At 43.1% G+C, this 139,892-nt stretch overlaps 1 long non-coding RNA gene across 1 annotated transcript; it reads left to right on the forward strand.

Annotated features, from left to right (window-relative positions):
- Positions 1-11,585: 11,585 nt before the first annotated feature.
- Positions 11,586-113,943, forward strand: LOC129400816 (uncharacterized). The gene is made up of 4 exons (XR_008627922.1): positions 11,586-11,679; positions 95,647-95,776; positions 101,572-101,736; positions 113,807-113,943. It is a non-coding gene; the product is annotated as an uncharacterized LOC129400816 (long non-coding RNA).
- Positions 113,944-139,892: the final 25,949 nt, after the last annotated feature.

Consider the following 139,892-nt stretch of genomic DNA (forward strand, 5'->3'; position numbering starts at 1 on the left):
CAGATCACAATTACTTTAAATTAGGTGTTATTTGAGGCTCCATATTGAGCAAAAATTCTCTTGAGTGGGGACTTCCCATAGTTCGTTTCAGAACATCTCCAGTATATGGTCCAGTGAACTATGTTTAAAACTATGTTTAAAAAGTTTTAAACTTTTTAACACTCATAAACTTTTTAGGGGTGAGCTCCCTCTCTGTTGCATAGGATTGTAAATTCAGTCCAAAGAAAAATTAATCCTTCTTATTTTCTTTCCAGTAAAAGAAAAACAATGTAAGAAACCAAGGCACTTCTGAATTTCTTGTAAACTTTCTTACATAGGTTTTGGGGGAAATATTTTGGGGTGAGGAATGTGTACAATAGAAATTTGATGAATACATGTTGCTGATAGTGCTTAAATTTTATGGTGGAGGAACATAGCCAAAGAAATGTCTTCTGTTTCAAGAATGAATTGGAGAAAACATAGGAAGTTTATCAAGAAAAGCAAAGATCTGTGTGACTTCACATTCTGTCACTCAGTCACCATTCCTGGGATTGTGTGCATCTGTTCTTCAAGTTTCCCTGTTCACTTGTCATATTGCTTCCCCTTTTCACCAACCAAGTGTAAGAATCTGCAGTCTCCATTAGAGCTCTTTTGAGGTAAGTGTTTGTATGGGTGAACCCATGTTTGCGGCATTTTCTCTGCTTTCTCTTAATGTGATCATGTGAAAATGGAACGCCAACAATGCAGTGAGAGACTTCAAAATACCACTTCCATCGCTGAATAAACAGGGGTCTTGAGTGAATATTGGAAGAACTGGGCCTAATAGACATCTTCAGTTGTTTGAAGTAGATTGGAGAAGCACTAATATTTAGAAACCGAGCAACATCCTGTTAAATTAAAAATCGGATCAAAAAGGAAATCAAAGAAGAAATGAAAAGATTTCTCAAAGGAGAGAACCTGAGTCGCCGCCCAAGAATGAGCCTTTTGGTGACAGAGCAAGCTGCTTAACGGCCATGATCCCAGAGACCCAGAAACAAATCTTGGGACCCAGTGGCTTTTGGCAGAATTGCGTCCTGATTTTGCATTAGGTTTCTGGCGCCAAGCCACCCCAGGTTTCGTCCCTTGGTCTGTTCCCTCTGGCGGGTTGGCCGCCACCATCTTCCAGAGGTCTATGGACAACCAGGTAGGGGCCCACAGTGACAAGACAGGCGGGACTTCATGGGATGGGGGTGGAACTGGCCCTTTCCTCCCCTGTAAAACGAGATCCTGAGTTGTCACCCATGAACAAGACCCCTGGTGACCGAGCAAACTGCTTAACAGCCATGATCCCAGAGACTCTAAAAACAAATCTTGGAACCCAGCAGCTTTTGACATAAATCCCTCCAGATTTAATTATTAAAATTTCAGAATTCCAAAATCGCATAGCCGCAGTAACGGCTGCGCAACAACATATGCTATTCATGATCAGCAATGAAAACAAATTGTCTAATGTTGCCTTTTTGGCAGATCTGAGTATTGGAGTAAAATCTCAAATAATAATGGTGGGTCTTGTGTTGAAATATTAAATGTAATCATAGGGAGAAAACAATGTGGAAATCATCTGTCACACAGGTAGGGGGAGGGTGTGGGATGGGGAGTATTCCGGTTTTTTTGGTGGTGGAAAATGTGCACTGGTAAAGGGACAGGTGTTTTATCATTGTATGACAGAGACTTAAACCCGAAAGCTTTGCAACTGCTCTCATGGTGATTCAGTAGATAAATTTAAAAATAAATTAATTAATTAATCAATTAATATTTCTCAAAGTAAATGAGAACAAATACACAAATGACAGCAAAAGAGACAAAGGGGGAAAGTTCATAGCAATAGAGATTTACATCAGAAAGAAAAGATAAAGGGCTGGAATGAAAGTACAGTGTTCTCCAGGGCACTTGCCTTGCGCGTGGCCAACCCCAGGTTCCATCCTTGGCATCCCATATGGTCTCCTGAGTTCTGCTGGCAATGTTCCCTGAGCTGACTGTAAAACTGGAAGTAAGTCCTGAGCACCACTGGTGTAATCCCAAAGCCAAATAGAAAAATAAAACACAAACCAATGACCAAACTTTACAGTTTGAAACACTATAGAAAGAACAACAAATAAATCCTCAAGCAAGTAGAAGGTAAGAGATAATAAAATTTTAGAGCAGAAATCTATGATATAGACACCAAGAAAACAATACAATGAAGCTAGGAGGTCTTTTTTTGAGACAAGTATTTTATTTAATTTTTTAGGAGGTTTTTAATTTTTTAGAAGCATAAACTAGAATGATAAATTTTAGTTAGATTGACAAAAAGAAAAAAATGAAGAAAAAAACAAATATATCATAGATGAAAGGCGAGAAATTATAACAAACACCTCAGAAATACAAAAGACCTTAAGCAATTACTATAAAACACCAAGCTAGAGAACCTAAAAGAAATGAAATAAAATATAATAAACTCTTAAGATCATAAGTTTCCCAAGACTAAATCAAGAGGAAGCAGAAAACCTGAGCACACCAATCATAAGGAAATTGAAGCAATAATAGAATATCTTCCCCAACAAGAGCCCCATCCCAGATGGGTTCACTAGTGAGTTATGCCAAAACTTCAGATAAGAATTAAAACCCATACTCTGTGAGTTTTTCCAAAATACCAAAGGAATAGCAATTCTTCTAGCAGCTCCTATGAAGCCAATATTACCCTACTACCAAAAGTAGACAAAGACATTACTAAAAGATAAAATTATAGAGCAACATCCCCAATGAACATGGATAGAAAGATCCTCAAAAAAATCTAGGCAGAACTCTCCATGACATTAAAGCTAAAAGCATCTTTAAGGACGAAACAGCACTGACCATGCAAGTGGAAGCAAACATAAACAAATGGGACTACATCAAACTAAGAAGCTTCTGCACTTCAAAAGAAACAGTGAACAAAATACAGAAAGAGCCCACAGAATGGGAAAGAATATTTACCCAATACCCATCTGATAAGGGATTAATATCCAGGATATACAAGACTAGTAGAATTGTATAAGAAAAAAACCTCCAACCCCATCAAAAAATGGGGATAAGAAATAAACAAAAGTTTCCTCAAAAAAGAAATACAAATGGCCAAAAGGCACATGAAAAAATGCTCCACATCGCTAGTCACCAGGGACATGCAAATCAAAATAACAATGAGATATCATCTCACACCACAGAGACTGGCATACATTCAAAAGAACAAAAGCAACTAGTGCTGGCGTGGATGTGGGGGAAAAAGGGACGCTCCTTCACTGTTGGTGGGAATGCTGACTGGTCCAGCCTTTCTGGAAAACAATGTGGACAGTCCTTTAAAAACTAGAAATTGAGCTTCCATATGACTCTGCAATACCACTTCTGGGAATATATTCCAAGGATGCAAAAGAGCACAGTAGAAATGACATCTGTACCTATATATTCATTGCAGCCCTGTTCACAATAGCCAAAATATGGAAACAACCTGAGTGCCCTAGAACAGATGACTGGTTAAAGAAACTTTGGTACATCTACACAATGGAATACTATGCAGTTGTTAGAAAAGATGAAGTTATGAAATTTGCTTATAAATGGATAAACATGGAGAGTATCATGTTAAGTGAAATGAGTCAGAAAGAGAGGGACAGACATAGAGGGACTGCACTCATTTGTGGAGTGTGGGATAGCATCACATGAGGGTGACACCGAAGGACAGTAGATACAAGGGCCAGGGGGATTGCCCCATAGCTGTAAGACTGCTTCATGAGCGGAGGGGAGAAGGCAGATAGAATAGAGAAGGGATCACTAAGAAAATGATGGCTGGAGGAACCAGTTGGGATGGGAGATGCGTGCTGAAAGTAGATAATGGACAAATATGATGACCTCTCAGTGTCTGTATTGCAAGCCATAATGCCAAAATAGAGAGAGAATATGGGGAATATTGTCTGCCATAGAGGCAGGGGGAGGGTGAGAAAGGGGGGGTATACCCAGGATATTGGTGGTGGGGAATGTGCAGTGGTGGAGGGATGGGTGTTTGATCATTGTGAGATTGTAACCCGAAAATGAAAGCCTGTAACTATCTCACAGTGATTCAATAAAATTAAAAAAATTTTTAAAAATCTGAATGAGCTAAATCCATGAATATATCAAAAGAGTAACTCACTGTAACCTAGAGTGTTACATCCTAGGGAAGTAAGAATATGTAAATTAAGGAAAAGTAAAGATCTTACAATTATATCCATTAATGCAGAGAAGCCTTTTGAATAAGATTGAAACACACATTCATTAAAAAGCACACATTCATTAAAAAAAACTCCCCCAAAAAGAGTGGGGGTGCAGAGGGAGATAGAAGGAACATACGTCAAAATAGTAGCAACCATCAACAACAAATCTACAGCCATTCTCTTACTCAGTGGTGAAAAAGGGACAATCCTTCTGAGTACAGGCACACGACAACGATGCCCACTTTCTCCTCTTCTATTCACTATAGTTTTGGAAGCCTCTGCAGCAGTTTGGAGATTTCTTAGAGATGTGCGAATAGAACTCCCAATCAACCAGCAATCCCACTTCTTGGTATTTACCTCTCTCCGCCGCATTCTCCCACTTTCACCCACAAACGCACAAATGTTAATTCAAAAGGACATATGCACACCCATGTTGACCGCAGCACTTAACAAAGTAGCCAGGGTAAGGAAACAACCCAAATGTCCAACTACAGATGGATGGATCAAGAAGTTGTAATATACAGGGGCTGGAGTGATAGCACAGCTGGTAGGGTGTTTGCCTTGCATGAGGCAGACCCTGGTTCGAATCCCAGCATCCCATATGGTCCCCCGAGCACTGCCAGGAGTAATTCCTGAGTGCATGAGCCAGGAGTAATCCCTGTGCATCGCTGGGTGTGACCCAAAAACCAAAAAAAAAAAAAGAAGTTGTAAGATACATAGACAGTGGAATACTGTGCAAGTATAGGCAGGAGTGAAAAAAAGATGAAATCATGGAGTTTGCTGCAAAGCAAAATTAGTTAGAGGTAAGAGGACAAAGGCAGGATGATTTCACTCACCTGTGAAATAGAGTCAAAATAAGAACATAAATAGTATTAAATAGTTGAGCCCATGTGCTGCTTGTTCCCATGTGGCCGAGCACATGTGACTCCCGAGCACGTGTCCCCCCCATTTTCCCTCTTGAGATACGTACTTTCCTGTTTAATGCTAAGGTGTGTGTAAGGGCTTTCTCTCCGCCCTTGGAAAAGCCTGGGTACTCTCTTGAGCATGTTAACTCTCTCACTTTCTTTTCCTCCTTCCTCTTCCTAAAAACCTCCGAATAGGATCTATTTTACTTCAAAAAAAAAAAATAGTACTGAACAATGACAAACCCTTGGCATTGAAATACAAACCCAATTACCGAACAGCGTGGGTAGGGAATCTGGGGGAGGAAGGCCAGACTAGAAGGAGCGTAAAGACAGTGGTGGAGGGTTGTGGGCTCCTCAGTAGAGGTGGGTAGTAAGTTTGCATATCAACACCATCAATGTTAATGAGAGATGCCATGAGAATCTGGGCAGCTCTTTGTTTGATGTCTGGTTTTGCTTTCACAGATCTTTTATGCTGCTCGACTGACTGCAGTCGAGACTGGTTTTACAAGAAGCTACCAACCAAGCCCAGGGTGGGAAACAATGAGGAAACTACTTACTCAGAAGGCAGGAGTTAAAAATGGTAGGAAGAGGAAATCTCCTTCGATTTTTTGCTAATGTCTGATTCAGTGAGGCTTTGTTCAGAAGTTCTCCTTTTCCCTTACAGAGTGAATGAGTCAGCTACTAGCTACATTTTGCACTATTTAGGAAAATCCTTTTACTCACTAATTGATCATGCTATAACTTGCTATAAAGAAATCTATTTTTTACAGGTGAAAGTGATAGTCCGGAGGTTAGGACACTCACCTTATACTCGGGTTCTGTCACACGGTCCTCTGAGCACCCGCAGGAGTGATCCTTGAGCACAGAGCCAGAAGTAATTCTGGAACCCTGCGGATGTGCCCCCCAAACAAATACACATAAAGAAAACCTGTTATTTCCCTTAATATGTAGTATAGTTTAAATTTTATTTTATTTTATTTTTATTTTAGGAGTGCCAAGAATTGAAGCTTCATACACACATGGCCAAGTGCATTGTAACTGAGCAACGGCCCTGGCCTGACCACTGTTTTAAATACTTTGATGAAGTGTCTGGGGGGCCAAATTCTAAGATGTACCTCAAGGTACTGCACTTGTTTTTCTTTACACAGATATACCACATAGTGAATACACAGAGCTCTGAATGTGACAAATTTTACTGCTATAATCAGTCAGATGGTGCTTAATGGGAAATCACTTACTTCCTTAGCTGACCCAAACCACGGCCTAAGCATGTGGGCCTTTTAAAAGAGGAGAGTTGGGCCAGATAGAGTATGGGGGTTCAGGTGCTTGTCTTGCACACAGAAGATCCTGATTCAACCCCCAACACCTCATTAGTCTCCTGAGCACTGCCAGCTGTGATCCCAGCACACAGTCAGGACTAAGCCCCAAGCACTGCTGTGTGTAGTCCCTTGAACCTAAAACAATTAAATCAGTTTTTGTTTGTTGGTCACAGAAGAGGACAGAGCTAGTAGAGATTTGAAGCAGGAGAAGAATTTTACTTGTGTTGCTCTTTTGAGAATGAAGGGGGCCACATGATAAGGTTCTGGTCAACCGACCTCTGCCCCACAACTGTAAATAAAGGAATTCCACTGTAAAACAGAGCTTAGGGGCCAACAAGATATGCTTCAAAGACCAGAGCACAGACTTTGCATGTGAGAACCCCCAGTTCAATCCCCAGTACCACATGGTAGCTTGAACCTAGAATTCTTGATGAAAATGCAGCCTCACCTGCCAAATTGATTTCAGCCAGGTGACACCCTACAAAAAAGGAATCTAGCCACACCTTAGCTGGAAGTTTGACCCATGGAAATACTGACATAACAAAATTGTAGTTAGGGCTATGGAGATAATTCAGGGTCCTTGTATGCACAAAGACGAATTTTGAGTCCCAGTACTGCATGCCCCCACTGTAGCCCCCTGGGCACTACTGGGACAGCCCTGATGGTCTCCAGCACCACCTGGACAGCCCTGATAGTCCCCAGCACCATGTGACAGCCCTAGTGGTCCCCAGCACCACGAGGCCCAAGTAGCACTGCATTGCTAGACTGAGCCTAGTTGGCCCAGTTGGCTGAATATCTCAGGGTGTGGGCTTTGAACCCTCAATCCCAGACTGAACCCCCTTGCAAAATGTACTTTAGCACTGTTGTTCCATTGCTCATCGATTTGCTCGAGCGGGCACCAGTAACATCTCCATTGTGAGACTTGTTACTGTTTTTGACATATTGAAAATGCCATGGGGAGCTTGCCAGGCTCTGCCATGTGGGTGGAATACTCTTGGTAGCTTGGCGGGGTCTCCGAGAGGGATGGAGGAATTGAACCGGGTTGGCCATTTGCAAGGCAAATGCCCTACCCGCTGTGCTATTGCTCCACTCCCCTTGCAAAATAAATAAATGTATTCTTTAAAAATTATTAGTAGTTTTAATTTTTTTGTTTTGGGGGTCATACCCAGTGATACTCAGGGGTCTGCACTTAGGAATTACTTCTTGCAGTGTTTGGGGGACCATATAGGATGCTGGGGATCAAATCTGGGTTGGCTGTGTGCAAGACAAATGCCCTAGCTGCTGTACTATCACTCTATCCTTCTTATCTAAGTCATTGTTACCTGACGCTATCTTTGGCAATATTTCATACCTTAAAGGATATTCTACCACTTAAGTGTGATATAAACATAAATTTGTCATGTACTAGCAAAATTCAAGCCTGTGTGCGTGCATGTGTGTGTGTGTATGTGTGTGTGTGTGTGTGTGTGTGTGTGTAGGGAAGGAGAAGGAACCCAGGGCTTCATTCATACAAGAATTCTTTATCACTGGGCCATATCCTCACCCCTTCATTACAATTTTTAAAAAATATAAAGTAATTTTATTCAAATAATTCCATTCAAAATCACATGCTACATTTTGATTTCAAGACCTCTAACCTCATGTAATTCTTTAATTAGCTCCTCTTTTTGACCACCATGACATGTTTGAAGAGCACAGTCCAGTTATTTTGAAACTATCAGTCACATGCCTGACACTTTGTTCTTCTATTACACATTATTATATGATATTAATAGAAGATTTGCCCCTTTGGGTTGGTTTTGCTTTTCTAAAAGTTGCACCAGCAGAGAGTCCCCTTCCCCTTCCCTGGGATTTGGGAAATGGGCCCAGAGATACTTGGGCACCACCAAGGCTATGCCTGGCAGTGCTCTCAGGCCACGCTGTATCACTGAGGTTGAATCCCCAATGGCACCACCCAAACCAATGTTACAAAATATTTACCTGTCATCTGCTATATACTTTACAGTTTGGAGGTATTTATTCATTTTGAGTTAACTTTGATATTTTGTGTGAAATAGTAATTCTGTTTCATTTTTTTTTTTTTTAAAAAGATGATCTCTGATGAGCATCTCTTTTTTTTTTTCTTTTTGGGTCACACCCGGCGATGCACAGGGGTTACTCCTGGCTCTGCATTCAGGAATTACCCCTGGTGGTGCTCAGGGGACCAAATGGGATGCTGGGAATCAAACCTGGGCCGGCCACATGCAAGGCAAATGCACTACCCGCTGTGCTATTGCTCCAGCCTCTCTGTTTCATTCTTTTTTTTTTTCTTTTTGGGTCACACCTGCGATGCACAGGGGTCACTCCTGGCTCTGCACTCAGGAATTACCCCTGGCGGTGCTCAAGGGACCATATGGGATGCTGGGAATTGAACCCAGGTCGGCCGTGTGCAAAGCAAAAGCCCTACCGGCTGTGCTACCACTCCAGCCTCTCTGTTCCATTCTCATGCATGTGGGTATTCAGTCTTACCCATCACCATTTATTGAAGTCTCTCCTTTCTCCATGCTCGTGGCTTCTTTTCTATACATTTACCGCATTTTTCTGAGGATTTACTTCTGTATTCTCCATTTTATCCCATTGGCATGAGTGTCTTCTATCCCAATATTACACTGTATATATTACTATAGTTTTAGAATGTAGTCTGAAAAGCATGAAACCTTCCCATTTCTTTTATTTACTTGTGGTGCCAGGCATCAGACCCAGGGCCTCATACATTCAAGATAAGGGCTTTACTGCTGAGCTATAGTCTTCACCCTTTCCATTTCATTTTTCTTTCTTAGAATTTCTCTGGCTATAGGAGAGTTTTATAGCACTGTCACTGTCATTGTCACTGTCCCGGTGCTCATCGATTTGCTTGAGCAAGCACCAATAACGTCTCCATCGTGAGACTTGTTGTTACTGTTTTTGGCATATCGAATACGCCACAGATAGCTTGCCAGACTCTGTTGTGCAGGTGGTATACTCTCAGTAGCTTGCCGGGATCTTTGAGAGGGATGGAGGAATCGAACCTTGGTCAGCTGTATGCAAGGTGAAAGCCCTACCCGCTGTGCATCACTCCAGCCCTGGGGGAGTTTTATAATTCTATTGAAATTAAAATAATGTTTGCTCCATGTTGTTGGATGATGCCATTGGAGTTTTGGAAGGGATGTCATGGACTCTCTAGAAGATTAGTTTTTGGCAGGATGATCATATTATGTTATTCCTGTCTTTTAAAGACTGAAAACTAACACAATTTAAAATTTTTAAACTGAGAATTATTTTCTTAAAAATATGTAGCTTTAATTACAAAGAAATATTAATTTTTATACATTTTTATTTTTATTTTATTTTATTTTATTTTTTATTTTATTGAATCACCATGTGGAGGGTTACATAGTTCTTAGGATTATGTCAGTTATACAATACTCAAACACCCTTCCCTTCACCAGTGCCCATATTCCATCACCAACCCCCCCAGTATACCTGCCGCCCCCTCCCACCTCCCCAGTCCCCACCCTTGTAAGTGATAAGTTTCACTTCGTTTACGCTTTATCTTGATAACATTCCATGTTTCAACACACAACTCACTACCATTGCTGGGGTTTCCCCCCAAAAAGAAAAAGACAGTCCTATTGCCAAGGAAGCATTTGATAGTTCTCCATTGCTAAGAATATAGATATTAAATCCCGCTGTTTGTTACATAACTTTTCTTTTTCCCCCCTTGCCCCGAGCCACCGAGTTCATGCCTGTTTAGTAATCCCCACGCTGCCTGACAAAGGGAGAAAAACCGAAAAGGATGGTTATTTCCCGTCATCAGCCGGCGTGGGGCTCTGGCTTAGTTGATAGTCTAGTACAGTGTCTGCAAGCAGTTTCTGGAACCAAAGGTATTGTGCTGGTATCGGCTCCGGCTCCATATTCCACCAGCATCCCGCTGTTCCATGTACATAATTTTTCCCCTTATATCCCATTCTCACGCCACCAGGTCTGTTTGCTTAATGGACATCACACTATGGTTGACGCCACGCCGCGTTTCTTCCCGAGAAAGAAGGGTATTTCTTCTCAGCTGGCGTGGGGATATAGCTTAGTTCAGTCTAGAGAGATGGCTACCCCTTTGATTGCCTTCAATATTTCAGCAAAAGACTTACTATTCTTGTTAGGATCTCCCACAAAAGTCCGACCTGTTGAAACGGAACCATTACATATTGCTGATGCTAAGATGACATTAGGTCGCGCGGCCGCTGCTGTGGCCGTGCGGTTTTGGGTTTCTGTATAAAGTCCAGGGAAAGTACAACCAGAAATAACATCACTACAAACTTTTACCCTTTTATGGTGCTCATAAGATGGAGAAACCTAGAGAGAGGCTCGGCGTCTCCATTTTGCGCTCAGAAAGCCGTGGACCCTGCGCTGTGCTCGGGAGGAAGGGGTTGAGAGAGAGAGGTTAAAAGAATTGGGAAATGCCCGGTTTCCACTCTCACAGCCCGCCGTGGGGTCTTCGATCCCGTGCCGGAATTAGTTCAGTGGGCTGCTTGGAGTCCAAGGGCGCTCTTTTGGGCTCTTCCATCATGCTCGATCCGCAGCCGGGCCCAAAGGAAGCTAATTTTTATACATTTTGAGGTTTCATAGTTGGCAATACTATTGAAGTTATTATAAAGAGCTACTACACCAACCTCGGTAAAGTGTTTCAAGATTCCCTCCACCACTTTTCCATTGTCCCTCTGTCCTCAGTTACCAGTTCTATTGACTCTTTCTCAGGAATTGTTTCCAGTGGGGATTTATTTTTTAAAACTTTCATCCCTTTGTTTTTTTAATATTTCTCATATGAGCAAGAGTATCCAGTATTTATCTTTTGTTTTCTGACTCATAGATTGGTCATTATAACCATGTTAATTCTCCTAATCCATGCATGTAGAATGTTTTTTATGTCCCATGTCTTTTTATAATGACTTATTGACATATGAGGGTTTTTTTTTACCCCCTCTGTTAGTTTGATTCCTAAGTACTTGATTCTTTTTGACGCAATTGTGAATAGGATTTAAAATTTTTCCTTTTGCTACTAGCTTATTGTTTGCACCTAGAATGTGACAGATTTTTGTATATTGATTTTTTTCAGGGGGTCACACCTGGTGATGCACAGAAGTTACTCCTGGAATTACTTCTGGCAGTGCTCGGGGACCATATGGGATGCTGGGAATCAAACCCAGGTCAGCTGCATGCAAGGTAAACGCCCTACCCGCTGTGTAATCACTCCAGTCCCAATATATCGATTTTTTAATATAATTTTTTACTGTACTGTTTTAATTATTTGTAATAGTTTTTTAGTGGAGTCTTCAGAGTTTTCTAGTTATATGTTCATGTGTCTATTTGGATCACTTATTCTTCTTGCCTAGTTTTTCTGGCTAGGACTTCTAATGCTATGATGAATGATGTTATCTGTGGCTGATCTTAGAGAAAATGCTTTCAGCTCACAATTGAGTGTGATGTTCACTTATTGTTACTAGGCTATGGTACATTCCTTCTATCCCTCTCATTTTATTGACTGTCACACTCAGGGCGCACACATTGGGAAGGAGGCTTGTGACTTGGTACACTGATATGTTCTATGAGTGGGCAGGTAGATCCGGCACAGGCACCGGGGATTGGGTATTTTTTGTTTGTTTTTGTTTGGAGGCTACATCCTGTTGTGCTCAGGGCTGCCTCCTGGCTCTGCATTCTGGCATAATTCCTGGTGCTGCTCAGGGGAACATGCGTGATGCTGGGGATCATTAGCATCATTTGTATGCAAGACAAGTGACTTAATTCCTGTCTTCTGACACTTTTTGGTTTTGTTTTGCTTGGGGGCAGGCTAGCTGGAAACAGATCCAAGAAGAGGTGACCACTGTGGTTGGAGGCTGAGGATTGCCCTGTGGGGGTGGGGAGTGGTTCTAGGGAAGGGGAGGCATTGCCAGAGGTACAAAGGCAGGAAACAGGCCTGGATGGAGCCAGACGACTTTGGATCATGGGGCTGCCACTCGCGCCCCTAATATTGAGCTCCTATGGGTTCTGTAAGGAGTTGTATCTGAGACACTTTTATGTAGAGCATAGGGTGTGTGTGTGTGTGTGTGTGTGTGTGTGTGTGTGTTAGAGGGATAGGGGGGAGTATGGTGTCTGTACCAGCTCATCAAGACCCAGAAGGCTTCTGTATTTTAGTATTTTAGTAACTAAGTCCAGAGAAATATCTGCCAGAAATTGCATCATTGCCAACTTGTACTTCTCAGTTATATTATATTCCACATATGAGTGCAATCTTTCTATGTATGTCTCTTTCTGACTCATTTCACTCAACATGATACTTTCCATGTTGATCCATTTATATGCAAATTTCATGACTTCATGTTTTCTGACAGCTACATAGTATTCCATTGTGTATATGTACCAGAGTTTCTTTAACCAGTCATCTGTTTTGGGGCACTGTTTTTTTCCAGATTCTGGCTATTGTAAACAGTGCTGCAATGAACATAGAAATGCAGATGTCATCTCTACTATACCTTTTTGCCTCTCCAGGATATATTCCCAGGAGTGGTATTGCTGGGTCAAATGGAAGCTCAATTTCTAATTTTTTGAGAATTGTCCATACATAGAAACCCAAAACTGTGAGGCCGCTAAGTGTGGTCACTCGACCTCATACCTCTTCATTCTCAGCAATGGAGAACAAATTATCAAATGCTTCCTTTTCAGCAGGCCTGACTTTAGGGGGGAGACACTCCAAACAAAAATAGTGAGTTTTGTTGAAATATTGAATGTAATCAAAGTGAAAGTAAAGTGAAATTTATCAGTTACACAGGCGGGGTAACTAGGGGTGAACTAGGGGTGTGGGGGAGCTAGGGGTGTGGGGGGACAGGGTGGAGCTATACTGTGATTCTTAGTGGTGGAATATGAGCACTGGTGAAGGGATGGGTGTTCGAGCATTGTATAACTGAGACTTAAACCTGAAAACTTTGTAACTTTCCACATGGTGACTCAATAAAAAAGTTTTTAAAAAAAGGCCCAGAAGGCCCCAGGCAGGTGGCTGGACCTCAGGTGGTTGGATACCAGCAGTGGGCACGCGGACCCCATGTCCACAGGATGGATCAAAGATCCCATCCTGCCCCTCTGTGCCCAGGACCCAGTGAAGGCTTCTCAATAAGGGCAGGGCAGAGCCTGGCTTTGGACAGTCCAGTTCAAAACCTGTAGATTTTCTGGCACTACAGACACTGCTTCCCTCTCTTCAGTAGGGTCTCGAACCATGGTGATGGCTGTGGCTGTTTTGTGATTCTCCCGCTATTGCAGCTGCGCCGGAGTCTCCACACCTGTCTGAAGCACAGGCTCTCACCCTGGCTCCACTCCAAGGCTGAGTACACTGGCCTGAGGGCCTTTGGGCAGCCAATTTAGTGGCTTACAGTTTGATGTAATTTGCTATGATCCTTAAAGTATCTGTGTAGCTTCTCATTTCTGATACTATTCTCTCTCTCTCTCTCTCTCTCTCTCTCTCTCTCTCTCTCTCTCTCCCTCCCTATTTCCCTCCCTTCCTCCTTCTAAACTCTCCCTCTTATGAGCCTAATGTTTGAAAATTTTGTTTATTCTTTCAAATAACCAGATCGTACTTTCGTTTATTCTTGTTTATGTTATTATTCTGCTCCCTAGTTCTCATCTCTCTAAATATCCATAAACCCCTCTATTGTTAACATCTACAAAGTCAAATTAGTTCGTTTTACAATGTGAAGAAAAATAGTTGTAAAGGGACTAACCATATTCCTCTACTGCTAAAATTAGAAACTAGTGAAAAATATATACATAGGACAGGACCAGAGAGATAATACAGCAGGTATGGCACTTCTCTTCCACGAGGCCAATCCAGGTTAGATCCCTGGCACCCATATGGTCCCCTGAGCCCTCCAGGAATGAATCCTGTGTGCAGAGCCAGGAGTTAGCCCTCAGCATCACTGGGTGTGCCCCCCAGTCCCCCAAACCCAAGAAAACAAATACACATGAGAAACAGAAAGGATTCAAAATGACAGTTTATGCCAAGAAAGTTGGACTAAAAATAGAACATGTAAATGCAAGTAGAAATATACTCAGGTCTATGCCAGGTCTTAGTTTCATTGATTATTTGTATTGTCTTTTCAATTTCTATTTTATTTATGTTGCTCTAAATTTTATTATCTCTTTCCTTCTATTTTGGATTTCATATGTTCTTTTTCTAGTTTCTTGAATGATGCAATTAGATTGTTTATTTGAGCTTTAACTTATTCCCTGAAAAAAAAAAAAACAGTATCCTGGAAGAATCCTGGCCAGCCGGCACCACAATGCCGGAAAATGCTCCAGACCCCAGACCCAGCAGATAATACCGGGGTGCCCCAGATGGAGCAGGTGCAGTTTCCCTGCCTTCTCCAGATGGAATCCCGGCAACACTGAGCTTCTACCAACATGGCTATGGTATGTGGGGACCAGGACTATTTCTCCAAATGTGCGGCTGCTTATGCGACAATGTGACCTTTCCTGATAGGAAATCATAAGATCCTGGATTCAATGCCTGGCACCCACCCAGCCCAAAATAAGGGGACAAGTAAAAAAAAAATAACAGGACTAATTGATAAATTATTTCATTGTACTCCTCTTGCCGAAATTTCATGGGGCATAACGTTGCTTAAAATAAAAATCTTTTGGACCAGAAAAAAAAAAGTATTCCTACAAATACTGTTCTGGGTACTGCTTTCACTATGTCCACCACGTTTTGATAGCGTATGGCTTTATATTTGTTGCCAGAAATTTAAAAACGTTTCCTTATTTATCCAATTGTTGTTCAATAGAATGTTGTTCGCGCTTCAGATTTTGAGTTTTACAGCTTTCTTATTATTGTTGATTTCCAGTGTTACATTATTATCAACAACAGGATGACAGTGACAGTGCTACAGTGCTACATTAATTTCAAAAAAGATGCACGGCAGAGCCTGGCAAGCTACCCATGGCATACTTGATATGCCAAAAACAGTAATAATGACAGTCCTCATTCCCCTGATCCTGAAAGAGCCCCCAATACACCATCAGCCTACACTAGCACGTGACAGGGATGAATGGAAACATTACTGGTGACCGCTCGAGCAAATTGATGAATGGGGCGACGCTTAGTGATCAAAAAGATAGTTGATGTTATAGTCAGTTAAGGCTATTGTTTCCTTGATGATTTTCTGTCTGGTTGATTTGTCCAGTGGCCAAAGTAGAGTGTTAAGGCCTCCCATTGTAGGATTGCTATTAGTGTCTCTCTTGGGCATATTGCACTGTAGCACTGTAGTTCTGTTGTTCATCAGTTTGCTCAAGCAGGCACCAATATGTCTCCATTGTGAGGCTTGTTTTTACTGTATTTGGCATATAGAATACGCCCTGGGTAGCTTGCCAGGCTCTTCTGTGTGGGCGGGATACTCTCGGTATCTTGCAGGGCTCTCCGAGAGGGACAGAGTGGTTGTTTTTTATTTTTAGCTATACCTTCATTTGCTGCATATACTTTAATAGGGATTAAGAACTCTCAATGTATTGTTGTCTTAATCATTATAACATGTCCTTCCCTCCCTGTTACTAGTGTGAAATCTATTTTGTCTCATATAAGTACAGCTGTTCCTGCATTTTTAGACTACCATTTGCCTGTATGATTATTTCTCAACTTTTTACTTTCAGCTCATATTTGTAGTTCAGGTGAGTTTCCAATACACCACAGAAATTTGGGTCTTGTTTTCCCTATCATCTGGCCACTGTACCTTTTGATTGGTAGGTCAAAGTCATTGACTCTTAGTAAAATTGTTGAAATAAAGGAATTTATTGTCTTTTTCAATAAATTGGATTTAGGATATCTGTGAAGTTTACATTCTCTTTAGGACATAAATTATAGTTCTTTATTTATTTTAATAAATCTTATGACAGTTAATTATTTGTTATAATTGGTGACTTTTTAAAAATAATGTGAATAGGTTATAGTGTGCTTACATGAATTTTTCCAGTTTGCAGTTATGATATACAGGTTTGAATCAAAGGAACTGTAATTTATATATTGAAAGAAAATGAACGTCACATAATTAAATAAGATCATTTTTATTTCTTTTGTCATTTTAAATTTTTCTCCATGCACTTTGATATTTGCTTCTTATTTAATGGCCAGACTTCATTAGCTTCATCTTGATTCTTCTGAGTCTTTTGCCTATTTTAAAATTGCCAGGAAACTTACATCTAGGGTTCTAAGCCCCTGTATTGATTTAAATTTAAAGTAACTTAATCTTGGATTCATTCTGAGAGCTACCACTATCATTCTCCATCTTTCCCACATTTTAAAAAATGTACACTGCTACTTGTAAGTTGAGTCTATTTTCCATCTATAGAAAGTCCTTTGGTGGTTCTTACATTGCAGATTTCTGAGGTGACTTGAAAGAGTGGGATGTTCTCTTACAAGGAGCAATTCAAACAGAGCTAGAAGCAATTCTGTGGCATAGGCCTAGAGTTGCCAAACCTTGCCTTGGTTTCTAAAACAAACCAGAAATAATCAGTGCTACACAATAACCCTGATTCAAATGTAGGGTGCTAACCCAAAACATGGTTTTAGAAACACATAACTACATGGAAACTATTTATATGATATGGATTGTCCTAAAAGACACATTATCCTGGTTTCTTCAATGAGGATTTTTGTGTTTTCCCTTTTAATACTAAGGCTAGAGAACTGTCATAGATGAGAAAATTTAGGAAAGATTCTTCACCAAAAAAATGAAATGACTATCCTTGGAGTCCTGATTGAAAAACAAATCACCTGCAATATACATTTTTGGGACCAGTTGTGGAAAGTTGAGTTTAAACTATACAGTAGATGCTATTAGGAGTTTTTAGCTAATATACGTGGGAGTGGTAAAGGGCATTGTGGTTGTCAAAGGAATCTTCTTGGCTTTTATGAAAGATGCCCACTGAGATATTTAGACAATAAATGTAACAATGTTGAATATTGCTTTTAAATTCCTTTTCCTACAACACACACATTAAGATGTTAACAATGGTTTTGTTTATATACTCATCATAAGTGTACTTTTTGTATTATCATATTTTTCTGTATATTTGAGACATGTTATAAATAATAACTTAAAAAAAAAAACTTCCCAGGCTAGAATGTGCTTGTATGGGTTTTCCAAGCTTTTAGTTGTGATATACAAGTTTGAATCAAAAGAACTGTAATTAATTTGGAGGTTAATTGGTCTTCCTTTTCCATGTTTTTATAATGGTGGCGCAACCAGACTACCATTGTTGTGTAATTACATGGCTCTCCAGCTAGATATAAATTCTTCTTGGGCCACAATGGGAATTTATTTAGCTATGTGTTCCTGGTGTCTGACTCCTGGTGTCTGACAGCACATGCATTCTTTTTCAATACGTTCCTCCTGTATAGGTAAGAAAAGCTAAGGAAGACTATAGAAACAATGATTTTAAAAGTGACAATAATGATACCTAAAGTTAATTCAGCCTTAAGGTTAAAATATTCCAGACTAAGGACCTCATAACAAGCTTATGAACTAGATTAAATTAGATGCATTTAGAGGGTGCAGTTGGTGTCCTTTACTCATGAAGACCAAAAATTTGCTCAAGACCACATAGCAAATTTTGAGACCAAACAGCCTGGCACCACAGGGCCACTCCAAAATGACTCTCTTTCATGCCTCTGGTCTTCTTAGCCAACACACACACATAAACACACACACACACACTCACACACACTTTTACTACATTCTCTGTGGCAGAACATGAAAATTTCAGCAACAACCAGTTATCCTGGGAGAAGAGACTGCACTGCTGCATTCAGTATACCCGAGATAAGGAGCAGCATCCATGGAGCCCACACACAGTGGAACTCAGCACTCCAGAACTGGCCTTCCAGAGGCCTGCATGACTTTAGTGGGCAGGAAGATGAGCAAGTGGTCAAGTGACCTTTGGTTCCTGTGCTTTGAGAAGCTCAATCAGGATACCAGTGAGTGAGCCGCCTCCTTTCCCTCCCCCAGGTAGCTACCATCTTGCCTTCTATGACTGGCCCTGTCTAGGCATGGGGCATCATGTTTGCTCTCACTAATATTCAATAACTTCCAAGGGGAAGCACTCTACTGCCTGAGGACACCCTTGGAAATCTGTAGGGGAGTCATTTCACTAGGAAGTGGGTGGAAGATTAACTGTGTACATCCTAATCTCCCATATAACTACATATCCAGGCCATATTTTAAAATCATCAAGTATATATTTCTAGAAGCATTTGTCAGTGGGACAAATACGCTTAAAATTTTATTGTTGGGATGAGAAATAAATTCTGAAAATTGGTGTCAAGGACTAGGGTCTCCACCAAACCATCTGCAAGAATCATTTTCCCCACTAAGACCTTTATTGTAGGAAGAACTGATATTCCCCAGTAACTCCTATCTCCTTACACTGAGTCTCTCTACTGCCAATAGGTTTATTTATTTTTACTGACTTATTGTGAGACACACAGTTACATAGTTGATCATGATTGAATTTCAGTCATACAATGTTCTAACATATATCCTTTCACCAGTGTACATTTTTCACCACTAGTGTCTCCAGTTTCCCTACTGTCCTCCTCTCTCCAGCCAGCCTCTATGGTAGACACCTTTCTTCTCCCCAGTCCTTTTTCCTTTTGGTACTGTTATTTGTAAAACTGTTTTTGAAAGGGTATAATGCATATCATTTTGCCTCCTTTCATCACCCAGTTCCTGTCCAGAGTGATCAAATCAAGCTATCATTGCCATAGTGGTCCCTTCTTTGCTCTAACCACACTCCCCCAACTCTCCACTTGACAGCTTCCTACCGTGGACCAATCATCCTGGCCCTCTTTCTATTGTCTTTGTGTATTCTTCCTCATACTATGGTTTTTTTAATGTCCCACAAATGAGAGTGGATATTCTGTGTCTGTCTCTCTCCCATTTCACTCAGCGTGACATTCTTCATGTCTATCCATGTATAAGCAAACTTCATGACTTCATCTTTCCTAATGGCTGCAGAGTATTTCCATTGTATAGATATACATATAGATATACCAAAGTTTCTTTTTATAGTCATCTGTTCTCAGACACTTGGGTTATTTCCAGATTCTGGCTATTGTGACTAGTACTGCAGTGAACATAAGAGTGAATATTCCTTTTCTGCATTGTGATTTTGGAACTCTAAGGTATATTCCTAGGAGCAGTGTTGCTGGGTCAACTCAATTCCTAGTTTTTGGTTTGTTTGTTCGGATGGTTTTGAGGAATGTCTATATTGTTTTCCAAAAAGTCCAGATCAGTTGACATTCCACTGGCAGTGAATGAGAGTTCCTTTCTCCCCACATTCACATCAGCTCTGGTTGTTCTTGTTCTTTTGGATGTATGCCAGTCTCTGTGGTGTGAGATGATATCTTATTGTTTTGATTTGCATTTCCCTGATGATTAGTGTTGTAGAGCATTTTTTCATGTACCCTTTAGCCATTTATATTTCTTCTTTGAGGACATTTCTCTTCATCTCCCTTCTTATAGGACTAGGGTCTCCACCAGCTTTTATTTTGGTAGGGTTGGATTTTTCTTTTAAAGTTCTACCAGTGCCTTATATAACTGGGATATTAACCTCTTATCAGATGAGTATTGCATAAATAATTTCTCACATTCCATGGGCTGTCTTTATATCCTGGTAACTGTTTCCTTTGAGATGCAGCACTGTAGCACGATAGCACTGTCGTTCTGTTGTTCATTGATTTGCTCGAGTGGGCACCAGTAACATCATCATTGTGAGACTTGTTGTTACTGTTTTTGGCATATCAAATATGCCACGGGTAGCTTATCAGGCTCTGCTGTGCAGGCAGGATACTCTCATTAGCTTGCCGGGCTCTCCGAGAGGGATTGAGGAATTGAATCTGGGTCGGCCGCATGCAAGGGGAACGACTGTGCTTAATTTATTGTAGTTCTGTTTGTTAATCTTTGCTTCCACTTGCTTGATATTTGGGGTTTCATCCTTGAAGATGCCTTTAGCTTTAACATCATGGAGAGTTATGCCTATGTTTTCCTATGTACCTTATGGATTCAGGTCTTTCATCATAGTCTTTAATTCATTTTCATTTAACTTTTGTGCATGGCATTAGAAAGAGGTCTGAGGTATTTTTTTTTATTTATTTTTTTAACAGTTTTTTTTTTTTTTTGCTTTTTTGGGTCACACCCAGCAATGCTCAGGGGTTACTCCTGGCTTTGCACTCAGGAATTATTCCTGGCGGTGCTCAGGGGACCATATGGGATGCCGGGGATCGAACCCGGGTCGGCTGCGTGCAAGGCAAACGCCCTACCCGCTGTGCTATCACTCCGGCCCCTGTTTTTATTTTAATGTAACTGACCAGTTTTCCGACTGAGGAGTATTTTCTTGCTCCGCTTCATATCTTTTGCTGCTTTATTGACGGTTAACTGGTTATATACCTGAGGATTTTTCTCAGGATAGTCAACTCTATTCCATTGACCTGACAGTCTGTCTTTATTTCAATACCAGGCCGTTCCAATTACTATTGCTTTGTAGTACAGTTTGAAGTTTGGGAAAATGATTCCTCTCATCTTCTTTTCCACAAGAATTGCTTTAGCTATTGGGCAGGGGTTATTGTTCCATATGAATTTCAGGAGTGTTTGATTTATTTTGAAAATGTCATTGGTATCCTTATGGGTACTGCATTGAATCTGTACAATGCTTTTAAGAGTATTACCATTTTAATGATATTAATCCTCCCAATCCATGAGCTGGGGCTGTGTTTCCATTTCTTCATTTCCTCCTTATTTCTTGAAGTAGTAGTTTTGTAGTTTTCTTTGTATAGGTCTTTCACTGCTTTAGTTAAGCTGATTCTGAGATATTAGATTTTCTGAGGCACAATTGTGAATGGGATTGTTTTTTATTGATTCTTAATTTTAATTTTATTTTTATAAACAATAATTTATTACATTCAGTGTTTCAATACTACTCCCACCACCATTACACCTTCCCACCAAGGGATTGTTTTTAAAATCTCTTCTCTTTCCTTATTTGCATTTAGGAAAGCCATGAAATTTTGCATATTAATGTTGTTGCCCCTCACTATGCAAATCTATTGTTTCTAAGAGCTGTTTTGTAGTCTTTAGGATTTTCTAAATGTAGTAGTATCTTGTCTTCTGCAAATGGCGAAAGCTTGACTTTTTCCTTACTCTATGGATGCTTTTGATATCTTTTTTTTGCTTAATTGCTATGACAATTACTTACAGGACTATATTGAATAGAAGTGGTGAGAGTGGGAAACCTTGTCTTGTGCTGATCTTAGAGGGAAGGTTTTTGGGTTTTTCCCATTCAGTATAATGTTTGCTGTGGGCTTGTAAATGGCTTTGATTGTACTGAGGAAAGTTCCATCAACTTCCATTTTATTGAAAGCTTTTATTATGAATGGGTGCTGAATTTTATCAGATGCTTTCTCTTCATCTATTGATATAACCATATGATCTTATTTTTTATTTCATTGGTATAGTGTGAATTACATTGACTAGCAAATGTTAAACTATCCTTGCATCTCTGGGATGAATCCTACTTGGTCATAGTGAATGATCTTTTTGATTGAGTTGTTGGATTCTATTTGCTAGTGTTTTGTTGAGGACCTTTGCATTTGTGCTTACCAGGGATATCGCTTATTATTCTCCTTCTTTTGTGGCGTCTCTGCTTGTGGTATCAGGGTAATGTTTGCTTAATAGAAACTGTTTGGAAGTGTTTATGTTTCTTCAGTTTCCTAGAAGAACCTGAAAAGGATTGGTAGTAGATCTTCTTTAAAGGCTTGGGAGAACTCACCAGTAAGTATACCTGAACCCGGGCTTTTGTTTTGGGGAAGACTTTGAATTACCTTTTCAATTTCCTCAAGAGTAATAGATCTGTTTAGATATTCCAAATCATCTTGGTTTAGTGTTGGAAAGTTATAGGAGATCAAGAATTTAACCAGTTCTTCTAGGCCTTTTTATTTCATGGCATAAAGATTCTCAATCCTTGATGATCCTTTGAATTTCTGTGGTGTCTGTTGTGACATCTCCCCTTTTGTTTCTGATTTGATTTATTAGGGTTCTCTCTCTTTCTCTCTCTCTCTCTCTCTCTCTCTCTTTATGAGTCTTCCTTGACTTCTTCCTTTACTCTATGGATGCTTTTTATATCTTTTTCTTGCTTAATTGCTATGACAAGTACTTATAATACTATATTGAATAGAAGTGATGAGAGTGGGCAACTTTGTCTTGTGCCTGATCTTAGATGGAAGGTTTTTAGTTTGTCACCATTGAGTATAATGTTTGCTATGTGCTTGTAAATGGCTTTGATTATATTGAAGAAAGTTATAATATACAAATAAACATGTTTATTAATCTTATTTATTTTTTCAAAGAATCAGCTCTTGGTTTTATTAATCTTTTGGATTTTTGGGGGGGATTCCAGCTCATTAATTTCTGCTCTAAGTTTTATTATTCCCGTCCTCCTGCCTGCCTTGACTTTTTTTATTGGTTATATTCCAATTTCTTAAGCTGTGCAGTCAAGTAATTTATGTGGGCCCTTCCTTCCTGATGAACACACTTGCAAAGCTATAAACTTACCTCTTAACACCACTTTTGCTGTGTCCCACAAGTACTGGTAGCTCATGTCCTTATTCTTTTTTTTTGGGGGGGGTCACACCCGGCATTGCATAGGGGTTACTCCTGGCTCAAGCACTCAGGAATTACTCCTGGCGGTGCTCAGGGAACATATGGGATGCTAGGAATCGAACCCGGGTTGGCCGAGTGCAAGGCAAACGCCCTACATGCTGTGCTATCGCTCCAGCCCCTCATGCCCTTATTTTTATTTGTTTCCAGGAATCTTTTTATTTCTTCTTTCATTTCATTTAGGACCCACTGGTTATTCAGTCGTGAACTCCTTAATTTACAGTTGTTTGATTTAATTCTTTATTTTTGTTTTTGAATAACTGCTATTTTCAGTGCATCATTGTCTGAGAAGATAGTTGATACAATTTCTGTCCTCTTAATTTTATGGCTCAAAACAAAAAAAAATATGTTTTGTAGCTCAGCATTTGATCTATTTTGGAGAATGTCCCATGTGGATTGGAGGAAAATGTGTATTTGACATTAGGGGAGTTTCTCTTCTTTTCCTGCTTCTATCCCTCCAGTTTTACTCTGGTATACTAATCTTTGTGCATTTACTTTTCAAATTCTATGTCATGGGACTGAAGAGAGAGTACATTGGGTAAGACACTTGCCTTCCATATGTCTGACCTAGGTTCAATCCTTGAACCTAGTCAGGGATTATGATCCCCTAAACCCCACCAGGATTGATCCCTGAGCACAATCCAGGAGTAAACCCTAAACACCATAGAATATGCTCCCCCCATCTCCACCACGGAAAGTAAAACATACAATGTTTTACACACAGAGAGAGGAGGTCCATATGCACTAATTGTTTTTAAAAAATGAATAAAAATATACGCATTTCATACTTGATTTGGAGTAGACAAATACATTAGTTCCTTACTGCAACTTTAACAAATTATCACGCATTTTGCGGTTTTTTGTATTTTAAAATAATGCAAATTATTAGTTTACACTTCTGGGGGCCAGAAATCCAAAAGCAGTTTTAATCAGCTAAAATCAAGCTACTGGCAGAATTGCTTTGTGTCTGGAAGCTTCTCGGAAGAATCTATTCCCTTGTCTTTTCTTTCTTCATGAGGCCAGCTGTAGTTGTGGGTTTGCAGCTCCTTCCTCCATCTTCAAAGCCAAAAGTATGGCACCTTCAATGATCTCTTTGACACTAGCTCATGACTTCAAAGCATCATCACAATTTCTTCTCTTGGTTGGAACTTCCTGCTTCCTTCATGATTCTGTTGCTTAATTCACTCATTTGATCCAGGATAGTCCCAATATTCAGAATCCTCAAGTTAATCACATCTACAATGTTTCTTTTGCAGAAATGTTATGAAGTAACAGATTAATTAGCCCTTCAATAGTCATGTCTGGACATCTTGAAGCATGAAGCTCCTTTACTGCCTAACACATGTTTAAAATAGTTCATTAATTATACAAAGATCTATATTCTTTTTCTTAGAGTCATTTTTATTTTTTTTTCAGGGGAATCTTGGAAGGTTCCTCTCTCAACTAGACCATTCTCTTTGCAGCAAAGACTGAATCCCACATTTCTAATGACCTGTGTGCCCTGGAGGTAAGGCCCCCTGTGCTGAGGAAGAAGCACCCCCCAGCCATGAGGGAGCCTCAGCTCTCCTGGGTGCCTAGAGTCATTTTTAGCTGGTGGAAAGTTCATCTGATTTATAGTTGCAGCCTAAATAGATAGTCTTTTATGTTCATTTGAGCATTGCAACCAATGTTATACTGCCTTCTTGTATATTTCTTATTTTGCAAATTTTGTGCACAGAAATCATTAATTATGTAATAATAAAAAAAGAGGTGAGGAATTTTTTTATGTAGGAGAACTGTAACTTGGTCAGCCATTGATTAAACTGATTGAATTGGGCATGAACTCCACATTACTTTTTAAAAAATTTAATAGGACATCCGTGAAATAGACCATTACAAAACTGTTCATAATTGGGTTTCAATCATACAATGATTCAGCTTCCATCCCTCCACCAGTGCACATCTCCCACCACCAATGTCCTCCATTCCCTCACCACCAACCTGCAGCCTCCCTGTATGGGAGGCACTTTATTTCTTGCTCTCTCTCTCCTTTTTGTTTTATGCATTATTTTATTATATAGGCAATATGAAGTCATGGTTTTTGTTCAGGGCATTTGGTATTTTTTATCAGGATGGTAAGGCTGGAGTAGTTTTTCAATTGGGTAGAAGCTTTGGGGTGTGGATGTGACTGTCAAGGCTTCTGAAAGTGCAGGGAGATGGGGGGAGGTAGCTCATCCTGACTCCGTAAAATCCTGGAGACTTTGGTCACAAAACCTGCATACCAGAATTTTCAACAGATTATATCTTGGTGAAATTCATCCTGAGGCAGTGGAATTAGGCCAGGGATATGGTTGCAATTTTGTATTGTGGAAGCAAGTGGCTACTGGGGTTCTGCTTGGATGAGCACAGGCCAACCCACCCCCTCCAATTAACCTAATTCTATTCAGCCATGCACGGGTCTGAGCTTAATTGCAGCTTTTGATCTCTTTAGAGATTTATTTATGGGTCTCTGAAGCAAGGCCACTAGTAGAGCTCACAGTGTGGCACTGTAGTTCATTCGTGGAAATAGGGGGAGGTAGCCCATCCCAACTCTGAGAAAGTCTGGAAATTTCAGTCACAAAACCTGCATACCGGAACTTTCAACAGATTATATCCTTTTTTTCTTTTTTTTTAATTTTATTTTTTATTGAATCACTGTGAGATACAGTTACAAAGTTTTCATATTTGATCCACCACCAAACCCCCGCATACCCCTCTCCCACTCCCCCTCTGCCTGTGTGGCAGACATTTTTCACTTTACTCTTTCCTTACTTTGATTACATTCAATTTTCAACAGGAACCTCACTATCATTATTTGGAGGTTTTCCTCCAACAGTCAGACATGTTGGATGGCATCAATAGATTGTATGCTTTCATTTTTCAGAAAAGGTTGGCCGCGCAGTTTGGAGATGTCCCAGTCCCACATCCCAGAGCCGTGTTAGTTGCTGCTTAGTGTCGCCGGGGCTCCATCTGGAGAAGGTGTACCGGCTGTACCTCCTCTGTCTGGTTCCCTGGTGTTGCTGGCCTGGTCTGGGGGTCCAGAGCAGTCTCCGGCCTGTGCTGCTTACCGGAACACCTGGATTCTTCTCTGTTGAATGTGGCAAGATGGCTCCGAGGGTGGGTTGAGGGCGTGACTTCCAGCGGCCAGGGCAACCTGGAGGCTGGGCTGGCACCGCCCCACTCCAGTGCCCCCCCCACAGTCTGGAGATGTCCCAGTCCCGCATCCCGAAGCCGTGTTAGTTACTGCTCAGTGTCGCCGGGGCTCCATCTGGAGAAGGCATACTCAACAGATTATATTTTGGTGAGGTCTGTCCTGAAACGGTGGAGTCAGGCCGGGGGTATGGCAGCAATTTTGAATTGTGGAAGCAAGTGGCTGCTGGGGGCTTCTGCTTGGGCGGGCCACCAGGCCAACTCACTCCCCTTCCAATTTACCCCAGTCTGTTCAGCCATGTGTGGGTCCAAGATTAACTGTGGCTTTTCATCTCTTTCAAGATTTAACTATTGGTCTCTGAATTAAGGCCAATAAATGAGCTTGTGTAGCTGAGCCAGAGGTGGTTTATAGGTGTGGCTCCCATATACCTAAATTTTGGCCATTTAATTTCTTGGTAAACTTGGTCCCAAGTTGTTGGGTCCGGCCAAAGGCACAGCGGCAATTCTGGGGTGCCAGGAAGCCTGAAGGTACCACCAGGCTGCTGATGGTGGTACAGGTACAGGTTGACCTGTTGGCAGCACCATACCTCCTGAGGATTTATTTTAAATATAATAATCATTGGTGAAAGATAAATAAGATAAATAAATACAATAAAATCTATGTATATTTGTCTTTATGCTTTGAAGTAGCATTTTTTGCCTTCTGTGAGTAAAAGAACGTAGGAGCTTTAATTTTTCACAATGAGAGATGATATGATATACCTTAAAAAGATAAAATTTTCTTTGAAGATGTTTCAGGTTTAACTCTAGTAAGTTCCAATAAGGTTTAGTGAAATATGCATACTTTTAATTATTTATCTGGGTTTTGGACCACACCCCGTGATGCTCAGGGCTTACTCCTGACTCTGAGCTCAGGGATCATTCCTAGGAGGCTCAGGGTTACCATACAGAAAACCAGGGATTGAGCCCTGGTGGGCAGTGTGCAAGGTAAGTGTCCTGCTCACTGTACTGTCTCTTCAGCCCCAATGCATACCTTTTAAAACTCTTACTTTTTATATAATCACTTGTCACTTGTCATCCCGTTGATCTTTGATTTGTTTGAGCTGGTGCCAGTAACGTCTCCATTTGTCCCTGTCGAGTGCTAGTGTAGCCCAATGATATCTGCTCGCTCCAGGAACAGGAAGAGCCTCAAACTGTTCATTCAGGGTTTTGACAAAGAAGTCATACCATCTCGTTGGTGGGCGGCCATGCGGTCTTTTGACATCCTGTGGAATCCAGTCAGTAAGAGCTCTAGTCCAGCGGTCATCTCTGAATCTCATTACATGTCCGACCCATCTGATTTTTGATGTCTTGGCAAAAGAGACAGTGTCCCTGATTCTTGACCGTCAATGGAGGTCAGAACTCCGAATTCCTTCTCTCACTTGAGTGAGACGAGATACTCCTAGCATAGCTTTTTTGATTCCTCTTTGGGATACCCAAATAGCGTTCTCATCCTGTTTGTGTATGTCCCAGGTCTCTGAGACATATGTTAGTGCAGGAAGAATGGTGATATTGAAAAGATGTGCCCAGAGTCGAAGGTCCTTCATCCTCTTAACCACTTCTTTGATGCTCTTGAAGGCATTCCACGCTGCTCTCTTCCTCCTGCGCAGTTCTGGCGCCAAGTCATTCTTCACGTTGATTTCTCGACCCAGGTACACATAGCTACTGCATTCGGAGATGTTCATTCCATTGAGAGCAAATGGAACATTAGGGATTAGTTCGTTTTTCATGAGCATCGTCTTCTTGAGGTTCAGCTACAGTCTGACCTTTCCACACTCACGGTCTAAGTCGGCCAGCATTTGAATAATAAAATGAATTATATTTGCATTATATAATAAAATATGAAAATCTGCTTGGTAATTTAAAGGCACTCTTTGGTGCAAAATATATTCCTTTTACAGGATAGCCTATCTCTCATTAGCAGTGAAGTGCAGAGTCTTCATTTACAGTAAGTAGGAAGTCCATACAAGGACCTCATATATTGAGGGAGAAAAGGGAAATTCCTACAAGAGTTGCTTTTCCCAAATTGAGTACTGACATAAAATTTATCTTCAGTTGATAAGTTATCATTGACTGTTTTGCTTTCAAATATTTTTTCCTTCTCAAAATTCACTGCAATGTTTTGGCATTTAAGTTAATGAAAGCTAAAATGTTATCAGAATTTGGCAAGATTCAGGAAATGACCCGTAAGTATTTGTGTATGTGTAAACCTGAGAGAGAGATTTGGGGGGGGGGTTGTTGTCAATATAAAAATATTCTGTGATTTTTTTTAGCTCTTTTAAACAGTAGGTAGAATTTGCAGGAATCAGAACCTGCCCATTTTTTTGTATTAGATGCTATTTTTATTTGGTTTGCCTTCTTTTTTGTCACTGCCATCTCTACCCCAGCCAAATCCCCTTGCCAACTACACCACTCAATAGTCCTTCAGCCAACACTACCAAAGTGGAATGCTAACTCAGTTTTCCAGAATTAAAAGCCCAAGATCACATCATTGGCCTGGAATTCAGTATGGGAAGAGAGCTGCTCCTTTAAAAAAAATTGTAAGACATTAGTCAGCACATACTTGAGAAAGAATCTCCGGTTCTATTTTTCTAATTAGGCTTTTTGTTTACTTGTTAATACTTGCACTTAGGGAAGACGTGACAAAAATGAGTTTTGGTGGGAATTTAACCTCTGCTGTCTCTTCTCTTATCATAGAACCAAAGCAAAGAAATAAAAAAGCATCTATCCAGTTTCCAGTCACATTTTTCATTCATTCATTCACTCATTTAGGTAGGAGAAATGATGTATAAGAACTTTTTTCAAATACTTGAAAAAAATGTTAGATCTTTTACTCACCTTTTACTATCATAAATGAATGCCAGGTCAATCAGAGATTTATACAACTACAACAGAACCCCAGAAGTATGAGTATCTTTTTTAATGTGATGAGATGGGAAAGGCTTTATAAACAAAATCAAGACATTCTGAAAGATGAAAAAACAATGAATTTTTTGACTACTTGAAAAATTTTAATATATTTATGACATAGTGTGTTCTAAACAAATGAAGTGTAGAAAGAAAATGTGTGTCACATAGCAGACCAAAATCTTTACATCACAATATACACAAAAAGAAGAAAATTTTCAATTAATCAAGAAACATTAATAAGTAACAAACCTACTATCATGAAACATAAATAAGATCCCCAATTTTACCTATATGGTTATATATGCATAATACTCTATGGCCTTTGCCTCTATGTGAACTCCCTAAAGTTACTGAATTTGAAAATTGGATATATTGGAAACAGTGTAGAGAAGAAAAGGCTAGAGCCTATATTGACTCTCCTTATGGGAAAATTGGACTGGAGCAATAGCACAGTGGGTAGGGCATTTGCCTTGCATGTGGAATCGACCCTGGTTTAATTCCTCCGCCCCTCTCAGAGAGCCTGGCAAGCTACTGGGAGTATCTCAACTGCACGGCAGAGCCTGGCAAGCTCCCTGTGGCGTATTCGGTATGTCCAAAACAGTAACAAGTCTCACAATGAAGACGTTACTGGTGCCTGCTAGAGCAAATCGATGAGCAATGGGATGACAGTGACAGTGACTGGTGCCACTCGAGCAAATTGATGAGCAATGGGTTATATACACACTCTTTTTATGAAAAATAATATTTGATAAAATAAATAGATTTTAGAGAGGCTGCTAAAATCTCAGGGCTGGAATGAATGGAGCGGTGCCCGCTCGGGTAAATCAATGAACAACAGGATGACAGTGATACAGTGATATACAGTGATAAAATAAATAATCCAATAATAGTGAAATGTCTGATGTTGGTGAGAGTGGGTGAGTACAGTCTCATTAAAATTTTCACCATTCTTTTTTTTTGGACATCAATATTCCTTTTAGGCCTCGACATACACAGTTTATTTAAACACTATAGTTTATAAAGTTGTTCGTAATGATTTGTTACAGGCATTCAAAATTCCTTCACCAATTCCACCACCACTGTCACCTTCCCTTCACTATTTTCTTCATTTTTCCAAACACCTCTCAAGCCTACACCCATAGGCCCACAATAAATAATTTATTTTATATTGCTTGTTACCACTAGATGGCTAACAGAATGATCAAAAAATATTTCCATAGAAGAAAATTTGTGAAAATTGCTGTATCTCAACATGGGGACATTGTCCTTGTCTGAGGGTTTACTAAGATGTTGTTGCAAGTTACACCTTCTATGTTAATGTTTTTGTTAGTTGTAATTGGTTGGTTTCGATGTTACACTCCATCCAATCTGTTGAGACACTGTTATGTACCATACTGTTAATGACAGGGCTTCATGCTGCACTATTCCAATACCACAGCCTCTACCACAATCTGCATTCTCTTTTTGAAGCGAATTTTATAATGTTGCTCAAAAATTATAATGTGCTTCTTCACCCGGACCCCATGGAGGGGGTGGGTTGAGTCTCCCTCTCCGCCCTGAGCAGAGCCCCAGCAACTGAAGACATCCAGAATCTAGCCACATCCATGCTCAAGGCCACTCTCCAGATGCTTGGATGAGCCTCACACATGAAAGAACCAGCAGAGGAACCCAGGTGTGTTGGACCAGGGTTGAGATCTCCAAGCCTGCTTGGATCGGGACTAGGCCTCATCTGTCCAGATCCCCCATTTTCCAGTAGCTAGGCAGTCACACCCACAAACTGACCCCAGCGCTGTGTAATCCTCTCAACAGCCAACATCCAGAGACTGTAAAACTAAGCTCCTAGAAGCTTGTGGCCGAGTGACATCTTATAGCCTAGTTCTCCCTCTTAGAAAATCTGGCAAGCTACTGAGAGTTTCCTGCCCACATGGGAGTGCCTGGCAAGCTCCCAGTGGCATATTCATATGCCAAATACAGTAACAATGATGGGTCTCAGTCTCCTGAACCTGAGAAAGCCTCTAATGCAGCACCGTTGGGAAGGACTAGTAAAGAGAGGCTGCTAAAATCTCAGGGCTAGGAAGAATAGAGACGTTACTGGGCCCACTTGAGCAAATCAATGATCAACGGGATGATAGTGATATGATAGTGACACGTATTATTTATGTGTGTACATCTTAAATTTTTACACCATTACTGTCCATACTGCAATTTAGAAGTTGTATCTCAATTTCTAAAAGTCTAAAATGAGAATTAAAAAAAATCTGTGTTCACTTGGGATAATAAGTTGTTTTATGTATGTGCAAAGACAATCTTTTTGCTAAAAATATTCAAGACACTAAATACCATGTTCTCTCTCTCTCTCTCTCTCACCCTCCACCACCCTCCTCAGCTATCCTTCCCTCCCCCCCCCACCCAGCCTAGTTAAACTTAGAAAACACTGACTGAACTATGATAGCTTGCCATTTCTGGGTTCAGAATATCTTTCTTAAGATGTGTATTCATTTCTAATATTCACTTAGGGGACATGCATGAAATCCATTCCTGTACACACATTTCTGTGCCAGCTTCGGCACCATCCCTTCTGTGTGAGTCCAAACAGTTAAACATTCCAGACAAATGAAAATGGGGAAGGTATGCTGAGATTGCATTGTTAAATCCATGGGGTCAAGTCTGGAATCTTCTGCGGGCAAAGAGAAACTTAGCTGTAACATATTGAAGTGTTTAAAAATTAGACCTAGCAGGGGTCAAAGAGATAGTACTGCGGGTTAAGCATTTGGGTTTGAACCTGGAAGCACATATGGTCCCCCAGGCTCTTCAGGAGTGATCCCTGAGCACAGAACTAGGAGTAAGTCCTGAGCACTGCTGGGTGTGACCCCAAATTAAAACAAAAAGCAAATTAGAAAAAGCAAAATAATATTTCAAAATAAGAGAAATTCATCTAGATTATTTCTATTTGAATTAGCTGACTGCAAGTAACTTTTTGATCTTTAATTTCTTCTCATTCTTTATTCACGTTCTCTTTGTTGGTCCTTTCTTCCAATCCTTCACTCGGTGTTAATTTCTGTTGGATATAGAAGAAGAAGGCCGTGCGTCTTTCCTGAGTTATAATACTATTTTGCCCAGTGAACAACTCCTGTGAGTTTGTAGCTTCTTTCTAGAGCCTCTGCAACTCCTGTCTTAGAATTAAGAAAAACAAACACTCCTTGGGAATAATGGCGCCTCAGCCTGGGTGCTGTGGTAAAAGATAGGTTATAATTCATTCACCACTTACCTTCACTGTTATTGAAAAATCTTTAGAGTGACACATAGTCACCCTCCTTCTTCCTACTTCTCCAGCTGAAAACTATAAGCAAGGGAAATGGTTAGGAAGAAGCTGGTGTCTGGTGCTGCAGGAATCACTCAGGGAAGTCAAATGTTTCAGAACATGTCTAGTCACAGTAACTGAACTGATTCTGAAGCACTCAACCTTCTGTTTTCTTCCTGTACACTGTTTGTACTCAGAGTTTGGGCAAAAGCTCTAAGCCTGAGAACTCAATATTACAGTGCCCAACAGTGAGCACTGGAATATTGTTCTAATATCCTAGGAAGGATCTGCTTAGAGACTGTGATTTCTGCTACCATCTGTCCATGGTCCACTTGCAAGGAGGGAAGAGAAATAACAAGGAGGCCAGGATTGAGAGCATCTGTGAGAGCTTGCAGGGGGCACGGCACAAAGTAAGAGACTGTTTCTACTCTCTCAATCCCATGAAGGGGTCTGTGAGAGTGGTTTGCAAGGAAGTTGCCACCTGGAATGTGCGAGAATAACTACAATGTCTGAAGAGGGGAGAGTCTCAAGCTTGGTGCTATGGGGGCCTCAGAGTGGAGAGCTTTATGAGTACTTGAACAACCGACTTGAGTGGTACTTCCAGAGTGGGTGAGATGAGGGCTCTTGGAAGGGACTGGCCTTCATTTGTGATGAACTCTCTCCAAGATCTGCCTGGGTAGGAAAGGGGTCCCCCAAGAGCTCAGAAGCTGCAGGCAGCCCAGCTGGCCAGCTGCTCCCTGTGAGACTGCAGTCTGTGAGATGTCTTTTAAGAACCCACACTTTAGCTCAGTAGAGAGATGATTGGTATTTAAACTCTGTATCCTGAAAGGAAGTTGGTGCCAAATGAGAACCAACTGAAGACAGCCTTTCTGCCTTACCAGGCTCCCTGTGGAGGTCTCAATACCCAGGAGATGGGGCTGGAAGGAAAGGTGAAATGTGTGAGAAACCAGAAAAATTTTCCCCAGTTCTCTAACCAATATTTTCCTTGTTAGGGCAGGCTAGAGCTGAGGGAAGGAAGAAACATAAAGTTAAGAGGATTTTTGAATTCTATAGATACTGGATCACTGTATCACTGTCATCCCATTGATTATTGATTTGCTCGAGCAGGCACAGTAATGTCTCCATTCATCCTAGCCCTGAGATTTAAGCAGCCTCTCTTTACTTGTCCTTCCCAATGGTGCCGCATTAGAGGCTCTTCAGGGTCAAGGGAATGAGACTATCATTGTTACTGTGTTTGGTATATAAATACGCCACAGGGAGCTCGCCATGCTCTTCCCCGTACAGGCAGTAACTCTCGGTAGCTTGACAGGTTCTCCAAGAGGGAGAACTAGGCTATCAGATGTCATGCAAGAGCTTGGTTTTATAGTCTCTGGATGGTGGCCATTGAGGGATTACACGGGGCAGGGGGCAGCTTCTGGGTGTGACTGCTTAGCTACTGGAAAATGGGGAATCTGGGTGGAAGAGGCCCGGTCTCAATCCGAGCAGCCTTGGAGATCTCGGCCCCGGGATATTAGTTGGATACTGGATACTAGTTGCTTTTTTTTACTTGTAGTAGTTGCCTAGAAATGGCAAAGTCACTGATATTCTGGAGATCTTTTTCATAAACAGGGAAGCATAAGTTGGGAAGTTAGGGTCCTTTTTTGCTTATTTTGGGGTCACAACCAACAATTCTGGTGTTGGGGGTGCTGGAGTTCTCCTGGGTCTGTGTTTAGGCATCATTCATGGTGGTGAATGCTCAGAGTTCTCTCTGCAGCATGGATTTTCCATTATTCTTGAATTTTCTAAGACAACATAAAATTTTCAGTTGACAATCTTTCACTTTACCACTTAAAAAATTTATCTTCTACTTTCATGATTTATGTTGAAAGTACAACCATTTTTAAATTATTTTTTCTTTAAAGTAATGTATCTTATCTCTGATCATTTTTTAAGTTATATTTGTAGTTTGTTTTTGGTTATTTATTTATTTATTTAAATTAACATTTTTTTTTTGCTTTTTTGGGGGGGTCACACCTGGCGATGCACAGGGGCTACTCCTGGCTCTGCACTCAGGAATTACTCCTGGCGATGCTCAGGGGACCATGTGGGATGCTGGGAATCGAACCCGGGTTGGCCGTGTGCAAGGCAAATAGCTCACTGTGCTATTGCTCCAGCCCCCTAATTTATTTTTTAATTGAATCACAGTGAGATACACAGTTGTTACAAAGTTGTTCATGATTGGGTTTCAGTCACATAATGTTCCAATGACCGTCCCTTCATCTGTGTATATTTCCCACCACCAATGTTCACAGTTTCCCTCCCTCACCCACCTTTCCCACACATATACCTTATTTTGTTTTTATCATAGGGACTACTCTTGGCAAAGCTTGGGATTGGTTGGGACCACTTCCAGCCTGGTGGTTCAATGCTTGCACTTGGCATTGTGGTACTGGGGTTCACCAAAAGTCAAGGTCATACTTGGTGATACTTGGGGACCATAGTTTCTGGGGATAAAATTCATGTCTTTACACATGCTTGACATGCTCTACCACTTGATCTGGCCCCATCTTTGATTTTTGGCATTTGTCTGTCAAAACATGATGATTAGGAACTTGGTCAAAAATTGTTTAAGTGTGGTTTTTACCTGCTTATCATTTGCTGAGCTTCTTGGATCTATGAGGATGCTAATCAACTTTGGGAACATTCAAACTATTATTTCTTCAAATACTGTTTTTGTTCCAGTTATTTTTTTCTTCTTTTTTAAAATATTCCGGTGAAATATGGCAGGCCATAAAACCTGGTTTGATGACTGCCTTATGCTGTTTTGGTTTTATATTTAATTTATGTTTTGATTTTTGGGTTGTATCCAGTGTTGCTCAGGGGCTGCTCCTAACAGTGCTCACGTGGTGCCTGAGCTGGGTCTTGAGCCCCTGCATATGCTCCATCCCTTTGAGCCATCTTTTTTGGCTCTGTTTTGCTGTTATATATGCTATCTTTCTGTATTTAAATTTGTGGAGCGATAGCACAGCAGGTAGGGTGTTTGTCTTGCACACGGCCGACCCAGGTTTGATTCCTTCGTCCCTCTTGGAGAGCCTGGCAAGCTACCAAGAGTATCCTGCTCGCATGGCAGAGCCTGGCAAGCTACCCGTGATTTATTTATATGCCCAAACCATATTTCTGGTGCCCAATCGAGCAAATCGATGAACAATGAGACGACAGTGCTACAGAGAGTAACAATTGTCTCTTCTTACTTGAAGTCATTGTTAAATGCATCCAGTAAGTTCTTAGCCTCAGACATGTTTTTTAAATCAAAAGATGAAATCAAATAATGTACACTGATTCTGAAAATAAATTTCAAGTCTCTGCTGTAATTCCCTCTCTTTTCATCCATTTTCTGCCATTCAATTTCCTATAAGAGATCACCATTTATTTTGAATTCCTTGTCTGCTGTTCTCAATATTTTAGTTATTTGTAGGTTTGCTTCTATCGTCTATCTTCTCTCTTGATTGTGGCTATTAGCCACGTCTCCCCATTTCTCTCCCGATGGAATGATTTTGTGTGATTTGTCAGATATTGTGTAGAAGAGCTGTGCGGGTGCCTGAAGTGATGCGTGTTCACCTTACCCTTTGGGCAGATAGGGAGGTGGCCCTTAGCTCTGAGAAGGTACAATGTAGTTGTAGTACTAGTAAGATTAAGTCTACTGGTTTTTCCCTGTTCTTCAAAAATAGCTTTTCTGGAATTTTTGAGTGGCACCTCCAGGGTTTCTATCTTCTCAGTCTCCAGAGACTGGGGCATTTTGTGCTGTGTTTTGAACTTAACTCTTTATCCTCCCCTTCCTTGCTCTGTCACAGCCTCTGAGGCTGGATGATGTCCTCAGCTGGGTCTGGCTGTGGGTGTAAGCAGCAGAGCTCCTTTTCCTGGGGGAAATTATTCGGCTGTTGGGTGGCCTTCAACCATACTTACTTCCTGGCCTTCTTTGCATAGCCCTTAACTCAGAAGCTTTGCTATGGGGAAAACCAGCTTTGTGTTTAGCACTTCTTAAATTTCTATTTTCTCTCTCCAGCCCCATATGACCACCGAAAACCTCTCTGGTTTTCTGTTACCTCAAGAAAATTCTTTGCAAGTCAAGTTTAAGTCTCAGTCCATGCCTAAAATTGTCAAACGAGAAAGCAGCTGGTAATTTATGTAGCTCTGGTAGCTTCTGGCCCTCATTGCTTCCTGGTTTACAGAGACAACCCCCGACCCTAAATGTAACTTTTGTGATCCACATGTCTTTTTCTAAAAGTTGTTGCAATTGAACTTTTAATCTGGCATTACCCACTGCATGTCACAGAGGAGTAGAAGTCCTGTGGTCTTCAGGTTTTGAGGGTAAAGAACCAGCAACATGTTTGTAGCTTCAAGAGTTGTAAAGGGCCATCAACCCCAGGAATTGGAGGTTTTGTTGGTAGTGCAGGCCTGGAGCAAATCAGCAGCATGGCCTTCCACATGATGTGGAAAGAAAAGATGTCAGTGTGACATGGCTTTTAAATGGGTTCTGTTAGCATGTAGCAATAACCACAGCTAGCCACGATCAGAGTAGATGGAATGCTTTGATGCCTCCATTTTCCTGGATATAAATTCTAGGGAGATTCCTCCCCTTTTGTGTGTGGTATTTAAAGCAGATTAAATTTGACTGCAAAAATTGTTATCTGGTTGGCAGAGAGAAACATACTTACTCCACTTTTATCTTTAGTAGTATGACCAGGCAATTAATTGCATACAAAATTGACTCAGACCTGTGGGGCTATGAACAAGAAGTCATCGTATGAAAACCTTAGTAATTTAATTTCGATTATAGTACTTTTCAGATACACATGCATAGATGTGCTCCTGTGTGTTTATAGGTGTGGTTTTACATGCACATGCAAAATAACATTTTTTTTTGCTCTAACTTTCTTTTCAGTCTTTATTAATAAAGTACGGAGATTTTCATTTTTTTGAATTATGATTTTAAGTTGTAACTTTTCAAAGATAATCTTGGTATTTTAAACTAAGTCTGTATTTTCTGTGCCATGACTTTACTGGGTTTGGGGACTGATTTTCTTTTGCCTGTTTTGGTCAGTTGAAGGATAATTTCAATTGTTTCTTGTAGAAGAGCTATTGGTATCTCATTGGTACTTCCTTGCTTGACCATGTCCCCACCTGACTTCACGAGTGAAAAATAACGTTGAAGTGCTCCGGCTAATTGATTGTACACTGTCTTCTCCTGGGAGCTGTGATGATTGCTAAGACCTTTGGAATGGGACTGTTTATGTCTGTTCTGCAGAAAAGGATTTGAGAAATGTGATGACTGGGTCCTGTCCCCCATGATTCTGACTTCATTGGTCTGAGATGTGACCTGAGTATTAGGATTCAAAGGGAAACAAAACAACAGCCACAGAATTAGATGTCTGGGCTCCACTTCTGATCATTTAAATCAGGGTTTCTGGGAGTAGGGCTGGGAAGTTTTCTGCTTCGCGTGAGCAATTTTCAGTTGTCCATCGCAGTGTCCAAGTTGTTCTTCAGTCCCATGAATGTGAATGGAAATTTTGTTTTTCACATTCCTAGATATTTTACATTTTTTCTGTCTTGTCATCTCCCTTATCTTATCGCCCAGTGTGGCTAATCGCTTATCCTCTAGCTAATCTCCTCTTACAGCTTTCCCCTCTTTCACTACGGAGGTGACTCACTTTTATATCTTATGAAATGGTTTTCCTGAAATTTTTATTTTGCATTTTGTAAGAGACCATTTTTGGAGGTTGACTTTAATCCCTATATCTCCAGAATGATGCTCCCTTTCCTAATTTCCATTTTTATTTATTTATCTAATGTGTTTTTTGGGGGTGCAGTAATATCTGGCAGTGCTCAGGGCTTACTCCTGGCTCTGTACTAAGGACTCATTCCTGACTGTGCTCAAAGCACTATACATGGTAGTGGGGATTAAAGCCAGGTCTGGCGCATTCAAGACCTTAACTACTGTACCATCTCTCTGACCCCCATCCCCTTTTTAAATCAAAGGCTTATTTTTGTTGTGGTGCTGGTGGTTTTGCTCATTCATGATTACTTCTTTTCACTTATCTCAAATATGTCAAAACTGATCTCATCATCAGGCAGTGGGGATGGATGACAGATGAGCACATGACTCAAGTCTCTCTCTGCATGACAGCTCTAAACATTCCTATTCCAAAAATCTTGGAGGTTTTCTGTCTACAACGTCAGACTTTATGAGGAAAATCTTGACCTCTGTTTGCCTGACCATCTGATCCTCTGATTTGACACATTGACTTAAAAAAAAACTTAAAAGCCAAAATCAGGACAGGAATGATAGTACAGCATGTAGGGCATTTGACTTGCACATGGCTGACCTGGGTTCGATCCCTGGCATCCCATATGGTTCCCTGAGAACTGTCAGGAGTAATTCCTGAATGCAGAGCCAGGAGTAACCCCTAAGCATTGCTGGGTATGACCCAAAAAGAAAAAAAAAAGCCCAAACCTTTCCAGCCTCTATCATAGTATGCGTCTCCTCTGTTACCCTCTCACAGTGCTTTCCTTAAAAGGACCCTTTCTCAGAAAGCAACATCCCAGCACGAGAATATGTCTCCCACCTTATTTATGCCCCATTTGTGTTCAGAGACTTTTCAGATGGTGACCAGAATTTAAGAGTCACAAGCACCACAGAAAATGAGGCCAGAGGCCAGAGAGAGGCAGATGTGCGTCCCTGAGGGTGTTCAGCCCTGGGCCTGTGTCTGTCAGGGAGAAGCATTCCAGAAGCAGCACTGACAGGACTGGCACCTGGGCACACACTGCAGGAGGACCGGGTAGGAGTTCACAACAGAGGATTCCTCCCTCCTGGGTGGTCTGGGACCAAAGGGAAAAAGACGCCCACCTGGTCCTTATAGGAATGGTCTAGAAAGGGTAGAAGCTAGTAAAGGTTGGTATTTGCCTCTATTCTGCCCTTCCTAATTACTGATTAAACAGGAAACCATCCACCATCTTTCAGCTTTAGAGATGGCATCCACCAAATCAGACCAAGGTTTGTCACTAGAGGTAGATGACCTCCCTGCCATGAAAACATATGATGAGGGAAACTGTGGAAGGAGGGGGTGGAGGTCTGGGACGCAGAGCTGAGAGAATTGGAGCTACAGTATCCGAGAGCAAAGTTGGGAGGTGTTGCTGACTTCAGCAGCCCAAGTAAGCAAAGATTGGTGTTAGGTGGGGTGTCACACCGGATGGTGCTCAGGGCCCACCCCTGGCAGTGCTTAGGGGGACCATTGCTGTGACTGTAGTCACATGCAAAGCAAGAACCTTATCTCTGTGCTGTCTCTGGGGCCCCCAATAGGATTTTTTTTTAAAAATGTACTGCTTATGAAATCACTTTTGAGAAAGCCAAAAACTTATTTTCCTTTGTATTAAGCGACTATAAATATTTGATCTAGCTTAGGAACTCAAGGGGGGTTCAGTAATTCTCTCTGGCTAGCCTGAAGCTGTCTCATGACTATAAATGCAGGAATTTTCAAGTGAGAAAAAGCACTTGGTCAGATGTCATCACTTTCTGAGAATGAGCCGGTGATCCTGTGTGGCTCTTCTTTAGTCCCTGAGCCGCTGCTGGCTCAGTCTCGAAACAGATGTGATGTGGTCGGCGCTCCCAGGACGCCTGCCCCATGTGCCTGCTTTTTCTCTTTCGTTATTTCACCATAAGCCCCACTGAAAAGTAGGATAAACCAAAGACCAGGGGTGGAGGGGCGGGGTGGGAAACTGTCATCAGAAAAAATAAATTCAACCGTGCTCAAGCAGGGGACATTTACCCATTTATTCACTCGTCCGAATTCCTGGAGTGTGGTTGGTGGGTCCTGTCAGAATTACTGCAGGTGAATCCCCCCAACCTTGCCCCATTTTATTTTTTAATTTATTTTTATTTATTTATATTGATTCACCATGAGGTACAGTAACAAAGCGTTCATGTCTGATTTTGGATCATACAGTCATTAAACACTAATCCCTTCACCAGTGCATGTTTTCCACCACCAAAATCCCCAGTATCCGCCCCCCACCCCCGCACCACACCTCCCCCTGCCTGTGTGGCAGGCAATTTTCACAATACTCTCTTTCTCTACTTTAGTTACCTTCAGTATTTTGAGACCAGTCCCACCACCATTCATAACTGCCAAAAAGACAATGCTAGACAATGTGTTTTGTATTGCTTGTTATGGATACTATATAATGTCGTGTGGCTGCGAAAGTGACCGCATGCTCTAGAAATTCTAAAATTTTAATAATTAGGGTATGGAGATCACTGCAACAAGTTGCTTGGGTCTGAGATTCATTTGTGTGTCTCTGGATCATGCCTCACCCCATTTAAAAACTGACGTTTTTCCTACTGCTTGCTTGCTTGATGTCCAATGCCCCCTCCCCCGCCCCCCCCACACCTGACTTATTCCTAAATTAGGGAATTAGGGATTGTGTGTGACTTCAGTGCCAGCAGAACTTTTAGACCTTTGCTAGATCCCCATCTCCGCCCTGCCCCATTTTCTGGCCCCAACCTTCCCGTTAGACCCCCTATTCATGCGTTTCATTCCTCCCACTCTCCACAGTGAGGCTTTCACTCTCATCTCAGTGTCCTGGCCCCTTCTCTTTCTTACTCACATGTCCTCCCCCTTATCTTTTTGTTTTGCTCTTTTGCTCTCCCTCTCTCCTTCTTAGTCTCTCTCCTGTAATGTGTCAAATGGCACTTCCTAGTGAAGTCCTTTCAATCACAACCTGCCCTGACATTGATTCTCTGTATCTGTCTGTAATTATGGGAGTTTATTTGAGTTGCTGATAATTAAAACTAGCTCTGACTGGTTGCCAGAAAGGAGGGGAAATTTATCAGAAGGTTACAGAACGGTCTGTGGAATCAGAGTTGAGCATTCATGAAGATTGTTCAGCTATAGAGCTATAGAGTCCGCTGTTAATGCGTTATATACCAGCAACATCCAGGTATTTTGATTTCTGATTCCTGGTTTTAAATTCCTGGGAGAATGAATTTGATCTAACTCAGCCTTAGCATAGGGCTGTTCAGTGCAAATGAGCAACTTTGGGTCTATTGAGCTGTTTCTATATTGATAATGTAGACAGTCACTTAAATGCTTGTACCCTATAATATCAATCAAGTCCTGGTTTTCTGATGTTTTGTATGATAGATCTACTTGTGATCATCCTAGTGATGACTGAACTTCTCATCTCCCCTGAAACATTTCTTTTTCAGTAGGATTCACTTTCACCAAGCCTCTTGCCTGATCATCCAGCCTGGCTCTTATCTCTATTCCTTCATCCTCCTTACCCTATGCTGCACATCCAGTGAACAGCTATGCAAACCCAAAATGGTGTGTAAAGGGAAAAATGAAACAGGAAACAAGCAAATCAGAAAACAAAGCTGAGGAGATAAATCAGATGTTTCACAAAGATTTTTCAATGGGAACTGGTCACAGTAAATAGGACTATTCATTTAAATATATAAATTGCCTAATTATCCATTTAAAATATTATCTGAATGCTGAATATGTGCTAGTTTCTTCTGGGGCTTAGAGTAACATTGAGCAAGTCCCAGGTCTTAGATTCTAATTAGGTTGATGAAAAGATTCACAGATTTACAGACAGTAATTTTCAACTGTTTGAAGAACACCAAAAGGGAGGCACTGGGAAGTCATAGAAGGGAAGCCTTGTGCTGAGAAACTGGAGCTGCTCCAAGATAAAAGAGTGTGGGTGGGGAGATACAGAGAAGATTGGGAGGGCAGTGTGAGCAGTGTCCATGGGCTGAAGAATGTGTGAGCAACTGGAATCCAGGGTGCAATGGACAGCATAGATAGACCAGGAGTAAGGCAGCAAGCAGGGCCAGAGTAGCAGTTATGCTTTGAAAGCAATAGTGCAAGAGAATCACATTCAAGGGCTTTTTTTTGTTGCTGTTTGTTTGTTGTTTTTTGGCTTTTGGGGTCACACTTGGTAAGCTCAAAGGTTACTCCTGACTCTCCACTCAGGAATTACTCCTGGCGATGCTGAGGGGAGCAAACGGGATGCTGGGGTTCAAACCTGGGTCAGCTGTGTGCAAGGAAAATGCACTACCTGCTCTATTATCATTCCAGCTCCACACATTCAAGTTCTAACAAGGTTGTTCTCACTGCTATATGGAGCATGAATTAAATGGACTGAAAGATGGTAAGAGTGACACAATGGGAGAATTGATCCACAGAACTGAGTTGTGGGGAGCTGAAAGGGAGTGGCCTAAGGGACTTGAGGAGGGAGGTGGGTACAGCGGTGATGAGTGTGGTATTGGAAATATGTACACGTGAAACCATCATTAACAGTATGGGAAATCACAATACCTCACTGTCACTGTCACTGTCATCCCGTTGCTCATCGATTTGCTTGAGCGGGCACCAGTAACATCTCCATTGTGAGACTTGTTACTGTTTTTGGCATATCGAATATGCCATGGGTAGCTTGCCAGGCTCTGGCGTGCGGGCGAGATACTATCAGTAGCTTGCCGGGCTCTTTGAGAGGGGCGGAGGAATCAAACCCAGGTCGGCTGCGTGCAAGGCAAATGCCCTACCCGCTATGCTATTGCTCCAGCCTCACAGTACCTCAATCAATGAAAAATATTTTTCATAAAAAGTTGATGGGGTTTGATCATTGTGTGATTATAACCCAAATATGAAAGATTTGGTGATTCAATAAAATATGATGATTCAATGAAATTTTTTTAAAAATTGATGGGGAAATAAAGCACACATCAAGTGAAATCCAGAAGCAACTTGTGAAATGTCTGCATGTCTAAGGAACTGGCAGAAAGCCCAGGCCCTCTGATACTTGGGGCTATGCGAATTTTGATCCTGCCAATCATCATAGTTTGGTGGTTGTATGAATTAAGTGGTAATAACGTCAAGACAGAAATGTTAAACCACTAGTATTTGTCCCAGATGATGAAACAACAGTGTTTTATATGAATCAAGGATATCTAGTTTCTGGTGTGAGGCATTAGGTCAGTATTGATGTCACTCCCTGTACTGTCTCTTTTATTTCTCTTTGGGATCAGGTTATCTCATTTGTGTTATTTCCTCAGTGGTCAAGTTTTGAACTTAGCCTATTGTAGTTAATAGATTTCTTTTGGCACTCTCATTATTGGCAATGATATTCTATTTTTCTATTTGTGAGTTTTCAAAAGGCCCATAATTGTGCTATTTGGGTGATTGCAGGAAATACTGAATTTAGGTACTTGAAGTCATTATGAAAGTTATTCAAAATGCTTCGGTAGTAATAAAAGTATTCTAAAATTTATTTTAATTATTGATTCATACTGTAAAGATTTTCAAAGTAATCTCTGATGATCCTATGGATTTCTACAGTTTCTATTGTGATGTCCTCCTTTGCATTTCTGATATGGTTTATTAGCTTTCTCTCTCTGTTTCTTTGTGAATCTTACTAGTGGTTTATCAATCTGTTTATTTTTTCAAAGATCCAGTTCTTGGTTTCACTGATCTTTCGGGCTTTTTTTGGGGTTCCAACTCATTGATTTCTGCTTTGAGTTTTATTATTTCCTTCCTCCTGCCTGGTTTGGGCTCCTTCTGTTTCTCATTTTCCAAGATCTCAAGCTAAAGTTATTTATGAGGTTAAGTTGTTTATATAGGTCATTCTTTCCTTCCTGATGAATGCTTGCAGAGTTATAAACTTTCCTCTTAACACTGTTTTTGCTGTCCCACAAGTTCTGGTAGCTCACGTCCTCATTTGTTTCCAAAAATCTTTTGATTTCCCCTTTGATTTCCTCTCTAACCCATTGGTTATTCAGTAGTGAGCTGTTTAATTTCCTGTTTAAACAGTGAAGTGTTTGATTTGATTCTCTATTTCTGGGTCTGGTTCACTTCAATTTTTAGTGCATAAAATAGTAAGTAGAATTTCTATCCTTTTAATTTTATGGAGGTATGTTTTGTGACCAAGCATGTGGTCTGTCTTAAAGAATGTCCCATGTACACTGGAGAATAATGTGTATTTAGCTTTTGGGGAATTAAAAGTTCTGTATATATCTACTAACTCCCTCTATTCAATTTCTTCCCTTAAATAAAGTATTTCCTTGCTGAACTTTATCTGGTTGAGCTACTGAGAGGTGACAAAGCAGTGTTGAAGTTATCTGCCTTTCTTCAAGTATATTAGCAGTTGTTTCAAATATTTTGCTGGTCCCTCATTAGGTGCATATACATTAGGAGTGTGAGTTCTTCCTGATATACCAATCCCTTGATCATTAAAAAATGACGTTCACTGTCCCTTATAACATTCTTAAGCTTGAAGTCTATGTGATCTGACACTAGTATGGCCACCCTGGCTTTTTTGAGGGACTTGCTTGTGTGGAGAATTGTTTTCCAGCCTTTGACTTTGAGTCTGTGTTTCCTTTGACCCTCATTAATTGCTGGTGGGAATGCCAACTGGTCCAGCCTTTTTAGAAAACAATATGGACATTCCTCAAAAAACTAGAAATTGAACTCCCATTTAACCCAGCAATACTGTTTCTGGGAATATATCCTGGGGGTCCAAAAACACACAGAAAAAAATACCATTTACACTTATGTGTTCACTGTAGCACTATTCACAATAGCCAGAAGCCGGAAACAACCTGAGTGCCCGAGAACAGACGACTGGATAAAGAAACAATAATACAGCTACACAATGGAATACTACACAGCTGTTAGGAAAAACGAGTTCATGAAATTTACCTATAAATGTTTGGACTTGGAGAGTATCATGCTGAATGAAGGGAGTCAGAAAAAGAGGGACAGATATAGAATGACTGCATTCATTTGTGGGATAATAAAACTAATATCCAAGGTCAGGGAAAATGGGCCAGAAGGACTGGTCAATGGTTGGAGATTACCACAAGGGTATGAGGGGTGGAGGGTAGTTAAGATTTTTAGTAATTTTTACCTTCCTCCTTCCCTTCACTGATCTAATTAATGGCTTTGTTCATTTGGTTTTGGTTTGGGGTTGCACCTGGAAATGCTCAGGGATTACTTCTAGTAAAGTGATCAAAGGACCATGTGGTGCCAGGGATTGAATCTGGGCTTTTGACATGCAAAGCATATATTCCAGCCCATTAAGCTATTATCCCTCTGTTAATGTTTTTAGAATCCCAGTCAGTATGCTAAGCTACAAGGATACTATAAAAAATTGTATATCTTTTGTTTTCTCAGTGGAGTGGAGAGATGGATAAATACAAATAGTCACAAATCTACAGGTTCAAACTGTGATGAATTAAAGGAAAACACACACGTTTATAAATTATAGTGATGTTGACTAAGGTAGACGATGTGGTTCTAGGATCAAAGAGCAATCAAAGTTGAATAAATTAATTTGAGAATAGGGTACATAAAGAGCAGAAACTATATGAAAGTCATTACAATGCATGATTTAACCAAAAGGGGAAGGATGGAGGGGGCAGAAAAGAGAGCTCTGGGAGATGCCCTCAGACAGACAGGATTAGAAAAGAACCAGAAAGGACTTGGGGAAGGAGAGTGCAGGAGAAAATCCCCCAGGTGTGGCACCAGGGAAGTCAAGAGAATGTTTGAAAAGAATGTGCTTGCCAACCACGTTGAATGTTGCTGAGATGCTGTAAGATGGGCCAAGGAGGGGCCCTTTGACTCTGGCAGCATGGAAATCCTTAATGACCTTGAGAACAGCTTGAGAAAGAGGGAATCATACTGAATTACAAAATGTACACTGAATAAGATCCAAAGGTGGGAGGGAGGGGGTCGCAAGTGTATACAAGCCAGGATTGAAACCATAGCACAGAGGGGAGAGCATCTGCTTTGCACATGGCCAATTTGAGTTCCATCCTTGGGACCCCGTATGGTCCCTGGAGCCTTCTAGGAGGATCCCTGAGTGCAGAGCTAGAAGTCCTGAGCATCGCCAGATATGGTCTCCCACTAAAAGAAAAATTACACTAGTCTTCCTTTTAAAGTGTGACTGGAAGGGGACATGAGGCAGTACATTAATATATGGAGAGGAGCAAGTATTGACACTTTCTGTTCGTCACTTTACAACTTGGCTCCACTTTGTACCATGGACATTGCCTTAGTACCTTGGTCACATCTGAGCACAGCCCCACCAGGTTTCCAAAGGTTTACCTCACTGTGCCTCCCTCCAGCCTCTCCTGATCAGAATTTCTTTGTTTGGTGATTGGGGATCCAGGAAGGTAAGAGGCATGGAGAGGGGGACCTTTTCAGTATGCGTGATAGTACATCCAATAGTAAGTGTTGAGCAGCTGAAAATGTTTTCCCCTCATCCCTTGGGGGGAGGATCTTGAGACACATTCCTTAAAATTACTCAAAAGGACAATGACTCTGCACTCAGGAATCACTCCAAGAAGTACTTCGGGTACCATTGGGGTGCAGGGGATTGACTGTTGGTTGGCCGTGTGCAAGCCAAATACCTTGCTGGCTGTACTAAAACTCTGACCCCAAAAGCTTATGCCCTGTAACCTTTGTGAGACCCGTTTTCTAACTCTGGGACCTTACACACACATAAGAATGAAAAAGAAAATAGACACCTATGTACTGTTTTTACTATTTTTCTGTTTGCTTCTCCTTTTCCCATCCAGGGATCACTTGTAGATGAGTACCTTCCCTGTGTGCAAGCTTTCAGCTCACTCTAGTGCAAAGAATCTGGTCTAAAGGTAAAAGATGAAGATATAGAAGAGGGAAAGGGCTCACTGCTAGAGCCAGGCATTGGAGAAGGTGAGAGAAAATGGAGCCTAGATGCCCATGGAAAGACTCGACGGTCAGAGGAGGAAGACTGTTTTCTCTTGTTGGGAGACCAAACTGGGTAGGGTGACTTTGTTGCTGGTCTGGTTGTAGTTGCAGACTTGCGCCAATGAGAAAGCTTCTCTGTGGTAATCAGGGCTCAATTGGGGATGTAAATGTGGTAGGAGATTTTATAAATGAGAGGGGGCAGGTCAGGATGTAGAGGGAGCAAGGGACTGATTTATTACAAGGAATTGGCTGTGGCAGGTCCGGTCTGTAGTGTACACTGGCAGACATGGGCTGTAGCACATGAAAGCTCAGCTGTCTCAACTGCCTTCCAGGCACGAAACTAACCAGGTCTATTCGAAATAACCAGGATGAGTCTTTATTTATAAATTAGCTGATCATGGATTTTTTAAATTAAAATGTTTTGAGGGAGGGGTAATCCCAGTGGTGCTCAGGGATTACTCATGATTCTGTGCTTAGGGACCACTCCTGGCCATGCTCAGGGCATGTAACGCAGGGCAGGGGATGGAACTGAGGTCGAATGTGTGCAAGGCAAGTGCTTTAATCCCTGTACTTTCTCTTTGACCCTAATTATGTGTTTTAATCATATCTACTAAGAATCTTCACAGTAATACTTTGGTTAGTATTTTATTGAGTAACTGGGACCTGAAGCCCAGCCAGCCACATCAGAAGATGATCACATTATCTATTTTTACTGGAAGAACAATGATGCAAAAAGAAAATTTAGTGGTGATGATAATGATTATTGTCCAATAGTCACTAGCAGTGTGTGGTTATTGAACACTGTAGCTAGTTCAATTTAAGAACTGAATTTTGAACTTTAATTTTAATTAGTTTAAATAGCCATAGGTATGCAGTGGCTGCTTTATGAGCATGCAGGCCTAGTGTATGAAAACAGGGCCATCAATTGAGGATGTAATTGCCAACTAAATATAATAAATTTGTAAGAGAGAGATAGTACAGGGATTAAGGTGTTTGCCTGACTTGTGACCACCTCTGGTTCAATCTCTAGCACCGTTGGTCTCTGAGCAATATCAGGAGTGATCCCTGGCAGCAGGGCCAGGAGTAAACCCTAAGCAAAAGCAGGAGTGGGCCCAAATTAAAAACAAATTTAATGTAATAAATTGGCAGAAAACTTCTTCCTGAAAGCACAACATACTTTCAACTGTTCTTAAAGTAGATATTTCTTTCTCTGGACTTAGTTACTAAAATACTAAAATACAGAAATCCAAAACCTCATATCTCTTTATGCTCAGCAATGGAAAACAAATTATCAAATGTTTCCTTTCCAGCAGGTCTGACTTTGGGGGAGGAATCTCCAAACAATAATAGTGAGTTTTTTTGTGAAATATTGAATGTAATCAAAGTAAAGAGAAAGTAAAGTGAAATTTATCAGCTATACAGGTAGGGTGGGGATCTGGGGAGATGGAGGGGTGGGGGGGGGAAGTTTACTGTGGTTCTTGATGGTGGAATATGTGCACTGGTGAAGGGATGGGTGTTTGAGCATTGTGTAACTGAGACTTGAGCCTGAAAGCTTTGTAATTTTCCACATGGTGATTCAATTAAAAATAATAATAATTGGGGGGCTGGAGAGATAGCACAGTGGGTAGGGCGTTTGCCTTGCACGCGGCCGACCCGGGTTCAAATCCCAGCATCCCATATGGTCCCCTGAGCACGGCCAGGGGTAATTCCTGAGTGCAGAGCCAGGAGTAACCCCTGTGCATCGCCAGGGGTGACCCAAAAAAGCAAATAATAATAATAATAATAATAATAATTTTAAAAAGAATAGATGCATCAAACTTTAAAGCAATATGAATAAAAACAGTAAGTAGATATTTCTGACACAGCTATTGTTACTAACATGGATTTGGTACTCAGTTGGTATCACAATTGACAAATAGTAACAGCAAAATGGGAGTTATTCTGTCTGGGCAGCTCCCCCACTCCAAGTAGGTGTGCATTCCTCACAGAGCCAGCAGTGGGTCAGTTTCCCACATGCAAAGAGTCTCTGCAGGCAACACCCCCTGGAAGAAGGAGCAGTCTGTGCTCTGCGTTCTGTTCTCCCGATGAACATGATGCACGCGATCTCAGGACAGTGGAAACACATGGGCACTGAGAAATGTCCCTTCTATGACAAAGAAAACTTAGTGGTTTCTTAAAAATAGAAAGCTCAAGTCACATTCCCCAGACACAGTGCAGTAAAACTCAGACATAGCAATCACAACAGCACCATATCTGCTTGGAAATAAAAACATCATTCCAAGTAATTGGTGGATCCAAAAGAATTCAACACTGACATTAGAATTTGTGGGTATTCAGCTTGGAAACTGGCCTCACATGCTGGGGGAAAAGGCAGCAGAGATAGAGAAGGGAACACCTAGTAGAGAATGTTGGAAGGATTCACTCAGGTTGAAAGCTGCGTACCAAAAGTAGATTATAGACCAAACATGATGGCCACTCAATACCTCTATTGCAAACTACAACATCCAACAGGAGAGAGAACAAAAGGAATGTCCTGCTGCAGAGGCAGGGTGGGGTGGTGGGGGTTGGGGGGATACTGGGAACATTGGTGGAGGAGAATGGGCACTGGTGGAGGGATGTAAATGAAATGCAAACATGAAAGTTTCTAAGTTTGTAAATGTACCTCACGGTGATTCACTAATAACATTTCTTTAAAAAAATTTTTAAAAAAAGATTTGTGTGTATAGTTGGACTAGATAGTGGGACTCCTATATACTCAAACACAGTGAAGTGGTCTAAGTGACATTAAAATAGTTTTCTTAATTTTAAAATACCCTTTTAGAAAAGAGGAAGGAAAAAAACCCATAACTACACATTTAATTCTAAAGACTCAGTGAAGAACATTAATTTAAGGGACAAAGAACAAAACTAAAATGTAGACTTTATAAATAAAAGCTAGAGTTTAGTCTGTTACATGCATTCTATATATTCATTTATGGAAAAACTTGACATTAAAGTAAGAATAGGAAAATAATAATAAGCAATTTTAGAAATAAAGTGTAAACAGAGATAATGGCAACAATTATATAATTGTAAATAATAATAGCTAAGGTTGGTCCAGAGCTTTTTGTTTCAGATACTAGTGTTGAGATTACTTCTGGTTCGGCTATTTATGGGGCATTGTGCAACCATTAAATGAAATCAAGTGAATCTACATTCATGACCAAAGGAGTTGTCTATAACATACTGATGAATGATTAATGTGAATTGCAAAATGGGTTGTATATAAGTCATTAAAAAAAATCCATGCCTGGGGCTGGAGCAATAGTACAGTGGATACGGTTCTTGCCTTGCGTTGGTTGATCAAGGTTCAATTCCTAGCATCCCATATGGTCCTTGAGCACCACCAAGAGTTATACTTGAGCTCAGAGCCAGTAGACCCCTGAGTATCATGGGGTGTGGCCCCAAAACAACAAAAGAAGAATAGTAGTAAAAAATTTTAAAAATACATGCCTACTTGTCTGTCTGCGTGTATATATAATATCATCATCATTATCATCACTGTCATCTCATTGTTCATCGATTTGCTCAAGGGGGCACCAGTAACGTCTCCATTTATCCCTGTCATGTGCTAGTGTAGTCCAATGGCGTATTGGGGGCTCTTTCAGATTCAGGGGAATGAGGACCATCGTTGTTACTGTTTTTGGCATATCAAGTATGCCACAGGTAGCTTGCTAGGCTCTGCCATGCGGGTGGGATACTCTCGTAGCTTGCCAGGCTCTCCAAGGGGGACAGAGGCTTTTGGGGTGGCCTCTAATTGCCTTTACAGGTGCTCCCAGTTTACCGAATATAAGCTTTTTATTGCTTGGCATGTTGTAATGATCTGCACACTGACAAACATGCACCTGCCTGCATCTCTGGGCAGCACCTGGGACATCTGCAGTCTCAGGTTGATCTCCTTGAGGTTGATGGGGTGTGCCCGGAGGTCGTTGAGCAGCTGGCAGAGCAGGACCCTGTCTCGGAGTGTCTGTGTAGGTTGAACACCTGCACTGAGTCCCAGGTCACCCGGTGGCTGGCTGACAGCACCCCACAGTAGATGAACTACTGCACACACTGCTGCCACCGCTCTATGTCCGATGGCGCTGCGATTCGGCCTGGCTGGGGCAGGCAGTGACACTGCGGCTGCCACTACAGTTTCTCCGTGCCACCTGATGCTGTTCTGTCCGAATTTTGCTAAACAGCTGGAAATGTCCATCAGGAATCACACGTAGGGTTCCAGCAGGGATCATATGTAGAATTCCATGCCTGGCATGCTGAGCCACATGTTGTCTAAGGTGAGATGATGAGCCGGGTTTGGTAGAGCATGAGGGGTTCGGGCAGTGTCAGCACCATCTTGCCTCCAATCAAATATGGTGTGGTCACTGTCACTGTCACTGTCATCCTGTTGCTAGTCGATTTGCTTAAGTGGGCACCAGTAATGTCTCCATTGTGAGACTTGTTACCGTTTTTGGCATATCGAATACGCACGGGTAGCTGGAGTGATAGCACAGTGGGTAGGGCATTTGCCTTGCACGCGGCCATCCCGGGTTCAATTCCTCCGCCCCTCTTGGAGAGCCTGGCAAGCTACTGAGAGCATCTCACCTGCACGGCAGAGCCTGGCAAGCATGGTGTTGTAATTATGGAAAATGGGTAGGGAGTGTCTTATGATATGTTGTGCAACCGCAAAAGTGGCCATGCGATTTAGGAATATGTATATGTAATATATATTCAAATATTCATGTAAAATCCAGAATAGGTTCTGGACCAATAGCACAGCAGATAGAGTGCTTGCCTTACATGCAACTGACCTGAGTTCAATTCATGGTGCCCCACATAGTCCTTGAATCCCTCCAGGAATGATCCCTGGATGCAGAGGCAGGAATAAACCCTGAGCACTGCTGGGTATGCTCCCTCCACCCTTGCCAAAACAAAGAAAAATAAACAAAATGTAAAATCCAGATTAGTTTAGGAATAAATTTCAACCAGGGAGGGGAACTTTTGCGTTCTGCTTTCTCCACTTTTGTGTTATTTGTTATGCAATGGGTATGAACTAAGTTTTCTAAATACTTGTATGGTACCTAGAGAGCCACCGGCAGTGTTAAACATCCATCATATCAGTTTCTGAGAGATAGCGGGTGTCCAAAGTCAGCCTGTGTAACAACTTCCCTTATTGCTTCGTACCCACCCTCCTCGCCCACACTTTCATGAGATAGGCTATATTGCGTTCCAGCCATATTTCCTGGTGGTGTTCTTCAAGCGGGCTGGAACGATAGCACAGTGGGTAGGGGGTAGGGCATTTGCTTTGCAAGCAGCCGACCTGAGTTCAATTCCTCTGACCCTCTAAGAGAGCCCGGCAAGCTACCAAGAATATCCTGCCCCCATGGCAGAGCCTGACAAGCTACCTGTGGCATATTCAATATGCCAAAAACAGTAAAAACAGTCACAATGGAGATGTTACTGGCTCCCGCTCGAGCTAATCGATGAACAACAGGACAACAGTGTTACAACAGTGCTACAGTTCTTCAAGCATGGGCATGAGCTAATGAATCTTTATGACAACACTTATTATCATGAGAATGAGTATCTTGTGTATTTCAGGGTGCCTAAGAGGTAACAGTGAGATACACCATGACTGTACTAGAAAATATTAGTTGGTGAGAATCTTCTGATGACTGCAAAAGAAACTGTGATTGTGATTTTGTCCATCACAGGGCTGGGGAAACTATTGCAGGCTAGAATTTCTAGATCAATCAGTTAGGCTTGGCACCCAGGTCTATTTCACATTATAACTTAGATGTTGTTTTATTTTTCTCTATGCTAGTTTCAGGTCTGATTAGATCTTTTTGCTTCTGGCCATAGCTGTTGTATTCATTAGAATCCGTTGAGAATTTCTATAGATGTCCTGATGAGGCTTGCAATTTTTCTTGACTACTAGCAGTAACTTTTGAAATTATTGTCAAGTTGTTTCTACATAGTTAGGAGCAAATGATCCTAATTGCTTTATTGCTCATTGACTGACAGTAGCATTTTTAGTCTGTCAAGTGTTGAAACAAACCACTGATATCAAATGTCGAAACAAGCCACTGACATTGTGTTGAAACAAAAGTTGTGGAGATGCTATTAGGCACGAGATCTCTTTTCTCAGGCCTTGCAGATAACTTCCAGGGCAGTGGCACTCAAACTTCAGTGTCACTCAGAATCCCCCAGAGTATGGCTGAATACAGTTGAGGGCTGGACACCAGAGAGTTTTTCTCTGGAATGGAGCCTGAGGGTTTGCATTTCTTAAAACTTCTGTCTGCATGGGGGCCAGAGAGAAAGACACTTACCTTGCATATGGCCAATCAAGGTTCAATTCTGGACACCCCATACAGTCTCCCAAGCCCAGCAGGAGTAATCCCTAAGTTCGGAGACAGGAGTGAGCCCTGAGAACTGCCAGGTGTGGTCCAGAAACAAAAAATTAATAATAATAATAATAATTACTGTATCACTGTCATCCTGTTGTTCATCAATTGACTCGAGCGGTCACCAATAACGTCTCTATTACACTTAGCCCTGAGATTTTATCAGCCTCTCTTTACTTGTTTTTTCCCAATGATGGAGGCTTTTCCAGGGTCAGGGGAATGAGACCTATGCCTGTTTTTGGCATATCGAATATGCCATGGGTAGCTTGCCAGTCTCTGCTGTGTGGGTGGGATACTCTCGGTAACTTGCCAGGCTGTCTGAGAGGTATGTATATATCTGTTACTGTATTTGGGATATGAATATGCCACAGAGAGCTTGCCAGGCTCTCCCAAGTGGGCAATACACTCTTGGTTGCTTGTCAGATTCTCCAAGAGGGAGATAGGCTATTAGATGTTGTGTGGCCCCATCGCGACATCTAGTAGTCGCTTCCAAGCTGCTTCCAGGAGCTTGGTTTTATAGTATCTGGATGTTGACTGTTGATGGGATTACACGGCGCTGGGGCAGTTTCTGAGTGTGACTGCCTAGCTACTGGAAAATGGGGGATCTGGGTGGAAGAGGCCCAGTCCCGATCTGAGCAGCCTTGGAGATCTCAGCCCAGGTCCCACATACCTGGGTTCTTCTGCTGTTTTCTTCATGTGTGAGGCTCGTCCAAACGTGTGGAGAGTGGCCTTGAGCACTCTGAATAATAATAATAATGATAATAATAATTGCGCTGCTGCAGGACCTCCTGTTACAGAAAATAGAACAGGAAATGTGACCATAAATATAACCCTGTTATAGAAAGTGAAGGAAATGGATGATATGAAATGTCTTCATTTTTTAACACTATTATTCATAAAGTTGTTCATAATACAGGGTTGTTTCAGGCATATAATGTTCCAGCACTAGTTCCACCATCAGTGTGACTTTCTCTCCACCAATGCCCCAAGTTTCCCTCCAACTCCCCTTAGCAAGCACATAGCAAATGTACTTCATATTGCTCATCACAACAAAATGGCAAATAGAATAATCAGAAAACAGATCAATAAAAGTCAATTTGTGATGAGTGTTATATCACACAGTGGCGTTGCTAAAGTTGCCTGAGAATTTACTTGAACTGATTGGTGCTGTTTGAGCCTTGTGATATTATTTTTGCTCATTGAGCGTGGTGGATGAAATGAATTTTAATTAGGAGTTATTTAACCTGAGAGAGCCCAAATATTTAGGATTGGGGGAAGATGGTTGTCCTAATCTTATCTTTTCTCAGGTTTGCTTTGGCTATTTGGGGAATTTTGTGTTTTGTCCAAACTTCAGTAATATTTATTTTATGCTCTTGAAAAACGCCACTAAAATTTTGATAGGGATGACATTGATTCTGCCCAGTGCCTTGAATAGGATGGGTATTTTCTGTGTCAAATTTCCCCCAAGACCATGGAAGATCTTTCCATTTGTTTTTGTCTTCTATTTCTTTAACAGCAATTTATAGTACTTGATGTGTGAAACTTTCACTTCTATTGTTAAGTTGATTGGTAGGTACTTTATTCTTTATGATGCAGTTGTAAATAAGAGTTTTTTCCTGCTTTCTATTATTTATTATTTGCATACAGAAATGCATAGTTTTTTAGTTTATGGGTTGGTTGATTTGATTTTGGGCAACATCCAGAGTTGCTCAACGGTTACTCTTGATTCTGTGCGCAGGCATTAACTCCTGGTGGTGCTTAGAGGATGCTGGTGGATTGAACTGGGGTTAGCTAGGTGCATGGTAAACTCCTTACTCACTGAACCATTTCTATGACCCCAAATTCATTGTTTTTATAGGCTGCCACGTTCCTGTATTGAGTACTATGATGTTTTTCAAGAGGTCATATGTAATCTTGGTGTATTCTATCATATTATAATTTCATCTGCAAAGTTTTACCTTTGCACTTATAGTGTAAACCCATTTAATTTATTTTATTTGCCTAACTGCTTTGATAAGGGCCTTCAAATACTATGTTGAGTAATTGTGGTAAGAACAAACATTCCTGTCTTATGTGAATTTTAGAATAAACCTTTGAGTTTTCTGCCAGTAAGTTTAATGTTAACTATGGGTTTGTTATATTGGCTTTTGAAATGTTGAGGTATGTATTTTCTATCCTCATTTTGTGAAGAGAATTTTTAAAGTCATAATCTATAAATAAATGGATTTATGACTTCTTAAGAGTCATAAATGTGTTGTATCATGACTAAAATTTTGTCGAGCTGCTTCCTCTGCAACTATTGGCATGATAATGATTTTTATTTTTTCTTGATTGATGTGGCGGATTACTTTAATCAATTTGCATTTGTTGAATCATCCTTGCAATCTGGAGTAAATTCCACTTGGTCTTGATAAGCTACCCTACTAATGTAATACTTAATTTGGTTTACTAAGATTTTATTGAGCATCTTTGCATCTGTGTTCTGGGACAAATGTTCGTGGTTTTTTTTTTTTTTAATTGAATCACCGTGAGATAGTTAAAAGCTTTCATGTTTGAGATTCAGCCATACAATGATTGAACATCCATCCCTCCACCAGTGCATATTTTCCACCACCAATGTCCCCAGCAGTCCCTCTCTGTGGCGACCCCCTCCCCGTCCTAGTCTTCACCCTGCCTCTACGCAGACAATTTCCCCAGTACTCTCTACTTTTGGTCATTATGTTTTGCTTGAATTTTTCCACCACCATTCAAGCATGCCTGCCAGGGGCAGATGCTAGATAATTTATTTTCCATTGCTCACTTTGAATATCTTGAGAGCTCGTGAGGCTGCACACTTCTGGAATTCTAGATTGTAAATGGTTGGGTTCCAGAGACATCTCTGTAGGGCACTAATCCATTTCGGGATTCAGTTAGGAGCCTCTGAACCAGGGTCATTGGTGCACTAAGCTGGATCCTGGAGGCAGATTGTGGGCATGACAGCCAGGCTGCTGAGTGGTCAGGGAGCTGGGGAGGGACAGCCTGGGTCCTCTGCCACCATGCGACCTGGAAACTTAGTCCTGGCACCCGTATACCTGGGCCTTGCTTGTGGAAGCTCTTGGTTGCCAGAATTCCACCTGGAGTGGGTGGGGAGACTGCACCTGCTCCATCCGGGGTGCCCCAGTGAAACTGGCCCCGTATGTGGCCCAGAGAGATCTCCAGCATTATGGTGTCTTCTGGGACTCGATGCTGTGTCTCTCAGTTTCCTTTTTTTTTTGAGATATATTTGTATGCTTTTGATATCAGAGTAAAGTTTGTTTCATCATAACTAAGGAAAAGCTTGGAATTCTTTTGAAATTTGGAAGAATTATAAATTAGCAAGAATTCCCTTTTCCTTCACTAAAGATGACAGGTGACCTTTGAAAGTCTGGTGGAATTCACTAACAAACCCATCTGGACTTGAACTTTGTTTTGAGGGAGACTTTTGATTAGTTTTCATTTCCCTACTTGTTACTAATCTATGTAGGTTTCCTATTTCCTTCTAATTCAGTCTTAGAAGGCTATGGGAATTAAAAAACTCATTATCTTCTCCATCTTGACATGAAATTGGTCATACTAATCTCCTAGTATTGTTTGCATTTCTTTTTTTTTCTTTTTTCTTTTTTTTTTATTGGAAGTGTGGGGAGGGCACACCCAGCAGACCATAAGGTTTACTCCTGGTTTTGCACTTAGGAATTACTCCTGGCCATGTTTAGGGAACCATGTATCAAACCCAGGTTGGTCACGTGCAAGGCAAGTGACCTACCCACTGTACTATCTCTCTGGTCCTACCCTTTGAGTTTTTGTGATAGCTTTTGTAACTTCTCTTCATTTTTGAACCCAAATTATTTGGGTTTATTCATCTTTTTTTTTCTCATGTGCCTAGCTAAATGCTTGTCAATTTTGCTTATTCTTTTGACGAACCAGTCCTTGGTTTTATTGAGTTTTTCTCTTTGTCTCTTTATTTCTATTTTATTCATCTTTGCCTAGTTTTTATTATTTCCTTTTACTGTTTGAATTTCATTTATTCTTTCTTTCATTCTTTGATGTGTGAGGTTAGATTGTTTATTTGAGAGCTTGTTTTTCCTTCCTGATGGAAACCCATATATCTATGCATGTCCTTCTTTGTTGTGTCCCATATGTTCTAAAAGTTTGTGTGTTCATTCTCATTGGTTTCCAGGAATATCTTATTTCCTCTTTGATTGCTCATTGCCAATTTGTTACTCAATCACCTTCTGTTTAGTCTCCAGTGTTTGAGATTTTTCCAGCTTTCTTTTTCTTTTTTGTTTCAAAGGTTGATTAAAATTAATGAAATACCTTGATATCAAACCAGTTTCTATTAAATATGATTTGAACACCTGCAGGTATCTCCAATATTTTTTCTAACTTTTTAATGGAATCACTGTGAGATTAAACCCTTACAAAAAATGTTCATAATTAGGTTTTAGTCATACAGTGTTCCAACACCCATCCCTCCACCAGTGTACATTTCCCAGCACCAGTGTCCCCAGGTTCCCTCCCATCACCCTCCACCCCCCACCACAGCCTGTCTCTATGGCAGGAGCTTCTCTCTGTCTCTGTTTCTATCTCTGTCTTTCTCCCTTTCTCTTTCTCTCTCTCTCTCTCTCCCTCTCTCTCTCTCACTCTCTGCCCCCCTTTGGGCATTGTGGTTTGCAATATTGATACTGAAAGTTTATCAAGAATATCCCTTACCGGCTGCTACCAAGATGTAACCCCGGGGATGTGTCTCGGGGATGTGTCTTGGGATGTGTCTCGGGGATGTGACCCCAAGATGTGTCTCCAGCCTGAGAACTAAGCCGCGACCCCATGCCCGCCCAGGAGGGGAAAGGTATTTCTCTCTCTCGCCTGTCCCTTCCCGGGGATGAAGGGTGTGGGGACCGCCATATTATGACGACCACAGATGGGATTTTACGACAAAAACTGCAGCAAAAGGACGCGAGGGTGCTCTTGGGAAGGTGGGAGGCACCGGCCTCTCCTGCCGCTGCCGAGATGTGACCCCGGGGGCTGCACGCGTGTGCGGCCTCTCCGCAGCTGCACAAGCGTGAATCCAGACCCAGCTAAACCACTTTTGACATGGGCAGCTACTTGCAGAATGTCTCCAGCCTGAGAACTAAGCCGCGACCCCATGCCCGCCCAGGAGGGGAAAGGTATTTCTCTCTCTCGCCTGTCCCTTCCCAGGGATGAAGGGCGTGGGGACCGCCATATTATGACGACCACAGATGGGGTTTACAAGCTTGCAATTATCCAACATCTGGAAGAAATCTCCCTGGACCCGCGCGACCTCATTTCTCTTCACAACAGGTCTGACTCTAGTGGGCTGCTCCTAACAGTAGTGGTGAGGTTAGTGTTAAAATATTGAATGTAACCAAAGTAAATAGAAAGTAAAGTGAAATTTATCAGTTACAAGGCAGGGTGGGGGGGTGCGGGGGTGGGCGGGATGGGAGGTGTACTGTGGTTTTTTTTTTGGTGGTGGGATATGGGCACTGGTGAAGGGATGGTTGTTTCAGCATTGTATGACTAAGACTTAAGCCTGAAAGCATTGTAATTTTCCACATGGTGATTCAATAAAATAAACTTCTTATTAAAAAAAAAAGAATATCCCTTACCTACTTTTAACCCTCAGATCTTGTCCAGCATGATCATTCCCATCCAGATTTCTTTCTATGGTTGATTTCTGATATTATTCCATTATCATTCTGAAAAGACACTTGATCTGATTTTGATGTTCATTATTTTATTGGCTCTTGTTTTATGTTCTAAACTGTATCCTAATCTTGAAAACATGCCATCTGTTTAAGAGGAGAGTTTGTATTCAGCTTTTCTTCTTTTATTTTGTAGGGTGGATAGTTCTGTATATGTCTATTAAGCCTAGCTCATCCTTCTACTGTTTCCCTGTAGATTTAGTGTCTGGTTGATCTTTCCAATGCTGAGAGTGGAGTTTTAAGTCCCTTTATAATGTTGTGTTGCTAACAGGTTTTTGTCAGGCATGTTAATAGTTCCCTTATATGTTTTCATGTCTCTTCAATTAATGCATATGTTAATGCTTGTCAAGTACATCCCCATCTCATTTCCTTGTTTTTTTTTTGTTGAAAACCATGTATGGCTGACATTGCCTTTTTTTCTAATTATCATTTGCCTGTAAGATTGTGTTTCAGTTTCTTTGAACCTGTGTTTATTATTGAAGTCCAAGTGGTTCTCCTGTAAATAGTACAAGACCTTTTATATTTATTTTCACATCTCGCTGGCTGTTCTGTCCCTTTTAATTGGGCAAGTTCAGAACATTGACATTTAATGAAATTATTGGTATATAGAATATTTAGTATCATTTTAAAAATTTTGCATTTTGAATATTTTTGCATGTCTTTTAATGTTCTGTTTTTTATTCCCTTTCTTATTTTCTTTTATATCTGTGTCTGGGGGGGGGGCAAGGTACACTCAGCAGTGGTCAAAGCTTAGTTCTGGTTCTGTGCTCAGGGATTACTCCTGGCAAGGTTCAGGGGACCGGCTGGGGATTGAACCTGGGTCAACCATGTGCAAGGCAAGTGCCCTACCCACTGTACTAGCTCTCTGGCCCTCACATTGTTCTTAATTTTATTTAATTTTTAAATTTTAGGCACTGATATTTACAGAACTGTTAATAATAGGGTTTCATTGTTCCATCATTACACTCCCCACCAGATTTTACACCCCTTAACCCTCCACCTTGGTAAGCTCAGTTCAATAGACTAGTTCTCAGCATTTTATGTTTTTGTTGTTGTTGTTTTGGGTTTTGTTTTGCTTTGTTTTGGGGCCACATCTGACAATGCTCAGGGGTTACTCCTGGTTCTGCACTCAGAAATCACTCTTAGCAGTGCTTGTGTGTGGGGGGGGCGGGGTATATGAGATACCATTATCAAACTCAAGTTAGCCATTCGCAAAGCAAACACCCTACTGGCTCTATTATTGCTCCAGTCCCCATTTTATGTTTTTAAAAGTCTACTTCAGATTTCTTTTCCTTTATAGAAAGCCTGTTAGTATTTCTTGCAGGGTTTGCCAGTCATTACTTCCTTTATTTATTTATTCATTTATTTTTATTTCTTAATTTAAAAAAAATTTTATTAGTGAATCACCATGAGGTACAGTTAAAACTTTTGAACTTTCGCTTTTCCGGCCCCGCGCGAGATCGACCCCGGAGGCAACTGAACCACTTTGGACACGAGCGGCGCCCCCAAAATGCCTCCAAACTGTGTGCTCGGAGCTTCTGGCCCAGGCGCTGCCGGCAGGGTATGGTCTTTTCTCTCTCAACTCTTTCTTTTTGAACGCAGCGAGGCAATAGCCGGTTTTTAGACTATGCAGGAAGCCCGGGAAAGCCGATGGGGCGGGACTTCTGGATCCGCCCTGTGCCGGCCGACATTTAAGCACAGAGCCATGTGGGGATGCTCCTTTCCGGCCCCGCTCGAGATCGACCCCGGAGGCAACTGAACCACTTTGGACACGAGTGGCGCCCCCAAAATGCCTCCAAACTGTGTGCTCGGAGCTTTTGGCCCAGGCGCTGCCAGCGAGTGATGCAATTACCAAAAGAATTTTCCCTGGACTTCATATAGAAATCCAAAACCTTGCGGCTGCTATCGCAGCCGAGCAACCTAATATCTCTTGATTGTCAGCAACGTGTAAATGTTCCTTTTTGGCAGGGCTTACCGTGGGGGGAAACTCCAAACAATAGTACTAAGTTTTTTGTTGAAGGGTAAAAGATTGTAGCGATAGAATTTTAGGCAGAATTTTCCCTGGACTTTATATAGAAACCCACAACCGCGCGGCCGCAGCAGCCTAATGTCATCTAATCATCAGCAATATGAAATGGTTCCTTTGTAACAGGTTGGACTTTGGGGGGACCATAATAGGGTTAAAGTTTGTAGCGACGTGTAATTTCTGGCTGTACTTTCCCTGGACTTTATACAGAAATTCAAAGCCGCGAGGCCGCTGCCATGGCCGCGCAACCTATTGTCATTTAATCATCACCAATATGAAATGGTTCCCTTTTAACGGGTCGGACTTTGGTGGGAAATCCTAACAAGAATAGTAAGTATTTTGCTGAAATATTGAAGGCTACCAAAGTGGTAGCCATCTCTATAGACTGAACTAAGCCATATCCCCACACCGGCTGAGAAGAAATATCCTTCTTTCTCAGGAAGAAACGCGGCGTGGCGTTAACCATAGTATGATGTCCATTAAGCTGACACGGACCTGGTGGCGTGGGAATGGGATACAAGGGAATAAATTATTATGTACTTGGAACAGCGGGACGCTGGTGGAATCTCGAGCCGGGGCCGATACCAGCGTATTACTTTTGGTTCCAGAAACTGCTTGCAGACATTCTACCAAACTATCAACTAAGCCAGAGCCCCACGCCGGCTGATGACGGGAAATAACCATCTTTTTTGGTTTGTTTTCCCTTTGTCAGGCAGCGTGGTGATTACTAAACAGGCGTGATCTTGGTGGTGCAGGACGAGGGGGGAAAAAAATAGAAAAGTTATGTAACAAACAGCGGGACTTAATATTTCTACATTCTCAGCAATGGAGAGCCATCAAATGCTTCCTTGACAGTGGGACTGTCTTTTCTTTTTTGGGTGGAAACCCTAGCAACAATAGTGAGTTATATGTTGAAACATGGACTGTAACCAAGATAAAGCGTAAACGAAGTGAAACTTATCACTTACAAGGGCGGGGACTGGGGGATCGGGAGGGGGCGGGAGGTATAATGGGGTGGTTGGTGATGGAATATGGGCACGGGTGAAGGGAAGGGTGTTTGAGTATTGTATAACTGACATAATCCTGAGAAGTATGTAACCCTCCACATGGTGATTCAATAAAATTTAAATTAAAAAAAATAATAATAAAACTTTTGAACTTTCATGTTTGCATTTCAGTCATACAGTGATTGTTTACATACCTCTACCAGTACCCATTCTCCACTAATGTTTCCAGTATCCCTCCCACCACCCCCACCCCAATCCCCACTACTCCACCCTGCCTCTGTAGCAGGGCATTCCCTTTTGTTCTCTCTCCTTTTGGATGTTGTAGTTTGCAATAGAGGTATTGAGTAGCCATCATGTTCAGTCTATAGTCTACTTTCGGCATGCATCTTTTAACCCGAATGGGTCCTCCCAACATCCTCTAGTAGGTGTTTCCTTCTCTATCTCAGCTGCCTTTTCCCCCAGCATGTGAGGCCAGTTTCTTCCTTTAAATGAAAATTATCAGTCCAATTTTTTTTTTCTTTTTGGGTCACACCCAGCAATGCTCAGGGGTTACTCCTGACTTTGTACTCAGTAATTACTTCTGGTGGTGCTGGGGGACCATATGGGATACCAGGGATCAAACCTGGGTCAGCTCGGTGCAAGGCAAATGCCCTACCTGCTGGACTTTTTCTCCAGCCCCTATCACTCCTTTAAATCTGAATGATAATTAAGTTATTCTTGGTTGTGGGATGTTTCCATTTAATACTTTGAACGTATTGTGCCCTATTCCCTTCGAACCTGAGAGTTTCAGTTGAGAAATTTTATGGGACTTTTATTAATGGGGAATTGCCAGAGTGGTGCCCAGGGGGCCCAGGGTGGGAAGGCTCTTGCAGATTGTGGGCCAGGCAGAGGGCAGTTTGTGTGGGACACGAGTTATGGTGCCACTCTGACTCTATGGGACCAGGGATAACCAAGGCTAGTCCCACTGGTGCTTAGGCCTCCCCTCACCCCCAGGACTACACCCAGTAATGCTAAGGTACCATGTGGTGCCAAGGAGAGACTCAGGATCTACCACCTGTAAGCAGGTACCCTAACCCCCTGTACTATCTGACTCCATCTTATGTGATTTTTGCTTTTCTCTTGCTAGTTTTAGAATTATATGTCTGTCTTTGACTTTTGCCATTTAGCTTATTTGCTTATTTGGGGGACCACACCAGCATATGCTTGGGGCTTATTGCTGACTCTGTGCTCAGGGATTACTCATGGTAGGGCTCAGGGAACCGTATGTGGTGCTGGGAATTTGAGCCAGAGTTGTATGCATGTGCACGTAAGGTAAATGCCTTAACCCCAATACTGTCTCTCTGCCCCTGCCTTTTGCCATTTTAATTGCATGTGTTTTGGTGTGTGTGTGTGTGTGTGTGTGTGTGTGTGTGTGTGTGTGTGTGTGTATTCGGTTTTATTTGCTTGGAACTCTTTGAGTTTCCTGTATCAATATATTTCCTGTCTCAGTTTGGGGAAGTTCTAGGCTGTTATTTCTTCACATAATAATTTTGACCTTTTATCTTTCTTGTGAATGCCCTAGAGTTCAAATATTCTTATTTTTGATGTTGCTTCATAAATCTCTTAGTCTGTTTTGTTTTGTGATCTTGGGACCACAACCCACCAGTGCTACTCTAGGTTCTGTCCTCAGGGGTTTCACCCAGTGATGCTCAGGGGACTATGTCCAGTGCTGGGGATCAAACTAGGGTCAGCCATATGCAAAGCAAGCACCTTAAATTAACCCCTGTACTATTTCTCCCACCCACTATCTTCAGTTTTTTAAAAAATGTTTTTTTTGGCTCTTTTTGATCATTTCCTTCATCTTTGCCTCACTGCATCACGATATCACTGCCATCCCTTTGCTCATTGATTTGCTCGATCAGGCACCAGTAACGTCTCCATTATGAGACTTGTTGTTACTGTTTTTGGCATATCGAATATGCCATGGGGAGCTTGCCAGGCTCTGCTGTGCGGCCAGGATACTCTCGGTAGCTTGCTGGGCTCTCCGAGAGGGGTGGAGGAATCAGACCGTGCAAAGCAAGTGCCCTACCCACTGTGCTCCAGAGATTCATATGTCCAAAGTAATTTTGATAAAGATCTCAAGTAATATAATAGCAATTAGAATTAAGGATATTGTGATATTCCTGAGAAATTGAGTCGTTATCAAGAAAATACCAGATGTGACATACAAAGTTGAGCCAAAATAACAACATGTGAAGAAATAGCATCTTAGAACATACAAAGTTGAGCCAAAAGAACAATATGTGAGAGAAATAACAGCCTAGAACTTCCCTAACTTCCTAGTCCCTTCTTGCTTAAGGTGTCCCTTCCGTTTCAGGATTTCAAAACCCTGGGCTGGGAAGGCACAGGCTATTTGAACATATCTAAACTGCCTCAATCTGGCTCTACTTTTGAAAGTACATTCTTCTCCAGAAGATGCTATTGCTGTACTGGTTCAAATTAATCCTTCGAAATGATGTTAGAATTTCAATCTATGATATAGTGTTTTACCCAATACCACTAATTTGATCTTCAGGTTTTTCTCATTTTGCTATTAAGTCCCCTTTTATATTTTTTAGTTCAGCGACTTCTTTCCATCATTGGTTTTCCGGATGCAGTGGGCTTTGCTCAGGGGATCCTCCTGGCTCAGTGCTGGGGGTCACTTTTGGAGAAACTCAGAGCGTCATACAGGGATTGAGCCCAGGGCTCCCACATCCAGAGCCTGCACCCCTGCCATTTGAGCCAGCTCCCCAGCAGGCTACTTTACGTATCTTGGATATGGTCCCCTGAGCATCACTGGGAGAACCCCCTGAGCCCCTGAGCACAGAACCTGGAGCAATGATGGGTATGTCCAGGGTCCTAAAACAAAACCAAAAAAAAAGTTTAAAAGATTTATGGGACATCAAGAGCAAAAATATAGAGGGGATTCAGAAAAAAGAGAGAGGGCCAGAATTATTATATAAATAAACCACAGCCCAGAACTTCCCCAAGCTGATAGATGTTCAGTATCCAGGAGCCTGAGCCCATGACTGCTCAGTGGCACCCAGTGAAATTTAGGCCCATGATAGCTGTTTGGATTCTTTTCGCAGCTATTTCTCTGTGATATGTAGGCCAGTGAACGCTCTTTGAATTCTTTTTCTCAGATATTTCTCTGTGATATTTAATTCAGTGACTGCTGTTCAGATTCCTTTCTCACATATTTCTCTGCCCCTGTTGATGTTTTCTTTCATTTTTTTCCCCACACTTCAATAAGCCTCATTAGGATTCTTGCTTTGAAGTCTTCATCAGGAAGTTTACATAGTTGGGGAACAACTTGGGGTTCTTCCCAAGTTTTTGTATTAATCCATCAGTGCAGGTGAAATTCCTCCATTTATTTTTTATGCCTGGGGCTGCTTGAGGGCTGGGGTCCAGGGTGCATGTCCAGGCCCATTCGGGTGGGGATACAGGAGAACAGCTATGGATTCCAAGCGATTGCTGTGGTTCTGCATTTCTGTGCAGTGATGCACTCTCCAGTCCCCAGCTGCCAATGGGGTACCAGAATCCAGTGGATCTGGGAAAATGTCACAGAACCAGATTGTGGCTGTTTGGCAGGACCTGCAGCACCAATTTGGCATAAGCCTGGGCTCCAACCAGATGGTCTAAATCATGGTTGTCCTGCACTGCCTTTGTCGCTATATTTGAGCAGACCTTTCAGTATCCAGGAGCTTGAGCCTGTCACCCAGTGGCATGTGTGCACCAAGTTTCAGAAGGCACAGGTCACAGCCAGAGCACACACTGGCAAGTGCACAGTGGCTACTCTGTGCCAAATTTGAACAGAGCCACAGCATAACCTGGCTTACAAGATTAGGAGTGTGGGCTCCTGCACAGCAGAATCAGGAGTGCCTAGTGGCAGTCAGGGGTTAGGTCTCTATTGCCACATGTGTCACTGCTGGGTTTCCATGCTCATGCATACCAGGATCTGGCTGGAGGTTGACCATGCCCCCAGGCCGGTACAGCTGATGTGACAGCACCTTTGCCAACTGGCTGTGCTTTGGCAGGTCTATGAAGATGCCTCTGACTGCTCTCAGATGAGAGCAGAGATGGCAAGGGTCTATTTGATCTGCTAGGGTTAGGTAATCTATTCAAGCGTAATAGATGTGGCTCACTGCCAGCAATTTCTATCTTCATCGTCTACGCACCAACATCCAACCACGATGAAGAAGAAATTGAGAAGTTCTACATGGAACTGGAGATGGCCATATGTAAGTCAAGTGCCCGTGCAGCTGTACTATCTCTCCAGCCCCTTCAAGTCCATTTAGATAGCTACATGTCTTAGTAGATTTTTTTTTTTGCAATGCCTTTTATTTTATTTTTTTTTTAAATTTTATCACCATGTGGAAAGTTACAGAGTTCTCAGGTTTATGTCTCATTTATACAGTATTCAAACACCATCCCTTCACCAGTGCCCATATTCCACCACCAAAATCCCCGGTATACCCCCCGCCCTCCACCCCAACTGTATAACTGATGAACCTCACTTTATTTTCTCTTCACCTTGATTACGTTCCATATTTCAACACAAAACTCACTATTGTTGTGGAAGTTATATCCCCAAACAAGATAACCCTAATAAGGAGGCATTTGATAATTAGTTTTCCATTCAAAGACTGTATGTTTTCAGGTGTTAGAAAAACGGATCTGTCCCAGTCCCGAATCCTGGAGCCGTGTTAGTTGCTGCTCAGTGGCGCCAGGGTTCCATCTGGAGAAGGTGTGGTGGCGGCACCTCCTCCTTCCGGCCCCCCGGTGTTGCTGGCCCCGATTCGGGTCCGGAGCATTGTCCGGGCCACGTTGCTCACCAGAATGCCTGCCGCTTCTCTGTGGATTGTGGCATGAAGATCTCTTAGTAGATTTTACTAAGACCACATACATGAGATGCCAACACAGATTCTCCCAATTTTAGTCCCACCTCAGTTCCTTCTCGAAGCTAAGGTTTTGAAGACAGCATCTGGTACAGAGTGATGCCTTTACCAGAAACTGGGAAACTTCAGCAAATATCCCCACAGGGTTCATTCAGTTTTGTTAACCAGAATTGTTTCCTCATGGGGGAACCGAAGCCCAAACACTTCATTCTCACAGTGACCCTTTTCTGATAGTTACTGGAAAATTGTGGGCTGCAAGTGTCTTTTATGAAACTGTCCCTCTGATAAAACGATGAGATATCCCCATTGTTAGGGAGCAAATTCTCTGGTCTGGTCCTAGAAGGGGCTGGTCAGAGAACAATCAAATGATTTAAAAGGTGCCCTAAGGCAGATTTTGCCCATCTCTAGGCTGTGTAGGAGAGATCTCAGTTCCAGAACATCACTCTCTGCCTGGCCCTCCTTCCATCCTGTGATAGTCATCCCAGTGGGTCTCTGTAAAATGCATCACAGATGTGACTGTGGAAGCTGCTGGTGCACATGTGTGATGCCAGCTTCAGGCTTCTCCCCTTTTGGGTGACATCCTATAGCACTCCTCAGTGACAGTTTTGAAGTGCAGGCTTAGAAAATGGATGAGAAATGGTAGCATAAATCTCCTGCAGGAAAAATCCATTACCCTCCTCTACATTGTTGAACCAAGAAGGAGAAAAAGTCTCAGACCCTGTGGCAAAATGAATGGAGCAGAAAAGAATTTTCCTTTGTTTTTTTTTTAAATTGTGTCTATGAATCATATTCTCACTATTTCATAATAATTTTGTTGTGCTTTGTGGAATGGAGTGAGGGAGGCATCTGAAAAACTCATTTAAAACCATGACATTTATATTTGATAAGAAATTTACCCTTTCCTTTCCCCTAGAAGAAATCTAACAACTCTGAACTGCTGACAAACATTCCCTTTCTGTGTCCTGACCCCTCTTTAAAGCCAAAATGAGGTGAGCAAAAATTTCCGAGCAAATATGTAATTACCCTAATTTGCATGTGCTTTGCATATCCAAGGAGGTAGGGATTTTTCTCCTTTTTCTGTGGGAGAAATTCAACCAACAAGACCTTCTTGGATTTAATTTTGTATCTAATTACTTGCATAGACACCCGGTGCTAAAAGAGTTTTCCCAGACCAAATTAATAGAAGCAAATTAAACAGCTAGATTAAATTATTCTAGTCTTCCTCCAGTAAAACACCAAGAAGTCAGGTTTTTTTTCTAGAAAATTCCAGAGAAATCTAGAGAGTGATATCTTACTATTTTGTGACAGCTTCTGAAGGATTCTGCTTCTCTCTTCTGGCTTTGCTCCAAGGATATGGTTCCTCTTTCATTCCCTAAGGTATTAACATAGCCCAAGTAGTTAGTCCACTTCCTAAAGGTGAAGATAGGGGCTGGAGTGATAGCACAGTGGGTAGGGCATTTGCCTTGCACGCGGCCGACCCGGGTTTGATTCCCAGCATCCCATATGGTCCCCTGAGCATGGCCAGGGGTAATTCCTGAGTGCATGAGCGAGGAGTGACCCCTGAGCATCACTGGGTGTGACCCAAAATGCAAAAAAAAAAAAAAGGTGAAGATAGCAAAAAAGAATGACAAAGTTCAAAAGAAAAATTATAAGGATCTAAAATACCATTATCTTTTTAAAATTACTTTTTATTAAAAGCACCATAATTAACAAAGTTGTTCATTATACAGTTATATCAAGCATTTAGCATTCCAACACCACCAGTGTGACCTTCCCTCCACCAATATCCCCAGATTCCCTCCCAATCCCAACCTACCTCCTTAGGCACATAACAAATTTACTTTATATTCCTTATTCCAACAAAACTGTAAGAACTGGCAAATAAATTATTAGAAAATAAATCAGAGCCAATTTGTAATTACCATTACGATTTTGACCTATGTAAATAAGAAAATTAAAACCACTTAATACAATATAATAAAATGCCTAATCTCATCTATATACATAAGTTTTAAACTCTGGAATCTAAAGTACATTACGTTAAATTTTATTTTATACTTGGATTTCATTATGGTAATAATCATGTCTCACCTGTCATGGATAAAACTTTTAAAGCAATTCTAAGTTATTTTGGAGTTTACATGGAATATAGGTAAGGCCTAAATATGTAAATATTCCCCCTACACTTTATATACATACTGTGGTTTACAAAGTTGTTCATAATGTTATAGGCATTCACTATTTGTTACAGCATTCACTATTCCAACACCACTCCTATCACCTTTACACCTTTCCCCCACTGTTGAACATGATCTTCTTTAGTGATGCCATAATTCTGTTTCACAATGAGTTCTTTCTTCTCTTTTTCTCCTTGATGCTAGCTAGTTGCTGAAGCCACTGTTATGACTCACAAATTTACTCTCCTGCCACATCTCTAGGTCTCAAACTCTGCAGAGGAAAATGAAAATCTTTCTTTAAGTTAATGTAAACACACACACACAAACACACAAGAACTTTTCTTTCCTCCCATGACTCTGCTTAGGGAAGATTCCTTTTAATTCTTTATGTTGTTTATTTTGTTTTATTTTGTTTTGGGACCACATCCAGTTCTGCTCAGGGCCAACTCTTGGCATTGTATCCAGGGATCACTCCTGGTGAGGCTTCAAGGGACCACATATAGTGCTGGAAATCAAAACCAAGTTCATTACCTACAAGGTAAGTGCCCTGTACAATCTACCTGTTGCACAATCTGTCTGGTCCAAGACTCCTTTTTAAGTTTATTAAGTTGAAGTTCCCTCCTTTTCTAAAATTTCAAATTAGGCCTTACATTAGATAACTAAAACTTCCTTTAAACCTTTCCAGTTTCAACACCAAGAAGGACTGGAGAGATAGTATAGGGTTAAGGCACATATCTCGCACACAGCTGATCCTGGTTTAATCTCTGGCACCATACAGGGTTCCTTGAGCACTTGCAGGAGTGACCCTGGAGCATGGAGTCAGGAATAGCCCCTGAGCATAAACAGGTGTGGCCCCAAACCCTTTATAAATAAACTAAACCAAGCCATTCTACAGCAGGTATATTTTCTTCTGAAGGTGGACCACACCCTCCCAGCTCTTCACAAGAGCAATCTATAGGCAGCATTTTGTCTGTAACAAAACTCTTCTGAAATGTTTATCTGCAGTTTATGATATCTTTATTTGCATTAAATGGAAGGGGCTAGAAAATAGTGGTCTGGGGTTAGATACTCTCTACAGGAGAAAATTCTCAGTAATTAAATGTATTATAGATGTTATATTCGAACTCTTGGGAGGAAGATAAGCCCAAAAAAAGAAAGAAAGAAAAGAAAGGAAAGAAAGAAAGAAAGGAAGGAAGGAAGGAAGGAAGGAAGGAAGGAAGGAAGGAAGGAAGGAAGGAAGGAAGGAAGGAAGGAAGGAAGAAAAAAGAAATCTCATTTGGTATGTAGGTACCTAGATGACAGTTTGCATTTAAATCCCAGGCTTGTGATCATGTCCTCTACATTTTTGGACAATTTGCCCTCCTCTTCCTGAGCCTCTAAGTTCGTGTCTGCTTAATAGACCTCATAATATGGTGGACGCCACACCATGTTTCTCCCCGGAAAGGGAAAAGAACCGAGAAAGGAGGATATTTCCTCTCGTCGGCCGGCGTGGGGCTATACCTTAGTTTACAGTCCAGAGAAATGGCTGCTACTTTGATTACCTTCAATATTTCAATAAAAAAACTCAGTATTATTGTTTGGAGTTTCCCCCCACAGTCAGACCTGCTTAGGTCGTGTGGCTAACGAGAGGAAAATAATTTATGTACTTGGAACAGCGGGACACTTGGGGAGTCCCGGGCCGATACCAGCGCATGATCCGCTGAGATTTGACCCAGGTGGCCACACTTTTGTGCTGCCACATTGCTGAAGATCAACCAGAATCCTGAGGAACTGCTTTTGGTTCCAGAATCTGCTTGCAGCCATGTCTCTAGACTGTGAACTAAGCCATAACCCCATGCCGGCCAAAGAACGGGAAATATCTCTTTTTCTCGTCGGGCAGTGTAGTGTCAGCCATAATATGAGGACTATTTATTAAGCAGGCATGAACTTGGTAGCCCGGGAAGGGGGGGGGGAATTCTATGTACTTGAAACAGTGGGACTTCATATCTCTCCAGTCTCAGCTATGGAAAACTAAGTATCAAATGCTTCATTGGCAGCAGGGCTCTCTTCCTTGGGGGAAGACTCCAACAATAGTGAGTTTTGTATTGAATTAGGGAAAGTAATCAAGGTAAAGAGAAAATGAAGTGAAATTTATCAATTACACAGGTGGGGATGGGGATGGGGGGGCGGGTGTTGGGAGGTAGACTGGGGTCTTTGGTGGTGGGATATGGGCATGGGTAAAGCGATGGGTGTTTGAGTATTGTATAACAGAGACATAAGCCTGAGAACTTTGTAACTTTCCACATGGTGATTCAATAAATAAATAAATAAATAAAAATTAAAAATATAAAGAAAAAGAAAATCTTTTGATGAAACTGTGATGTGGCCCCAAAGCAAATAATAATGATTGTGATTGTACTAATAATAATAATAAATTGATAATGTAAAAAAAAACTACGACCCTGAAATACTTTTAGGAATATAAAGTAGCAGAGAGGTACGTGCTAGCAATGATGCAACTTCTAGCAGAAAACCCTCTGGACTTAGTCACCAAAATACTAAAATACAGAAATCCAGAACCTCGCAGCCACTATTGTGGCCACACGACCTCATATCTCTTCATTCTCCGCAATGGAAAACAAATTATCAAATGCTTCCTTTCCAGCAAGTCAGACTCTGGGGTGGGGGAAACTCCAAACAATAATAGTGAATTTTTTTGTTTGTATGAATCAAAGTAAAGAGAAACTAAAGTGAAATTTATCAGCTACACAGGCGGGGTCGGGGGCTGGGGAACGGGGATTGTGGGGGGGGGGGTTTACTGTGGTTCTTGGTGGTGGAATATGTGCACTGGGGAAGGGATGGGTGTTCGAACATTATGTAACTGAGACTTAAGCTTTGTAACTTTCCACATGGTGATTCAATTAAAAAAAAATGGTCCCCAGTGAATTTTTCACCTTTTATTCATCTTCTTCACACCTGGGCAGAGAAACCCGGGTGTGTGTAATTCCATCATAACATCCAGAGAGAGACTTAAAAGCAAGCTCTCAGAAGCTACAAGATATCTTGTAGCCTACTTCTCCCTCTGGGAAAAACTGGCAATCTTCTGAGAGTTTCCTGCCCACATGGGACAGCCTTGCAAGCTTCCCATGGTGTATTCATATGCTAAATCCAGTGACAAGCTGGATCTCATTCCCCTGACCCTGAAAGAGCCCCCAGTGCGACATCGTTGGGAGGGCCCAGTCGAGATAGACTTCTAAGATCTCAGGGAAAGGACAAAATGAGAGGGTACTGAGCCTGCCCAAGAAATCGGTCATTAACGGGATTTTGTGATCATGATCGTGATTCATCTTATTGTTCCTTTTAACCACCTTTATATACTTCTCTCCATCTTTCTACTGTTCATTCTTTTTTCTCTTCATTCTCATTTGCTCTTTGGTTTATAAAGGGAAACATCACTGACTGGAGACAAAATCGTAATTCTCACTATTGAAGAGGATTTTATGCTCTTGCTTTTTCTTAACATAGTCCCAAATCTGGAAGTTGAGTTTCTCAGAATCAAAGAACAAATGAACTGGCTTCATATTTATTGATCTCAGTTCATCTGGGGGATGTAGCCTCAGAGGGTTGTTGACTCTCACTAACAGAGTTGTACCTTACCCTTCCTTTATGTTGGCTTCATTCTTTCATTGTTTTATTGTGTCTGCTCAATAGACCCATTCCCACATCCTCTGTACAGCAAACACAGAGAAAATCACCATCACTGTGCAACCATCTACCTGTGTGTAAAAAACCTCAGGAGCCACTTGAGTGTTTCTCTTTTCCCCGCCCCCTCCCACCCCACCCATGGTAGTTGTCAGTAAGGTCTTTGACTACTTCTAAAATAATTGTGTTCAGGCCCATCTCTTCACATTTCCAGGGATACCACCCTTACTTTGTAGACTTCAAAAAAGTCCCTTCAGGATTCTCTGCTATAACTCTTATCCCCAAGGAAAGTCACCAGAGTAGTCAGAACAGGGTTGCTAGATTTAGCAAACCCAAATACAGGACATCCAATTAAATTTGAATTTCATATTAGCAAGTGATTATTTAGTTATTTAACATAAAAGGTTTTCCTCAGAGTTGCTTTATTTGGGAAGTTTCCTGATTCCCTAAAAATTTCACTAGGATTTTTTTTCTAAGTCCTGGAAGCATATATTCAGAATGTTGATGGGATTGCACTGAATAATAATGCTATGGATAGAATGGTTATTTTGACAGTGTTAATTATTCCAACCCAGGAGCATGAAATATTTTTCCTTTTCCTGGTGTCCTTTTTTTTTTTTAATAATGACATAATATTGAACAATAGTAGAGAGAGTAGACATCTTTTCTGGTGCCTGATCTCACAGGGAAGACTTTCAGTTTTTCACCACTGTATATGATGTTGACTGTGGGTTCATTGGACATGACCATTGCTATATTCTATCCCACTTTTATTGAGTTATTTTTAAAACTATAAATTTTATCCTGGTAAGCTACTGAGTATCCTGCCCGCACAGGCAAAGCCTGGCAAGCTAATGAAAAGTCTCATTCCCCTGACCCTGAAAGAGCCTCCAATCGTTGGGAAAGACGAGTAAGGAGAGACTGCTAAAATCTCAGGTCTGAACTACATTGTAGTCGAAGGCCATGTGGGGGAAGGGAGTTGCGGGCTGAATGAGGGCTAGAGACTGAGCACAGCGGCCACTCAACACCTTTATTGCAAACCACAACAGCTAATTAGAGAGAGGAACAGAAGGGAATGCCCTGCCACAGTGGCAGGGTGGGGTGGGGGGGAGACGGGATTGGGGAGGGTGGGAGGGACGCTGGGTTTACGGGTGGTGGAGAATGGGCACTGGTGAAGGGATGGGTTCCCGAACTTTGTATGAGGGAAGTATAAGCACAAAAGTGTATAAATCTGTAACTGTACCCTCACAGTGATTCTCTAATTAAAAATAAATAAATTAAAAAAAAATAAAAATAAAATCTCAGGTCTGGGAGGAATAGAGATGTTACTGGTGCCCGCTTGTGTAAATTGACAAACAACTAGATGACAGTGGTACAGTGATAAATTTTGAATCTTGTCAAAAGCTTTCTATGCCCAATTGATTTTATCATAGATTTTTATTTTTCCTTTTGTTGATACTCTATATTACATTAATTAATTAATTAATTTATTATTGAAACACTGTGAGAGCAGTTACAAAGTTTTCGGTTTAAGTCTCGGTCATACAATGATGAAACACCTGACCCTTCACCAGTGTACATTTTCCACCACCAAAACCCCAGTATCACCCCATCCCACGCCCTCCCCCTACCTGTGTGGCAGACAACTTCCACGTTACTTTCTCTCTACTTTGATTACATTTAATATTTTGACACCAAACCCACCATTATTATTTGGGATTTTACCCCAACAATCAGGTCTGTCGAAAAGGCAACATTAGACAATTTGTTTTCTATTGCTGATTATGAATTGCATATGATAATGCACGGCCACTATTAAGGCTGTGCGATTTTGGGATTCTGAAGTTTTAATAATTAAATCTGGAGGAATTTCTGCCAAAAGCCGTTGGGTTCCGAGCTTTGTTTCTGAGTCTCTGGGATCATGGCTGATAAGCAGCAACTCAGGTCTCACAGGGGTGGGACGGGGGAGGGCCAGCTCCGTCCCCATAGGATGGTTATTTATTTATTTATTTGTTTTTTTAAAAATTATTGAATCATTGTGAGATAGTTACAAGCTTTCATGTTTGGATTACAGTCACACAATGATCAAACACCCATCCCTCCACCAGTGCACATTCCCCACCACCAATATCCTGGGTATACCCCCCCTTTCCCACCTTCCCCCTGCCTCCATGGCAGACAATATTCCCCATACTCTCTCTCTCTACTTTTGGGCATTATGGCTTGCAACACAGACACTGAGAGGTCATCATGTTTGGTCCATTATTTGGTCCACGCATCTCCCATGGAGGAATCATCTCCGACTGATTCCTCCAGTCATCATTTTCTTAGTGATCCCTTCTCTGTATCACTGTCATCCCATTGCTCATCAATTTGCTCGAGCAGGCACCAGTAACATCTCCATTGTGAGACTTGTTATTGTTTTTGGCATATCGAATATGCCGCGTGTCTGTCTTCTGTCTTCTCCTCTCCGCTCATGAAGCAGGCTTGCAGCTATGGAGCAATCCTCCTGGCCCTTGTATCTACTGTCCTTGGGTGTCAGCCTCATGTGATGTTCTTCTATAGTCCACAAATGAGTGCAGGCTTTTATGTCTGTCCCTCTCTTTCTGACTCATTTCACTTAGCATGATACTCTCCATGTCTATCCTTTTATAAGCAAATTTTATGACTTCATCTCTCCTAACAGCTGCATAGTATTCCATTGTGTAGATGTACCAAAGTTTCTTTAACCAGTCGTCTATTCTAGGGCACTTGGGTTGTTTCCAGATTTGGGCTATTATGAACAGTGCTGCAATGAACATATAGGTACAGATATCATTTCGACTGTGCTATTTTGCATCCTCGGGATATATTCCCAGAAGTGGTATTGTGTGCGAGGTCATATGGAAACTCAATTTTTAGTTTTTGAAAGGACTGTTCATGTAGTTTTCCGGAAAGGCTGGACCAGTTGGCATTCCCACCAACAGTTAAAGAGTGTCCCTTTGTCCCCACATCCACGCCAGCACTGGTTGCTTTTGTTCTTTTGAATTTGTGCCAGTCTCTGTGGTGTGAGATATCTCATTATTGTTTTGATTTGCATCTCCCTGATGACTAGGAATGTGGAGCATTTTTTCATGTGCCTTTTGGCCACTTGTATTTATTTTTGGGGGAAACTTCTGTTTATTTCTTCTCCCCATTTTTTGATGGGGCTGTAGTTTTTTTTTCTTGTACAATTCTACTAATATCTTGTATATAGGATGGTTATTTTAACAGTGTCAATTCTTCTGCCCCATGTGTTAAGGCTCTCTTGAGGCTCTTTGCATAAATCTTTATCAGGATATTGGCTTCTAATTTTCTTTTTTATTATTATCTCTATGTTTGACATTAGGGTAATGTTGACCTCAAAGAAGCTGTTAGGGAGGTTTCCTGTTTCTTTGGTATTTTGGAAGAGCCAAGGAGTATAGATAATAAATTTTTTTGAAGGCTTGGTAGAACTCACTAGTGAACTCTCTGGACCTTGACTTTTATTCTTTAGGGGATTTTGAATTCCTGTTTCAGTGCCCTTACTTATGATTGCTGTGCTCAGGTTTCCTACTTCCTCCTGATTCAATATTGGAAAATTGTATGTTTCTAAGATTGTGTAAATCCAGTTTAGGGAGAGTTGTTCCTAGTAATCTCTTATAATTTGCATATTCAGGGTGTTTGTTGTACTTTCTCCCTTTTCATCTATGAGCTCATTTCCTTTTGGGACAGGGGCTTGTTGCCTTGTGGTGCTCAGGGATTACTCCTGGCTCTGCACCCAGAGATCACGCCTTGGTGGGGGTTCAAGGGACCATACAAGGTGCAGGAGATCAAACCTGGGTCAGCTTCATACAAGACAAATGTTCTACCTGCTATACTATTACTCTGCCCCCTCTGATCTGATTTCTTTTCGTTTTTTTCTCTCTGTTTTTTCCCCTCATGAGTCTAACTTAGGTTTTTTTAGCCTTTTTTTTTTTAAGAAATATTTTATTGAACCACCGTGAAAACAAGAAAAAAAAATACAAAGCTTTCAGGTTTAAGTCACAGTCAAATACTGATCAAACCACCATCCCTTCACCAGTGCAACCGCTCCACCACCAAGAACCCCAATACACCCACCTCCCACCCCACCCCCCATCTAAGTAGCTGCTGATATTCCCATCATTCTCTCTATATATTGAGTACATTTCATATTTCCATACAGAACTCACTATTGTTGATTGGAAATTTTCCCCAACAATCAGGCCTGCTGAATAAGCATCATCTAACAATTTCTCTTCCTTGGTAAAAGTGAAGACTATCGCGGCCGCGCGGTTTTGGGTTTCTAACATTTTAGCTCAGTTCACAGTCAAAATGCATGGCTGCAAGAATCTGCTCTGGTGCCAAAATGGGTTAGGAGACCTCAGGATCACAGTCAGTAGGCGGGAGGCTCTGCTTCTCGTGCCGCGGCTCTTGGTTCATCTCTGGGCGGAAGGTGCGCCGGGAACACCTCCCCTCCCAGGATCACCTACAGGCTACGTCACTAAAGAAAGTCCTACCTCCTGGTGGAGGGGTCTTAGAGGGTGGCTCTCACCGCGTGGCTGCTGCCGCTGCCGCCATTTTCGCTCAGAAAAATGGGGTGGAGAGGGAAAAAAATCCCTCCCTGGGCTGCACGAGGTTGTAGTTCAGTTCACAGTCAAAATGCATGGCTGCAAGAATCGGCTCTGGTGCCAAAATGGGTTAGGAGACCTCAGGATCACAGTCAGTAGGCGGGAGGCTCTGCTTCTCGTGCCGCGGCTCTTGGTTCATCCTGTTTTTTTAGCCTTTTTATTTGTATTTTTGGAAAACAAGCTTCTGTTTCATTTAGTCTACTTAAAAAAATCTATATCATTAATGTATGCTGTTTTTTTATTATTTCCTTTGTACTTAATTTTGGGTTGATTTGTTATTCTTTTTTTTCCAGTTTCTCAAGATACAAGTTAGATTATTTACTTGAGATATTTATTTTAGTTATTTACTTAATTATTTCCTGATGCTTGTTCATGTTTCCTTACTGGTGTTTTCTGGTTGATCTGTTTAATGACACAAATAGGAGGAGAGTTCCCACTATTATTGTGTTGCTGTTGATGTATCTCCTCCAATTAGAAGTCACTTTATAAATCTTGCTGGTCTTTTGTTTGGTACATGCATATGGGTGTGGTAAATTCTTTAGATCTATCGACTCCTTAAGCAGTGCATGGTTTTCATCATATCTCTTATTACCGTTTTCTAACTTGAGTGCCATTTGATCTGATATAAGTATGAATACATCCCTTCTATTTTTAGTATTCCATTAGCTGGTATGATTATTTTCTAATTTTCTCTCCAAACCTGCAATTTTTATGAAGAGTTCAAGTGTGTCTCTTTGCAAGCATCAGAATGTTAGGTTTTGGGGACTGGAGCAATAGCACAGCGGGTAGGGTGTTTGCCTTGCACGCAGTCGACCTGGATTCGATTCCCAGCATCCCGTATGGTCCCCTGAACACAGCCAGGGGTAATTCCTAAGTGCAGAGCCAGGAGTAACCCCTGTGCATTGTCAGGTGTAACCCAAAAAAGCAAAAAATAAATGAAATTTTTTTTAAAAAAAAAGAATGTTAGGTTTTGCTTCCTGGTCCATCCAGCTTCTCTGGGTCTTTTGATAGGAGAGTTTAGTCCACTGACGTTGAGAGAAAGCATTGCTATGAAGGAATTTTCTCAGCTCAGAATTGGCTGTTCGCTGAGTAGGGCAGTTGTGTTCTCACAATTTGTCAGGTGGAAGAAGTCCCAGACTTTTTTTTTTTTTTTTTTGCTTTTTGTTTTGACTTAGCACATTCAGGTACAAAGCTCATACAAGTCTGTCAGGTGGGGCACTGTCACCAGAGTCAAGACTGCATCTCTGTTGGGCAGTGGTCACCTGAAGAATGGCAGATCTCAGCCTATGGCAGGAACAGCTGCCCACTGTGCAGGGCTCAATAGACTTGGGTCTGTTGAGTACCAGTATGATGCTAATGCTGAAGTTCTATAAAACCCTTGCATTCAGCACCCTCCCACCATAGTTTGGCGTTTTACTTCCAATACCAGCTTTCCAGTCCCTTTTCTCTTTCAGTCTCTGCTTTTCTACCCTCCTCCCAGGGGACGTGCTATTTATTTTATTATTATTATTTTTTTCTTTTTGGGTCACACCCGGGCTGGAGCGAAAGCACAGCGGTTGGACTTTCGCCTTTCACGCGGCCGACCTGTGTTCAATTGCTCCGTCCCTCTCGGAGAGCCCGGCAAGCTACCGAGAGTATCGAGCCCGCAAGGCAGAGTCTAGCAAGCTACCCGTGCGTATTGGATATGCCAAAAACAGTAACAATAAGTCTCTCAATGAGAGACGTTACTGGTGCCTGCTCGAACAAATCGATGAGCAACGGGATGACAGTAGCAGTGACAGTGGGTCACACCCAGTAATGTTCAGGGCTTACTCCTGGCTCTGCACTCAGGAATCACTACTGGTGGTGCTTGGGAACCATATGGGATCCTGGGAATCGAACCCAGGTTGGGCGTGTGCAAAGCAAACGCCCTACCCGCTGTGCTATCGCTCCAGCCCCAGGGACGTGCTCTTTAGCTTTGATTTCCTACAGGTTTGTGTTCTGCAATGCTGAATCTCGCGGAGGCAATGGCTGTGTTTCAAAGGATGCTGTGTTCAGGTCTGTGTTGGTGCATTTTTCATGCTGATGCAGGGAAGCACTCACAGAACTACTCCTTTCAGCTTCCCTTGACCTTCCCCCAATCCAAGGAAAAGGATTTGTTCAAAGAAACTTAATATTTCTAGTGGAGTGAGAAAGGCAAATGGCTATTAGATGTATGAAAATACACCCATTCTCAGAAAAACACATGCTAAGACTACTCTGCCATATGGTTTTTACCCATTTTGGGAAACAAATCCTAAAATGATCAATCATACACTCTGTTGGCAGGGCTGAGAGGAAAATAGGAACTTGTACATTTCATTCTCATGCAAACTTGAAATTATATAACCTGTATGAAGGTGAATTTGGTAATAATTAACCATGGTTTCTTTTGCATAGACAAAGTAGGATTCTCAGATTGAGCCTAAGATTATCTCTGTTTATGTGGCAACGGTTATTTTCAGGAAATTTAGTGGTAGTAGGGATGGTGGAGGTGGTAGTGGTTGTTGGGGGTGCCAGGAATTGAATGCAGCGCCTCACACATGCAGAGCAAGTGCTCAACTACATCTTGTTTGAATGATTTTTTCCTTTCTAGGAAGAAAAAAGCTGTAAATCAGCAAAAATGATTGCTTCCCTAATGGCTTTTGACTGAGCAAACAGTTTGCTCTTCTAGTTAGAGGGAAAAGAGTCTCTGTCTCTATCTCTCTCCTTCTCCCTCCCTCCACCTCCCTCCTTCTTACTATTTTCCTCATTTGTTGTATCACTATATCACTGTATTACTGTCATCCTGTTGTTCGTTGACTTACTCGAGTGGGCACCAGTGATGTCTCCATTTGTCCCAGCTCTGAGATTTTAGCAGCCTCTCCTTACTCATCTTCCCAAGGATTGGAGGTTCTTTCAGAGTCAGGGAAATGAGACCTGTTGTTACTGTTTTTGGCATATCAAGTATGCCTGGATTAGTTGAGCTGAGATTTATTCAAATTGAAACTGTCATTGTATGAGCCTCAAGTTTGATCATTGAGCCTCTTGTATCTACAGGTCCCTGCATCCTTCCTGTCCAAATCCTTGAATGGGTGACGTGCCACCCTAGTGTCACCTTTCTGTGGCCTCAGCTCTTTTTTATTCTGACTCAGCACAGCTGAACCTTTGCACCCACATCTTGCTAATGCCAGTGCCTTCTTTATTGCCTCATCCAACGGTCTTTCATCAGTTTCTTTCCGTCACGCCCCCCAGATAGGAAAACTTGAAAACTTTCTCACACACAGACACATGACAAATTAGTTTCCCAGTGTCCTCCCCACTTCTGCTCCCTTTTCCCTTTTCTAGTTCCTCTTCCTCTTCCACTTACCAAGCCGTGAATATGTGTATCTCCTCTCACATTCCATTGCACTCACTCGCCCTGCCAATGGCATTTCCTGTCATGGCCTCTGCTTCCCTCCTGGAGAGTGACTGCCACACTAGCTCTTTAGACACAGGTTAGGGTTAGGTTGATGCTCCACAAAGAGGCAGCCCTGCACTCATTGAGCAGCTGATTGTTATAGCATTTGCTTTGTGATTCAGTAAGATGAGAGGCAGTGAACTGACTGCTGCCACTTGCATATACCATTTGGAGGCAGGTATATCTTACTTTTTCCAAGTGCCTGGAGCCTGCAGGAGCAGGGAGCACGATGCCCACCATCACCATGAGTAATGCTCTCTACATGGGGTTATTGAGGGAAAATGAACAAGACGTGGCAGGTGAATCTTAGAGAGGGGGTTCACTGGATTCAGGGGCTCCATATATTTTATTTGCTTGGGATCCACACCCGGTAATGCTTGGGAGTACATATGGTTCTGCTTGGTGGTTACTTCTGGCAGTCTTCAGGGGACCATGTGGTGCTGAGTCTCAGGGCAGACCTCCTGCTCACAGAGTTTGCACGCCAGCCCTCAGAGCCATCTCGCCATCCTCACTCTATTTCTTCCGTCTCCATGCACATTTTATGTTTCTCAAAGTGCCAAGTATGTTGGTAGATGTTCAGTAACTATAAAATGGAGGGGTAGGTTTGAGTGAAGGGCAGAAGAAGAAGGAAAGAAGAGAAAGAAGGAAAGGAAGGAGATTGTGCATCAGATTATGCAGAGCATGCCCTTGTCATCCCAGATGCCAGTGTTCTTGTCTTGGACTAGTTTCCAGTACCCTAGCTGAGCCCACCAGAAGCTCCAGGTCTGCGAAGGGAGAGGAAGCCTAGGTGAGCTTGTGAAGACTTCCTGTGTCAAGAAATGGTGCGGTAGTCACAGAGGAGGATAAGGAAAAGGAGAAGGAGGAGTGGAGAGTCGGGGTGGGGGGCGAGGAGGAGGAGGGAGAGGCGGCAGGGCAGCTGCCATATTTCTCTGGAAGCTTTGCTTTTCGAATGTTCAAGGCTCTCTGGCCCCGGAAATATTAGTGAATGGAAACACATGACTCCACCCCCGCACATCTCCCGCTCCCAGGCCAGTCTTGACAGGCAGAGAAGGAAAGGCGTTTGTTCCTCATGAAAAATGCAGGCTGTGTGGAGTGCCGCCAGCCCCTCAGTGGATGGAGGTGCGTCAGCAGGCTTGGGGGGCCCGAGGCTGGGGGCAGGCGCCTGGGGAGTCACTTACAGGCAAGGAAGCTTCTCTCTCTCCTCGCCAATGTCCACTGATGGGAAGGAGATCGTGAGCAGCCAAGCCACAGAAAGGGATTCCAGAGGAAGATGTCTCAGGGCAATCCGCCCAGGCCTTTGCTTCTTTAAATAAACTACATGAAAGCCAATATCCCAAGAGATATTTGCTTATTGGCTGCCCTCACTGTTTTTTTTTTATCCTTAAAAACAGTTTTCTTGGTCCTAGAGGCAGCTTAAACTGCCTGCCTTGCAAGCATATGGTCATAGTTTGAGTTCTTCACATCCCCTGGGTGCCACACAAGGTTCCCGCATCCTTACCGTCCACCAAGCCCAGCACCATTAGGCATTTCCCCTGCAGCACAGCTAGTTCTGTCTGAGCACCAGAAACAGGGTTTATCACCTCCACCAGGTATGGCAACTATAAAGATGCCAAACCGCATACAGGCCTGTGCATAAACCACTGGCTCGACACTGGCAAACACAACTGTGCAGGGAAGGAGGACTCGGGAAGGGAATGAGATATTTTTAAATCAGCAGAGAAAAAAAAAGAGACTTATAAGAATACATGACAGAGATGTTTTAAAGCAAAATAAGAACACCCTTGTCATTAAGATATTGAAAAAGTTGAAACATCTTTTTCTGGGGCTGGGGATGTGGCTCAGTGGTAAAGTATGCTTTGCCAGGCATGTATGAGACCTGGGTTTGATAACTGGCATCTCACACACACGCATGCACACACACACATGCACGCACACTCACATTTCCTGGATTTCTCTGCACTTGTTCCGACTTGTCTTATTCTTGTAATACTGAAGTTCTGTGGTTCAGAATTCGGGAAAGAGTTGGCTCTACATCTGGAAGAAGAGCGACACAAGGGCAGAGAGCAGGTGGGTTCATTCTGGGGAGAAGACAAGCTTCAGAGAAAGCGGAGGTGCTGGCCACCCATGGAGTATCCTCTCTGGTCAGGGCAGTCAGCCAAGGGGAGGGCTGGCAAGAGCAACTCTCGCATAAAAACAGTCAAACAGGTGTGACCATTATCCAAAAATATGACGTTTACATTGTGTGTCAATTACTTGTTCATGAAGCTAGGCAGTGCTTATAGTTTTTCTAGCTCTTAGTAAAGGCAAAAAGAGAGCTGGTCTGGGCTGTAGTATCTGTCAAATTTCAGGGTGTAAAAACTCCAGCAATGGCAAGTTTCCAGCCACCCTGGCTTGACCTGCTCTTACAGTTCCTGAATATTTGACAGTCTTGAGTCTCTTGAGTCAGTAGCAGCCGTTCCAGCCAACACCTGGCTAAGCACCAAACCTCTACCTACTACTTCCAGGCCAGTGTGGCCCCCTCCTCCACCCCCGCAGAAGCCTTCCTGTGTAGGAGAAGCACTCTCATTGGCAAATGTTTTACTTTCCCCACGCTACAGTTTTCTCTTGAAAAATGAAGAGTTCAGATGACACGGCAGATAAGACTCAGAGTCGGACAAGACCACACAGAGCTTCTGAGAACTGTCCCTCTCTCCCACATGCTGCTGCATTTGATCAGAGGTGGCCCTTCCTTGCGGCAGCACCCCTCAGTGTGTCTTGTTTCTTGGTCTCCCTGTTCCATTCTCTTTTTTCCCCTCTCCCACTTTATTTCAATACATGGCTTACATAGCTGCACATGATGATGTGTTACAGGCATCCATATTCCAATACCAATCCCACAGCCCACAGGCACCTTCCCTCCATCACTGTCTCCATTTTCCCAACCTCCCCTCAAGCCTGCCCCCGTAGCGGGCCCACAATAATTTATTTTATATTACTTGTTACCACTAACTGATTCATGTAATGATTAAAACGTATTTCCATAGAAGAAAATTTGTGAAAGTTGCTGTATCTCAGCATGGGGATGTCAAGTCCTTGTCTAGGGGGTTGTTAAGCTATTGTGGAGTTAAGTATTCAGTGTTAATGTTTGATTAGTCAGGATTGGTTGGCTCCTGTGTTATATCCCATCCAATCTGGTGAGCTGCTACTGGCATGTCAGTGTTGTAGGATGTGGAGATGTCACCCCAGAGAATGCAGATTTCACTGGGCAGTCTGTGAGGCTCAGTCCTGAGGTGACAGAGTCTGGCTGGAGGTGTGGAAAGTTCCAGTGCTGCTGGGGCTGTGGTAGGGTGGAAGCTAGCCTACCTGCTCCTGAGATCGCCCCAGAGGTCTCAGCTGGGAACCGATGTCTGAGAAATTTTAGTGGCTAATTAATCTCTTTTGAGGTTTATTTATGAGTCTCTGACACAAGGCCAGAGAGACGAGCTTACCTGGAGGTGAAGGTGGTTTGTGGGCATGGCTGCCGGGGGTTCTGGAAGTACTGGGAGGTGGGAGGAGGCTGCCCGTCACAACGATGTGAAGGTCCCGTCCATTCTCTTTTGGAGTCTGGAAGATACTTTTATGAAGTGCAGCCACTGAAGGGTTAAAGCAGGCAGTAACCATCCCAGAGGCCTGTCTGAGCTCCAACCTCAGCCCTGTACTTCTCCAAGCATGACCTGGCTGTATCCACGCCATCTGGCGACCTGTTGCAAAGATCAGTTCTCTTGCCTCATCCCAGGTCTCATTAAATCAGAATATCTAACGATGGGGCCTAAACACTTGGCTTTCTGCAGACCTTTGCCATGATTCTGATGTGGGGTCATGCACAGGAGGCCGAGTGGAATGCTGCTGGCGTGAGTGTGCAGTGGGTGTTGGGATGGGCTGTGGGAATGGCTGCAGGCAACAGAGGGGGCATGTTTTATGTCAGAAAGACATTTGCACGAGGATTGAGGATATTCTCTTTTCTGATTCATCATTCATCAAAAAATGATGTTTATAGGCAAAATATTTCCCTTTTCTTTTCAACAATTAATATATATTATTTTTACAACTTGAAATTACCACAGATTCCCCCATCCTCCTTCATATGCATTAAAAATATTTTTTCTTTTCAGTAGATGTAAGACTTTTGAAGAAAGTCTTCTTTTTAGTAGACCAAGGCTACCTGCAAAGCTTAGCCTAAAATTACAGAAGAAGAAGAAAAAGGAGGAGAAGGAGAAGGAAAGAGAGGAGAGGGAGGAGGAGGAGGAGAAGGAGGAGGAGGAGGAGAAGGAGGAGGAGGAGGAGGAGAAGGAGGAGGAGGAGGAGGAGGAGGAGGAGGAGGAGGAGGAGGAGGAGGAGGAGGAGAAGAAGAAGAAGAAGAAGAAGAAGAAGAAGAAGAAGAAGAAGAAGAAGAAGAAGAAGAAGAAGAAGAAGAAGAAGAAGAAGAAGAAGAAGAAGAGGAGGAGGAGGAGGAGGAGGAAGAAGAAGGAGGGGGGAGGAGGAGGAGGAGAAGGAGAAGGAGGAGAAGGAGAAGAAGAAGAAGAAGAAGAAGAAGAAGAAGAAGAAGAAGAAGAAGAAGAAGAAGAAGAAGAAGAAGAAGAAGAAGAAGAGGAGGAGGAGGAGGAGGAGGAAGAAGAAGAGGAAGAAGAAGAAGAAGAAGAGGAGGAGGAGGGGAGGAGGAGGAGGCGAAGGAGGAAGAGAAGGAGAAGGAGGAGGAGAGGAGGAGGAAGATGATGCTGGACTGGAGCAGTAGCACAATGGGTAGGATGCTTGTCTTGCATACTACCTATCTGGAGTCAATCCCTGGTACCTCATAAAGGGCAACCACTGTAGGGTTAAAGTGCTTTATTTTTAAAACACTTGCCATATGGTCCCCCGAGTCCTGCCAGACGTGACCTCTGAACACAGCCAGCAGTAAGCCCTGAGCACCACTGGGTGTGGTCCCAGACAACAACCAGAAACCCTGGAAAATAAGCAGAGATTATTTCTAAATGGCAAAGGCCAAGTGAAAATGCAGAGAGCTCAGCTGTTGTGTGGAACTGATTGCAGTGGAGAGGATTTCACAAAACTCACCATTAAACACTGAAATGACGAAGAATTTCTGGCATTAGGAAACAATGCCCTAATGATCTATTTATGTAAGGATGGTAAAAAGTGAAAGAGGAAACTTTGACTTGGCTTCATCCTGACATCGCAAAGCCATATTCACATACTCATAGTTCTGAGCAATGTGCTAAGACAGGAAGGTTCACAACAGCAGGATATAAGGCAAGCAGATTAGGCTCATTTGTAGACTGGTTGTTTAAATCTAGCACCTGGCTATCCTATAGGCAGTTGAGAGCAGATTTCTGCTGAAGCAATGAGATCCTTCAATGTGAACAAATGGCAGTGCCTGAAATAACGCAAGTACTTCAAGCCTGCACCGCCTTTTAGTTAGGTACTGAGACACGATAACTGTGTCCACAGTAGGGAGACTTGGGGTGGAAGGAGATTCTACAATTGAGTGATGGAATTTGCGCATTACTTGTAAGCAAATAACCATAAGTTGGGAACCACCCTTAGTTGCTGTCTGATGCGATGTCTCTTGTGGTTTCAACCCCTAAAGCTTGTCTGCAGAACACAGGTGGTTAAGTTTCAAGAATACACATGCTGGTTCTGTGGTCACATGAATACTGCTGCTACTTAACTCATGTATAAATTTGGTCTAGTAACTAAAATGTGCTTTTTCTTTGTATTCTCTTCTACAAGAGGAAGGTGAGGGTCCAGAGAACTAATATAGCAGGTAAAGGCACTAGCTTTGTACACAACCCACCGGTGTTTCATCCCAAGCACCCCATATGGTCCCCTGAGCCTCTCAGAGAGTGATCTGGGTTCAGGTCAGGAGTGATCCCCAAGTACTACCAGGTATGGCCCCGTCACCTCCCCAAAAAGTAGAGGCAAGAATGATAATAATAAATTTTTTCCTCACCAGGTTGTGAAGTTTAAATTAGATAATTTGCATGAATAATGAACATTTAATATATGTCAACTACTGTTGACTAATAATTAGTTCCTGGGGTTGCTTAAGGAAATTATTCCTGTTGAAAAACACAATAATGGGCCAGAGTGATAGGACATTTTCCTTGTAAGTGGTTGACCTGGGTTCACTCCCTGGTATCCCATATGGTCTCCCAAGCACTGCCAGGAGTAATTTCTGAGTGCAGAGCCAGGAGTAACCCCTGAGCAAACTGGGTGTAACCAAAAAAAGAAAAAACAAAGGAAAAGAAAAACAAAATAATAGGTTAGAGTGTTTTCTATTGGCTAACTCAAGGAAGACGTATGGAACAAACTTTAATCGTTCCTTTAAGGAAGGATGGGAGGAAGGAAGGAAGGAAGGAAGGAAGGAAGGAAGGAAGGAAGGAAGGAAGGAAGGAAGGAAGGAAGGAAGGAAGGGAGGGAGGGAGGGAGGGAGGGAGGGAGGGAGGGAGGGAGGGAGGGAGGGAGGGAGGGAGGGAGGGAAGAGGAAAGAAGGGAGGGACTAAGGGAGGGAAGGAGGAAGAGAGGAAGAAAGTCAAGCTCTCTCTAATAGTGAGGACATGTGCTTATTATTTAGTCTTAGATGTAGCTTTTCAGAAAACCCCAATTTCCAAAAATATCCCTGGGTGTGGTCTTGCTTTTGTCAGGTTTAAGAAATACTTAGGAAAGCTTGCTTGAAGCCTCTTGATTGATTCTGAAGCAGTTTCCAGAGTCCTGGTGATACAGGGGGTTCTAAAGATGGAATAAAAGTCCTCATGAAACCACTGTTTCTCAAGGATCATCTCCATCAGTGCCAGTGTAAGTGGGTTTCTGTGGAAGGGGCTTGTGTGTGCCTTCCAGCATTAACCCTCTCTGCTAACTCAGACATACCATGATAAATTGGTATCTAACATTCTTCTTGGGACCTGGTTTCTCCTTAAAGAGTACTCAGAGGGGCCAGAGTGATAATACAGCAGTTAGGGTGGGGAGGACTTTTACCTTGCATGGCTGACCTGGATTTGATCCCCAGCATCCCATAGGGTTCCTTGAACATTGCCAGGAGTGATTCCTGGGCATAGAGCCAGGAGCAAGCCTGGGCTCTGCTGGGCATGGTCCAAAAACAAACAATTTTTTAAAAAAGAGTACTCATATATTCATAGGAAGCAATTGATATAGAAACAGATCATTTGTCAAAGGCATACACTGTTAGTTTTCTATGGCTTTACACTTGTCTAATAAGACTGTGTTTCCTCTTCTGACAAATAAGGGTTGCGGCATTTGGCTTAGATATGTCAGAGAGATCTATAAAAATAAAGAGAAAAGAGACATGAAAATATTTGACACCACAGCATTTTATTGTTATTTTTAATAGCCATCAATATGATGCTTAGCAGAAAAGAAGGTGTTTTTGAGTCCTGCAGATGTGAGATCTGTCTATTCCATTTTCTTTTTTTTCTTTTTAGTATTATTTTCCTCCCCACAAGAAGCAATTCTATATTTTCTTTTTATTATCCATAACTACTTCTAAATATGTTATTTTTTAAAAAATAATTATTGAATCACCATGAGATACAGTTACAAAGCTGTTCATGGTCAGGTTTCAGTCATACAATATTCCAACACCCGTCCCTCAACCAGTGTACATTTCTCACCACCAATGTCCCGTTTTCTTCCTGTCGCCCCCCCTTCCCCAGCCTGTCTCCATGGCAAACACTTTTTCTCTCTCTGTCTCTCAGTCTCTGTCTCTCTCTTCTGTTTGCAATACAGAAACTGAGAGATTATCATGTTTCTTCCTATACCTATTTCCAGCACGCAGTTCTCCAGAGTGATTATTTCCAACCATAATTTTCATAGTGGTCCCTTCTCTATCACAACTGCCTTTTCCCGAAGCACTTGAGGCAGGCTTCCAGCCATGGGCCAATCCTCCTGGCCTCTTCGGACTTTCTACTGTCTTTGGGTATTAGTCTCACATTATGGTGTTTTTTTTTTCTTCTTAATATTCCACAAGGACTGGAGCGATAGCACAGCAGGTAGGGCATTTGTCTTGCACATGGCTGACCTGGGTTCGATTCCTCTGTCCCTCTCAGAGAGACAGGCAAGATATCGAGAGTATCCCACCCACACGGCAGAGCCTGGCAAGCTAACCATGACAATTTGATATGCCCCCCCAAAAAAAAACAAAACAGTAATGGGGCTGGAGCAATAGCACAGTGGGTAGGGCATTTGCCTTGCATGTGATCGACCCGGGTTCGATTCCCAGAATCCCATATGGTCCCCTGAGCACCGCCAGGAGTAATCCCTGAGTGCAGAGCCAGGAATAACCCCTGTGAATCACTGGGTGTGACCCAAAAAGAAAAAAAAACAGTAACAGGTCTCACAATGGAGACGTTACTGGTGCCCACTCGAGCAAATTGATGAACAACAAGATGACAGTGCTACAGTGCAGACAATATTCCACAAATGAGTAGTTTGCTCCATTTTTCACTGTGGGCTTCTTTTTTCAGATGCGACTGAGGGGAATGCCTGCGTTGATTGTGTGAGTGACTGAGAATGAAATATTTGTTATTGTGTCCATCCTGGTACAAGGCATCGGGTTGGCCCCAATATACACAAGCTGTCATCATTCCTTGGGGCACCATCGAATTTGAGGCAGTTAGGGCGGAAGTCTGGTGTGGTCTCACAGTGATGGAGTGACAGATCCCATGCACTGGAACCCTGGGACAGCCACCAAGTCCTGCTTGGGCAGAAGCAGGAGAGCTGGGAGTTCCATGTCACCCAGTGATCGGGCACCTAGCAGTGTCCTTAACACCTTTGGCCAATGGCCTCTCAGGTCCCTTTTTGGGGAAGAGGGAGTCATACCCAGAAATGCTCAGGGATTACTCCTGGGTCTACACTCAGGAATTTCTCCTGGCAGTGCTTGGGGGACCAGATGGGATGCCGGGGATTGAACCCGGGTAGGCCATGTGCAAGGCAAATGCCCTACCTGCTGTACTATTGCTCCATCCCCCAGGTCCCTTCCCTTTTAGGCTTCTTTTGAAATCCCAGCTCTGAGTAGACAGGGTCCAGTCTGTCTCTTTTCTTAATTATCACCAAACCTTTTCACAGTAGGAAATTGGTCAAAATTTATTAGGAAGACCAAGGTTGAACTCCTGACTTGCATGAGTACCTACATGGGGTCCAGTCTGAATCTGAGGTCCCAGAGGTTAGGACTACAAAGCTCAGTGTCAGCGATTGCTGGCACCTAAGAGGCAGGTGGTATGAGGTCAAATCTCTGCAGGGTGTCACATATTGGGATGCCACATCCTCCTGACCAGCCTGCTCACAGTCAATCAGTCTGGAAGATCATTGGTCTTGATATTCAGAACCGAAGGAAGTGTGGGAAATGATAACTTTAGGTGATAGGAAGGCAAGTGCAGACCAGCACTGACACTTTGAGAAACAGGTCCAGGGGATCATTTGTTTATTCAATAAATAAATTTTTATCCTTCCTTCCTCCCTCCCTCCCTCCCTCCCTCCCTCCCTCCCTCCCTCCCTCCCTTCCTTCCTTCCTTCCTTCCTTCCTTCCTTCCTTCCTTCCTTCCTTCCTTCCTTCCTTCCTTCCTTCCTTCCTTCCTTCCTTCCTTCCTTCCTTCCTTCCCTCCTTCCTTCCCTCCTTTCCTCCTTCCTGCCTTTTTTTTCACTCTCTTTCTTTCATCACACCCAGCTGTGCAGGACTTACTCCTGGCTTTATCCTCAGAGTACACTGCTGGCAGGGTTGAGGGAACCCTATATGAAAATGAGGAATCACACCTGGGTCAGCTTCAACCGCCCTACTTGCTGTCCTATCTCTCTGGCACATCAACAGTCACTTCTTGAAGACCTGCTATGACCAGGTATTATTGTAGTCACTGTGAACAAACATGAAGCTTCCATTTCAGTAGAGCAAAACAAAATCATAAACAAAGTGACCCCTAGCAAAGCAGTACGAGGGGATGGGGAATTGGTAAGGGGTGCGCTCTCAGTAGTCTGTGGGGAGTGCCCCTGAGGGGAGGACATTTTCACAAGCGCACAAAGAAAGGGATCTTAACAGTATCTCCAGGAAGAGTATTCTAGTGGTCTGAATGTCCAGAAAGGAGGAGCCTGGCCAGCCAACAGCGAGAGAGCAAGAAGAGAGGAGCAGGCTCCTGGGATGCATTTGAAGTTCAGGCCAGAGGCTGGTTTTATTCTCAACGCGACAGGATTCAGAACAGAGGGACGGCTCCCTTTATCAAAGGATCAGTCCAGCTGTCCTGTGGGGCAGAAACACCGAGACAAGGGTGGATGCAGTGGTAGCCGTGAAGCAGCTCCTGCTGCACAAGCTCTGGAGAGTGGTGGTTGCTGCTACCTGTGTGAGGGTGAGAGGCAGAAGAAACCACAGATTCAGAAGTGAGTTAAGAGGGATCCATTAAGATTTGTCAGAAATGGCTTTTGACGAAAGAAAGAAAGAAAGAAAGAAAGAAAGAAAGAAAGAAAGAAAGAAAGAAAGAAAGAAAGAAAGAAAGAAAGAAGGAAGGAAGGAAGGAAGGAAGGAAGGAAGGAAGGAAGGAAGGAAGGAAGGAAGGAAGGAAGGAAGGAAGGAAGGAAGGAAGAAAAGAAAAGAAAATCAATGGTGACTCTCAATTTTTTTTTAATTTACTCACTCTACTCACTTGGATGTGGGTATTTTTTTTTTCTGAATTGTACATGCAGAGGAGGAGCAGTGTTTTAAATTTTTTACTTTATGAGGCATAAAGGAACTGGTTTAGGGTATTGTCAATATCACCTACTACTTCCAAGCAAATTTTTATTTTATTTTATTTTGATTGAATCACTGTGAGCTACAGTTACAAAACTGTTGTAACTGTAGCATTTGTTTGAGTTTCAGTCATACAATGATTGAACACCCATCCCTTCACCAGTGTGCATTTTCCACCACCAATGTCCCCAGTATCCCTTCCCCAGCCCCCCTCCCCATCCCGCCCCTACCCCTATTGCAGACAATTTCCTTCTTACTCTTTCTCTATTTTGCTTCCAAGCAAATTACCCTAAGACATAGTGACTTCAAGCTACAATTGAGGTTGTAGAGATAGCACAGGGGTACTCCTCCATGTTCCTCTCAGCTCAATAGATTCCTCTGCTGGGTCGTGTGGCATGCCTTCCTTAGCTGTCTTCATGATGGCTGTTTGTTCCTTATCCTGTAATTGTGTCCAGATGACCCTCTTTTCCATCTAATCTTCAATTTTCTGGCATACTTCCTGAATCCATGAAATACCTAAGAATTAAATTTCTTTGGTATTCTTATTGATGATCATCTTAAAGCAAGATGGGTGCATTTTGGAACTTTAGGCTGCCTCTTTTTATGGAAGTACTTCAGACAAGTTCATTGGGGCACTGGCAATAAACTCAGGCCACTGGCAATGTTTATAAGTTCATGTTCTTATCAAGAAAAGCCAAATTACATTACAGCATAACACACTGAAGTTTTTGCAATCAGCCTGTAGGGAAAAGTAGTAGAGAATGAAATGGCCCAGATCATCATCCTATGAAAGTTTCAGAGGGCTAGCCAACAGTACATAGTCCGTGGATATGTTGTGAAATCTTATATTTATATTTACAAATTAGCAATGGGAAGTAGCAAAATGAAAATGCGAACTATAGCACTGTCATCCCTGTCACCTCGTTGTTCATTGATTTGCTCAAGCGGGCACCAGTAACATCTCCATTGTAAGACTTGTTGTTACTGTTTTTGGCATGTCGAATACACCATGGGTAGCTTGCCAGGCTCTGCCATGAGGGCAGGATACTCCTGGTAGCTTGCCAGGCTCTCTTAGAGGGACCGAGGAATTGAATCCGGGTCGGCCATACTCAAGGCAAACACCCTACCCGCTGTGCTATCACTCCAGTCCTACAATCAAAATATGAACATTTGTCAAAAATAAAGGGTTTTTGGTAGGTTATTGTTGAACAGTATTTTTTTTGTTTCTTTTTTGGGTCACACCCAGCGATGCACAAGGGTTACTCCTGGCTCATGCACTCAGGTATTAACTCCTGGCAGTGCTCAGGGGACCATATGGGATGCTGGGAATCGAACCCGGGTCGGCCACATGCAAGGCAAATGCCCTACTCACTGTGCTATTGCTCCAGCCCCGAACAGTATATATATATTTTTACCTGTATGTGTATGTAGTGTTCAGTTGTTGTTGTTTTTAAGTCAGGGCCTGACTCATGCAAGCCAAGTGCTCTACTACCAAGCTATTTCCCCAGTCCTAAACAATATTTTCAAGTTACACTTATTTTTTTGGAATGTGTTAATTAGCTTCGATGTATACTGAACCCATTTTCTCAAAGAAAGTTTTATTTTAAAAAAGATAAACCATGAGAATACATTTGAGAATCAATTTGAAACAATTAAGCTTCAAATGATGTTCCCAGTGAGATGAACTACATCACTGCATAATTTTCTAGTAAACAAACGTTGGCTGCCTAGTCAGAGCAAATAAAATCATCTAGCACTCTGTTCATAATTTGCCTTTTAATAATGTTGGTAACTTGGTCATATAGCTTAGTTTGTGTTTAATATGCAAGTTTAATTTGGTTTTAGATTTGCATAAGAGCTCTGCACATAGGTATACTTTATTCTTAAAGTGATTAAAAGTATTCCAGTAAACACTGACAAACAAAATTTTTTTCTTTAAAATACTGCTTTGTTATGCATGTTTTAAAGCATTAAATTGTGAGTATATTCCTATAAATATATGAAATTGTCTCACCATATTCTGGAAGTAAGATCTATTTTTTTTCTTCCCAGAAATTTTCTTAGGCTTATAAAAGTTTGGGTAAATTTGTCTTATGTTATTGTTATTTTCTTTACCTTATTTTTGTTTGCTTGTCTGTGTAGAACATATTGGAAATTTAAACGCAAATTCTAGGTATGGTTTATGTTTTGTTTTTTGAGGAATTTGCTCCTTTTGTTCCTATCACAGCAATCTCTCAGTGTAAAACAGTCAAAGGCAGAGATGAAATTCCCACTCGAGTCTGTCACAAATACTCAGTTCTTCCTCTGAGTCTCATGCTTACTTTCCCCATGCTTGACTCAGGGGTTAAGAGAAGAGTAACAGCCCCTTATGACCCTATTTTATTAAATCGTGTCCAGGAAAGTTGCTCAGTCAAATAACTACTATGCAAGTTGATAGTGGATTTAGTGACCAGTTTTGAAACCACATGTTTATACCCATTCATCTCAAAATTCTGTGAGTTGAGTCATATAGTATAATGTTGCCATTTTTATTAATTTTTAATGAAAAATGTACATTTCTCCTATATTTTTATGTCTCTGAAAATGTGATCTTTTTTAATTTTGATTAATTTTTAAATTGAGTCACTGTGATATACACAGTTACAGAGTTGTTCATAATTGAGTTTCAATAATACAACGTTCCAACACTCATCCTTTCACCACCAGTGTACATTTCCCCTTCTATCCCTTTCCCTACAGTCGGCCATCTATGCATCTATGATCTATGGCAGACACTCTTCTTCTCTCTCTCTCTCTTTCTCCCCCTTTTAGACACCGTGGTTTGCAATACAGATACTGAAAGGTGCATATCACGTTACCTCCATTCATCACTCTCAGTTCTTGCCCAGAGAGATCATTTCCGAGTATTATTGTCATAATGATCCTTTTTCTGTCCTACTGTCCTAACTGCACTACCCTCACCCCTTTATGACAAGCTTTCTACCAAAGACCAGTCCCCCTGGCCCTGTTTCTATTGTCTCTGGGTATTGTTCTCATACTATGTTTCTTATATCCTGCCAATGAATGCGATCATTCTGTCTGTCCCTCTCCCATTTCAGTCAGCATGATACTCTCCATGTGAATCCATGGATAAGAAAATTTCATAACTTCATTTTTTCTCCTACATCTGTGTAGTATTCCATTGTGTCTATGTACCATATTGATTTATCCACTCATTTGTTCTGGACATTGGGTTGTTTCCAGATTCTGGCTCTTGTGAATAGTGCCGCGTGAACATAGGAGTGCAGATGGCTTTTCTGTATGATGGGATGTATCTTAATTCCATCACATCCTGGCTTAACATGGTGGCCTTGTTTCATTTTAAGTGATATACAAAACAATTTTGTCTCTTATAATTGATGGAGTTGTTGTCAACAAAATAAAATAATTCCTTTCCTTTTAGGCTGCCGGCTGCTATTTGTTGAGTGAAGGAACTTGGAAGCATTTTACTACAAGTCAGTCACCATAGAAGCTTTTCAACAGCAAGCAGTCACTAGCAATTTTGGACCATCCCGATGCTCTTCAGCTAAGGGGTATGATCTGTTTTTCAGTTGCATGTTTTTCCTCTGATGTTCTTTGGTCAGTAGAATGTGGGAGAACAAACACTGTGTACCTTCCACCTGCTCCAATGAGATGGAGTAATGGATGATAAAAGATGAGTAGTGGATGCTAAAAGGGCACATGGAAGGAGGGAGAAAGGCATCTGAAGAGAAAGAGCTCCCCCCGTCATCAGCAGTACTAGTGCCTTATCCATCTGACCAGACAGACTTTGGTCTCCCGGCTTTATTGATGAGCTCTGACAACCTGGAAAGGAGAAGTGAACCTTTATCATCGAATTCCTGACTCAAAGAACCAGGCCCAATAACATGGCTTTTGTTTGAAGTCACTGAAGTTTGAAGTAGGTGGTTTGTTATGTGGTCGTATAATTAAGATGGCACTTCAAACTTAGCCTTGAGATCCTACAAATGATTTCCCCCAGTTTCCTCGATTCAGAACAGCTTCTCCCTTCTTGTAAAGAGATATCCTCCCATGGTGTGTGCCTTTAAAAAAATAATGCCCACGTTTCTCCCAGATCAGATTTCCTGGCACTAACAAAACCACAAAGTTCTATGAGAAGTCACAGTTCCAAAGTAAATCCCCAGGGATTATCATTTCTTCCTGTCACTTTCTTTCTCCTAATTGTTTCTACTCAAAGAAATGGAGCCTCATTTAGAGAGTCTAGAGCTTCCAAAAGTCCTTTCCTGCAGGACTTAATGTAAAACTGCCCTGACCAAATCGCCTCTAAAATTATCCAGTGCTTCTAAGTAAAACGGATTCCCAGCCCATGACAATTCTGAAAGAGAATAAACTGGAATATATAACTGCTGTTTAGGCCCCTAAGTTGGTGATGATGTGATAATGAGCTGGGTCTGACAAACAGAACTGCTAGGGCACAAGACACACCCTCCAAAGCAACCGTCAAAGTGGAACAGTGCGGACCTATCTCCCGAGAATTGCTATTCAGAACAATCCATCCTCCTGAGCAAGCAGGATATCCTCTGTGCACAGCAGTTTCTCAAGAGGAAGTATGAAAATGAGGAGCGTTGCAACAGGGAGGGCAAGGATGCTGGGAGATTAATATCCGCTGAAGAGCACTAGGGAAACTTAAGCTACATTCTTGCAGTAACAGCCTTGGAGTGAAATCATGTTGGCAGCCAAGTGTGGAGAGAGTTAACATTAACAGAATAAGATCAAGAGGCTGTAAAGCCAGGCAAGTGATGGATCCATTATCCTGGATTTTCTAAGCTTGTTAGTATTTCAAAAAAAGTTCCTGTATTATTCCATGAAATATGAGTGTATGTGTGTGTGTGTGTGTGCGTGTGTGCTCTAAAATAAACCACATTTTCTCCTAGGGTTCAGAGTTTTACAAGGAGGCAGGATGAACGCCAACCTTTCCCTGGCACTGCAAAAGCACAGTGCCATTTTCTCATTGTTGCAAAAGCACACATGACACTCAGTGGCCACCACCCTCTACCAAGACCTCTCGTGCTTTCCTTTGCACCCCATCAGTAGACCGCACTTGCCTTCTGGGTTAGGCCATGCATATCAAATCCCCCTTTGAAGCTCTTGGACCATTACTGGTTTTACTTCATCACTCTAGAGGAAACAGCTCATTCTCTCTTGCAGTAAAGAAAGTACTTAGGGGAATTCATTCACATCCCAGACCCAAAGTTGCTGGTTCCCTCAGGCATGACCCTTCTCTCTTGACAGGAATAGCTGAGTGAAGCTTTGGGGGAGGAGTGAGTGATAGCCTCATGACCTCTCCTCAGTCCCCAACTTTCCCCCTCTCAGCACCTGAGTGTTCTCACTTCTCCTTGTGAGAGTACTGAAAGACTGCTGGTCAGCCTGCTTCTGCAGATGCAAATGGGCCTGGGAAAAGGAGGTGAGTGATGCGGAGGCCACCTCACCTGAGCAATAAACAAAGACTGGTAACAAAGCAGAACTCTGGAAACATGCGTTGAAGGCTTGATGGATGAAGGACACACAGTGATCTTGGTGGGACCCCGAGAGAGTCCCCAGAGTGTGGATAGTGAGACTAAGAAGGGAGTTTGAGGTGGGGAAATCAGAGAGCCAAGTGACATTGGCCAAGTCAACGTCAAATGCAAATGGAAGTGCATTTAATAAGGAGAGGGGGCCTCCAGGTGGCCAAGAAAGCAAAGCTTTGTGAAAGGGGACCTTCAAGGTAAGTATTGGCTAGCATGGGTCTTTACTATCAGGGAAGGGCCCAGGGAATGTTTCTATGTTTCTCCTTCATTCTATTCCCGATCTTTCTGGCTTCTATGATCTGGTCTCTTCCAACTCAGTCACCCTTGTCAACCGTTTTATGTAGCACATGATATTGTACAAATCACTGGCTTAGAAAACTACTTGTAGGCTACTTTCAAAGTGGGGCTGTCTATTACTACAGGTGAGATTTGTGAGGGTCAGTCTTTTCTGACTATCCCCAAAGCTTTGTTATGGTAAAGTCTCTTTGGTCAGTATGGAGGGACTGACACATTACTCATCAGAACTGGGCTTGAAACAAGTGGCCAGTGACCCATTTCCTGTGTCTTTCTTGCAGTGTCAGTGACCATCATGACTCATATAACAGCATCTTGAAAGACCAAGGGAAAAAACAGATGGCCAAGCAAAATTCACAAAATGTTGCCCATGATTCGTAGATGCACATTTTCATAGAAGTGCATAGTTGAAGAGAACTGAAGTCTTCAGAGTTCAAAACACAAAAATATGGTGGCAGATAATTATATTTGTTTCTAATTTAGTCTTTAAATTTTTTCTCATTGTGAACGAACTGAAAGACGGCAATTTCTAACTCAGAATTGGCTGCCTAACTGTGGTGGAGGGAAACTTTATATATATACATGACACGGTCAAAGGTTATCAATGTTTCATATTGTAGATTAAGACATTTTGAAATTCCTTGTAACAGTATAGGAAGCAAATTATGTTCAATTAGGATGCTGCAAAATAACCAGACCACTAGCCAGTTTGATTAGAGAAACTTGGGGACTGGGTTATTTTAGGAGTTCCACAAAGTCTCGATGTTTCCATGTGTAAAGATCCCTCTGTGTGAGGTTGCATTTTTTTTAACATAGTTCAGCCAAACCAACATAGCTAACAAATTGAAAGCAGGAGTGGATATGAAATATAGCAATTTCTTAAAGGTTGAATTTTTTTTTTTTTGCTTTTTGGGTCACTCCTGTTGATGCACAGGGGTTAATCCTGGCTCATGCACTCAGGAAGTACTCTTGGCGGTGCTCGGGGAATATATGGGATGCTGGGAATCAAACCCAGGACTGCCATGTGCAAGGCAAATGCCCTACTCATTGTGCTATTGTTCCAGCCCAAGACTGAATATTTTAGATTTACAAATGTATAATATAGTCATGGTTTTCTCAATATATTTGGGAGGAGGAAAGAAGTTGAGTTTATTTTCATAAAAAACTCTTCTATGTATGCTAACATATAAAGAGTTATTGGGGTTTTTGTTGTTGTTTGTTTTATTGTTTTTTTTCTTTTTGGGTCATACACAGTGATGCACTGCACAGGGGTTACTTCTGGCTCTGCACTCAAGAATTTCCCCTGGCGGTGCTCAGGGGACCATATGGGATGCTGGGAATCAAACCTGGGCTGGCCTCGTGCAAGGCAAACGCCCTACTCGCTGTGCTATCATCACTCCAGCCCCAAGAGTTATTGTTTGAAGTGAATGAACACACATTATAAATATTTCTCCGTTTTAATTTCCATTTGATCAATATACAAAAAAATAGAAATAAACCACATATGCAGAGTTCTTTCTTTCTTTATTTATTTATTTGCTTTTTGGGTCACACCCAGCGATGCTCAGGGGTAACTCCTGGCTTTGCACTCAGGAATTACTCCTGGCAGAGCTTGGGGGACCATATGGGATGCCGGGGATCGAACCCGGGTCGGCCGCGTGCCCTACCCGCTGTGCTATCACTCCGGCCCCTGCAGAGTTCTTTAAAGTCCTCAATTTATGGTAAGAAGGAAGAGGTCCTGATTCAACGATGTTTAGAAATTATTGCACTAATCCTGTCTTACTTCCTTACGTTAATTCTCCAAGCCTATAACCATGTAAACCTTTTTCTGTAGCTAAAGTTTGTTATCACCCCCACCCCAAATTCTCTCCAACACCGTGGCCAAGTACAAAGGTATTATAAAAATATTTAACAACTTGGTAGGGCATGGAAACCCACCCATCAAAATGTTAGCACAATCAGTATGCAGTGACTATGGCTGGAAGCAGATGGGTAACTGCGATGCCTCACAGCTCTCCCAGTCTCCACTGGTCCACTTGTAAACTCCATCTGGATGCACAGTTCCTCTTCCACAGTTCTGCCCACCCAGAAAGCGCAGGCTTCACTCAGCACTTGGTCCCTGGGGCTGCTAAGGTGTGGGAGCTCTGCCTGCATGGGGACCTCAGCCCACTCTGACTGCCCTGGCAAACCCTTCGCCTCACCTGGTGATGACTTTTCAGCCCATTGGGAGGAGCACAAGGCAAGGTTTCCTGCCATACCATAAAGAGAAAAGGTCCCATGAAGCTTGTACCACCCTCCAAACTACCCCCAAGAAATTGGGGCCTCAGGCCCTCTCCTGGGTGCCCTGCCTCAAACATCCTGGGGGGAGGTTTGTTGGGGGAATAAAGGGAATGTCTCTGGAATCTGAATTTCAGCCAAACTACTTCTGGCACTCTCCTTCAAACCTTGTTAGCACATTGCCTGCAGAATGAGCTTCTCGCCAGAAATGTGTGGACCATGTTTAAAAGTTCACTCCTGGAGGGATGAGATGCTGAGGGAAGAGGGAAGCAGACCCAGGAGGTTTCCGGAGCTCTCAGGGGCACCCCAGGTGAGTGTCCTTTTCCCCACCTCTGAGCCGCAGTGATAGGTTGGAACCATGAAGGCCCAGGTTCAGGTATTGAAGTCCTAAGCCCCAGGACCTATGGATGTGACTTTATGCACAGCTGGGGGATGGACAGAGGCAAATGAGGTCAACTGACGACACTAAAGATGGTACTATGGTGGGTGGGTGTCATCGAAGAGGAACTGGATTCAGAGACAGGTTCAGAGGGAAGACAGTGGGCAGACACAGGGGAAATGCTTCGTGTGATCTAGACACATGGAAGCGGAAGCCAGAGGCCTGCAGCAGACCCCAAACACACAGCCTCAGAAGGAGCCGACCTTGATTGCAGGCTTCTCACTTCTAAAATTGAGAAAACCGTCCCTGCTGCCTAAGCCAGCCAGTGTGTAACGGTCTCATCACAGCAGCCTTAAAAAACTTGCCTTTGGGTTTCCAAATGCCATGCTTTTTCTCTCCAGGGAAAGGATTTTTCTCTCAGGGGAACAATTCTGAGTAACCCTTTGAGTAAGCAAGGTTCGGAGGCATCATGAGCATTTTCTGTGAGAAAGCCCGAACAATGCCCTCAGCAGCCCACAGCTGAGGAAATTAGCATCTTCTTCCACCTTCCACCTGAAAAGGACTTCATTCTGGGAGGCGTTTGGTCCCTCAGTGCTGGGAAGCAGGGAGTCGGGCTTAGTGTCTATGAAGCCAGGCCTCTGCGGCCTCACCCTGGGAGACTCTTGGCTTTCCCCCAAATGTGACTCAGTTCCATGCATTTTTGTTTTGTTCATCTGTGGTGCCTCTCATCTTTGCAAAGTGAAACTATCTAGGACCTCACTTCATGAGTGTTGCTACAGACCCTGGCAGAACCCAATCCAGACTCATTCTCATCTGCTGTTCTCACGCTTTCTTTTTCTCTCCGCTTTCCCAGGGTCTTCAATCTTGTTACCACTTGCTGGTCAATGAGTCACCTTTAGCCACTCAACAGTGTCCCTTCTGCACCTCTACTCAGCTGCCAAGTTTCATGGATTCCTCACGCTGCCTGGCTGTCTGTGGCTGAGGCTGCTGCCTTTGACTGGGTCACAGTGCCCCACGTGTGAGTGAATGGCATTTTTTGGGTACTGAGGACATTTTCAATACAAATTGTTGAGAAAAAACAAGAGAGAGGTTATGGGATAAGAGAAATAAATGGGTTTCAGGAGAGATGAGGAGAGCGGCCTAATGTAAGACAAGGCAAGGTTAATCAGAAGAGAGGTGATGATATCTAGCCCACAGATTCCAGAGTAATAGGAGTGGAGAAAAATTCATAGGATTGTTAAAATTCCAACAACCACCATCACAGAATGTTGCTGTCAGAGTGTCATAGATCATTGTTGAAGCCTTATGGCTAGCATTTATACTCTGATAGTATACACACCACTACCATATTTAAGTGTCTTTTTGGTTAAATGCAACATTTCATTTATTCATACAGTCAACTAGTATTTACCAAGAATACCTTTCAATATTAAGACTTGGTAGAAAAGAAGACTGAATAAGGCCTTTGGTGGGTTTCTTTCTCACCTTCCTCTCCAGATAATATGTATAGGGTGATTCTTAAAGAAGTTAGTCAACAGGAATGAAAAGAAAAGACAAAACAAAACAAGAACAGGAGACATTTTCAGAATTGTAGGAGTGAGCTCTCTTGTCATTCTTTTTGGAGGCACGTGTATTTTGGGGGCACACCCAGAGCTGCTTAGGGGACTCTGCCCAGCTCCTTGCTCCAAAGAAACATGTGATGCTAGGGATTGAACCCAAGTCAGCCACGAGCAAGGTACGCACCCTTGTACTATCCCTCTGGCCCACCTTTTGCCATTCGATATCTTTGCTTTCATCATTTTCTTTCAAAGTTTATATTTCTGGATTTTATAGTTGCCTTTGAAACAGATTTAGAGGGCCATGCCCAGATCAGTGGTGCAGATCTGTATATTTAGTGCCTGGGCCTGCCTCATGCGTTGTGGCACCAGGGCCAACCCTGGCAGTGCGGGCACATGGGGACCCGCAGTGCTGGATCCCACCCATGAAGCCTGTGTTTGACCATTTGCACCCTCTCTCTGAGTCTTGGGCTTTTTAAAATTCCCGTGATGAAAACAAATTTTGTCATTGGGTATCTTTCTAGTCTCTTCAAGTTGCCATGTGAGTAGTTTTCCATTTTGAATTTTGAACGGCGAAGAGATCCCCAGTGGCCTCCATATTTCTGTGGATTCCCAGAGCTCAGAGACTCCAAACACTCATAAGCTGGTGGTCCACGTCCTTCCCTTCACCTCTCCTCTGAGCATGAGAAAACCCTTCTCGCTGTTGTTTCCCTTCCACAAATGACCTTAATTTTTCAGAGAAGTGAACAACTATAAAATGCCATACAGAACTTTCAAACTGGGTGACCACACTGGCCTCACAGAGTGCTCATCATAAACTTTTGGATAGGGGCCAGAGCAGTAGTAGAGCAGGTAGGCATTTGCCTTGCACTCGGCTGACCCAGGTTCAATCCCCGGCATCCCACGTGGTTCCCCCAAGCACCTTCAGAAGTACTTCCCAAGTGCAGAGCCAGGAGTAACCCCTGAGCATTGCCAGGTGTGACCCAAAAAGCAAGTAATAATAATAATAATAATCACAATCACGATCACTAAATCCTGTTGATCGTCAAATTTCTTGAGCGGTCTCAGTAACCTCTCCATTCATCCTATCCCTGAGATTTTAGAAGCCTCTCTCTACTCGGCCTTCCGAATGATGCTGCATTGGAGGCTCTTTCAGGGTCAGGGGAATGAGATCCAACTTGTTACTAGCTTTGACAGATGGATACATCATGGGAATCTTGCGAGGCTCTCCCATGTGGGCAGAAAACTCTCAGTAGCTTGCTAGTTTCTCCCAGAGGAGAGGTAGGTTATAAGATATTGCGTGGCCGCTTTGCGGCCACGTGCTTCTGAGAGCTTGCTTTTAAGTCTCTGGATGTTGGCTGTTGATGGGATTACACACACCTGGGTTCCTCTGCCGGTACCTTCGTGCATGAGGCCTGTCCGAACTTGTGGAGAGGGGCCTTGAGCATGGTTGTGGCTAGGTTCCAGTGGTCTCCAGCCTCCAGAAGCTCTGCTCGGGGTGGGGAGGGAAGCTGGAGCCCATCCCCTCTGAGGGGCCCTGGGGAAGATAGCCAGTCGTGCGGGCAAGAGACTCTCTGCCCGCACACCTGACTCTAATGATGATAACAACAACAACAACAACAACAATAACAATAATAATAATAATAATAATAATAATAAACTGCTGGATACTTTCTGGATTTAAAGCAATCCAGACCCCAAACAAGGTCTGTGTGGGGCAGGCATGGAGCTGAACATGGTCTATAATTAAGTTCTTTCTTCCTCTCATGCTTGGGTCTGTTCAGTCCTCCACTTGCTGGGGCCTTGGCTGGGGTCCAGGGGAGGAAGTTAGTGAGCAGAAACCAGTGGAACATGGCCAGCTTTTACTCTCACGTCTCTGAAGGGTAAGACTGGCCTGTACTTGCTTTGAAAAGTTTGGAAGAAATACCTCACACATGCTAAATGGTGAAATTCTGTATAGATGTTGAAAGAGATCTTGATTGTCTCCAAGTTCCGGGCAGGTGGGGGCATGAGAGAGAAGCTTTGGGGCAGGTGTGGAGATGTGAATGGGACCCTAGTAAGGGATGGCCCTGGAGACTTTGCTTTTACTCCAGAAAGCCACCTCTTCACCTTCCTGGAGGGGTGTTCAAGTCTCAAGTATAGGGAGACACATAATGTAGAAATCCAACCACCTTTGTTCAATGAACATCACAGTTCTGGTCATGATTGTTGGATGGCAAAAAGATTCCAGACTCTAGATGCTGAGATTTGTAGATCTCATGTGATTTAGTCCTCTTAGGAAATAGGGAGTACTCTTGGCCGTTCTTGAGAAAGGAGAAGACTGAGACAGAAACTGTTTAAGTTTGTTCAGAATCACAGGCTTGGCCCAGACATTTCCTGGTGCTTCCTCAGTGCCACCAGATCTTTCTCAATGTGCTCACTTGCTATTTTTCCCTGTGATCATCTAAGGTTTTTGGTCCCATGCCAAATATATGCAAAAAAAAAAACCCCACAAAAAACAAAAACCCTTCTCTTGTGTCATTCATTACAAATTTGCTAAGCCGTTCCTGGGAATAACGAGATGCGAGGTTCATGCCTACTGAAAATTAAAATGCAGAGATCCAGAATGGTAATAGCCCATCCTCATTCATTCACTCATTCACCTCTCCAGAAAACAGTTCCTAAGATCTCTTGTACCGTTCCAGGTGCTGGAAATAAAATAATAGGCTAGGGATGTGGCTCAGGCAGGTTCATTTCTGGCCACCACATGCCACCCTCCCAGCACTGCCAGGTAAACTCAAGCCTCATCTGGAGTGACATGCCCTGAGTGCCACTGCTTAACCAACCGCTTAACCTAACACCACAAATAAGATGCTGTGTTCAGTGTTGCTAAGGACAATAATGCAAGGATAATAATGCAAGGCTCATAATCACTGAACACTCCCTGTGTGACCAGCATGGTCCTAAGCACTTTGTGGCTTTTAAAGTGGTCGCTCCCTCCTCTCCCACCCACTTCCCTGTTTTACAATCTTCATGTCACAGATGAGGAAACTGGCCCATAGAAACATTTAACAGACTTTGTCTTGATAGTGTCAAGATTCAAATGCAGTTTGACCATCGTGCACCCTTGGTGCAAACACAACAGAAGGGTGTTCCCAATGCCAAGGCAGTGAAGTGAGAGGGACTGAGGTTCGTGCATGGTTGGGCCAGGAACAGCCCGTGAACAAGTGTGCTTGGCTCCTGGGCTCAGGGAGGGATTCACTACATGTCTGTGGCTCCTGGCAAAGCTTGGCTTGGACAGTTGCCAGAGTGTGGTGAGCTGAGTATTTGAGAGGTAGAGATGACATTGTTACCTTTTCTTTTTGTTGTTGTTTTGGTTTGGAGGCCACACCTGGATATACTCAGGGCTTACTCCTGGTCTTACACAGGAATCATTCCTGGTGGTGCTCAGGAGACCATATGGGATGGCAGGATTTGAACCCAGGATTGGCTATGAACACATGAAGCACCCTACCTGTTGTGCTAACACTCTGGCCCCATTGTAACCCTTTCTTGCAGCGCCACTGCAGATACAGACTCTGGGTGACAACTAAACTCTCAGACACATCTGGAAAGTTGATGGGGTTGTGTTGGAAAAAAACACATCCTTGTGTTGGTCCCTCTCCTTGATATCCCAGTGATCACTTTCTTCATTAAGATTCAAATGCTGGGCCAGAACAATAGTACAGTGGGTAGGGCCCTGGCTTTGCCTGTTGTCAACCTGGTTTGATTCTCAGCACCCTATATTGTCCCCTGAGCCCTGCCAGAGTGATCCCTGAGTACACAGCTAGGAGTAAGCTCTGAGCTTACCACCTGCCAAGCTCACAGCTTACCACCTGTGCCAAGCAACACCCCCACCACTACCCTCCAAAAAAAAAATAAACTCCTTCAAGGTTTTGATACAGTATTCCTTCACTCATTCCATGGAAGCTTTTTTGAGCCCTTAATCTGTGCCTAGTTATTGTTCTAGGTCTTTGGTACACACAGTGAACAAAACAGAAAATGTTCAACTATTCTCCCACATAGCTTACCTGTTATAGGGAGACAGACAATAAATGAAGTATTCTTTGATGATTGTAGGATTGGTTTGTCCTTCCTTGCCACATTGGTTTGTCCTTCCTTGCCACAAGGAGTTTAGGTTTAAGTGCTCTGGAGACACTCCTATTCCTTTGTTTATCTGTAAACTATTCTCTGCACCCTCCTTCCCAACCGTTAATCACCTCTTTCTTAATCAGATTCTGTTATCTTGTAAGATCTGATCTTTCTAAGTAGCTGAACTTGTATTGTAAGTTAGTGTCTTTTGCATAGTTTACCTTAAAGCAATGTCCTTTATGTATGGACACAGGAACACAGTTGTACTGTGTATTATGCTTTGTAACTTGGGGGTTGATTGACTCCAATAATATTTACTCCTGGGCATCTGCTTTCTCAACTCAGTTGCCCTTAGTTCCTAGCACCCCAAAAGCAGGGTCCCTATGAGGGACAGAATGGACCTAGGGCAAGCTGTGAGCTACCCTGGCATTGGAATGGGCCAGGCCAAAGCACCACAATACTCAACTATAAGATGAGGGCATGATCATGAACAATGCTGTCATGATCCAAAGGTAACAACAAGACGAGGACCCTGCTGGGGTTAGGAAGATTAACCTGGCCTGAACACTGTGGTCTGGAATGTATAGAGAGATGTCCTCAGGACGAACCAAACTTTATATCTCTTTACTGTACTCATATAGAATGATATTGCTAGAAATATTAGACGTAGATTTACTACAACTATGTAAGTGGATTACTAGCTGAGGAAAGGAGAAAGCGACACACCCTTGTTCGGATCCCACCCTTGAGCAGATCTCTTAGTAATCTCCTTAGATGATATTTTGTCCTTGAGGAGTGGTCTTACCTCTTTGTTGATAAATTAATGTTCTGACCCACCTTTGTATTACCACTCTATGTGATTGCTATATAAACTAAGACTGTAGGAGAAGGAAGGGGAGAAGACACAGAAGTAGGAGGAACACACAGAAGCATGGCAGACACAGAAGCAGAGCACATGGTGAAAGAAGTGAGAGTGAGCAGGGCTTGGGAGAGAGAGCAGCAGCGGGGCAAGAGAAAGAAGCAGAACGGGAATGGAGATTGGAATAAACTGCAACTGATACTGACCAGCCTGGCACTCGTTTCTTCCTTCGCCTGCCCATCTCCATTAGCCTCCCCGGGGTGGGGGAAGTGGCGTGAGACTACTGAATGCAGCCGGCGGAGAGATAGAGCCCCACTGGCCCCCCTACCTTTTGTGAACGCACAATGATGAAGTTTATGAGGGTGGTCAGAGCTATGAAAATAAGGTGGTCAATAAGGCATTGGGAGTGTGGGCATGACATAAGTATTATTCAAAGACCTGAAAGAAGTGGGACTAGCCAGTCCAGGGCGCTAAGGTGAGAGAGGCCCTCGGTGCTTCAGGAGGGCAAAGCTGGAGAGGGACAGAGAGGGGAGAGAGAAGCGGACGGGGGCACTGATTTTGATTTCTCCCTGCAGGAAGCCTGAAGTGTTGAGTTTCTGGAAAGACTGAACACAAGAGCTGTCCTGATAGGCGGAGGGAGGCTGCTGGGGAAGGAACAACAGTTTGGATGTCTCCGTGTCTGTAGCAGGGGTACATGGGAGGGAGAGCACTGATAGCAGTATATTGAGGGGAGACTGAACTTCCTGTGGATCACAGGATGCACAGAGCAGCTGTCTCAGGCAGAACTTCTCTTTCAGATCTCCTGTGAGTGCCAAGACGCTGTTGGTCATTGGTGGAAGGGGATGTAGTCGTGCAGAGAGAGATCTGGATTGGGAGGATCTCAGTGTTCTGAAAGGCCACAAAATGGGAGGAAATCAAGAGAGGAAGAGAGAGAAAGGGTGTGGAGGAATGGGTACCGAGCCTGGCCTTTCCATGGCAAGAGGCTGGGGAGGCCCTTGGGAGAGAGATGGGGCAGTCAAAGCTGCCGAGGGCAAAGAGAATGCAGACCCCCACATGGCTGTGGGGGGATTCCCATCCCATTTGCAGTCTGGTGGAGGGCTTGGGGCTCCAGGAGTCTGAGCGAGTCAGAGAAAAGTCTTCAGGGAGAGAAACAGCTTCTTTCTTCCTGCCATGAGGAAAAGGCTGGCCGGGCTCATGGGCCGGCTGATGGGCCACGAGGAGCAGCGTGAGTCGGTGAGGAGTGGATGCGGCCGTGGGGGCTCAGGCAGCTGCGCTCACTTCTTCATTTTCCTCCCAGATGTGGTTTCTCATCAGCCGGGAGCTTGCTTAACAAAACCATCTGGGTCTCTGAAACTCAGAGTCTGAAGAGACCAGTTTCGAAATGGGAAGCCCTCTTCCATCCCCCTACCCCCTGCCCAGAGGAGAGCCCCGGAAGTGTCTTCTTTCCCGTTTCTTTAATTGGATTGGGGAGGGACAGTACCTGGAGCCCCCAGGAAGCAATTTGAAATGAAAATCTCAGTTCCAGCTTTCCCAGCATTTTCACTTTCTCAGGTCTCCAGGTGTTGACCCTGGCAACCTGATGTCCCTTCTCTGAACTGTCTGCACTCACTCCCACTCCCCATCAGTGCTCCATCACCTCCATCGCCAGGTATGTCTGAGGCAAAGGGAAACAGAAGTGTGAGTTGTAGGGACGCTCTGGCAGATGGTACAGGCCCCCTTGCTGCCTTGACTCCACAGGTCAGGGGCTCCCAAGGGCAGGCCTAGGGCAGGTCATATGGGTCTACACGCCCACACCAGAGTCTGCTCATCCGCCCAGCTGTCCTGCGCCATTTCTTCATGAATAAACAATGTTTGTTTTACCATATGGAAGGATCCAGACATAGTCTGAAGATGACAGGCAGGTCGGGGGATGATAGATGGTTTAGGGGGCGAGAGGGAGAGACAGATCCGGCCGTTGAGTCATGCTGGCCTGGGTTCAAGTCCCAGCCTCAGCTCACATCCTGGCATGTTGCTCACCCTCCCCTAGCCTCTACGTTTGCTCCAAAAGGGCCGCCCTGTGCCCGGAGGTTGTAGAGATGGCAGATGCCAGGCAGAGAAGAGCTGGTGTCCTGTTTACACACAGCACGTGCTCCAGACGGTGAGACAGGCTTCCTCCTTCTGTGACTCCAAGCCAGCAGCTGTGTGACAGCAGCAGGCTGTGTATACTGTCACTTAGCACATTGTTTCCAGATGCTGATGAGCAAAGCCATCCAGCAGGCGTTGAGCAGCACCGTGACATCCAAGGACATGATTTATAGTGATTAGTATTAGGGATCCCTGGGGTTGTGGCTGTTGTTCATTGTATTTGACCCCGACACAGGCAGGCTTTAATCACCACTCACTGCCTGTGGGTCCGGCAGCCAAGCCCATAGCAAGAAGGTGGCATTTGCTGAGAAGGGACCTCACCACCACGCTCCCCCTCAAAAACACTCTGTTTCTGCTGGCTTGCGCATGCGCTGCTTCCCTTTTTAAGCAGATGAAGTAGGGGTTGATTCAAAGGCGATCCCCAAAAATGAGAAGCAACAGGACTCTGCATGCCCCCCCCACGCAGACACACACACAAAGACACACACCCACACTCACATTCACATGTACACATGCATATACACATCATACACACATACAGAGACACTGCAGCTGTTGTGACAGAGAGAGCCCCATGCAAGAGCATATTTAGAAAACATGTCCAGTCTTCCTTTGCTTCTCAGTGATGGCAAATGCAGGACTGGAGAGAAAGCAGAGTGGTAAGTGCATTTACCTTTCATGCAGCCAACTCAGGTTTGACCCGGACACTAGAGGGGCTCCCCGAGCACCACCAGGGGTGACCCCTGAGTGCAGAGGCTCGAGAACACATGGGCGTGACCCCAATGCCAAGGGGGAGGGGAACAGAAGGCTCAATGATGGCGAGTGGGCCTTCTCCACAGCTCATGCCCTGGTTGGGGGCTAACAGGGCATTAGAAAGCACTGTTGAATGCACGATGGATCTTTCTCTGGCCCGAATGCAGCACTCAGAGCAGGCAGTGAGAGGGGGTGTTGTTTCTGTCTATCTTCTCAAGATGAATTCCATGGGTTTATTGCTCAGTGGAGCTCCTGGGGGACAAAAAGTCTTCACATATGTGATCTCTACCCCCTCCAGCAGGTACTGACGGTAGATCATTAACGAGACAGAGAGACTCACTGCCTGGCAGAGGAAAGCCGGGAGAGAAGAGGACCAGGTTTCTCTCGGTTTCAGATTCCTAATTTGGCCTGTTCTGGGGCATTTCTGCTGCCCATCCAACAAATCAGGGAAGCTGCCCGGACTGGTAGCATAGGGCAGAGAGCTGCGGTCTTTGCATAGGGCAATGACTAAGCTCTACTCTGGTCCTTTGAACATGATATTTCCTGGTACGTGAGCTCTTCCCTGCAATGCTCCTCCTTCAAAAACCCAGGAAAGAAGAAAACTACCAGCAGAGCCTGCTGACTCCTGACCCTGGATGGTCTTCCCACTGTCCAGACATGTTAGTGCCCCAGATATCCGTGTGGGTTTGTTTGAGAAGTTTGCATGTGTGGGTTAATGCGTGAAATGGTAGATTCAGAAAAGCAACAAATCTGGGAATGAACACAAATACTAGGAGATCAATTTGGCTGGACTAAACCAGTGTCTGAAGCCACAATAGGAGTAGGACACTCAAAAACGTTGGGGTGGGAGCATGAAACATCAGTGAGTCAATGAAACAAGAACGAGAGTTGATTAAAATTTATGGTAGATGCCCTGACTAATCATGTAAAACAGGTAATTTCCATTAAAAATAAAAGAGCAGGCATGTTCCAGACACAGATAAGATAATATGAGTGGATTAGGTGACATCACTGACACTTTCAGGGTTCCTTTATTTAGCATTGTAGATATTTCACTTTCACATAACTGATAATAATTCACTGCTGGGAATAATTAGCATAGGAATAGTCTTGTACTAGGGATCCAGGTAGCCCTGACTCCTAACTCCGGGCTTTCAAATGGCTTTTCACTCTCACCCCCGGTGACAGCAGTGCAATAAGAACAGAGCAACTTCTGCCAGCATCTCCCGTACCCTGGGTTTTCTTGTGTTGGGGATTTTTGCTGTTGTTGCTATTTTTTTTCATTTGTTGGGGGGCCACACCTGACGGTTCTCAGGGCTTATTCCTGGCTCTGGATCACATTCAGGGATGGTTCCTGGTGTGGCTCGAGAGACTCTGTGGGGTTTCGGGGATAGAACCTGAGTCAGCCACATGCAAGGCAAGTGCCCTCCCCACTGTACTATCTCTTGACCTCTCCTCACTGATGGGTGATTCTAGTCCTAGGTTCCATATCTGTCTTGCACCCCCACAATCAGTCACATGGTTGGCTGGTCTGAGTCAAAATGGGCCTCCAGAGTCGGAATCCTTCAGTCTGGGGCAGACCCCATGGATGTGCTTTGCTGTCATGTTCTCAGAGTCTCCTGAAATTGCCTGGAGGACCCTGTGGGGTCCGCCTGCTGCCCTTCCTTGGGGCATAGGAATATGGCAGCAGTATCGCACTTTCTGCTCTGACAGACAAATTAGCAATAAATGCAGATTTGTTTTATTTTCAGCCATTGATCATAGCCAGGGGTGGCATCAAAACAAAACAAAAATGGAATAGAATGGCCAATGGATCTGTTCAATTAGAATTTGGGGAGAAAGGAATCTGCATTTTAGAAATTGTAGAATTTGGGGAGTGACAGGAATCTGCATGAGCCCCCAAGGTAATTTTGTAGCTTCCCTTCCAGAACTTTCTACAAAGGGAACTTTCCCTGGGGAAATGCAAAACCCCATCCAGGGCTCCCACCTCCAACTCCCCCCTCCAGCTCCTTCTTTAGGCCTCACAAGTTACATACAACTTTGATCCTGCAAATTTCCCAAAAATTATTTCCTTTCATCACAACGGTACTAAGCCTTTGTCGGCAGTGCCCTAGGTCAGGAGTTCTTGTTTTCACAAGCTTCTGGTGTTGAGACGCCCAGACCAGGAGCGAACGCTCGGCTGCATGGCTGCACCATCCATCTGTTCCCAAGTGTGTGGTTCCAAGCAGGTGCCCACAAAGTGCTGCTTAGCTCTGACTGGGCCTCCAATGCATGGCGCTGGAGGGATGCCATGAGGGGTCTGGTGTCACTGACCTTCCACACTTCAAATTCTGCTAAGTAAGCATGTTGATGGTGCCTTGGGATTAGGTTTAGATTTCTAGCAAAGTTGTTCTATAGTGGCTTTGTTGCTTTGCTTTTTTTTTTTTTAAGGCTGCCCATGAGTAGAGATTTGTATGCACAAGCTGCCACCTTGTGATGGATGTGGGCAATGCATGTTGAAGGGAGTTGGGGCTTCTGCAAGCATCTGATTGATGGTGGGCGCTCATGGCACACGGGCACAGCTGACATTCCAAAGCAGGACTTCCCTAACTATGGTCTGGGGACCGTATTTGTGGCAGGAGGAAAAGCATTCCATGACTCTGGACCATACTCTAAATCTGCTGAATTAGCAACTCTGGTGAATGACATAGTGGTTTCACGTGCTCTGGGGTGAGTCTAATGTGTAATACAGTTTGAGAAACAGAGCTAGGATGATGATCTTAGAGTCATAGACAGTTGTCTTGTGAGAAAGTGTTACATCTCCACATACCCATCTTCTTTGATCCCAGCTGGGGTAACTTCCCTGATAAAATCATCATGAGTTGAAAATACAGTAAGTTGGACACGCAGTGTTGGCCACTCAGGGAACCCCAAGGATCCACCTGATGGAGCTGCCAGCACCCCGGAGGTGCATCCTATGGTGCATTGCAAGGCCAGGAAGAGCTCAAAAGGCAGAATTCAAAGTTTGATGCCTGTTAATCTCATACCATGCAGAAGCCAAAAGATCCGAAGTCAAACAAGCCCAAGTTCAGACTGTTTTTACAACCAAATTTTTGAAATCATGTGAGTTCATAGACCCCCATGAAATTGGATCCCTGCTCCAAATCAGGGTCAGAGAGCAGGGTGGAGAGGAGTTTGTGTGGAGGTAGACCTAATGTGAACTTCTCATACATATTATCAAGAAAGATACACTTAGAACCAGATAGAAAGTTTAGGGGTTAAGGCATTTGCCTTGCACACAGCCAGCCCTGGTTCTGTTCCCAGCACCATATATGATCTCCCATGCACTGTCAAGAGTGATCCCTGGGCACAGAGCTAGGTATAAGCTCTGAGAACCACTGAGTGTGCTCCCACCACCCACCCCTCCTCCACAAAAGAAAGAGAAAGACACTCTCGTTTGACTTATCTCCTGGTTGAACTCAGTGAGTTTTCAGAAATATAGGTAGCCCTTGTGGACTTGACTAATTAGGAAAGGTTATACTTACTCAAGTAAAGTCTTGTGAGTTATTTTTAGATTAGCATATTTAACTTTTTTCCAATTATAAAAATTATTTCAGTGTTATAGAGAAATAGTACAGTGGGTAGGGTACTTGCGTTGCATGCAGCCTACCCAGGTTTTTTTTTTTAATTTTATTTTGCCTACCCAGATGGAGACGTTACTGAGACTGCTCAAGAAATTCGATGATCAACGGGATGATGATGATGATGATGATGATGATGATGATGATGATGATGGTGATTTTGACTACCCAGGTTTGATCCTTGACACCCCATATAGTTCCTGGAGCACCACCATGAGTGATTGCTGAGGTTAGAGTGAGGAGTAAGCCCTGAACACTGCTGGGTGTGGCCACAAAACAAAATAATTTGTTTAAACAAACCTTATAGTTGTCTCTTAATATTAAATCTTTTATTATTTTCATAGCAAATTTATTATGAAAAACTGCAATAGTTTATCTCTGTCTTAATGTTTTTGATGGTATTGGCATCCAGAAAACTGGGATATCTGCAATATTCAGTATTGAAAACCTCTTTTTTAAATTTTTATTAATGAGTCACCGTGAGGGTGGCATTACAGAGTTTTGTGCCTGTGTTACAGTTATACAATACTTGAGTACCCATCCCTCCACACCAGTGCCCATTCTCCTCCACCGATGGCCCCAGGGTCCTTCTCCCCCCCATGCTATCTCCCCCGCAGCCCCCCCCCCGCCCTGTGACAGGGAATTCCTTACTGTTCTCTCTCTCCTTTTGGGTGTTATGGTTTGCAATGGAGATACTGGGTGGCTATCGTGTTCAATCTATAGGCTGCTTTCAACCTGCCTCTCCTACCCTGAGTGGATCCTCCACTACACTTTAGTTGGTGTTCCCTTCTCTATCTGAGCTGCCCTCTTCCCCAGCATGTGAGTTCAGCTTCCAAGCCGTGGAGCAGGCCTCCTGGTACTTATTGCTACTATTCTTGGGTGTTAGTCTCCCATTCTGTTGTTGAAAACTTAATTTTTAACCAAAAAATTGCGATAGTTAGTGTAGAGGGAAGAAATCTATTTTAAAATTTAGTTTGGGGTTCTGGAAGACCAGATATTTCATTAAAAATCTTCTTCCTTTTTTTTTTTTTGCTTTGGTTTCCTTTTTCTCAGGTATCCCAGACCCCAGAGCATGGAGCTGTGAAGATCCCTTGCGCTCAGCACCATGACCTGCTCCAGGCACTTTTTAAAGCACTGAGGCATCTCTTGGGTTCCTCTCCCTGCCCCACTCCTGCCCGCACTTGACCCAATATCCAAAAGCAGCAGGGGAGGGGGTGAGAGGGTGGGGAAGTTATGGGTGGCATCTGGATTTGAACTCACAACCTCACGTTTGTCTGGCAAGTGATAAACCATCTCTTTTTGTGTCTTTTTGTTTATTTATTTTTGCTTTTTGGGTCACACCTGGTGATGCACAGGGGTTACTTCTGGCTCTGCACTCAGGAATTACTCCTGGCGGTGCTCAGGGGATTATATAGGGTGCTGAGAATCAAACCCAGGTTGGCTGCTTGCAAGGCAAACGCCCTACTCGCTGTGCTATCGCTCCAGCCCTGTTTGTTTTATTTTAATGGTGAAGAAGTTGGTATCAAGGGCCAGGAGGATTGCCCCACAGCTGGAAGCCTGCTTCATGAGCAGAGGGGAGAAGGCAGGTGGAATAGAGAAGGGATCACTAAGAAAATGATGGCTGGAGGAATCAGTCGGGATGGGAGATGTGTACCAAAAGTAGATAATGGACTAATCATGATGCCCTCTCAGTGTCTGTGTTGCAAGCCATAATTCCTAAAAGTAGAGAGAGAATATGGGGAGCATTGTCTTCCATGGAGGCAGGGGGAGGGTGGGAGAGGGGGGGTTACCGGGGTTATGGGCGGTGTGGAATGTGCACTGCTGGAGGGATTGGTGTTTGATCATTGTGTGATTGTAACCCAAACATGAAAGCTTGTAACTACTATCCCATAGTGATTTAATAAAATTTTTCTTAAAAGTTGGTATCAAAATCAGGAAAATTTGCAGTTTAGTTTCAGTAACAGCTGTTTGATAAACAGAATCACTCGTGTGCTCTCATGAGTTTCTTAATTCCTTTAATGCTGTCAAGGGCATTTATGCACATTGAATTCGGTTCCTGTGGGACTTGGCTCATATCCCTGATTTTACATCATCTCATATTAGTATGCAGTAAATAAAATTTCAAGTTGATATCTTCAGAAGTGTAATTTTGGCTCACATTCTGAAATTGTTATCAGTAAATCACCAATGGTTTTCTGGCATGCATTGCTTTTTATTTTTACTAGCATCGTCTTCCTTTGTGGATTTTTTTAAATAAATCACTTTAAGATACAGTTACAGACTTACAAACTTTCGTGATCATGTTTCAGTCATACACTGATCAAGTACCATCCCTCCACCAGTGCCCATTCTCCACCCACCAATGTTCCCAGTATCCCTCCCAGCAATCCCACCCCATCACTCACCTCGTGCCTCTGTGGCAGGCACAATCCTTTCTTTCTTTCTTTCTTTCTTTCTTTCTTTCTTTCTTTCTTTCTTTCTTTCTTTTTTTCTTTCTTTCTTTCTTTCTTTCTTTCTTTCTTTCTTTCTTTCTTTCTTTCTTTCTTTCTTTCTTTCTTTCTTTCTTTCTTTCTTTCTTTCTTTTTACTTGTTCTCATTTTTAAATCATTTTATTTTGGGCCACACCTGGAAATACTCGATGTGACTCCTGGCTCTGTGCTCAGGTATCACTCCTGGTGGCTAGGGAGTCCATACAGGGTTCCAGGGATCAACTACATGCAAGACAAGTGCCCTACCCACTGTCCTATCACTCTGGTCTCCTGTTTTGTTTTTAAACAGGCAATAAGCGTAACACTCTAGATGTAAATCTTATGATAACTTCAAGATAAATCCTTAGAAGGAGCACACAAATAAGGCAAGTGGAATCAAATAATTATTCAGTAGTATAAGGAAGGAGAATAAGGTAAGAGGCATACTAAAAATTCACCTGGAGCCCACATAGAAAAACGGCAATAAACTAAGTATCAATAGCCTGCATTCACCAACCAAAAGGCAGAATAGACAATGGATAAAGAAATTAAATCCAACCTTGCAGTCTATGGGAGATACAGTAAGCTCCAATGTAGAAAGCTTGGAAAATAATCCTCCAGAAAATGTCAGTTTAAAATAAAGTTAGTAACAGTCATACTTCAGTTTGGAAAAATATATTATAAGAGGCAGGGATAATAAAAAACATAAGTACATAATAACTAAACCATCATCAATACAACAAGTGGTTTTAATATTCATTAGCATATACACACCAAACAAAAGAACATCAAATTATATAAAGTAACTATTAACATACATGCAGGGAGACAAACAGCAACATAATAGTAACAAGGAAATTTAACACCTGGACCTCACCAATGGACAAAATCAACATGGAAATGACAATCTTATACTGGGAGTTGAGTTATACAAGTTTAATAAAAATTTATATAGGGCTTTTCACACAAAGTATATAAATACAAAGTATATAAATAATATAAATATTATTTCAAATGCACAGGGAACATTATCCAGGAAAGAGCACATGTTGTTATACATAGTAAGTTTCAATAAGTCATATCACTTATCCCTGATGAATAGTTGTTTTTATTTGCCTGTCCCTGAGCATGCAATGAGCATGTGTGTGCACCTGTTGACCATCTGTTTGAGGAAGGATTTGTTCAGTTCTTTTCCTGTTTTTGATAGAACTGTCTTTCTTTTGAATAATGTGAATTATTTATATATATATTTCTTTTTTTAATTTTTTTCATCTGGACTAAATTGATCTAATAAAATTACATTAAGAATTGAAATGAATTATACATTATTGTGCTCATGTTTCCCCCATACAAAGTTCGAGAACCCATCCCTTCACCAGTGCCCATCCTCTACCACCAGTAAACCCAGCATCTCTCCCACCCTCCCCAGTCCCGTCTCCCTCCCCACCCCACATTGCCACTATGGCAGGGTATTCCCTTTTGTTCTCTCTCTCTGATTAGGTGTTGTGGTTTGCAATAAAGGTGTTGAGTGGCCATTGTGTTCAGTCTCTAGTCTACATACGGCAAGCATCACCCTTCCCCCGCATGACTTCCGACCACATATTACTTAGTGTTCCCTTCTCTGAGTTGCCCAGAATGAGAGACTAGCCTCCAAGCCATGGAGTCAACCTCCTGGTACTTATTTCTACTATTCTTGGGTGTTAGTCTCCTAGTCTACTATTCTATATTCCATAGATGAGTGCAATCTTTCTATGTCTGTCTCTCTCTTTCTGACTCATTTCACTTAGCATGATACTTTCCATGCTGATCCACTTATATGCAAACTTCATGACCTCATTTTTTCTAACAGCTGCATAGTATTCCATTGTATAGATGTACCAGAGTTTCTTCAACCAGTCATCTGTTCTAGAGCACTCAGGTTTTTTCCTGAATTTGGCTATTGTAAACAGTGCTGGCTATTGTAAACAGTGATTCTGGCTATTGTAAACAATGCTGCGATGAACATATAAGTGCAGATGTCATTTCGACTATACTTTTTTGCTTCTCTGGGATATATTCCCAGCAGTGGTATTGCTGGGTCAAATGGGAGTTCAACCTCTAGTTTTTTGAGAATCATCCATATTGTTTTCCAAAAGGGCTGAACTAGTCGGCATTCCCACCAGCAGTGTAGAAGGGTCCCTTTCTCCCCACATCCTCTCCAACAGTGGTTGCTTTTGTTCTTTTGGATGTGTGCTAGTCTCTGTGGTGTGAGGTGGTATCTAATGGTTGTTTTGATCTGCATCTCCCTGATGATTAGTGATGTAGAGCACTTTTTCATGTGCCTTTTGGCCATTCGTATCTCTTCCTTGGGAAAGTTTCTGTTCATTTCTTCACCCCATTTTTTGATGGGGTTCGATGTTTTCTTCTTGTAGAGTTCAACCAGTGCTTTATATACCCTTGATATCAACCCCTTATCTGATGGGTATTGTGTAAATATCCTTTCCCATTTTGTATTCTGGTCACTGTATCTTTTGCGGTGCAGAAGCTTTTTAGTTTAATGTAGTCCCATTTGTTGATCTCTGTTTTTACTAGATTGCTTAGTTCCGTGTCATCTTTGAAGATACCTTTATCTTCAATATCGTGGATGGTTTTGCCGACCTTGTCTTCAATGTACCTTATGGTTTGTGGTCTGATGTTGAGGTCTTTAATTCATTTTGATCTGACTTTTGTGCATGGTGTCAGGTCGAGGTCTAAGCCCATTCTTTTGCATGTGGTTGTCCAGTTGTGCCAGCACCATTTGTTAAAGAGGTTTTCCTTGCTCCACTTCACATCTCTTGCTCCCTTATCAAAGATTAGATGATCATACATTTGAGGTTGTGTGTAGGGATATTCCACCCTGTTCCATTGGTCTTTGGCTCTGCCTTTGTTCCAGTACCATGCTGTTTTAATTGTTACCGCTTTGTAGTAGAGTTTAAGGTTGGGGAGGGTGATGCCTCCCATAATCTTTTTCCCAAGAATTGTTTTAGCTATCCGTGGGCGTTTAGTGTTCCATATAAATTTCAGGATTGCTTGATTCATTTCTTTGAAGAATGACATGGGTATCCTTATAGGGATCGCGTTAAATCTGTATAATGCTTTGGGGAGTATTGCCATTTTGACAATGTTGATTCTCCCTATCCATGAGCAGGGGATATGTTTCCATTTCCTCATGTCCTCTTTCATTTCATGGAGTAGCGTTTTATAGTTTTCTTTATAGAGGTCCGTTACTTCTTTAGTTAAGCTGATTCCAAGGTATTTGATTTTCTGGGGCACGATTGTGAATGGAATTGCTTTTTTCATGTCCCTTTCCTCTGTCTCATTGTTTGCATATAGGAAGGCCATGGATTTTTGGGTATTGATTTTATAGCCTGCGACTTTACTGTACAGGCCAATTATTTCTAAGAGTTTCTTACTAGAGCTTTTAGGCTTCTCTAGGTATAGTATCATATCGTCTGCGAATAGTGAGAGCTTGATTTCTTCCTTTCCAATCTGAATCCCCTTAATATCTTTTTCTTGCCTGATGGGCTATTGCTAATATTTCCAGTACTATATTAAAGAGAAGTGGTGAGAGCAGGCATCCTTGCCTAGTCCCCGATATTAGAGGAAAGGCCCTTAGTTTTTCTCCATTGATGATAATGCTTGCCATAGGTTCGTGGTAGATGGCTTTGACTATCTTGAGGAAAGTTCCTCCAAAACCCATTTTGGTGAGAGTTTTTTATCATGAATGGGTGTTGGATCTTGTCAAATGCTTTCTCTGCATCTATTGATATGATCATATGGTTTTTTTTTTTTTTTTTTTTTTTTTAATTTTTATTAAATCACCATGTGGAAAGTTACAAAATTCTCAGGTTTATATGTGAGTTATACAATATTCAAACACCCATCCCTTCACCAGTGCCCAAATTCCACCACCAGAAACCCCAGTTTACCCCCCGCCCCCACCCCCTACCCCCTACTGTATAACTAATGAATTTCACTTCATTTTTTCTTTACCTTGATTACATTCCATAATTCAACACAAAACTCACTATAGTTGACATAACTCTCTCTCTCTCTTTTTTTTTTCTCTTTTTCCTTTTCCATTTTTTTTTTTTAATTTTTCCCCCTCATCCCCCTTCCTGCGCCTCATAGTATGGTGTACTCCAGATCATATGGTTTTTATCTTTACTTTTGTTGATATGATGGATTATGTTGATTGATTTCCGAATGTTAAACCATCCTTGCATCCCCGGGATGAATCCCACTTGGTCACGGTGTATGATCTTTTTGATGAGTTGTTGGATTCTATTTGCTAGTATTTTGTTGAGGATCTTCGCATCGGTGTTCATCAAGGATATTGGTCTATAGTTTTCTTTGTTAGTGGTGTCTTTGTTTGCTTTTGGTATTAGGGAGATATGTGCCTCGTAGAAACTGTTCGGAAGGGCTCCTGTCTTTTCAATTTCCTGGAAAAGCTTGAGGAGAACTGGCAACAAGTCTTCTTTAAATGTTTGGAAGAATTCGCCAGTGAATCCGTCTGGACCTGGGCTTTTGTTTTCGGGAAGGCTTTTGATTACAGTTTCGATTTCCTTGATATTTATGGGCCTATTCAGGTATTTCAAGTCTTCTTGGTTCAGTCTTGGGAGATTGTAAGAATCAAGGAATTCTTCCATTTCTTTTAGGTTCTCTTGTTTCGTGGCATACAGATTTTCAAAGTAGTCTCTGATGGTCTTTTGAATCTCCTTGGTTTCTGTTGTGATGTCCCCCTTTTCATTTCTGATTCGGTTTATTAGGGTTTTCTCTCTTTCTTTCTTTGTGAGTCTTGCTAGCAGTTTATCAATCTTATTTATTTTCTCGAAGAACCAGCTCTTTGTCTCATTGATCTTTCGGATTGTTTTTCGGGTTTCCATATCGTTAATTTCTGCTCTAAGTTTTATTATTTCTTTCCTTCGATCTGGTTTGGGTTCCTTTTGCTGGTCCTCTTCTAAGATCTTGAGCTGCGAAGTCAAGCATAGGCCCTTTCTTCCTTTCTGAGGAAAACTTGCAGAGCTATAAATTTTCCCCTTAATACAGCTTTAGCTGCGTCCCATAGGTTATGGTAGCTTGTGTCTTCATTCTCATTTGTTTCAAGGTATTTTTTGATTTCTTCCTTGATTTCCTTCGTGACCCACTCATTGTTCAATAGTGAGTTGTTTAATTTCCAAGTGTTTGATTTGGTTCTCTGCATCTGTGCGTGATTAATTTCCATCTTCAGTGCATCATGGTCTGAGAAGATAGTTGATACAATTTCTATCTTCCCGATTCTATTAAGGTATAATTTGTGACCCAGAACGTGGTTTATTTTGGAAAATGATCCATGTGCGCTGGAAAAGAATGTGTATTCTTTCTTTTTCGGGTATATAGCCCTGTATAGGTCTATTAGCCCTGAATCTTCCATTTCTTCCTTCAGAGCCATTGTTTCCTTGCGAGTGTTGTTCTTGTCGACAATCCTTCTTTCTTACTCTCTTTCTCCCTTGGGGTGTTATGGTTTGCAATACAGGTACTAAGCAGCTATCATATTTAGTACATAGTCTACTTTCAGCATGCATGTCCCATGAGTGAGTCCTCCAACCATCATTCACTTAGTGTTCTCTTCTCTATTCCATCTGCCTTTTCCCCCAGCATGTGAGGCTGCGCCCAAGAGATGGACGTCCTCCTGGTCCTTATCTCTTCTATCCTTAGGTGTTAGTCTCCTATTATGTTACTTTATGTTCCACAAATGAGTGCAGTTATTCTATGTCTTTCCCTCTCTCTTATTCATTTCACTTAATATGATATTTTCCATGTCAATCCACTTATATGCAAGTTTCATGATTTCATCTTTTCTAATAACTGTGTAGTATATTCCATTGTGTAGATGTACCAAAGTTTCTTTAACTGGATATCTGTTCTCGGGCACTCAGGTTTTTCCAGACTCTGGTTATTGTAAATAGTTCTGCAATAAACATTCAAGTGCAGATGTATTATTATTATTTTTTTGCACCTCCTGGATATATTACCAGAGGTGGTATTGCTGGGTCAAATGAGAGCTCAATTTATAGCTTTTTGAGAAATGTCCATATTGTTTTCCCAAAAGGCTGGACCAGTTGGCATTCCCAGCAGCAGTGAAGGAGAGTCCTTTTCTCCCCACATCCACGCCAACATTGATTGCTTTTGTTCTTTTGGATGTGTGCTAGTCTCTGTGGTATGAGATGATATCTCATTGTTGATTTTTTAAATTTTATTTTTATTGAAGCACTGTGAGATACAGTTACAAAGTTTTCATATTTGATCCACCACCAACCCCTCGCATACTCCCCCTCCCACTCCCCCGCTGCCTGCGTGGCAGACATTTTTCACTTTACTCTTTCCTTACTATGATTACATTCAATTTTCAACAGGGATCTCACTATCATTATTTGGAGGTTTTCCTCCAACAGTCAGACATGTTGGATGGCATCAATAGATTGTATGTTTTCATTTTTCAGAGAAGGTCGCAAGGCCGCTAACGGAGCTGTCCCATTCCCACATCCCGGAGCCATGTTAGTTGTTGCTCATTGTCGCCGGGGGCTCCATCTGGAGAAGGTGTACCTGATGTGCCTCCCCCATCTGGCTCCCCAGTGCTGCTGGCCCGGTCTGGGGGTCAGGAGCAGTCTCCAGCCGCGTTGCTTACCGGAACGCCCAGCTTCTTCTCTCATTGTTGCTTTGATCTGCATCTCCCTGATGACTAGTGATGAAGAACATTTTTTTTCATGTGCCTTTTGGCCATTCAGATTTCTTCTTTGAGATTTCTGTCCATTTCATCGTGCCATTTTCTAATGTGATTGGGCGTTTTCTTCTTGTAGAGTTCAACAAGTGCCTTGTATATCCTTGATATTAAGCCCTTATCAGAAGGATATTGGGTGGATATCCTTTCTTATTCTGTAGACTGTCTTTGTATTCTAGTCAAAGTTACTTTTGAGGTGTAAAAGCATCTTAGTTTAAGATAGTCCCATTTGTTTATCTCTGTTTCTACTTGCTTGGTCAATGGCGTTTCATCTTTGAAGATAACTTTAGCTTCAATGTTATGGAGGGTTTTGCCAACCTTTTCTTCAATATACCTCATAGATTCTGGTCTGATGTTGAGGTCTTTAATCCACTTTGATCTGACTTTTGTGCATGGTGTTAGGTAGAAGTCTGAGCCCCCCTCCTTTTTTTTTCCATGTAGCTGTCCAGACTTGCCAGCACCATTTGTTAAAGAGCCTTTTCTTGCTCCAATTTACATTCCTTGCTCCCTTATCAAAGATTCGATGATCATATGTTTGAGGGTGTGTGTACATATCCCTTTATTATTAAAAAATGGCCTTCACTGTCCCTTCTAATCTTTTTCAGCCTGAAATCTATGTTATCAGATACTAGTATGGCCACCCCAGCTTTTTTGAGAGATTTGTTTGCTTGAAGGATTGTTTTCTATCCTTTAACTTTGAGTCTGTGTTTCCTCTGACTGTTCAGATGTGTTTCTTGTAGGCAGCAGAATGTTGGATTCAATTTTAATCCAGTTTGCCACTCTGTGTCTCCTAATTGGTGCATTTAGACCATTTACATTGAGAGAGTTTATTGTCACAGGGTTTTGTGTCATTTCCTGTAGAGGTTTGTTGTACTTGTAGAGGCTTGTCTCTGTCTTACAGTAGCCCCTTTAGTCCTTCTTTTGGGGTTGGTTTTGAGCCTATGAAGTTCCCGAGCTGTTGTTTATACATGAAATAGTATATTGTACCTTGGAGTTTGAGTGAGAGTTTAGCCAGATAAAGTATACTTGTTGAGGTGTTCATTTCATTGAGTATTTTCACTATATCCCACTATTGTCTTCAGGTTAGGAGGGTTTCCTCTGATAAGTTTGCTGTAAATCTAAGGGGTGCTCTTTTGTATGTGATTTCCTTCTTTGGCCTTGCTGCTTGCAGCATTGTGTCTCTATCCATAGTATTCATCATTCTGATTATGGTATATCTTGGAGTCTTTTTTATTAGGGTCTCTTTTAGCTGGTACCCTCCGGAATTCTTGGATCTGGATGCCTGCATTCTCCAGCTCTGGGAACTTCTCAGCAATGATATCTTTAGCTGTTGCTATTTCATTGGGGTTGCCTCCCTGTCCTTCTGGTACACTGATGATTTTTATGTTCTTCTGAATTCATCCCCTAGGTCTCTTATTCATGTGAGCGCTATTTTGGGTTTTTTTCTATTATATGTTTTTCCCTATATGCTTTCTGCAGCTCATTTTCAAGTTCACTGATTCTGTCTTTGGCTGTTGTCATTCTACAGTTAAGGGAACCCACTGAATTTTTAATTTCATCTACCGAATCCTTTATTAGTAATGCTTCTGTTTGTAGCTTTCTTATTTCTGTGCTCATTTCTTCCTGTATTTTATTGGCTATTCATTCCACTGATTCTTTCATATCCTTTTTTTAATGGACTGGATGTGTGTTCCACCCTTTCTTTGAGCTCACTGAGCATCCTCAATATTCCATCTCTGAATTCTTTATCTCAGAGATTGTATTTGTGGGTATTCCCTGTTGAGGCTTCAAGGCTCTTTTCTTCATCCACTCCCCATGTTGGGAATCTTCACTACTTCTTCATGCTGCTTTGGTAGTATGGAAATGGGTTCCTCCAGTTCACCATAAGTGTCCCCTTCTCGCTGCTAGGGAGGATTCTATATGGGCTTGGTTGATGGTGGTCTCCTTTTCCCCCTTTAAGAATACTACCTCTTTGGTGCTCCTCTATGCCTTATGTGAGGCCACTAGTGCAGCTTCAAGGGATGTGTTCTTTCACATTAGGCTTGTTCAGATTCTTGTGTTCACCATTATTTTGGTGAGTTTGGGGAGTATTTTGATTGGAATAGGCTGGTGGATTATTAGCCTAATGTGTTTGGTATAGCCAGGCTGTCCTCATCAGAATTAGGCAATGGGGGCTGAGATGTGAATCTAAAGCCCTGGGAAAGGGAAAAGTAACTGTGGTCAAGTGAGCAGCTGCTGCCCCGGACACCACACCCACTATCACTGCTGTACCTGTTGGGCGGGGGGGGGGTGCTTCAATCCTTGTGTGGGGCTTGCAGTTCAGTTCACTTCTGGGGCACTCTTGACTTGCTTACAGGCTCTTCACTTAAGACTTGTGAAAGGGCTCCCCTCTCGCCCATTATACCCTCAGCAAGAGCCTCAAATTTAGTTTTCTGTTGTGGTTTATTATGCTTCTTTAGATGAGGAGCGTTGTAGTATTTTGGTATTCCTGGATCTCACATTATGTTTTGTTTAGTTGTAAATGTAATTTTAAACAGTCCTCTGGTCAAGTAGACAACATTTGAGGAGTCAAGCATGCAGAAAGGATATTAGCTGCATTTGGAAAATGAACACCTGTTTAACTATCACTGTGTGTTGCACAAAGTTTGCATCAGAACTTGTAGCCCATCTAGTCGAATGCTCTTTATATATATGTGTGTGTGTATATATATGTATATATATATATACATAAAGAGAGTTTCCTGCCCACATGGGAGAGCCTCGCAAACTCCCATGGATTATTCATATGCCAAAACCAGTAACAATGCTGGGTCTCATTCCCCTGACCCTGAAAGAGCCTCCAATTCGACATCGTTGGGAAGGACGAGTAAAAACAGGCTTCTAAAATCTCAGGGCTAGGACAAATGGAGGCATTACTGAGACCGCTCGAGAAATTCGACGATCAACGGGATGATGATGATGATGATGATGATGATGATGATGATGATGATGATGATGATGATATAAACTTCTCTTATTCAAGATGATTCATCACATCTAGTATACATATACATTCTTTCTATTCAGTTCTATGGACTGGAGTGATAGCACAGTGGGCAGGTTGTTTCCCTTGTACGCGGCTGACCCGGGTTTGATTGCTCTGCCCTCTTGGAGAGCCTGGCAAACTACCGAGAGTATCCCATCCACACGGCAGAGCCTGGCAAGCTACCCATGGCATATTCAATATGCCAAAAACAGTAGCAACAAGTCTCACAGTGGAGATGTTACTGGTGCCCGCTCAAGCAAATCGATGAACAAAGGGATGACAGTGCTACAGTGCTATTCAGCTCTATGTTTTGTCCCATAAATTAAGTGAAATGTTATTTGGAGTTGATGCTTCTACCTTGCGTAAGTTTGCTACCTCAATGTTATCCGTGATTGCTGTGATCACTGATGAATGGTGATACAGACTCCAATGATGAATGTTTGCTGCACGTGAATCCTGGCTCTTAGCTGCCACTACAAAGCAAATTATGTCTATTTTATTTTCAACAGATGTTCACTGATTTTTTTTTATTCATTTTACTTGGGGATCATTAGAATCCTCAAGGTGGATGCTTGGAAGATAAACTTACTCATCTGTATAATTTCTTCTTATCCTTTATTTTCTTTTGTTTGTTTGTTTGTTTGTTTTGGGCCACACCTGGTGGTGCTCAGGGCTTACTCCTGGCAATGCCCTCAGAGATCACTCTTGGAAGGGCTCAGGGACTGTATGGGGTGCAGGGAATGGAACCCCACTGACCACAGTCAAGGTGAGCACCTTACCATCTCTGCAGCCCACAGCCTCACTTTTGAACACGTGATCCTTTCAGTGCTGTTCCCTGACTTGTTACCTGAGAGTCCCTGATACTTTCTACCAGTGGCTCACATATTTTCAAGTTTTATCTTTTAGACTTTTTTCCAAGCAGACTTTCCAATGAAGACAAACTGTTGCAAGGTTGAATAAAATAACAACTACCTAGGAACTTTTTTTCACCACTTGGAAAAATTTGAGTGTAATGCTTCTCAAAACATCCCACCAAGATTGTCTCTAGAGAGTGAAAATTATCTCTAGAAAGTGAAAATCTCTGAGCCTGGGAGATCCCAGTCTGCTCCCCGGCACTGACAGGAGCCAGGAGTAAGTCCTGAGTATCACAGGGTGTGGACCCAAATCCAAAACAGAAAGTAAGAAAGTGAAGTCAAGACTATTAATTCTCACAGATAAATAATTTTCAATGATAATTACTGTGTTTTCCTCAGATGACAAGGTCCTGGCCTGGATTAAAGGAAACAATTCAGGGTGTTAGGCTGACTTCTTCCTTCTGAGGAACTCAGGGAGGGCATCTCTGACCTCCATCGAGGCCAGAGAGAACCCACTTATCCAACCCGCCACCTTCTTTTCAGAAAAAGTCATTCAGTGCCCCCTGCCCTCGCCCCTGCACCAATCTACCTTCTTTGAGGGGGACAAACAGAAAGTGACCTTGGACCTCCAGATACAGGTTACTTCCACCGCCAGTATCTGTTCAGGCCCCCAGGGGGCGCTGTCGCTCACATTTGGAACATTCCTAGGCGAAAGCCAAGGCCTCTGAAGTTCAATGCTTTTCCCTCTGTAGTTGCTTCTGTTTTGTTCAAAATACTCAACTCGCCAAACAATTGCACTTCATTTTTTTCCTTGGTAGTTCTCCACGTCACATTTTTTAATCTTTAAGTGTTTTCTGATGTCAAGGAAGAAATGATGGCAATAGCTGAGGATTTTGGCATGGTCCTTCCAACTTCTTTTTTTTTTCTTTTTTTTTTTTAAATTTCAATAATTAACTTTATTTATTTTTTTTTTACAGTTACAGATTTATACATTTTTGTGCTCATGTTTCTCCCTTACAAAGTTTGATAACCCATCCCTTCCAACTTCTTAATATATTCATACCTATTGCTAAGTGCACTGGTAAGTTTCCCGACAAAACTTACTCTGGCATAACGAGTGGGGAATCCTGTAATGATCTCTAGGAGCACTTGGCGGATTATTAGCAGAAAATCATTCATTGTTATTAATGATCAATAGCTTAGGTTTTATGATGAAATGAAAGCATGTTATGCTGAAAGCATGCAATGAAAGGGTTATTGCTCAATTCCGACAGCACAGTGTTGGATAAGCAAGGAGTGGGTGGCAGCAACTTGGAGGTATAAATTTAGCAGAGCTCTAATACCAAAGATCTTTTCCCCCCATCTTTGAACATGCTTGCCAATCATTATTATCAGTCAGCTCCTCATGTGGAAGCACAAGTGAAATGAAACATAAAAAATAATCCGAGGGGCTGGAGCTATAGTCCAGCAGGCCGGGAATTTACCCTGGACTCAGTCAATCTGGGTTTAATCCCTGGCACTCCATATGTTTCCCTGGGCCCCATCAAGAAGTGATTACTGAGCACTCACCTGGTATGGCCCAGAAACAAAAAACAAAAACAAATGAATGTAAAGTACTAGTCTCCTTGGACCAGGGGGCTTGTGTGTAGGTGAGGAATGTGGTGAAAGAGCTTGGGCAGAGGGGCTGGAGAGATAGCACAGCGGGTAGGGCGTTTGCCTTGCATGCAGCCAACCTGGGTTCGAATCCCAGCATCCCATATGGTCCCCTGAGCACCGTCAGGGGAGATTCCTGAGTTCATGAGCCAGGAGTGACCCTGTGCATCGACGGGTGTGACCCAAAAAGAAAAAAAAAAGAGCTTGGTCAGAACAAGAACCAGAATAAGACAGCCTCCCTTCAGGGGGAGCCCACCTGACCCACATCTGTCCCCTCCACCTCCATCCCATACATACACACACACACACACACATACACATACACACACACACACACATACACACACAGAGCGCCAGGCTTCGCTGCACAGTTAACACACGTGCCCCTAGTCAGGGCTAGATGCCTGGTATGAGTGGGCCCGAGAGTCTGGTTTCCATCAGAGGCTGAAATTGTCCTGGGATCATGGTGAGGGGCACAGATGCCCCCATGGGGATGCCATGTAAAGCTCTAGGATTTGGATCCAAGTGTGGTCACTAGTCCAGAGAGGCAAATGGACTCACCCAGTGGCTGAAAATTTTCTGACAGTTCCTCATATCTAATCCAGGCCCTCACAGTGAGTCCGATGGCATTTGGGATATGAAAAAGTCCCAGAGAAGGAATGCTTCTGGAAACACCCCTCCCCTCCCCCCAGCCCCCTTCCCCTGCCCAGAGCAGCACCTTCACACCCAGCTTTCCTTGATTTCCCGGCACCCAGTGCAGCACAGTCTCCAGCTTCAGGAAATGGCACAAATACAGGGAGGGAGAGAGAGGGGAGGAGGGTCAGGAGGAGGTGGAGAGGGAAAGGGTAAGGGGGGAGGGAATGGGCAGAGGAAGGGAGGGGAAAGAGAGGGAGAGGGAGAGAAGGTGCAAAGGAGGCAGAGAGAATAAAACCACATAACTTTTTTTCTTTTGGGGCCACACCCAGCAGTGCTCAGGGTTACTCCTGACTCTGTGCTCAGAAATCCTCCTGGTAGACTCGGAGGACCATATGGGATGGTGGGTGAGAGCAAGGCAAATGCTCTCCCCACTGTACAGTCACTCTGGCCCCATGTTTGTATAAATAGGGTTTTGTACCACCCACAGTTTCCAGAGTTCACCAGGGCTCTTGAAATATTTCCTATGGCTGTGTGTGTGTGTGTGGGGGGGGGGTGGTGCATGGGGGAGGGGGCTGTTTAAGCAACACAGACCAAGAATTGCATGCATTTATCTCCACCTGTTTTCAGGTCCGACTTGCCCTATCATTCTCATCCTCAATCTTTTGCCATGACTAGCAACAGAGCTTATTAATATCCTGTTCACAGACGATGACCAGGAGCAGGCCAGGGTCCAGACACCCTCATAGAAATGAGTTGGAGCATCTCTGTGTTCCTTGGGGTGACCCAAGAACTGGATCACTTCTCCTTTCATCACCTGCAGCCTTCGTGCTAGGAGAGAAGGAGGTACCTGAAAGTAGAAACGCACTCCTGGACCATGAGGTCTGCAGGCTGGGCAAGTTTCCCCTTAAGCCTACACCTGTGGGGCAGGACTGGGGGTGGGTGTGCAGAAACTGTTAGAGATGGGCCATGTCAGGCTTTCTCTGTGCCCAGAAGCTGATTGTAGAGAGATTAGACATGCAGCTTCAGGGCCTGAGCAATAGTACAATGGGGAGGGCGTTTGCCTTGCATGTGGCCAACCCAGTTTCCATCCATGGCCCTCCATAGGGTCTCCCAAGCACCACCAGGAATGATCCCTGAGCACCGCCAGGTGTAATTGCCCCTCACTGCGCGCGCGCGCGCACACACACACATACACACATGCACACGCACACGCACACGCACACACACACACACACGCCACACCACACCACACTCTCATGCAGCTTCTCGTTTTCTCCAGTGGCAGGAAGGGCAGATGTGGCACTATTGCGGCAGCTGTGAATCAGACTGGAACATATGCACAGGCGGGAGGCAGGGAGGGGTCAGCGGTCCAGCTGGAGAAGTCAGAGACAGGCCTCCAACACCCTCATCTTCATGACGTGATTTTTGAGTTTTCAGCAGCACATTCAAGTTGTTTTTCTGAAGGAAAAGCATGACATGAATTAAAATGTGAGGGAAATGGATGACATGAATGAGCAGGAGAGGTCGGGCCAGGTTGTGGTATCAACAAAGGAAATATTCCCAGTTACTTAACATAGAAAAGATCTGTTTCTTATGAAACTCTCCTCGAGTGGTGTCAGAGGGCCCTTCTCCCTTTGTGAGTTCACTTTTTAGAGGAAGGGGAGCAGCCAGCAATCCTCCAGGGCTTCTTCCTGGAGTTCTGCTCAGACATCACACCTGGCTCTGTGTCCAGAGAACCATATGCAGTAGCAGGGATGGAACCCAGGTCAGCCTCAGGCCAGGCAAGCACCCTACTCACTAGACTATCACTCCTACCTCTTTGCTAGTTTTAAATCTTAAAAAAAAAAAATCTAACACATTCACATGGGCAGCTGAAGCAATCTAAACAGGCATTCAAGGCAGCGAGTTTTCCTCGCCCAGGGCCCAGAAGAAAATCCCCTCCCAGGTCATTACGGCCAGTTTTCAGGCCTGCTTAAGTCTGTGTATTACCGAATCACACAAGACTGGGCTGTGACTCTTTTAACAGAGCAGCGGTTCTCTGAGCATGGTCTCAGGTCCACTGCCCCACGATCCCCAGGAAACTTGATGGAAACACGATCTCAGGCCCGTGTCAGACCAGTCAGTCACGGCTGCCTGGTTGGGTCTCGTTGGTGAGTTTCTCAAGGCCCCCTAATGCTCAGGCGGGCATGCTTTGAATTGGGCTCGGATCAGGAACCTGTTGGTAGGATTCTGTTAAAGATTATTTTACTTACATAAAGCACATGAAGAGAGAAAGCCAAAATAAAGATACAATCTTAACTCCAAGAGAAACTTCACAGTTTTCATGTGGGTTTGTTTATTGTTATAAGACTCACAAGGTCATGGTTGGTGGTTAAGTGTCTCAGATTGATAAGCAGTTCAATGGCTTGTGCAAACATGGTTTGCCAAGAGAACAAACACAGGCCTCTAAAATAAGCATTTATGCAGGGTTTTCCAACAACAAACAGGTTTCAAAGTTACAGACCAATAGCCTTGATAACAATGAAAACATACCTCTAAATATGAGAAAAGGCTTTTTTTTCCCACAGAAATTCTGTTTTCATTCACATAAAATACAAAATATGTGTAGAAGTATCTACCTATCTTAATATTACAGATACTGGTTGGTAAATATTCTCTAATTTTTCCTTTTTGTGGAGAGGGCACACCCGGCAGTGCTGTGACCATATATGATACTGGGGATCGAACTGGGGTCTGCTGTGTGCAAGACGAGCACTGTAGTACCTTTCCTGTCCCTCCTTGTTTTGCTTTGGTTTGGGGACCACACCCAGCAGTGCCCAGGCTCACTCCTGGCAGTGCTCAGGGACCAAATGAGGCACCAGAAATCAGATCTGGGTCAGCCATGTGCAAGGCAAATGCCCTGCCTGCTGTACTATCCTTTCTGCCCCCTTTCATTGTTTGCAATCTAATGCTTTAAGGGTTCTACTTATTTTAGATCTTTACCCTCAGCCCTTTCCAGGTAGGTGAGCATTGTGACAGCAGCTCACTTATCTCTCTACATCCTGGGATCAAGAAAAAAAATCACACTAAGAACCACCTTGTTCCTGTGGGATAAGCAGTGCCCTGTGTGCTGACCCTGGAATCCTGTAGCTGTCCTGGACGTCAGGGACCTAATCCCAGGTGATGCTGCCAAGTCTGTGCTGTACCACAGACCTCTGCACTTGGGGACTTCTCCATACTCTTGTGTGTGACAGGCCACCAAAGCCAGTTGTGGTGCACAGTTGGGTGTGGGTAGAATAGGACCCCCCAAGTGGACTTCATGCAGTATATTGATTTTCATGTTCTTCATTCTCTGAGTCTGTGTGGGGAGGTTGGGGCCCTTCATTCTGACCAGGGGCAACTGTGCATGGCAAAGTCCTCGCAGGTGGAATTGAGTGCCCATCAGCTGTGCAGTGAGCTGCACCTGGGTCACCCAAGCCATCTTATTGTCATGGAGCAGGGCCCCATGAGGAGGCAAGGGAGGGATCCAGAGAAGCTGACAGATGCCATTAGGACTCAACTGGATATTGCTGGCTGGGAGTATGAGAAAGCAGAGTCCAACCAAGAAACGAGGGGCTCAAAGGAAGTGTGAAGAGGTAGGAAAACAGATTTTTCTCCAAGAGTCTCCAGGTGGGACTGTGAGTCTGCCAGCACCTCGACTTCAGCCTACCAGACCCATCTTGGTCACCTGGCTTCTGGAACTTAATGAGTTGTGAACAAGTCACTTTATCTCACTAACCAGTGATAATTTGTTCCAGAAGCAGTAGGACAAATCCAGCTACCACTGAATCCCAATTTCAACCCACGTTACCCCAGGCTCTAGAACCAATGTACTCCATCCTGGATCCCAGATAGCACAACCATGAGCATTGAGACTTAGCCTTAGCAAAACCCTGCAGCCAGGGCATACTGGTCAATCTGTGGTGGGGTGGGGGTGGGGGTGGGGGATCCCTTGATGTCTTGATGTATAGCATTGGCTCATGCCCGGGTCATGAATAGTCTTATCAGAGCCTTACTCTGTGCTGTAACATCTGAGTACTGAACTTAGGCCACTGAGAAGAGGTACAGTGGCCCAACACGGTATGGTGTTCAGCTAACAACAAAAACACACGGTGGCAGATTGTAGTAAAGCTAACTAGGAGTGTTGAGTTTGGAGTGGGTTACCCTTTAGTTTTCATAGAACTCATTTTAAGCTCTCATGACCTAACATGTTGAGGCCAGTGTATACCACGGATGGCTCACGCTTGGATGTGACAGTTCAGCCATGGGCTCTCAGAGTCAGTCAGGAAGCCCTGCACTGCTTCCATCACCTCCCCTGTGCCACCCTCTGGAGAGCCTTCAGACACACTTCCTAATCCTGCCACATGAAGAGGTCGGGGGAACCTGGTGTCTTGTGTTTCAGCCGGGACAGCTGTGGAACCTGATTCTAAAAGGCCTAGCGACTTGTGCTATTAGTGGGAAGAGAAGCAGCAACTTCGAATTACTCCTGGCATTTCATTTGGGACCATATGGGATGCCAGGGATTGAACCCAGGTCAGCCGCATGCAAGGCAAGTGCCCTACCTGCTGTACTAGTCTGGCTCCAAGAAGGAGCCACTTCTGTGGGGCTCACTGCGTGGGTGCCGCCGACTGTCTGCATTAGTCTCCTGGACAGGAGTGCTAGGCTGCACCCCCAAGAGTGTCTGATTCAGCGGCACCCAAAGAATTTGCATTTCTTTTTCTTGGCTTTAGGGAGCTTTGGACCACACCTGGTGGTGCTCAGGGCATACTCCTGGCTCTATGTTCAGAGATCAAACCAGGGTTTGCCATGTTCAAGGCAAGTGCTCTACCCTCTCTACTATTGCTCTGGCCCAACTCCCCCTCCCATTTTTATTGATGCACCATGCTTTGCAACACTGCTAATGGCAGGGCCACCTGTGTCCATGGACCACACCATCCAACAGAGTGTCATCTTCCTTTCTTAAAATTTTTTTTTTATTTTATTTTATTTTATTTTATTTTATTTATTTAGTGTCATGCCTTGCTATACTAAGGGGTGTTACTCCTGGCTCTGCACTCAGGAATTGCTCCTGGTGGTGTTCGGGGGAAACATATGGGATGCTAAGGATTGAAGCCAGTTGGCTGTGTGCAAGGCAAATACCCTAACCTCTATACTATCACTCCGGCCCCCAGAATGTCTTCTTCCCTCTACTAATGTCCCAAGGATCTCCAAGAAATAAAATAGACTCATGATGGAAGGAGCTAAACAGAACATATCTTGTGGGTTTCCAATTGCTATTTTCCCCCTTATCCAAGACGGGCCCTGGGCACGACTTCCGGCTATTTTCCTGTACTTGACACCAGGTGCTGTGGACCACCCAGGTAGCCAGGGGCCCGAGTCCCATTTTCTGTTTCTCGCCACAAAGGAGCCTGCTCTGGCATCCTCCAATCACTGCGGCAGGAAGAGCCTTCCCACACGGCATCTGAGGCTGTTTCCTAGGCCCTACTTTCTACACACAGGAGCAAAGTCGGGGCTGTGGGGGTCTTCAAACTGAGTACTTTCAGGGGCATTTTCTGAAGGGTGGGGGTGTATTTCCCAAGCTGTGAACGCAATGAAAGCAAATCAGGCACATTGAATGCAGCAGCTTGGAGTTAACCCTTGCAGGAAGCTAGTATATTCTAAGCCTGAAGAGATGAAGGAAGGCAGAAATTTCTCGATTCCTCAGAGGCTAGCTGTGAAAGGATTATCGCCTGGCAGTAGGCTTTTTTCTGAAGTCTTCTCCCTATTCCCAATGCCACCCTGCATTTTTTTGACCTTTATTTTGTCCACAAGTTGCTGGGACCAAAAGTCATGAAGCATCCTGCTTTTCTCTGTGCCTCAAAAGGCAGGCAGTCTTGCGTAGCTGACACAGCCGGGAAGATCTGGACCGCTCCCTTCTGTGGTCTGTTCTCGGCTCTTGACTCTCCAGAGCCAAGCCCGGATGAGGCAAGAGAGAAGGAGCAGCTGGGGCAGGCGGAGAACAAGGCGGAGGTGACATCACAGGCAGGATGGCCTCATTCTTTCTTGAATTTTTATTCAGTCCTTGGAAGTCCATGACCTGAAAATCCACCATCTTCATGGAAAACTCAAGCAAAGAGATTCAGTGAGAACTTTGGGTCTTTCCATATGGCAGGATGCAGAATAATTTTAGAACAGATATTGGTCATGGAAATATCTTTGTGTAAAGATGGGTCATCAAAATTCTTTTCACATAAATGTTCTTTAGAATAAATGTCATTGCAAATTAATTAAACATGGCCTCTTGGTGCATTGGTAAAGGTCAGGGTTCTGTCTTTTACTGTAATTTTAATGGTTGAAATGACGCTACATATGATTCTCTATTATGAATAATCCTTCTACATTCCCATCATTTAATGTCAGTTGTATTTTCTATTTGTGAGTTTATATTTATGACATAAAAGTGGGATCTTACATTATGTAATTTCTTTTTTGGTGCGTGTGGGGGGCAATACCCGGCTGTTCTCAGGGGTTACTCCTGGCTCTGTACTCAGGGATCACTCCTGGCAGGGCTTGGGGGGGACCGAATGGGGTGGAGGTGGGGGAATAAAAGCTGGGTTGGCTGTGTGTAAGGCAGACACTATAGCCCCTGTACTATCACTCTGGTCCCAGTATGTAACCTTTGGAGACTGCATTCCCCCACAAGCACCCCCCCCAGATTATTTGAAGCACCACAATTCTTGGACATCCCATACTCCACCACAATGCCCTTCCTTCCAGAATTTTCTCAGGGTCTTCTTCTGTCCATCCCATGTCTTTGGTAAACTCAGTTCTAAAGGCCAGTTCTTAGGTTCTATTATTTTGGCCATTTGTTATTCCCTCTGTGTGTGTCTGGGGGGGTGGATGGGGGACAGAGAGTCTCTTGCCCCGTGTACCTGGCTGTCTTCCTCGGGGCCCCTAGGAGAAGATAGGCTCTAGCTTTCCTCCCTGCCCTGAAGACCTCCGGAACCTAGCCACAGCCATGTTCAATGCCCCTCTCCACACGTTTGGACAAGCCTTATGCATGAAGGTACCGGCAGAGGAATCCAGGTATGCGTAATCCCATCAATGACCAACATCCAGAGACTTAAAAGCAAGCTCCCAAAAGCATGCGGCTGCAAAGCAGCCACTCGATATCTTATAACCTACTTCTCCCTCTGGGAGAAACTGTCAAGCTACTGAGAGTTTCCTGCCCACATGGGACAGCCTCGCAAGCTTCCCATGGTGTATTCATATGCCAAAGCCAGTAACAAGCTGGGTCTCATTCCTCTGACCCTGAAAGAGTCTCCAATGCGCATTGTTGGGAAGGCCGATAAGAGAAAGGCTTCTAAAATCTCAGGGATAGGATGAATGGAGACGTTACTGAGACAGCTCGAGAAATTCAACGATTAATGGGATGATGATGATGATGATGATGATGATGATGATGATGTTCCCTTACCTTGCTTATCTTACCATGCTTCTGTATATTCCACACATGAGAGACATCATTCTGGATCTCTCTCTCTCTCTCTCTCTCCTTCACCCTCAGCACAATACTCTCCAGATACATCCCTGACCTAGTGAAATACATGGTTTCACTATGTATAGCTGAGTGCTATTTCATTGTGCATATATGCCATATATTCTTTATCCAGTCATCTGTTCTTAGATACTTGGCTTATTTCCAGATCTTGGCTATTGTGAAAAGTGCTGAAATGAATATAGGAGTGCAAATGTCTTTTTGGACAGTTTTTAGGCCCTTGGGATAGATGCCATAAAGTGGAATTGCTTGGTCATATGAAAGTTCAAGTCTTAGTATTTGGAGAAGTTGCCATATTGTTTTCCACAGGAGCTGACCCAGCACTGGGTGAAGAGGGGTCCTTTGTCCCCATACCCACACAGGCACTGCTTGTCTCTGTTCTTTGTGATGTGTGCCAGTCTCGCTGGTGTGAAGTAATATCTCATTGTTGTTTTGATTTGCAGTTCCCAGACGATCAGTGGCGAAGCTCACTTTTTCATATGCCTATGGGTCATCTCTATGTCTGTCAAGTTAAAAAAAAATTCACTCCATTTCCCTGAAATTTTCAGTGACATTTTCAGTGACATTTGGAATAGCTTATGCTTGGGTCAGATGAAAGGAAAGGCAGGTTTCTTGGAATAACAGTGTATCATTGTCACCATTTGTGATTGACAGGCTGCTCTGGAAGGCTGTTGAGCAACCCCGTGCAGGTTGGGGTTTCGGTTCTGCAGACAGGGCAACTGGGCAAGTGCACCGTAGGGCGTCTCTGAGCTTTAAAGTCAGGCAGCTGATCTGAGCTGATCTAACGTCAGGCACACTTGTTAGAACCCATACAAGTGTGTTGGCTCTATCACAGATGTCTATTCAGTTGAGACTGCAGTGTAAATGAGCCCGTCAAATTATAATCCATGTCCATATCTGTTTTCTAGGACTGCTAATATAGTTCTACAAACTGCATGGCTCAGAGCCACAGAGAGCTCTAGTTCGTAGTTCTGGGGGCCAGAAATCTGACATCCAGGTAGCAGGATGCTTGACTCTTGGAAAAGGGTCTAGGGCTGAAGATGTGGCTCCGTGGTAGAGCATCTGCCTTGTATGTGGAGGACATAGATTCATGGGGGTGGGGGCAGGGAATAACATGGTTTCATCCAAATGTGCAATTGGAAATTTAATAGTTCCTGGTGATAGATGCATCACCCCCTCTGCCTTCGCCTTTATGGAGTATCTGGACTGTCTGTCTTTGGGCCCAGATTCCCCCCTTTATCTGTAAGGATGCTATCGGAGCACCCACGAGAAGGACTGCCTGAGGACTTCGAAACAGCTTGGCCCCCACTCCCATTAAGGTCACGTCAGAGGAACTGGAACTTCGCATCTCTGTGGCAGACACAAGACGTGCCAGCTGTTTTCAGCGGTGGGTCCAAGCCATTCTAGTGCTCAGGTGAATCAATGGCTTGGGTTTGCGCCTGGTGCTTTTTATCTGAGCTACGTGTTCTGAAAATGGCTCAGAATGTTGGCGAAACTTGATTCCACTCTGTTCTACGTACAACAGAATGAGAGCTTCCCTGGTTGTAAATGGGAACCGAACAGAAAACTAGTGAAAGGGGACACCCCAGACACCCCGAACAGAAAGATAGCCACGGGCCCTGGATCTCCGTTCCTTTTGTGGAATCCAGGATACGTGATGCCCTCGGGCCGCTCCCCCACCCCCACCCCCACCCCCACCCCCACTCCACAGATCCTGTACTTCTCTGCATCCTGGTTTCTCCCGCGCTGTTGGAAGCTGTTCTGAACGGCAGGTGTCGCTGTGGCCTGCGATCGCGCCCTCTGACAGCCAGTCTGGGTTGAAGCTGCCTCGGCAGGGGTTTTGAATGGGAAAACGTGTCCCAGGCTTCTCACGCTGCTGTCTGAACAACTGCTCAGGCAGTTTCTGCTTCTCTGCCCCTCTCAGGCATGCCTTGGGGAACTTTCCATGGGTCAACCGGCAAACCTTCCTGGCTCTCCGTCAGGCCCCTTCTTGGTCGTGAACGTTGCCAGTGCTGGCTCGAGGGACACTGGAATGAAGACCACATTAACCAGGGAGCTTCAGCCGCAAGGGACAAGGCCTGCATGTCCACGTGGTCCCATCGCTGCCACGGTCCCCTAACCATGGGTCCTGGTGCCCTTAGCTGGTGGCATTGCCATGTGTGAGCAGCTCCTGGAGTCAGGGCAGACTCGACAGCGCATTAACTTCCTGTCTGCAGGTAGAGCCAAGGAGTCTATTTAACACCTCCCTCCCTTCATTTCCAGGCTAATTAAATTTTACTAATATGCATATATATATATATATATATATATATATATGTTTCCCCCACCTTTGGGGCGGGGGGGTTAATGTCACAGTGTTCAGGACTTACCCCTGGATCAGTGCTCAGGAATCATTCCTGGAGGGGCCCAGGGAACATGTGAGGTGCCAGGGATTGAGCCCAGATGGGTGGCTTGCAAAGAAAATGCCTCCCCCCTCTGCGCTATCTCTCAGGCCCCCCTACTTGGATAGTCTGAATGAAGGTGGCACTCTGAATTAGGGGTGTGCTGGGGCCCCACTCTTCCAGTTCCGCAGCCCTGATGCCCATGGCCCAGGGACCCTGAGTCCCTCCCATCCGTGACCAGGATCACAGATGGCAGGGAGGGGCGCGGCAGAAGGTGTGACAGCGGTCATAAAGCTCTTCCTTTCTCTTCCTCCCCTCACACACAGATTTTAAAAAGCAGATCCGACAGGAAATCTGGGGTACGACTTGTGCAGGGGCAGGATAGGTGGGGCCGGGAAGAGGAGGAAATGCCCTCAGCTGGGGCGAGCTCAGTGTGGCGGCCGAGGGGGTCGGCTGCCCCCGGAAAGGGAAGGGAGGGCAGGAGTGAATGACTTAGGACAACTGTGGATATTCACGTGGAGGCAAGGGACACATCATAATCCTGATTTCTCAGGTATCTAAGTAGTTTTCTCCTCCTCTGCCTCCTCCTCCTCCCACTCTTCCTCCTCTTCTTCTTCCTCCTCTTCCTTCTCCTCCTTCCTGCCCCCCCCCCCACCCGGGTGTGCTTGGGAATTAACCCTAGCTCTGGCTCTGCTCAAGGATGGATCATATGTGGGGTTGGGGATTCGAACTCAGGTCTGCAGGAAACAAGGCAAGCTCAGGAACCCCAGTAATCTCTTTCCAGCCATTGTTTGCTCACATT

This window comes from Sorex araneus, chromosome 1 (genome assembly GCF_027595985.1).
Source record: "Sorex araneus isolate mSorAra2 chromosome 1, mSorAra2.pri, whole genome shotgun sequence".
In the NCBI taxonomy this organism is placed as follows: Eukaryota; Metazoa; Chordata; class Mammalia; order Eulipotyphla; family Soricidae; genus Sorex; species Sorex araneus.